Source organism: Triturus cristatus, chromosome 8 (genome assembly GCF_964204655.1).
Source record: "Triturus cristatus chromosome 8, aTriCri1.1, whole genome shotgun sequence".
Taxonomy (NCBI): Eukaryota; Metazoa; Chordata; class Amphibia; order Caudata; family Salamandridae; genus Triturus; species Triturus cristatus.
The window spans coordinates 739369363-739513541 of NC_140591.1; the positions used below are offsets into that span (position 1 = coordinate 739369363).

Genomic DNA, 144179 nt, shown 5'->3' on the forward strand with positions numbered 1-144179 from the left:
ACACACAGGTATGTCATGCATTTCTTCAGATTTGTTTCAACCATTTACCATTTATTGGAGAATCCCTACTTTTCAAGTGACTGCAAATGAAGTCATCTCTGGCACTTTTTGTGCAAAGTAAGAGACACACATGACACCTTTTTATAAAAGTCATCGGTTTCTTTGTTACTGTGTACTTTCAAAGCATGGGGCTTTCACACGTCAGGTAAACCTGATTACCACTACACAACAAAAGCAGATGCAGCTTTCTTATCTATGTCGTGATAGAACAGTTGTGAATTGAGTAGAAGAAGGGCCCTGATGTGATACTTATTACATGCAGCCTGTAAGATAGTCAAACATGCAGGCTAGGAAGGAAGATGCAAATATCAATGTATTAGAAAAACACCTAAAGGCGAGTGATATGCTTTCATTCATGCATGGCTAGGAAAAATCGCCATACTGTTGCAAACATTCTTACACCACCAACTGGAAATAAATGATTCTGACATTAAACGTAAAGGTGACAATGCATTTGTATCATCACCTTGAGAAGGATCATCTTGGAATTGAGCCGAGGGCCTCTGCACTCAAAGCCAGAAACACTCCACTAAAATAAGATTCCTGTTGGTGCCAACAATTCTCCATGTTAATGCTTGTTCTAGGAGAGCAGTGAATCGATTGCAGGGCTCTTTTGAAAGCAAGGTCTGAGAACCAACAGATACATCCACACGCCGATTACTTTAGTGTTTTGAGAGAATTCCCTTTCTTGGAACGAGATTGCATGAAATAATCTTCAGGGCTTGGACAATTCCATGGCAAAACGGCACCTATCAACATTGTAGCCAACACAATATAACGACTGTTTCTGCCCGGTTTCAAACCGGGGACCTTTCGCGTGTGAGGCAAACGTGATAACCACTACACTACAGAAACAGATACCTACAGTTGATTTTTCTGTAATGAAACTGCTCCGAACTGGCTATTCCATGGGCCTCTGGCTTTAGATTTCTTTCATGCAACCTGCCCGACATCCCTAGCTGAACGCTCGTACATGCCATGCAAGACCAGATGTTTGGTATTAGCTCAGACTGGGCAGGGCTGAAGCATGAGACTCTAGCAAAGAATTATCCACTACTGCAAAGAAAAAATTGATGTTGGTTTTGAAACGCAAACTTCAAAACAACTTGAAAAGAGTACCAAGAAAAGGGCTCGTCCGGGATTTGAACCCGGGACCTCTCGCACCCAAAGCGAGAATCATACCCCTAGACCAACGAGCCCTCAAAATCCTCTTACCTCTCAAAAGCTAATACCGGCTCTAAGCCCGCAATGAAGATCATGCTGGTATCTTTATGATGCTTGGTCTGTGAATACGCATGAAAGTCAGTCTCAACTTACCCTTTCTCAAACGATAGCACTATCATTTACAAGTGTCTCCTTTTATTCCGTCCCAGCTTTGGACACGTCTTACAGGAAGTCAGCCCTTATTTATATATTTCTGCAGTGGCTGAAGCTTAATGAGAAAGAGTAACAAGTTGTTCATAACAACATAAGAAACACATTGTGCATTTTCTCTCAAATACTCCTTCACTTTGTGCCAAAAGAAATACCAAGGTGAATACCTAGGTCACAGATTCAAGCTAAAGATCTTCCTGCTGAATGCAAGGCGCAATAAAAACTGCATATCGCTGGACGAAAGCATTCCTTGCATAGCCTCTAACATCATAACATAACTGAGCTGCTAGCAGCAAGCTAACCAATACCTTTCTGAAATGAGAATGACATGTGCTTATCTGCTCAATCAGTGCTCAATCAGGCTCGATCAGGCGAGATTTAGAAAAGGTGGAAAGGGTCCAAGTGGATGCCCCTTCCTTTTTAGGGTGGGTCCTGCTGACTATCATAGGATTGCTTGTAAAAGTGGCCAGGGTCAGAGGAAAAGCTGCCAACACTTCTTAGCGTTCTCTATAGATGCAGCCATTTTCTGTGACTGTAATTTCGGCCTTTTCCCAGAAGTCTCTATTCTGCCTATGCAAATTAACAAAAGCAGTGCTTATTCCTCACTTGCTCAAATGTCCTTCCTGTCCAGAAAGCTCTGATTAAGCATGCTTATTTTCTTTTTCTGGGATATTTTAAATTGTTTCGCTGTCAAGTCTGTGGCAGTAGAAAGCTGCTTATGATGCCAGGTTTTGATGAATCCCCAAGGTACAAGTACAGAGGAATATATCAGTCTCTAGGATATGGAACTTTTAGCTAACACATCACAATATGTGATGCTTGCCAAGAAAACACTACATTCTGGAGCGCTGATGATCAGAACATTCTGCTCCTGAAGGATAGAAAAGACAGCTTGATTGAAATAAAGTCTGTTTATATTGACGCTCTCTCTCTCCCTATATATACATACATGCGTACACACACACACACAGGTATGTCATGCATTTCTTCAGATTTGTTTCAACCATTTACCATTTATTGGAGAATCCCTACTTTTCAAGTGACTGCAAATGAAGTCATCTCTGGCACTTTTTGTGCAAAGTAAGAGACACACATGACACCTTTTTATAAAAGTCATCGGTTTCTTTGTTACTGTGTACTTTCAAAGCATGGGGCTTTCACACGTCAGGTAAACCTGATTACCACTACACAACAAAAGCAGATGCAGCTTTCTTATCTATGTCGTGATAGAACAGTTGTGAATTGAGTAGAAGAAGGGCCCTGATGTGATACTTATTACATGCAGCCTGTAAGATAGTCAAACATGCAGGCTAGGAAGGAAGATGCAAATATCAATGTATTAGAAAAACACCTAAAGGCGAGTGATATGCTTTCATTCATGCATGGCTAGGAAAAATCGCCATACTGTTGCAAACATTCTTACACCACCAACTGGAAATAAATGATTCTGACATTAAACGTAAAGGTGACAATGCATTTGTATCATCACCTTGAGAAGGATCATCTTGGAATTGAGCCGAGGGCCTCTGCACTCAAAGCCAGAAACACTCCACTAAAATAAGATTCCTGTTGGTGCCAACAATTCTCCATGTTAATGCTTGTTCTAGGTGAGCAGTGAACCGATTGCAGGGCTCTTTTGAAAGCAAGGTCTGAGAACCAACAGATACATCCACACGCCGATTACTTTAGTGTTTTGAGAGAATTCCCTTTCTTGGAACGAGATTGCATGAAATAATCTTCAGGGCTTGGACAATTCCATGGCAAAACGGCACCTATCAACATTGTAGCCAACACAATATAACAACTGTTTCTGCCCGGTTTCGAACCGGGGACCTTTCGCGTGTGAGGCAAACGTGATAACCACTACACTACAGAAACAGATACCTACAGTTGATTTTTCTGTAATGAAACTGCTCCGAACTGGCTATTCCATGGGCCTCTGGCTTTAGATTTCTTTCATGCAACCTGCCCGACATCCCTAGCTGAACGCTCGTACATGCCATGCAAGACCAGATGTTTGGTATTAGCTCAGACTGGGCAGGGCTGAAGCATGAGACTCTAGCAAAGAATTATCCACTACTGCGAAGAAAAAATTGATGTTGGTTTTGAAACGCAAACTTCAAAACAACTTGAAAAGAGTACCAAGAAAAGGGCTCGTCCGGGATTTGAACCCGGGACCTCTCGCACCCAAAGCGAGAATCATACCCCTAGACCAACGAGCCCTCAAAATCCTCTTACCTCTCAAAAGCTAATACCGGCTCTAAGCCCGCAATGAAGATCATGCTGGTATCTTTATGATGCTTGGTCTGTGAATACGCATGAAAGTCAGTCTCAACTTACCCTTTCTCAAACGATAGCACTATCATTTACAAGTGTCTCCTTTTATTCCGTCCCAGCTTTGGACACGTCTTACAGGAAGTCAGCCCTTATTTATATATTTCTGCAGTGGCTGAAGCTTAATGAGAAAGAATAACAAGTTGTTCATAACAACCTAAGAAACACATTGTGCATTTTCTCTCAAATACTCCTTCACTTTGTGCCAAAAGAAATACCAAGGTGAATACCTAGGCCACAGATTCAAGCTAAAGATCTTCCTGGTGAATGCAAGGCGCAATAAAAACTGCATATCGCTGGACTAAAGCATTCCTTGCATAGCCTCTAACATCATAACATAACTGAGCTGCTAGCAGCAAGCTAACCAATACCTTTCTGAAATGAGAATGACATGTGCTTATCTGCTCAATCAGTGCTCAATGAGGCTCGATCAGGCGAGATTTAGAAAAGGTGGAAAGGGTCCAAGTGGATGCCCCTTCCTTTTTAGGGTGGGTCCTGCTGACTATCATAGGATTGCTTGTAAAAGTGGCCAGGGTCAGAGGAAAAGCTGCCAACACTTCTTAGCGTTCTCTATAGATGCAGCCATTTTCTGTGACTGTAATTTCGGCCTTTTCCCAGAAGTCTCTATTCTGCCTATGCAAATTAACAAAAGCAGTGCTTATTCCTCACTTGCTCAAATGTCCTTCCTGTCCAGAAAGCTCTGATTAAGCATGCTTATTTTCTTTTTCTGGGATATTTTAAATTGTTTCGCTGTCCAGTCTGTGGCAGTAGAAAGCTGCTTATGATGCCAGGTTTTGATGAATCCCCAAGGTACAAGTACAGAGGAATATGTCAGTCTCTAGGATATGGAACTTTTAGCTAACACATCACAATATGTGATGCTTGCCAAGAAAACACTACATTCTGGAGCGCTGATGATCAGAACATTCTGCTCCTGAAGGATAGAAAAGACAGCTTGATTGAAATAAAGTCTGTTTATATTGACGCTCTCTCTCTCCCTATATATACATACATGCGTACACACACACACACAGGTATGTCATGCATTTCTTCAGATTTGTTTCAACCATTTACCATTTATTGGAGAATCCCTACTTTTCAAGTGACTGCAAATGAAGTCATCTCTGGCACTTTTTGTGCAAAGTAAGAGACACACATGACACCTTTTTATAAAAGTCATCGGTTTCTTTGTTACTGTGTACTTTCAAAGCATGGGGCTTTCACACGTCAGGTAAACCTGATTACCACTACACAACAAAAGCAGATGCAGCTTTCTTATCTATGTCGTGATAGAACAGTTGTGAATTGAGTAGAAGAAGGGCCCTGATGTGATACTTATTACATGCAGCCTGTAAGATAGTCAAACATGCAGGCTAGGAAGGAAGATGCAAATATCAATGTATTAGAAAAACACCTAAAGGCGAGTGATATGCTTTCATTCATGCATGGCTAGGAAAAATCGCCATACTGTTGCAAACATTCTTACACCACCAACTGGAAATAAATGATTCTGACATTAAACGTAAAGGTGACAATGCATTTGTATCATCACCTTGAGAAGGATCATCTTGGAATTGAGCCGAGGGCCTCTGCACTCAAAGCCAGAAACACTCCACTAAAATAAGATTCCTGTTGGTGCCAACAATTCTCCATGTTAATGCTTGTTCTAGGTGAGCAGTGAACCGATTGCAGGGCTCTTTTGAAGGCAAGGTCTGAGAACCAACAGATACATCCACACGCTGATTACTTTAGTGTTTTGAGAGAATTCCCTTTCTTGGAACGAGATTGCATGAAATAATCTTCAGGGCTTGGACAATTCCATGGCAAAACAGCACCTATCAACATTGTAGCCAACACAATATAACAACTGTTTCTGCCCGGTTTCGAACCGGGGACCTTTCGCGTGTGAGGCGAACGTGATAACCACTACACTACAGAAACAGATACCTACAGTTGATTTTTCTGTAATGAAACTGCTCCGAACTGGCTATTCCATGGGCCTCTGGCTTTAGATTTCTTTCATGCAACCTGCCCGACATCCCTAGCTGAACGCTCGTACATGCCATGCAAGACCAGATGTTTGGTATTAGCTCAGACTGGGCAGGGCTGAAGCATGAGACTCTAGCAAAGAATTATCCACTACTGCAAAGAAAAAATTGATGTTGGTTTTGAAACGCAAACTTCAAAACAACTTGAAAAGAATACCAAGAAAAGGGCTCGTCCGGGATTTGAACCCGGGACCTCTCGCACCCAAAGCGAGAATCATACCCCTAGACCAACGAGCCCTCAAAATCCTCTTACCTCTCAAAAGCTAATACCGGCTCTAAGCCCGCAATGAAGATCATGCTGGTATCTTTATGATGCTTGGTCTGTGAATACGCATGAAAGTCAGTCTCAACTTACCCTTTCTCAAACGATAGCACTATCATTTACAAGTGTCTCCTTTTATTCCGTCCCAGCTTTGGACACGTCTTACAGGAAGTCAGCCCTTATTTATATATTTCTGCAGTGGCTGAAGCTTAATGAGAAAGAGTAACAAGTTGTTCATAACAACATAAGAAACACATTGTGCATTTTCTCTCAAATACTCCTTCACTTTGTGCCAAAAAAAATACCAAGGTGAATACCTAGGCCACAAATTCAAGCTAAAGATCTTCCTGCTGAATGCAAGGCGCAATAAAAACTGCATATCGCTGGACTAAAGCATTCCTTGCATAGCCTCTAACATCATAACATAACTGAGCTGCTAGCAGCAAGCTAACCAATACCTTTCTGAAATGAGAATGACATGTGCTTATCTGCTCAATCAGTGCTCGATCAGGAGAGATTTAGAAAAGGTGGAAAGGGTCCAAGTGGATGCCCCTTCCTTTTTAGGGTGGGTCCTGCTGACTATCATAGGATTGCTTGTAAAAGTGGCCAGGGTCAGAGGAAAAGCTGCCAACACTTCTTAGCGTTCTCTATAGATGCAGCCATTTTCTGTGACTGTAATTTCGGCCTTTTCCCAGAAGTCTCTATTCTGCCTATGCAAATTAACAAAAGCAGTGCTTATTCCTCACTTGCTCAAATGTCCTTCCTGTCCAGAAAGCTCTGATTAAGCATGCTTATTTTCTTTTTCTGGGATATTTTAAATTGTTTCGCTGTCCAGTCTGTGGCAGTAGAAAGCTGCTTATGATGCCAGGTTTTGATGAATCCCCAAGGTACAAGTACAGAGGAATATATCAGTCTCTAGGATATGGAACTTTTAGCTAACACATCACAATATGTGATGCTTGCCAAGAAAACACTACATTCTGGAGCGCTGATGATCAGAACATTCTGCTCCTGAAGGATAGAAAAGACAGCTTGATTGAAATAAAGTCTGTTTATATTGACGCTCTCTCTCTCCCTATATATACATACATGCGTACACACACACACACAGGTATGTCATGCATTTCTTCAGATTTGTTTCAACCATTTACCATTTATTGGAGAATCCCTACTTTTCAAGTGACTGCAAATGAAGTCATCTCTGGCACTTTTTGTGCAAAGTAAGAGACACACATGACACCTTTTTATAAAAGTCATCGGTTTCTTTGTTACTGTGTACTTTCAAAGCATGGGGCTTTCACACGTCAGGTAAACCTGATTACCACTACACAACAAAAGCAGATGCAGCTTTCTTATCTATGTCGTGATAGAACAGTTGTGAATTGAGTAGAAGAAGGGCCCTGATGTGATACTTATTACATGCAGCCTGTAAGATAGTCAAACATGCAGGCTAGGAAGGAAGATGCAAATATCAATGTATTAGAAAAACACCTAAAGGCGAGTGATATGCTTTCATTCATGCATGGCTAGGAAAAATCGCCATACTGTTGCAAACATTCTTACACCACCAACTGGAAATAAATGATTCTGACATTAAACGTAAAGGTGACAATGCATTTGTATCATCACCTTGAGAAGGATCATCTTGGAATTGAGCCGAGGGCCTCTGCACTCAAAGCCAGAAACACTCCACTAAAATAAGATTCCTGTTGGTGCCAACAATTCTCCATGTTAATGCTTGTTCTAGGAGAGCAGTGAACCGATTGCAGGGCTCTTTTGAAAGCAAGGTCTGAGAACCAACAGATACATCCACACGCCGATTACTTTAGTGTTTTGAGAGAATTCCCTTTCTTGGAACGAGATTGCATGAAATAATCTTCAGGGCTTGGACAATTCCATGGCAAAACGGCACCTATCAACATTGTAGCCAACACAATATAACGACTGTTTCTGCCCGGTTTCAAACCGGGGACCTTTCGCGTGTGAGGCAAACGTGATAACCACTACACTACAGAAACAGATACCTACAGTTGATTTTTCTGTAATGAAACTGCTCCGAACTGGCTATTCCATGGGCCTCTGGCTTTAGATTTCTTTCATGCAACCTGCCCGACATCCCTAGCTGAACGCTCGTACATGCCATGCAAGACCAGATGTTTGGTATTAGCTCAGACTGGGCAGGGCTAAAGCATGAGACTCTAGCAAAGAATTATCCACTACTGCAAAGAAAAAATTGATGTTGGTTTTGAAACGCAAACTTCAAAACAACTTGAAAAGAGTACCAAGAAAAGGGCTCGTCCGGGATTTGAACCCGGGACCTCTCGCACCCAAAGCGAGAATCATACCCCTAGACCAACGAGCCCTCAAAATCCTCTTACCTCTCAAAAGCTAATACCGGCTCTAAGCCCGCAATGAAGATCATGCTGGTATCTTTATGATGCTTGGTCTGTGAATACGCATGAAAGTCAGTCTCAACTTACCCTTTCTCAAACGATAGCACTATCATTTACAAGTGTCTCCTTTTATTCCGTCCCAGCTTTGGACACGTCTTACAGGAAGTCAGCCCTTATTTATATATTTCTGCAGTGGCTGAAGCTTAATGAGAAAGAGTAACAAGTTGTTCATAACAACATAAGAAACACATTGTGCATTTTCTCTCAAATACTCCTTCACTTTGTGCCAAAAGAAATACCAAGGTGAATACCTAGGTCACAGATTCAAGCTAAAGATCTTCCTGCTGAATGCAAGGCGCAATAAAAACTGCATATCGCTGGACGAAAGCATTCCTTGCATAGCCTCTAACATCATAACATAACTGAGCTGCTAGCAGCAAGCTAACCAATACCTTTCTGAAATGAGAATGACATGTGCTTATCTGCTCAATCAGTGCTCAATCAGGCTCGATCAGGCGAGATTTAGAAAAGGTGGAAAGGGTCCAAGTGGATGCCCCTTCCTTTTTAGGGTGGGTCCTGCTGACTATCATAGGATTGCTTGTAAAAGTGGCCAGGGTCAGAGGAAAAGCTGCCAACACTTCTTAGCGTTCTCTATAGATGCAGCCATTTTCTGTGACTGTAATTTCGGCCTTTTCCCAGAAGTCTCTATTCTGCCTATGCAAATTAACAAAAGCAGTGCTTATTCCTCACTTGCTCAAATGTCCTTCCTGTCCAGAAAGCTCTGATTAAGCATGCTTATTTTCTTTTTCTGGGATATTTTAAATTGTTTCGCTGTCCAGTCTGTGGCAGTAGAAAGCTGCTTATGATGCCAGGTTTTGATGAATCCCCAAGGTACAAGTACAGAGGAATATATCAGTCTCTAGGATATGGAACTTTTAGCTAACACATCACAATATGTGATGCTTGCCAAGAAAACACTACATTCTGGAGCGCTGATGATCAGAACATTCTGCTCCTGAAGGATAGAAAAGACAGCTTGATTGAAATAAAGTCTGTTTATATTGACGCTCTCTCTCTCCCTATATATACATACATGCGTACACACACACACACAGGTATGTCATGCATTTCTTCAGATTTGTTTCAACCATTTACCATTTATTGGAGAATCCCTACTTTTCAAGTGACTGCAAATGAAGTCATCTCTGGCACTTTTTGTGCAAAGTAAGAGACACACATGACACCTTTTTATAAAAGTCATCGGTTTCTTTGTTACTGTGTACTTTCAAAGCATGGGGCTTTCACACGTCAGGTAAACCTGATTACCACTACACAACAAAAGCAGATGCAGCTTTCTTATCTATGTCGTGATAGAACAGTTGTGAATTGAGTAGAAGAAGGGCCCTGATGTGATACTTATTACATGCAGCCTGTAAGATAGTCAAACATGCAGGCTAGGAAGGAAGATGCAAATATCAATGTATTAGAAAAACACCTAAAGGCGAGTGATATGCTTTCATTCATGCATGGCTAGGAAAAATCGCCATACTGTTGCAAACATTCTTACACCACCAACTGGAAATAAATGATTCTGACATTAAACGTAAAGGTGACAATGCATTTGTATCATCACCTTGAGAAGGATCATCTTGGAATTGAGCCGAGGGCCTCTGCACTCAAAGCCAGAAACACTCCACTAAAATAAGATTCCTGTTGGTGCCAACAATTCTCCATGTTAATGCTTGTTCTAGGTGAGCAGTGAACCGATTGCAGGGCTCTTTTGAAAGCAAGGTCTGAGAACCAACAGATACATCCACACGCCGATTACTTTAGTGTTTTGAGAGAATTCCCTTTCTTGGAACGAGATTGCATGAAATAATCTTCAGGGCTTGGACAATTCCATGGCAAAACGGCACCTATCAACATTGTAGCCAACACAATATAACAACTGTTTCTGCCCGGTTTCAAACCAGGGACCTTTTGCGTGTGAGGCAAACGTGATAACCACTACACTACCGAAACAGATACCTACAGTTGATTTTTCTGTAATGAAACTGCTCCGAACTGGCTATTCCATGGGCCTCTGGCTTTAGATTTCTTTCATGCAACCTGCCCGACATCCCTAGCTGAACGCTCGTACATGCCATGCAAGACCAGATGTTTGGTATTAGCTCAGACTGGGCAGGGCTGAAGCATGAGACTCTAGCAAAGAATTATCCACTACTGCAAAGAAAAAATTGATGTTGGTTTTGAAACGCAAACTTCAAAACAACTTGAAAAGAGTACCAAGAAAAGGGCTCGTCCGGGATTTGAACCCGGGACCTCTCGCACCCAAAGCGAGAATCATACCCCTAGACCAACGAGCCCTCAAAATCCTCTTACCTCTCAAAAGCTAATACCGGCTCTAAGCCCGCAATGAAGATCATGCTGGTATCTTTATGATGCTTGGTCTGTGAATACGCATGAAAGTCAGTCTCAACTTACCCTTTCTCAAACGATAGCACTATCATTTACAAGTGTCTCCTTTTATTCCGTCCCAGCTTTGGACACGTCTTACAGGAAGTCAGCCCTTATTTATATATTTCTTCAGTGGCTGAAGCTTAATGAGAAAGAGTAACAAGTTGTTCATAACAACATAAGAAACACATTGTGCATTTTCTCTCAAATACTCCTTCACTTTGTGCCAAAAGAAATACCAAGGTGAATACCTAGGCCACAGATTCAAGCTAAAGATCTTCCTGCTGAATGCAAGGCGCAATAAAAACTGCATATCGCTGGACTAAAGCATTCCTTGCATAGCCTCTAACATCATAACATAACTGAGCTGCTAGCAGCAAGCTAACCAATACCTTTCTGAAATGAGAATGACATGTGCTTATCTGCTCGATCAGGCTCGATCAGGCGAGATTTAGAAAAGGTGGAAAGGGTCCAAGTGGATGCCCCTTCCTTTTTAGGGTGGGTCCTGCTGACTATCATAGGATTGCTTGTAAAAGTGGCCAGGGTCAGAGGAAAAGCTGCCAACACTTCTTAGCGTTCTCTATAGATGCAGCCATTTTCTGTGACTGTAATTTCGGCCTTTTCCCAGAAGTCTCTATTCTGCCTATGCAAATTAACAAAAGCAGTGCTTATTCCTCACTTGCTCAAATGTCCTTCCTGTCCAGAAAGCTCTGATTAAGCATGCTTATTTTCTTTTTCTGGGATATTTTAAATTGTTTCGCTGTCCAGTCTGTGGCAGTAGAAAGCTGCTTATGATGCCAGGTTTTGATGAATCCCCAAGGTACAAGTACAGAGGAATATATCAGTCTCTAGGATATGGAACTTTTAGCTAAAACATCACAATATGTGATGCTTGCCAAGAAAACACTACATTCTGGAGCGCTGATGATCAGAACATTCTGCTCCTGAAGGATAGAAAAGACAGCTTGATTGAAATAAAGTCTGTTTATATTGACGCTCTCTCTCTCCCTATATATACATACATGCGTACACACACACACACAGGTATGTCATGCATTTCTTCAGATTTGTTTCAACCATTTACCATTTATTGGAGAATCCCTACTTTTCAAGTGACTGCAAATGAAGTCATCTCTGGCACTTTTTGTGCAAAGTAAGAGACACACATGACACCTTTTTATAAAAGTCATCGGTTTCTTTGTTACTGTGTACTTTCAAAGCATGGGGCTTTCACACGTCAGGTAAACCTGATTACCACTACACAACAAAAGCAGATGCAGCTTTCTTATCTATGTCGTGATAGAACAGTTGTGAATTGAGTAGAAGAAGGGCCCTGATGTGATACTTATTACATGCAGCCTGTAAGATAGTCAAACATGCAGGCTAGGAAGGAAGATGCAAATATCAATGTATTAGAAAAACACCTAAAGGCGAGTGATATGCTTTCATTCATGCATGGCTAGGAAAAATCGCCATACTGTTGCAAACATTCTTACACCACCAACTGGAAATAAATGATTCTGACATTAAACGTAAAGGTGACAATGCATTTGTATCATCACCTTGAGAAGGATCATCTTGGAATTGAGCCGAGGGCCTCTGCACTCAAAGCCAGAAACACTCCACTAAAATAAGATTCCTGTTGGTGCCAACAATTCTCCATGTTAATGCTTGTTCTAGGTGAGCAGTGAACCGATTGCAGGGCTCTTTTGAAAGCAAGGTCTGAGAACCAACAGATACATCCACACGCCGATTACTTTAGTGTTTTGAGAGAATTCCCTTTCTTGGAACGAGATTGCATGAAATAATCTTCAGGGCTTGGACAATTCCATGGCAAAACGGCACCTATCAACATTGTAGCCAACACAATATAACAACTGTTTCTGCCCGGTTTCGAACCGGGGACCTTTCGCGTGTGAGGCAAACATGATAACCACTACACTACAGAAACAGATACCTACAGTTGATTTTTCTGTAATGAAACTGCTCCGAACTGGCTATTCCATGGGCCTCTGGCTTTAGATTTCTTTCATGCAACCTGCCCGACATCCCTAGCTGAACGCTCGTACATGCCATGCAAGACCAGATGTTTGGTATTAGCTCAGACTGGGCAGGGCTGAAGCATGAGACTCTAGCAAAGAATTATCCACTACTGCAAAGAAAAAATTGATGTTGGTTTTGAAACGCAAACTTCAAAACAACTTGAAAAGAGTACCAAGAAAAGGGCTCGTCCGGGATTTGAACCCGGGACCTCTCGCACCCAAAGCGAGAATCATACCCCTAGACCAACGAGCCCTCAAAATCCTCTTACCTCTCAAAAGCTAATACCGGCTCTAAGCCCGCAATGAAGATCATGCTGGTATCTTTATGATGCTTGGTCTGTGAATACGCATGAAAGTCAGTCTCAACTTACCCTTTCTCAAACGATAGCACTATCATTTACAAGTGTCTCCTTTTATTCCGTCCCAGCTTTGGACACGTCTTACAGGAAGTCAGCCCTTATTTATATATTTCTTCAGTGGCTGAAGCTTAATGAGAAAGAGTAACAAGTTGTTCATAACAACATAAGAAACACATTGTGCATTTTCTCTCAAATACTCCTTCACTTTGTGCCAAAAGAAATACCAAGGTGAATACCTAGGCCACAGATTCAAGCTAAAGATCTTCCTGCTGAATGCAAGGCGCAATAAAAACTGCATATCGCTGGACTAAAGCATTCCTTGCATAGCCTCTAACATCATAACATAACTGAGCTGCTAGCAGCAAGCTAACCAATACCTTTCTGAAATGAGAATGACATGTGCTTATCTGCTCAATCAGTGCTCAATCAGGCTCGATCAGGCGAGATTTAGAAAAGGTGGAAAGGGTCCAAGTGGATGCCCCTTCCTTTTTAGGGTGGGTCCTGCTGACTATCATAGGATTGCTTGTAAAAGTGGCCAGGGTCAGAGGAAAAGCTGCCAACACTTCTTAGCGTTCTCTATAGATGCAGCCATTTTCTGTGACTGTAATTTCGGCCTTTTCCCAGAAGTCTCTATTCTGCCTATGCAAATTAACAAAAGCAGTGCTTATTCCTCACTTGCTCAAATGTCCTTCCTGTCCAGAAAGCTCTGATTAAGCATGCTTATTTTCTTTTTCTGGGATATTTTAAATTGTTTCGCTGTCCAGTCTGTGGCAGTAGAAAGCTGCTTATGATGCCAGGTTTTGATGAATCCCCAAGGTACAAGTACAGAGGAATATATCAGTCTCTAGGATATGGAACTTTTAGCTAACACATCACAATATGTGATGCTTGCCAAGAAAACACTACATTCTGGAGCGCTGATGATCAGAACATTCTGCTCCTGAAGGATAGAAAAGACAGCTTGATTGAAATAAAGTCTGTTTATATTGACGCTCTCTCTCTCCCTATATATACATACATGCGTACACACACACACACAGGTATGTCATGCATTTCTTCAGATTTGTTTCAACCATTTACCATTTATTGGAGAATCCCTACTTTTCAAGTGACTGCAAATGAAGTCATCTCTGGCACTTTTTGTGCAAAGTAAGAGACACACATGACACCTTTTTATAAAAGTCATCGGTTTCTTTGTTACTGTGTACTTTCAAAGCATGGGGCTTTCACACGTCAGGTAAACCTGATTACCACTACACAACAAAAGCAGATGCAGCTTTCTTATCTATGTCGTGATAGAACAGTTGTGAATTGAGTAGAAGAAGGGCCCTGATGTGATACTTATTACATGCAGCCTGTAAGATAGTCAAACATGCAGGCTAGGAAGGAAGATGCAAATATCAATGTATTAGAAAAACACCTAAAGGCGAGTGATATGCTTTCATTCATGCATGGCTAGGAAAAATCGCCATACTGTTGCAAACATTCTTACACCACCAACTGGAAATAAATGATTCTGACATTAAACGTAAAGGTGACAATGCATTTGTATCATCACCTTGAGAAGGATCATCTTGGAATTGAGCCGAGGGCCTCTGCACTCAAAGCCAGAAACACTCCACTAAAATAAGATTCCTGTTGGTGCCAACAATTCTCCATGTTAATGCTTGTTCTAGGTGAGCAGTGAACCGATTGCAGGGCTCTTTTGAAAGCAAGGTCTGAGAACCAACAGATACATCCACACGCCGATTACTTTAGTGTTTTGAGAGAATTCCCTTTCTTGGAACGAGATTGCATGAAATAATCTTCAGGGCTTGGACAATTCCATGGCAAAACGGCACCTATCAACATTGTAGCCAACACAATATAACAACTGTTTCTGCCCGGTTTCAAACCAGGGACCTTTTGCGTGTGAGGCAAACGTGATAACCACTACACTACCGAAACAGATACCTACAGTTGATTTTTCTGTAATGAAACTGCTCCGAACTGGCTATTCCATGGGCCTCTGGCTTTAGATTTCTTTCATGCAACCTGCCCGACATCCCTAGCTGAACGCTCGTACATGCCATGCAAGACCAGATGTTTGGTATTAGCTCAGACTGGGCAGGGCTGAAGCATGAGACTCTAGCAAAGAATTATCCACTACTGCAAAGAAAAAATTGATGTTGGTTTTGAAACGCAAACTTCAAAACAACTTGAAAAGAGTACCAAGAAAAGGGCTCGTCCGGGATTTGAACCCGGGACCTCTCGCACCCAAAGCGAGAATCATACCCCTAGACCAACGAGCCCTCAAAATCCTCTTACCTCTCAAAAGCTAATACCGGCTCTAAGCCCGCAATGAAGATCATGCTGGTATCTTTATGATGCTTGGTCTGTGAATACGCATGAAAGTCAGTCTCAACTTACCCTTTCTCAAACGATAGCACTATCATTTACAAGTGTCTCCTTTTATTCCGTCCCAGCTTTGGACACGTCTTACAGGAAGTCAGCCCTTATTTATATATTTCTTCAGTGGCTGAAGCTTAATGAGAAAGAGTAACAAGTTGTTCATAACAACATAAGAAACACATTGTGCATTTTCTCTCAAATACTCCTTCACTTTGTGCCAAAAGAAATACCAAGGTGAATACCTAGGCCACAGATTCAAGCTAAAGATCTTCCTGCTGAATGCAAGGCGCAATAAAAACTGCATATCGCTGGACTAAAGCATTCCTTGCATAGCCTCTAACATCATAACATAACTGAGCTGCTAGCAGCAAGCTAACCAATACCTTTCTGAAATGAGAATGACATGTGCTTATCTGCTCGATCAGGCTCGATCAGGCGAGATTTAGAAAAGGTGGAAAGGGTCCAAGTGGATGCCCCTTCCTTTTTAGGGTGGGTCCTGCTGACTATCATAGGATTGCTTGTAAAAGTGGCCAGGGTCAGAGGAAAAGCTGCCAACACTTCTTAGCGTTCTCTATAGATGCAGCCATTTTCTGTGACTGTAATTTCGGCCTTTTCCCAGAAGTCTCTATTCTGCCTATGCAAATTAACAAAAGCAGTGCTTATTCCTCACTTGCTCAAATGTCCTTCCTGTCCAGAAAGCTCTGATTAAGCATGCTTATTTTCTTTTTCTGGGATATTTTAAATTGTTTCGCTGTCCAGTCTGTGGCAGTAGAAAGCTGCTTATGATGCCAGGTTTTGATGAATCCCCAAGGTACAAGTACAGAGGAATATATCAGTCTCTAGGATATGGAACTTTTAGCTAAAACATCACAATATGTGATGCTTGCCAAGAAAACACTACATTCTGGAGCGCTGATGATCAGAACATTCTGCTCCTGAAGGATAGAAAAGACAGCTTGATTGAAATAAAGTCTGTTTATATTGACGCTCTCTCTCTCCCTATATATACATACATGCGTACACACACACACACAGGTATGTCATGCATTTCTTCAGATTTGTTTCAACCATTTACCATTTATTGGAGAATCCCTACTTTTCAAGTGACTGCAAATGAAGTCATCTCTGGCACTTTTTGTGCAAAGTAAGAGACACACATGACACCTTTTTATAAAAGTCATCGGTTTCTTTGTTACTGTGTACTTTCAAAGCATGGGGCTTTCACACGTCAGGTAAACCTGATTACCACTACACAACAAAAGCAGATGCAGCTTTCTTATCTATGTCGTGATAGAACAGTTGTGAATTGAGTAGAAGAAGGGCCCTGATGTGATACTTATTACATGCAGCCTGTAAGATAGTCAAACATGCAGGCTAGGAAGGAAGATGCAAATATCAATGTATTAGAAAAACACCTAAAGGCGATTGATATGCTTTCATTCATGCATGGCTAGGAAAAATCGCCATACTGTTGCAAACATTCTTACACCACCAACTGGAAATAAATGATTCTGACATTAAACGTAAAGGTGACAATGCATTTGTATCATCACCTTGAGAAGGATCATCTTGGAATTGAGCCGAGGGCCTCTGCACTCAAAGCCAGAAACACTCCACTAAAATAAGATTCCTGTTGGTGCCAACAATTCTCCATGTTAATGCTTGTTCTAGGTGAGCAGTGAACCGATTGCAGGGCTCTTTTGAAAGCAAGGTCTGAGAACCAACAGATACATCCACACGCCGATTACTTTAGTGTTTTGAGAGAATTCCCTTTCTTGGAACGAGATTGCATGAAATAATCTTCAGGGCTTGGACAATTCCATGGCAAAACGGCACCTATCAACATTGTAGCCAACACAATATAACAACTGTTTCTGCCCGGTTTCGAACCGGGGACCTTTCGCGTGTGAGGCAAACGTGATAACCACTACACTACAGAAACAGATACCTACAGTTGATTTTTCTGTAATGAAACTGCTCCGAACTGGCTATTCCATGGGCCTCTGGCTTTAGATTTCTTTCATGCAACCTGCCCGACATCCCTAGCTGAACGCTCGTACATGCCATGCAAGACCAGATGTTTGGTATTAGCTCAGACTGGGCAGGGCTGAAGCATGAGACTCTAGCAAAGAATTATCCACTACTGCAAAGAAAAAATTGATGTTGGTTTTGAAACGCAAACTTCAAAACAACTTGAAAAGAGTACCAAGAAAAGGGCTCGTCCGGGATTTGAACCCGGGACCTCTCGCACCCAAAGCGAGAATCATACCCCTAGACCAACGAGCCCTCAAAATCCTCTTACCTCTCAAAAGCTAATACCGGCTCTAAGCCCGCAATGAAGATCATGCTGGTATCTTTATGATGCTTGGTCTGTGAATACGCATGAAAGTCAGTCTCAACTTACCCTTTCTCAAACGATAGCACTATCATTTACAAGTGTCTCCTTTTATTCCGTCCCAGCTTTGGACACGTCTTACAGGAAGTCAGCCCTTATTTATATATTTCTTCAGTGGCTGAAGCTTAATGAGAAAGAGTAACAAGTTGTTCATAACAACATAAGAAACACATTGTGCATTTTCTCTCAAATACTCCTTCACTTTGTGCCAAAAGAAATACCAAGGTGAATACCTAGGCCACAGATTCAAGCTAAAGATCTTCCTGCTGAATGCAAGGCGCAATAAAAACTGCATATCGCTGGACTAAAGCATTCCTTGCATAGCCTCTAACATCATAACATAACTGAGCTGCTAGCAGCAAGCTAACCAATACCTTTCTGAAATGAGAATGACATGTGCTTATCTGCTCAATCAGTGCTCAATCAGGCTCGATCAGGCGAGATTTAGAAAAGGTGGAAAGGGTCCAAGTGGATGCCCCTTCCTTTTTAGGGTGGGTCCTGCTGACTATCATAGGATTGCTTGTAAAAGTGGCCAGGGTCAGAGGAAAAGCTGCCAACACTTCTTAGCGTTCTCTATAGATGCAGCCATTTTCTGTGACTGTAATTTCGGCCTTTTCCCAGAAGTCTCTATTCTGCCTATGCAAATTAACAAAAGCAGTGCTTATTCCTCACTTGCTCAAATGTCCTTCCTGTCCAGAAAGCTCTGATTAAGCATGCTTATTTTCTTTTTCTGGGATATTTTAAATTGTTTCGCTGTCCAGTCTGTGGCAGTAGAAAGCTGCTTATGATGCCAGGTTTTGATGAATCCCCAAGGTACAAGTACAGAGGAATATATCAGTCTCTAGGATATGGAACTTTTAGCTAACACATCACAATATGTGATGCTTGCCAAGAAAACACTACATTCTGGAGCGCTGATGATCAGAACATTCTGCTCCTGAAGGATAGAAAAGACAGCTTGATTGAAATAAAGTCTGTTTATATTGACGCTCTCTCTCTCCCTATATATACATACATGCGTACACACACACACACAGGTATGTCATGCATTTCTTCAGATTTGTTTCAACCATTTACCATTTATTGGAGAATCCCTACTTTTCAAGTGACTGCAAATGAAGTCATCTCTGGCACTTTTTGTGCAAAGTAAGAGACACACATGACACCTTTTTATAAAAGTCATCGGTTTCTTTGTTACTGTGTACTTTCAAAGCATGGGGCTTTCACACGTCAGGTAAACCTGATTACCACTACACAACAAAAGCAGATGCAGCTTTCTTATCTATGTCGTGATAGAACAGTTGTGAATTGAGTAGAAGAAGGGCCCTGATGTGATACTTATTACATGCAGCCTGTAAGATAGTCAAACATGCAGGCTAGGAAGGAAGATGCAAATATCAATGTATTAGAAAAACACCTAAAGGCGAGTGATATGCTTTCATTCATGCATGGCTAGGAAAAATCGCCATACTGTTGCAAACATTCTTACACCACCAACTGGAAATAAATGATTCTGACATTAAACGTAAAGGTGACAATGCATTTGTATCATCACCTTGAGAAGGATCATCTTGGAATTGAGCCGAGGGCCTCTGCACTCAAAGCCAGAAACACTCCACTAAAATAAGATTCCTGTTGGTGCCAACAATTCTCCATGTTAATGCTTGTTCTAGGTGAGCAGTGAACCGATTGCAGGGCTCTTTTGAAAGCAAGGTCTGAGAACCAACAGATACATCCACACGCCGATTACTTTAGTGTTTTGAGAGAATTCCCTTTCTTGGAACGAGATTGCATGAAATAATCTTCAGGGCTTGGACAATTCCATGGCAAAACGGCACCTATCAACATTGTAGCCAACACAATATAACAACTGTTTCTGCCCGGTTTCAAACCAGGGACCTTTTGCGTGTGAGGCAAACGTGATAACCACTACACTACCGAAACAGATACCTACAGTTGATTTTTCTGTAATGAAACTGCTCCGAACTGGCTATTCCATGGGCCTCTGGCTTTAGATTTCTTTCATGCAACCTGCCCGACATCCCTAGCTGAACGCTCGTACATGCCATGCAAGACCAGATGTTTGGTATTAGCTCAGACTGGGCAGGGCTGAAGCATGAGACTCTAGCAAAGAATTATCCACTACTGCAAAGAAAAAATTGATGTTGGTTTTGAAACGCAAACTTCAAAACAACTTGAAAAGAGTACCAAGAAAAGGGCTCGTCCGGGATTTGAACCCGGGACCTCTCGCACCCAAAGCGAGAATCATACCCCTAGACCAACGAGCCCTCAAAATCCTCTTACCTCTCAAAAGCTAATACCGGCTCTAAGCCCGCAATGAAGATCATGCTGGTATCTTTATGATGCTTGGTCTGTGAATACGCATGAAAGTCAGTCTCAACTTACCCTTTCTCAAACGATAGCACTATCATTTACAAGTGTCTCCTTTTATTCCGTCCCAGCTTTGGACACGTCTTACAGGAAGTCAGCCCTTATTTATATATTTCTTCAGTGGCTGAAGCTTAATGAGAAAGAGTAACAAGTTGTTCATAACAACATAAGAAACACATTGTGCATTTTCTCTCAAATACTCCTTCACTTTGTGCCAAAAGAAATACCAAGGTGAATACCTAGGCCACAGATTCAAGCTAAAGATCTTCCTGCTGAATGCAAGGCGCAATAAAAACTGCATATCGCTGGACTAAAGCATTCCTTGCATAGCCTCTAACATCATAACATAACTGAGCTGCTAGCAGCAAGCTAACCAATACCTTTCTGAAATGAGAATGACATGTGCTTATCTGCTCGATCAGGCTCGATCAGGCGAGATTTAGAAAAGGTGGAAAGGGTCCAAGTGGATGCCCCTTCCTTTTTAGGGTGGGTCCTGCTGACTATCATAGGATTGCTTGTAAAAGTGGCCAGGGTCAGAGGAAAAGCTGCCAACACTTCTTAGCGTTCTCTATAGATGCAGCCATTTTCTGTGACTGTAATTTCGGCCTTTTCCCAGAAGTCTCTATTCTGCCTATGCAAATTAACAAAAGCAGTGCTTATTCCTCACTTGCTCAAATGTCCTTCCTGTCCAGAAAGCTCTGATTAAGCATGCTTATTTTCTTTTTCTGGGATATTTTAAATTGTTTCGCTGTCCAGTCTGTGGCAGTAGAAAGCTGCTTATGATGCCAGGTTTTGATGAATCCCCAAGGTACAAGTACAGAGGAATATATCAGTCTCTAGGATATGGAACTTTTAGCTAAAACATCACAATATGTGATGCTTGCCAAGAAAACACTACATTCTGGAGCGCTGATGATCAGAACATTCTGCTCCTGAAGGATAGAAAAGACAGCTTGATTGAAATAAAGTCTGTTTATATTGACGCTCTCTCTCTCCCTATATATACATACATGCGTACACACACACACACAGGTATGTCATGCATTTCTTCAGATTTGTTTCAACCATTTACCATTTATTGGAGAATCCCTACTTTTCAAGTGACTGCAAATGAAGTCATCTCTGGCACTTTTTGTGCAAAGTAAGAGACACACATGACACCTTTTTATAAAAGTCATCGGTTTCTTTGTTACTGTGTACTTTCAAAGCATGGGGCTTTCACACGTCAGGTAAACCTGATTACCACTACACAACAAAAGCAGATGCAGCTTTCTTATCTATGTCGTGATAGAACAGTTGTGAATTGAGTAGAAGAAGGGCCCTGATGTGATACTTATTACATGCAGCCTGTAAGATAGTCAAACATGCAGGCTAGGAAGGAAGATGCAAATATCAATGTATTAGAAAAACACCTAAAGGCGAGTGATATGCTTTCATTCATGCATGGCTAGGAAAAATCGCCATACTGTTGCAAACATTCTTACACCACCAACTGGAAATAAATGATTCTGACATTAAACGTAAAGGTGACAATGCATTTGTATCATCACCTTGAGAAGGATCATCTTGGAATTGAGCCGAGGGCCTCTGCACTCAAAGCCAGAAACACTCCACTAAAATAAGATTCCTGTTGGTGCCAACAATTCTCCATGTTAATGCTTGTTCTAGGTGAGCAGTGAACCGATTGCAGGGCTCTTTTGAAAGCAAGGTCTGAGAACCAACAGATACATCCACACGCCGATTACTTTAGTGTTTTGAGAGAATTCCCTTTCTTGGAACGAGATTGCATGAAATAATCTTCAGGGCTTGGACAATTCCATGGCAAAACGGCACCTATCAACATTGTAGCCAACTCAATATAACAACTGTTTCTGCCCGGTTTCGAACCGGGGACCTTTCGCGTGTGAGGCAAACGTGATAACCACTACACTACAGAAACAGATACCTACAGTTGATTTTTCTGTAATGAAACTGCTCCGAACTGGCTATTCCATGGGCCTCTGGCTTTAGATTTCTTTCATGCAACCTGCCCGACATCCCTAGCTGAACGCTCGTACATGCCATGCAAGACCAGATGTTTGGTATTAGCTCAGACTGGGCAGGGCTGAAGCATGAGACTCTAGCAAAGAATTATCCACTACTGCAAAGAAAAAATTGATGTTGGTTTTGAAACGCAAACTTCAAAACAACTTGAAAAGAGTACCAAGAAAAGGGCTCGTCCGGGATTTGAACCCGGGACCTCTCGCACCCAAAGCGAGAATCATACCCCTAGACCAACGAGCCCTCAAAATCCTCTTACCTCTCAAAAGCTAATACCGGCTCTAAGCCCGCAATGAAGATCATGCTGGTATCTTTATGATGCTTGGTCTGTGAATACGCATGAAAGTCAGTCTCAACTTACCCTTTCTCAAACGATAGCACTATCATTTACAAGTGTCTCCTTTTATTCCGTCCCAGCTTTGGACACGTCTTACAGGAAGTCAGCCCTTATTTATATATTTCTTCAGTGGCTGAAGCTTAATGAGAAAGAGTAACAAGTTGTTCATAACAACATAAGAAACACATTGTGCATTTTCTCTCAAATACTCCTTCACTTTGTGCCAAAAGAAATACCAAGGTGAATACCTAGGCCACAGATTCAAGCTAAAGATCTTCCTGCTGAATGCAAGGCGCAATAAAAACTGCATATCGCTGGACTAAAGCATTCCTTGCATAGCCTCTAACATCATAACATAACTGAGCTGCTAGCAGCAAGCTAACCAATACCTTTCTGAAATGAGAATGACATGTGCTTATCTGCTCAATCAGGCTCGATCAGGCGAGATTTAGAAAAGGTGGAAAGGGTCCAAGTGGATGCCCCTTCCTTTTTAGGGTGGGTCCTGCTGACTATCATAGGATTGCTTGTAAAAGTGGCCAGGGTCAGAGGAAAAGCTGCCAACACTTCTTAGCGTTCTCTATAGATGCAGCCATTTTCTGTGACTGTAATTTCGGCCTTTTCCCAGAAGTCTCTATTCTGCCTATGCAAATTAACAAAAGCAGTGCTTATTCCTCACTTGCTCAAATGTCCTTCCTGTCCAGAAAGCTCTGATTAAGCATGCTTATTTTCTTTTTCTGGGATATTTTAAATTGTTTCGCTGTCCAGTCTGTGGCAGTAGAAAGCTGCTTATGATGCCAGGTTTTGATGAATCCCCAAGGTACAAGTACAGAGGAATATATCAGTCTCTAGGATATGGAACTTTTAGCTAACACATCACAATATGTGATGCTTGCCAAGAAAACACTACATTCTGGAGCGCTGATGATCAGAACATTCTGCTCCTGAAGGATAGAAAAGACAGCTTGATTGAAATAAAGTCTGTTTATATTGACGCTCTCTCTCTCCCTATATATACATACATGCGTACACACACACACACAGGTATGTCATGCATTTCTTCAGATTTGTTTCAACCATTTACCATTTATTGGAGAATCCCTACTTTTCAAGTGACTGCAAATGAAGTCATCTCTGGCACTTTTTGTGCAAAGTAAGAGACACACATGACACCTTTTTATAAAAGTCATCGGTTTCTTTGTTACTGTGTACTTTCAAAGCATGGGGCTTTCACACGTCAGGTAAACCTGATTACCACTACACAACAAAAGCAGATGCAGCTTTCTTATCTATGTCGTGATAGAACAGTTGTGAATTGAGTAGAAGAAGGGCCCTGATGTGATACTTATTACATGCAGCCTGTAAGATAGTCAAACATGCAGGCTAGGAAGGAAGATGCAAATATCAATGTATTAGAAAAACACCTAAAGGCGAGTGATATGCTTTCATTCATGCATGGCTAGGAAAAATCGCCATACTGTTGCAAACATTCTTACACCACCAACTGGAAATAAATGATTCTGACATTAAACGTAAAGGTGACAATGCATTTGTATCATCACCTTGAGAAGGATCATCTTGGAATTGAGCCGAGGGCCTCTGCACTCAAAGCCAGAAACACTCCACTAAAATAAGATTCCTGTTGGTGCCAACAATTCTCCATGTTAATGCTTGTTCTAGGTGAGCAGTGAACCGATTGCAGGGCTCTTTTGAAAGCAAGGTCTGAGAACCAACAGATACATCCACACGCCGATTACTTTAGTGTTTTGAGAGAATTCCCTTTCTTGGAACGAGATTGCATGAAATAATCTTCAGGGCTTGGACAATTCCATGGCAAAACGGCACCTATCAACATTGTAGCCAACACAATATAACAACTGTTTCTGCCCGGTTTCAAACCAGGGACCTTTTGCGTGTGAGGCAAACGTGATAACCACTACACTACAGAAACAGATACCTACAGTTGATTTTTCTGTAATGAAACTGCTCCGAACTGGCTATTCCATGGGCCTCTGGCTTTAGATTTCTTTCATGCAACCTGCCCGACATCCCTAGCTGAACGCTCGTACATGCCATGCAAGACCAGATGTTTGGTATTAGCTCAGACTGGGCAGGGCTGAAGCATGAGACTCTAGCAAAGAATTATCCACTACTGCAAAGAAAAAATTGATGTTGGTTTTGAAACGCAAACTTCAAAACAACTTGAAAAGAGTACCAAGAAAAGGGCTCGTCCGGGATTTGAACCCGGGACCTCTCGCACCCAAAGCGAGAATCATACCCCTAGACCAACGAGCCCTCAAAATCCTCTTACCTCTCAAAAGCTAATACCGGCTCTAAGCCCGCAATGAAGATCATGCTGGTATCTTTATGATGCTTGGTCTGTGAATACGCATGAAAGTCAGTCTCAACTTACCCTTTCTCAAACGATAGCACTATCATTTACAAGTGTCTCCTTTTATTCCGTCCCAGCTTTGGACACGTCTTACAGGAAGTCAGCCCTTATTTATATATTTCTTCAGTGGCTGAAGCTTAATGAGAAAGAGTAACAAGTTGTTCATAACAACATAAGAAACACATTGTGCATTTTCTCTCAAATACTCCTTCACTTTGTGCCAAAAGAAATACCAAGGTGAATACCTAGGCCACAGATTCAAGCTAAAGATCTTCCTGCTGAATGCAAGGCGCAATAAAAACTGCATATCGCTGGACTAAAGCATTCCTTGCATAGCCTCTAACATCATAACATAACTGAGCTGCTAGCAGCAAGCTAACCAATACCTTTCTGAAATGAGAATGACATGTGCTTATCTGCTCGATCAGGCTCGATCAGGCGAGATTTAGAAAAGGTGGAAAGGGTCCAAGTGGATGCCCCTTCCTTTTTAGGGTGGGTCCTGCTGACTATCATAGGATTGCTTGTAAAAGTGGCCAGGGTCAGAGGAAAAGCTGCCAACACTTCTTAGCGTTCTCTATAGATGCAGCCATTTTCTGTGACTGTAATTTCGGCCTTTTCCCAGAAGTCTCTATTCTGCCTATGCAAATTAACAAAAGCAGTGCTTATTCCTCACTTGCTCAAATGTCCTTCCTGTCCAGAAAGCTCTGATTAAGCATGCTTATTTTCTTTTTCTGGGATATTTTAAATTGTTTCGCTGTCCAGTCTGTGGCAGTAGAAAGCTGCTTATGATGCCAGGTTTTGATGAATCCCCAAGGTACAAGTACAGAGGAATATATCAGTCTCTAGGATATGGAACTTTTAGCTAAAACATCACAATATGTGATGCTTGCCAAGAAAACACTACATTCTGGAGCGCTGATGATCAGAACATTCTGCTCCTGAAGGACAGAAAAGACAGCTTGATTGAAATAAAGTCTGTTTATATTGACGCTCTCTCTCTCCCTATATATACATACATGCGTACACACACAAAACACAGGTATGTCATGCATTTCTTCAGATTTGTTTCAACCATTTACCATTTATTGGAGAATCCCTACTTTTCAAGTGACTGCAAATGAAGTCATCTCTGGCACTTTTTGTGCAAAGTAAGAGACACACATGACACCTTTTTATAAAAGTCATCGGTTTCTTTGTTACTGTGTACTTTCAAAGCATGGGGCTTTCACACGTCAGGTAAACCTGATTACCACTACACAACAAAAGCAGATGCAGCTTTCTTATCTATGTCGTGATAGAACAGTTGTGAATTGAGTAGAAGAAGGGCCCTGATGTGATACTTATTACATGCAGCCTGTAAGATAGTCAAACATGCAGGCTAGGAAGGAAGATGCAAATATCAATGTATTAGAAAAACACCTAAAGGCGAGTGATATGCTTTCATTCATGCATGGCTAGGAAAAATCGCCATACTGTTGCAAACATTCTTACACCACCAACTGGAAATAAATGATTCTGACATTAAACGTAAAGGTGACAATGCATTTGTATCATCACCTTGAGAAGGATCATCTTGGAATTGAGCCGAGGGCCTCTGCACTCAAAGCCAGAAACACTCCACTAAAATAAGATTCCTGTTGGTGCCAACAATTCTCCATGTTAATGCTTGTTCTAGGTGAGCAGTGAACCGATTGCAGGGCTCTTTTGAAAGCAAGGTCTGAGAACCAACAGATACATCCACACGCCGATTACTTTAGTGTTTTGAGAGAATTCCCTTTCTTGGAACGAGATTGCATGAAATAATCTTCAGGGCTTGGACAATTCCATGGCAAAACGGCACCTATCAACATTGTAGCCAACACAATATAACAACTGTTTCTGCCCGGTTTCGAACCGGGGACCTTTCGCGTGTGAGGCAAACGTGATAACCACTACACTACAGAAACAGATACCTACAGTTGATTTTTCTGTAATGAAACTGCTCCGAACTGGCTATTCCATGGGCCTCTGGCTTTAGATTTCTTTCATGCAACCTGCCCGACATCCCTAGCTGAACGCTCGTACATGCCATGCAAGACCAGATGTTTGGTATTAGCTCAGACTGGGCAGGGCTGAAGCATGAGACTCTAGCAAAGAATTATCCACTACTGCAAAGAAAAAATTGATGTTGGTTTTGAAACGCAAACTTCAAAACAACTTGAAAAGAGTACCAAGAAAAGGGCTCGTCCGGGATTTGAACCCGGGACCTCTCGCACCCAAAGCGAGAATCATACCCCTAGACCAACGAGCCCTCAAAATCCTCTTACCTCTCAAAAGCTAATACCGGCTCTAAGCCCGCAATGAAGATCATGCTGGTATCTTTATGATGCTTGGTCTGTGAATACGCATGAAAGTCAGTCTCAACTTACCCTTTCTCAAACGATAGCACTATCATTTACAAGTGTCTCCTTTTATTCCGTCCCAGCTTTGGACACGTCTTACAGGAAGTCAGCCCTTATTTATATATTTCTGCAGTGGCTGAAGCTTAATGAGAAAGAGTAACAAGTTGTTCATAACAACATAAGAAACACATTGTGCATTTTCTCTCAAATACTCCTTCACTTTGTGCCAAAAGAAATACCAAGGTGAATACCTAGGTCACAGATTCAAGCTAAAGATCTTCCTGCTGAATGCAAGGCGCAATAAAAACTGCATATCGCTGGACTAAAGCATTCCTTGCATAGCCTCTAACATCATAACATAACTGAGCTGCTAGCAGCAAGCTAACCAATACCTTTCTGAAATGAGAATGACATGTGCTTATCTGCTCAATCAGTGCTCAATGAGGCTCGATCAGGCGAGATTTAGAAAAGGTGGAAAGGGTCCAAGTGGATGCCCCTTCCTTTTTAGGGTGGGTCCTGCTGACTATCATAGGATTGCTTGTAAAAGTGGCCAGGGTCAGAGGAAAAGCTGCCAACACTTCTTAGCGTTCTCTATAGATGCAGCCATTTTCTGTGACTGTAATTTCGGCCTTTTCCCAGAAGTCTCTATTCTGCCTATGCAAATTAACAAAAGCAGTGCTTATTCCTCACTTGCTCAAATGTCCTTCCTGTCCAGAAAGCTCTGATTAAGCATGCTTATTTTCTTTTTCTGGGATATTTTAAATTGTTTCGCTGTCCAGTCTGTGGCAGTAGAAAGCTGCTTATGATGCCAGGTTTTGATGAATCCCCAAGGTACAAGTACAGAGGAATATATCAGTCTCTAGGATATGGAACTTTTAGCTAACACATCACAATATGTGATGCTTGCCAAGAAAACACTACATTCTGGAGCGCTGATGATCAGAACATTCTGCTCCTGAAGGATAGAAAAGACAGCTTGATTGAAATAAAGTCTGTTTATATTGACGCTCTCTCTCTCCCTATATATACATACATGCGTACACACACACACACAGGTATGTCATGCATTTCTTCAGATTTGTTTCAACCATTTACCATTTATTGGAGAATCCCTACTTTTCAAGTGACTGCAAATGAAGTCATCTCTGGCACTTTTTGTGCAAAGTAAGAGACACACATGACACCTTTTTATAAAAGTCATCGGTTTCTTTGTTACTGTGTACTTTCAAAGCATGGGGCTTTCACACGTCAGGTAAACCTGATTACCACTACACAACAAAAGCAGATGCAGCTTTCTTATCTATGTCGTGATAGAACAGTTGTGAATTGAGTAGAAGAAGGGCCCTGATGTGATACTTATTACATGCAGCCTGTAAGATAGTCAAACATGCAGGCTAGGAAGGAAGATGCAAATATCAATGTATTAGAAAAACACCTAAAGGCGAGTGATATGCTTTCATTCATGCATGGCTAGGAAAAATCGCCATACTGTTGCAAACATTCTTACACCACCAACTGGAAATAAATGATTCTGACATTAAACGTAAAGGTGACAATGCATTTGTATCATCACCTTGAGAAGGATCATCTTGGAATTGAGCCGAGGGCCTCTGCACTCAAAGCCAGAAACACTCCACTAAAATAAGATTCCTGTTGGTGCCAACAATTCTCCATGTTAATGCTTGTTCTAGGTGAGCAGTGAACCGATTGCAGGGCTCTTTTGAAAGCAAGGTCTGAGAACCAACAGATACATCCACACGCCGATTACTTTAGTGTTTTGAGAGAATTCCCTTTCTTGGAACGAGATTGCATGAAATAATCTTCAGGGCTTGGACAATTCCATGGCAAAACGGCACCTATCAACATTGTAGCCAACACAATATAACAACTGTTTCTGCCCGGTTTCAAACCAGGGACCTTTTGCGTGTGAGGCAAACGTGATAACCACTACACTACAGAAACAGATACCTACAGTTGATTTTTCTGTAATGAAACTGCTCCGAACTGGCTATTCCATGGGCCTCTGGCTTTAGATTTCTTTCATGCAACCTGCCCGACATCCCTAGCTGAACGCTCGTACATGCCATGCAAGACCAGATGTTTGGTATTAGCTCAGACTGGGCAGGGCTGAAGCATGAGACTCTAGCAAAGAATTATCCACTACTGCAAAGAAAAAATTGATGTTGGTTTTGAAACGCAAACTTCAAAACAACTTGAAAAGAGTACCAAGAAAAGGGCTCGTCCGGGATTTGAACCCGGGACCTCTCGCACCCAAAGCGAGAATCATACCCCTAGACCAACGAGCCCTCAAAATCCTCTTACCTCTCAAAAGCTAATACCGGCTCTAAGCCCGCAATGAAGATCATGCTGGTATCTTTATGATGCTTGGTCTGTGAATACGCATGAAAGTCAGTCTCAACTTACCCTTTCTCAAACGATAGCACTATCATTTACAAGTGTCTCCTTTTATTCCGTCCCAGCTTTGGACACGTCTTACAGGAAGTCAGCCCTTATTTATATATTTCTTCAGTGGCTGAAGCTTAATGAGAAAGAGTAACAAGTTGTTCATAACAACATAAGAAACACATTGTGCATTTTCTCTCAAATACTCCTTCACTTTGTGCCAAAAGAAATACCAAGGTGAATACCTAGGCCACAGATTCAAGCTAAAGATCTTCCTGCTGAATGCAAGGCGCAATAAAAACTGCATATCGCTGGACTAAAGCATTCCTTGCATAGCCTCTAACATCATAACATAACTGAGCTGCTAGCAGCAAGCTAACCAATACCTTTCTGAAATGAGAATGACATGTGCTTATCTGCTCGATCAGGCTCGATCAGGCGAGATTTAGAAAAGGTGGAAAGGGTCCAAGTGGATGCCCCTTCCTTTTTAGGGTGGGTCCTGCTGACTATCATAGGATTGCTTGTAAAAGTGGCCAGGGTCAGAGGAAAAGCTGCCAACACTTCTTAGCGTTCTCTATAGATGCAGCCATTTTCTGTGACTGTAATTTCGGCCTTTTCCCAGAAGTCTCTATTCTGCCTATGCAAATTAACAAAAGCAGTGCTTATTCCTCACTTGCTCAAATGTCCTTCCTGTCCAGAAAGCTCTGATTAAGCATGCTTATTTTCTTTTTCTGGGATATTTTAAATTGTTTCGCTGTCCAGTCTGTGGCAGTAGAAAGCTGCTTATGATGCCAGGTTTTGATGAATCCCCAAGGTACAAGTACAGAGGAATATATCAGTCTCTAGGATATGGAACTTTTAGCTAAAACATCACAATATGTGATGCTTGCCAAGAAAACACTACATTCTGGAGCGCTGATGATCAGAACATTCTGCTCCTGAAGGACAGAAAAGACAGCTTGATTGAAATAAAGTCTGTTTATATTGACGCTCTCTCTCTCCCTATATATACATACATGCGTACACACACAAAACACAGGTATGTCATGCATTTCTTCAGATTTGTTTCAACCATTTACCATTTATTGGAGAATCCCTACTTTTCAAGTGACTGCAAATGAAGTCATCTCTGGCACTTTTTGTGCAAAGTAAGAGACACACATGACACCTTTTTATAAAAGTCATCGGTTTCTTTGTTACTGTGTACTTTCAAAGCATGGGGCTTTCACACGTCAGGTAAACCTGATTACCACTACACAACAAAAGCAGATGCAGCTTTCTTATCTATGTCGTGATAGAACAGTTGTGAATTGAGTAGAAGAAGGGCCCTGATGTGATACTTATTACATGCAGCCTGTAAGATAGTCAAACATGCAGGCTAGGAAGGAAGATGCAAATATCAATGTATTAGAAAAACACCTAAAGGCGAGTGATATGCTTTCATTCATGCATGGCTAGGAAAAATCGCCATACTGTTGCAAACATTCTTACACCACCAACTGGAAATAAATGATTCTGACATTAAACGTAAAGGTGACAATGCATTTGTATCATCACCTTGAGAAGGATCATCTTGGAATTGAGCCGAGGGCCTCTGCACTCAAAGCCAGAAACACTCCACTAAAATAAGATTCCTGTTGGTGCCAACAATTCTCCATGTTAATGCTTGTTCTAGGTGAGCAGTGAACCGATTGCAGGGCTCTTTTGAAAGCAAGGTCTGAGAACCAACAGATACATCCACACGCCGATTACTTTAGTGTTTTGAGAGAATTCCCTTTCTTGGAACGAGATTGCATGAAATAATCTTCAGGGCTTGGACAATTCCATGGCAAAACGGCACCTATCAACATTGTAGCCAACACAATATAACAACTGTTTCTGCCCGGTTTCGAACCGGGGACCTTTCGCGTGTGAGGCAAACGTGATAACCACTACACTACAGAAACAGATACCTACAGTTGATTTTTCTGTAATGAAACTGCTCCGAACTGGCTATTCCATGGGCCTCTGGCTTTAGATTTCTTTCATGCAACCTGCCCGACATCCCTAGCTGAACGCTCGTACATGCCATGCAAGACCAGATGTTTGGTATTAGCTCAGACTGGGCAGGGCTGAAGCATGAGACTCTAGCAAAGAATTATCCACTACTGCAAAGAAAAAATTGATGTTGGTTTTGAAACGCAAACTTCAAAACAACTTGAAAAGAGTACCAAGAAAAGGGCTCGTCCGGGATTTGAACCCGGGACCTCTCGCACCCAAAGCGAGAATCATACCCCTAGACCAACGAGCCCTCAAAATCCTCTTACCTCTCAAAAGCTAATACCGGCTCTAAGCCCGCAATGAAGATCATGCTGGTATCTTTATGATGCTTGGTCTGTGAATACGCATGAAAGTCAGTCTCAACTTACCCTTTCTCAAACGATAGCACTATCATTTACAAGTGTCTCCTTTTATTCCGTCCCAGCTTTGGACACGTCTTACAGGAAGTCAGCCCTTATTTATATATTTCTGCAGTGGCTGAAGCTTAATGAGAAAGAGTAACAAGTTGTTCATAACAACATAAGAAACACATTGTGCATTTTCTCTCAAATACTCCTTCACTTTGTGCCAAAAGAAATACCAAGGTGAATACCTAGGTCACAGATTCAAGCTAAAGATCTTCCTGCTGAATGCAAGGCGCAATAAAAACTGCATATCGCTGGACTAAAGCATTCCTTGCATAGCCTCTAACATCATAACATAACTGAGCTGCTAGCAGCAAGCTAACCAATACCTTTCTGAAATGAGAATGACATGTGCTTATCTGCTCAATCAGTGCTCAATGAGGCTCGATCAGGCGAGATTTAGAAAAGGTGGAAAGGGTCCAAGTGGATGCCCCTTCCTTTTTAGGGTGGGTCCTGCTGACTATCATAGGATTGCTTGTAAAAGTGGCCAGGGTCAGAGGAAAAGCTGCCAACACTTCTTAGCGTTCTCTATAGATGCAGCCATTTTCTGTGACTGTAATTTCGGCCTTTTCCCAGAAGTCTCTATTCTGCCTATGCAAATTAACAAAAGCAGTGCTTATTCCTCACTTGCTCAAATGTCCTTCCTGTCCAGAAAGCTCTGATTAAGCATGCTTATTTTCTTTTTCTGGGATATTTTAAATTGTTTCGCTGTCCAGTCTGTGGCAGTAGAAAGCTGCTTATGATGCCAGGTTTTGATGAATCCCCAAGGTACAAGTACAGAGGAATATATCAGTCTCTAGGATATGGAACTTTTAGCTAACACATCACAATATGTGATGCTTGCCAAGAAAACACTACATTCTGGAGCGCTGATGATCAGAACATTCTGCTCCTGAAGGATAGAAAAGACAGCTTGATTGAAATAAAGTCTGTTTATATTGACGCTCTCTCTCTCCCTATATATACATACATGCGTACACACACACACACAGGTATGTCATGCATTTCTTCAGATTTGTTTCAACCATTTACCATTTATTGGAGAATCCCTACTTTTCAAGTGACTGCAAATGAAGTCATCTCTGGCACTTTTTGTGCAAAGTAAGAGACACACATGACACCTTTTTATAAAAGTCATCGGTTTCTTTGTTACTGTGTACTTTCAAAGCATGGGGCTTTCACACGTCAGGTAAACCTGATTACCACTACACAACAAAAGCAGATGCAGCTTTCTTATCTATGTCGTGATAGAACAGTTGTGAATTGAGTAGAAGAAGGGCCCTGATGTGATACTTATTACATGCAGCCTGTAAGATAGTCAAACATGCAGGCTAGGAAGGAAGATGCAAATATCAATGTATTAGAAAAACACCTAAAGGCGAGTGATATGCTTTCATTCATGCATGGCTAGGAAAAATCGCCATACTGTTGCAAACATTCTTACACCACCAACTGGAAATAAATGATTCTGACATTAAACGTAAAGGTGACAATGCATTTGTATCATCACCTTGAGAAGGATCATCTTGGAATTGAGCCGAGGGCCTCTGCACTCAAAGCCAGAAACACTCCACTAAAATAAGATTCCTGTTGGTGCCAACAATTCTCCATGTTAATGCTTGTTCTAGGTGAGCAGTGAACCGATTGCAGGGCTCTTTTGAAAGCAAGGTCTGAGAACCAACAGATACATCCACACGCCGATTACTTTAGTGTTTTGAGAGAATTCCCTTTCTTGGAACGAGATTGCATGAAATAATCTTCAGGGCTTGGACAATTCCATGGCAAAACGGCACCTATCAACATTGTAGCCAACACAATATAACAACTGTTTCTGCCCGGTTTCGAACCGGGGACCTTTCGCGTGTGAGGCGAACGTGATAACCACTACACTACAGAAACAGATACCTACAGTTGATTTTTCTGTAATGAAACTGCTCCGAACTGGCTATTCCATGGGCCTCTGGCTTTAGATTTCTTTCATGCAACCTGCCCGACATCCCTAGCTGAACGCTCGTACATGCCATGCAAGACCAGATGTTTGGTATTAGCTCAGACTGGGCAGGGCTAAAGCATGAGACTCTAGCAAAGAATTATCCACTACTGCAAAGAAAAAATTGATGTTGGTTTTGAAACGCAAACTTCAAAACAACTTGAAAAGAGTACCAAGAAAAGGGCTCGTCCGGGATTTGAACCCGGGACCTCTCGCACCCAAAGCGAGAATCATACCCCTAGACCAACGAGCCCTCAAAATCCTCTTTCCTCTCAAAAGCTAATACCGGCTCTAAGCCCGCAATGAAGATCATGCTGGTATCTTTATGATGCTTGGTCTGTGAATACGCATGAAAGTCAGTCTCAACTTACCCTTTCTCAAACGATAGCACTATCATTTACAAGTGTCTCCTTTTATTCCGTCCCAGCTTTGGACACGTCTTACAGGAAGTCAGCCCTTATTTATATATTTCTGCAGTGGCTGAAGCTTAATGAGAAAGAGTAACAAGTTGTTCATAACAACATAAGAAACACATTGTGCATTTTCTCTCAAATACTCCTTCACTTTGTGCCAAAAGAAATACCAAGGTGAATACCTAGGTCACAGATTCAAGCTAAAGATCTTCCTGCTGAATGCAAGGCGCAATAAAAACTGCATATCGCTGGACGAAAGCATTCCTTGCATAGCCTCTAACATCATAACATAACTGAGCTGCTAGCAGCAAGCTAACCAATACCTTTCTGAAATGAGAATGACATGTGCTTATCTGCTCAATCAGTGCTCAATCAGGCTCGATCAGGCGAGATTTAGAAAAGGTGGAAAGGGTCCAAGTGGATGCCCCTTCCTTTTTAGGGTGGGTCCTGCTGACTATCATAGGATTGCTTGTAAAAGTGGCCAGGGTCAGAGGAAAAGCTGCCAACACTTCTTAGCGTTCTCTATAGATGCAGCCATTTTCTGTGACTGTAATTTCGGCCTTTTCCCAGAAGTCTCTATTCTGCCTATGCAAATTAACAAAAGCAGTGCTTATTCCTCACTTGCTCAAATGTCCTTCCTGTCCAGAAAGCTCTGATTAAGCATGCTTATTTTCTTTTTCTGGGATATTTTAAATTGTTTCGCTGTCCAGTCTGTGGCAGTAGAAAGCTGCTTATGATGCCAGGTTTTGATGAATCCCCAAGGTACAAGTACAGAGGAATATATCAGTCTCTAGGATATGGAACTTTTAGCTAACACATCACAATATGTGATGCTTGCCAAGAAAACACTACATTCTGGAGCGCTGATGATCAGAACATTCTGCTCCTGAAGGATAGAAAAGACAGCTTGATTGAAATAAAGTCTGTTTATATTGACGCTCTCTCTCTCCCTATATATACATACATGCGTACACACACACACACAGGTATGTCATGCATTTCTTCAGATTTGTTTCAACCATTTACCATTTATTGGAGAATCCCTACTTTTCAAGTGACTGCAAATGAAGTCATCTCTGGCACTTTTTGTGCAAAGTAAGAGACACACATGACACCTTTTTATAAAAGTCATCGGTTTCTTTGTTACTGTGTACTTTCAAAGCATGGGGCTTTCACACGTCAGGTAAACCTGATTACCACTACACAACAAAAGCAGATGCAGCTTTCTTATCTATGTCGTGATAGAACAGTTGTGAATTGAGTAGAAGAAGGGCCCTGATGTGATACTTATTACATGCAGCCTGTAAGATAGTCAAACATGCAGGCTAGGAAGGAAGATGCAAATATCAATGTATTAGAAAAACACCTAAAGGCGAGTGATATGCTTTCATTCATGCATGGCTAGGAAAAATCGCCATACTGTTGCAAACATTCTTACACCACCAACTGGAAATAAATGATTCTGACATTAAACGTAAAGGTGACAATGCATTTGTATCATCACCTTGAGAAGGATCATCTTGGAATTGAGCCGAGGGCCTCTGCACTCAAAGCCAGAAACACTCCACTAAAATAAGATTCCTGTTGGTGCCAACAATTCTCCATGTTAATGCTTGTTCTAGGTGAGCAGTGAACCGATTGCAGGGCTCTTTTGAAAGCAAGGTCTGAGAACCAACAGATACATCCACACGCCGATTACTTTAGTGTTTTGAGAGAATTCCCTTTCTTGGAACGAGATTGCATGAAATAATCTTCAGGGCTTGGACAATTCCATGGCAAAACGGCACCTATCAACATTGTAGCCAACACAATATAACAACTGTTTCTGCCCGGTTTCAAACCAGGGACCTTTCGCGTGTGAGGCAAACGTGATAACCACTACACTACAGAAACAGATTCCTACACTTGATTTTTCTGTAATGAAACTGCTCCGAACTGGCTATTCCATGGGCCTCTGGCTTTAGATTTCTTTCATGCAACCTGCCCGACATCCCTAGCTGAACGCTCGTACATGCCATGCAAGACCAGATGTTTGGTATTAGCTCAGACTGGGCAGGGCTGAAGCATGAGACTCTAGCAAAGAATTATCCACTACTGCAAAGAAAAAATTGATGTTGGTTTTGAAACGCAAACTTCAAAACAACTTGAAAAGAGTACCAAGAAAAGGGCTCGTCCGGGATTTGAACCCGGGACCTCTCGCACCCAAAGCGAGAATCATACCCCTAGACCAACGAGCCCTCAAAATCCTCTTACCTCTCAAAAGCTAATACCGGCTCTAAGCCCGCAATGAAGATCATGCTGGTATCTTTATGATGCTTGGTCTGTGAATACGCATGAAAGTCAGTCTCAACTTACCCTTTCTCAAACGATAGCACTATCATTTACAAGTGTCTCCTTTTATTCCGTCCCAGCTTTGGACACGTCTTACAGGAAGTCAGCCCTTATTTATATATTTCTTCAGTGGCTGAAGCTTAATGAGAAAGAGTAACAAGTTGTTCATAACAACATAAGAAACACATTGTGCATTTTCTCTCAAATACTCCTTCACTTTGTGCCAAAAGAAATACCAAGGTGAATACCTAGGCCACAGATTCAAGCTAAAGATCTTCCTGCTGAATGCAAGGCGCAATAAAAACTGCATATCGCTGGACTAAAGCATTCCTTGCATAGCCTCTAACATCATAACATAACTGAGCTGCTAGCAGCAAGCTAACCAATACCTTTCTGAAATGAGAATGACATGTGCTTATCTGCTCGATCAGGCGAGATTTAGAAAAGGTGGAAAGGGTCCAAGTGGATGCCCCTTCCTTTTTAGGGTGGGTCCTGCTGACTATCATAGGATTGCTTGTAAAAGTGGCCAGGGTCAGAGGAAAAGCTGTCAACACTTCTTAGCGTTCTCTATAGATGCAGCCATTTTCTGTGACTGTAATTTCGGCCTTTTCCCAGAAGTCTCTATTCTGCCTATGCAAATTAACAAAAGCAGTGCTTATTCCTCACTTGCTCAAATGTCCTTCCTGTCCAGAAAGCTCTGATTAAGCATGCTTATTTTCTTTTTCTGGGATATTTTAAATTGTTTCGCTGTCCAGTCTGTGGCAGTAGAAAGCTGCTTATGATGCCAGGTTTTGATGAATCCCCAAGGTACAAGTACAGAGGAATATATCAGTCTCTAGGATATGGAACTTTTAGCTAAAACATCACAATATGTGATGCTTGCCAAGAAAACACTACATTCTGGAGCGCTGATGATCAGAACATTCTGCTCCTGAAGGATAGAAAAGACAGCTTGATTGAAATAAAGTCTGTTTATATTGACGCTCTCTCTCTCCCTATATATACATACATGCGTACACACACACACACAGGTATGTCATGCATTTCTTCAGATTTGTTTCAACCATTTACCATTTATTGGAGAATCCCTACTTTTCAAGTGACTGCAAATGAAGTCATCTCTGGCACTTTTTGTGCAAAGTAAGAGACACACATGACACCTTTTTATAAAAGTCATCGGTTTCTTTGTTACTGTGTACTTTCAAAGCATGGGGCTTTCACACGTCAGGTAAACCTGATTACCACTACACAACAAAAGCAGATGCAGCTTTCTTATCTATGTCGTGATAGAACAGTTGTGAATTGAGTAGAAGAAGGGCCCTGATGTGATACTTATTACATGCAGCCTGTAAGATAGTCAAACATTCAGGCTAGGAAGGAAGATGCAAATATCAATGTATTAGAAAAACACCTAAAGGCGAGTGATATGCTTTCATTCATGCATGGCTAGGAAAAATCGCCATACTGTTGCAAACATTCTTACACCACCAACTGGAAATAAATGATTCTGACATTAAACGTAAAGGTGACAATGCATTTGTATCATCACCTTGAGAAGGATCATCTTGGAATTGAGCCGAGGGCCTCTGCACTCAAAGCCAGAAACACTCCACTAAAATAAGATTCCTGTTGGTGCCAACAATTCTCCATGTTAATGCTTGTTCTAGGTGAGCAGTGAACCGATTGCAGGGCTCTTTTGAAAGCAAGGTCTGAGAACCAACAGATACATCCACACGCCGATTACTTTAGTGTTTTGAGAGAATTCCCTTTCTTGGAACGAGATTGCATGAAATAATCTTCAGGGCTTGGACAATTCCATGGCAAAACGGCACCTATCAACATTGTAGCCAACACAATATAACAACTGTTTCTGCCCGGTTTCGAACCGGGGACCTTTCGCGTGTGAGGCAAACGTGATAACCACTACACTACAGAAACAGATACCTACAGTTGATTTTTCTGTAATGAAACTGCTCCGAACTGGCTATTCCATGGGCCTCTGGCTTTAGATTTCTTTCATGCAACCTGCCCGACATCCCTAGCTGAACGCTCGTACATGCCATGCAAGACCAGATGTTTGGTATTAGCTCAGACTGGGCAGGGCTGAAGCATGAGACTCTAGCAAAGAATTATCCACTACTGCAAAGAAAAAATTGATGTTGGTTTTGAAACGCAAACTTCAAAACAACTTGAAAAGAGTACCAAGAAAAGGGCTCGTCCGGGATTTGAACCCGGGACCTCTCGCACCCAAAGCAAGAATCATACCCCTAGACCAACGAGCCCTCAAAATCCTCTTACCTCTCAAAAGCTAATACCGGCTCTAAGCCCGCAATGAAGATCATGCTGGTATCTTTATGATGCTTGGTCTGTGAATACGCATGAAAGTCAGTCTCAACTTACCCTTTCTCAAACGATAGCACTATCATTTACAAGTGTCTCCTTTTATTCCGTCCCAGCTTTGGACACGTCTTACAGGAAGTCAGCCCTTATTTATATATTTCTTCAGTGGCTGAAGCTTAATGAGAAAGAGTAACAAGTTGTTCATAACAACATAAGAAACACATTGTGCATTTTCTCTCAAATACTCCTTCACTTTGTGCCAAAAGAAATACCAAGGTGAATACCTAGGCCACAGATTCAAGCTAAAGATCTTCCTGCTGAATGCAAGGCGCAATAAAAACTGCATATCGCTGGACTAAAGCATTCCTTGCATAGCCTCTAACATCATAACATAACTGAGCTGCTAGCAGCAAGCTAACCAATACCTTTCTGAAATGAGAATGACATGTGCTTATCTGCTCAATCAGTGCTCAATCAGGCTCGATCAGGCGAGATTTAGAAAAGGTGGAAAGGGTCCAAGTGGATGCCCCTTCCTTTTTAGGGTGGGTCCTGCTGACTATCATAGGATTGCTTGTAAAAGTGGCCAGGGTCAGAGGAAAAGCTGCCAACACTTCTTAGCGTTCTCTATAGATGCAGCCATTTTCTGTGACTGTAATTTCGGCCTTTTCCCAGAAGTCTCTATTCTGCCTATGCAAATTAACAAAAGCAGTGCTTATTCCTCACTTGCTCAAATGTCCTTCCTGTCCAGAAAGCTCTGATTAAGCATGCTTATTTTCTTTTTCTGGGATATTTTAAATTGTTTCGCTGTCCAGTCTGTGGCAGTAGAAAGCTGCTTATGATGCCAGGTTTTGATGAATCCCCAAGGTACAAGTACAGAGGAATATATCAGTCTCTAGGATATGGAACTTTTAGCTAACACATCACAATATGTGATGCTTGCCAAGAAAACACTACATTCTGGAGCGCTGATGATCAGAACATTCTGCTCCTGAAGGATAGAAAAGACAGCTTGATTGAAATAAAGTCTGTTTATATTGACGCTCTCTCTCTCCCTATATATACATACATGCGTACACACACACACACAGGTATGTCATGCATTTCTTCAGATTTGTTTCAACCATTTACCATTTATTGGAGAATCCCTACTTTTCAAGTGACTGCAAATGAAGTCATCTCTGGCACTTTTTGTGCAAAGTAAGAGACACACATGACACCTTTTTATAAAAGTCATCGGTTTCTTTGTTACTGTGTACTTTCAAAGCATGGGGCTTTCACACGTCAGGTAAACCTGATTACCACTACACAACAAAAGCAGATGCAGCTTTCTTATCTATGTCGTGATAGAACAGTTGTGAATTGAGTAGAAGAAGGGCCCTGATGTGATACTTATTACATGCAGCCTGTAAGATAGTCAAACATGCAGGCTAGGAAGGAAGATGCAAATATCAATGTATTAGAAAAACACCTAAAGGCGAGTGATATGCTTTCATTCATGCATGGCTAGGAAAAATCGCCATACTGTTGCAAACATTCTTACACCACCAACTGGAAATAAATGATTCTGACATTAAACGTAAAGGTGACAATGCATTTGTATCATCACCTTGAGAAGGATCATCTTGGAATTGAGCCGAGGGCCTCTGCACTCAAAGCCAGAAACACTCCACTAAAATAAGATTCCTGTTGGTGCCAACAATTCTCCATGTTAATGCTTGTTCTAGGTGAGCAGTGAACCGATTGCAGGGCTCTTTTGAAAGCAAGGTCTGAGAACCAACAGATACATCCACACGCCGATTACTTTAGTGTTTTGAGAGAATTCCCTTTCTTGGAACGAGATTGCATGAAATAATCTTCAGGGCTTGGACAATTCCATGGCAAAACGGCACCTATCAACATTGTAGCCAACACAATATAACAACTGTTTCTGCCCGGTTTCGAACCGGGGACCTTTCGCGTGTGAGGCGAACGTGATAACCACTACACTACAGAAACAGATACCTACAGTTGATTTTTCTGTAATGAAACTGCTCCGAACTGGCTATTCCATGGGCCTCTGGCTTTAGATTTCTTTCATGCAACCTGCCCGACATCCCTAGCTGAACGCTCGTACATGCCATGCAAGACCAGATGTTTGGTATTAGCTCAGACTGGGCAGGGCTGAAGCATGAGACTCTAGCAAAGAATTATCCACTACTGCAAAGAAAAAATTGATGTTGGTTTTGAAACGCAAACTTCAAAACAACTTGAAAAGAGTACCAAGAAAAGGGCTCGTCCGGGATTTGAACTCGGGACCTCTCGCACCCAAAGCGAGAATCATACCCCTAGACCAACGAGCCCTCAAAATCCTCTTACCTCTCAAAAGCTAATACCGGCTCTAAGCCCGCAATGAAGATCATGCTGGTATCTTTATGATGCTTGGTCTGTGAATACGCATGAAAGTCAGTCTCAACTTACCCTTTCTCAAACGATAGCACTATCATTTACAAGTGTCTCCTTTTATTCCGTCCCAGCTTTGGACACGTCTTACAGGAAGTCAGCCCTTATTTATATATTTCTGCAGTGGCTGAAGCTTAATGAGAAAGAGTAACAAGTTGTTCATAACAACATAAGAAACACATTGTGCATTTTCTCTCAAATACTCCTTCACTTTGTGCCAAAAAAAATACCAAGGTGAATACCTAGGCCACAGATTCAAGCTAAAGATCCTCCTGCTGAATGCAAGGCGCAATAAAAACTGCATATCGCTGGACTAAAGCATTCCTTGCATAGCCTCTAACATCATAACATAACTGAGCTGCTAGCAGCAAGCTAACCAATACCTTTCTGAAATGAGAATGACATGTGCTTATCTGCTCAATCAGTGCTCGATCAGGCGAGATTTAGAAAAGGTGGAAAGGGTCCAAGTGGATGCCCCTTCCTTTTTAGGGTGGGTCCTGCTGACTATCATAGGATTGCTTGTAAAAGTGGCCAGGGTCAGAGGAAAAGCTGCCAACACTTCTTAGCGTTCTCTATAGATGCAGCCATTTTCTGTGACTGTAATTTCGGCCTTTTCCCAGAAGTCTCTATTCTGCCTATGCAAATTAACAAAAGCAGTGCTTATTCCTCACTTGCTCAAATGTCCTTCCTGTCCAGAAAGCTCTGATTAAGCATGCTTATTTTCTTTTTCTGGGATATTTTAAATTGTTTCGCTGTCCAGTCTGTGGCAGTAGAAAGCTGCTTATGATGCCAGGTTTTGATGAATCCCCAAGGTACAAGTACAGAGGAATATATCAGTCTCTAGGATATGGAACTTTTAGCTAACACATCACAATATGTGATGCTTGCCAAGAAAACACTACATTCTGGAGCGCTGATGATCAGAACATTCTGCTCCTGAAGGATAGAAAAGACAGCTTGATTGAAATAAAGTCTGTTTATATTGACGCTCTCTCTCTCCCTATATATACATACATGCGTACACACACACACACAGGTATGTCATGCATTTCTTCAGATTTGTTTCAACCATTTACCATTTATTGGAGAATCCCTACTTTTCAAGTGACTGCAAATGAAGTCATCTCTGGCACTTTTTGTGCAAAGTAAGAGACACACATGACACCTTTTTATAAAAGTCATCGGTTTCTTTGTTACTGTGTACTTTCAAAGCATGGGGCTTTCACACGTCAGGTAAACCTGATTACCACTACACAACAAAAGCAGATGCAGCTTTCTTATCTATGTCGTGATAGAACAGTAGTGAATTGAGTAGAAGAAGGGCCCTGATGTGATACTTATTACATGCAGCCTGTAAGATAGTCAAACATGCAGGCTAGGAAGGAAGATGCAAATATCAATGTATTAGAAAAACACCTAAAGGCGAGTGATATGCTTTCATTCATGCATGGCTAGGAAAAATCGCCATACTGTTGCAAACATTCTTACACCACCAACTGGAAATAAATGATTCTGACATTAAACGTAAAGGTGACAATGCATTTGTATCATCACCTTGAGAAGGATCATCTTGGAATTGAGCCGAGGGCCTCTGCACTCAAAGCCAGAAACACTCCACTAAAATAAGATTCCTGTTGGTGCCAACAATTCTCCATGTTAATGCTTGTTCTAGGTGAGCAGTGAACCGATTGCAGGGCTCTTTTGAAAGCAAGGTCTGAGAACCAACAGATACATCCACACGCCGATTACTTTAGTGTTTTGAGAGAATTCCCTTTCTTGGAACGAGATTGCATGAAATAATCTTCAGGGCTTGGACAATTCCATGGCAAAACGGCACCTATCAACATTGTAGCCAACACAATATAACAACTGTTTCTGCCCGGTTTCAAACCGGGGACCTTTCGCGTGTGAGGCAAACGTGATAACCACTACACTACAGAAACAGATACCTACAGTTGATTTTTCTGTAATGAAACTGCTCCGAACTGGCTATTCCATGGGCCTCTGGCTTTAGATTTCTTTCATGCAACCTGCCCGACATCCCTAGCTGAACGCTCGTACATGCCATGCAAGACCAGATGTTTGGTATTAGCTCAGACTGGGCAGGGCTGAAGCATGAGACTCTAGCAAAGAATTATCCACTACTGCAAAGAAAAAATTTATGTTGGTTTTGAAACGCAAACTTCAAAACAACTTGAAAAGAGTACCAAGAAAAGGGCTCGTCCGGGATTTGAACCCGGGACCTCTCGCACCCAAAGCGAGAATCATACCCCTAGACCAACGAGCCCTCAAAATCCTCTTACCTCTCAAAAGCTAATACCGGCTCTAAGCCCGCAATGAAGATCATGCTGGTATCTTTATGATGCTTGGTCTGTGAATACGCATGAAAGTCAGTCTCAACTTACCCTTTCTCAAACGATAGCACTATCATTTACAAGTGTCTCCTTTTATTCCGTCCCAGCTTTGGACACGTCTTACAGGAAGTCAGCCCTTATTTATATATTTCTGCAGTGGCTGAAGCTTAATGAGAAAGAGTAACAAGTTGTTCATAACAACATAAGAAACACATTGTGCATTTTCTCTCAAATACTCCTTCACTTTGTGCCAAAAGAAATACCAAGGTGAATACCTAGGCCACAGATTCAAGCTAAAGATCTTCCTGCTGAATGCAAGGCGCAATAAAAACTGCATATCGCTGGACTAAAGCATTCCTTGCATAGCCTCTAACATCATAACATAACTGAGCTGCTAGCAGCAAGCTAACCAATACCTTTCTGAAATGAGAATGACATGTGCTTATCTGCTCAATCAGTGCTCGATCAGGCGAGATTTAGAAAAGGTGGAAAGGGTCCAAGTGGATGCCCCTTCCTTTTTAGGGTGGGTCCTGCTGACTATCATAGGATTGCTTGTAAAAGTGGCCAGGGTCAGAGGAAAAGCTGCCAACACTTCTTAGCGTTCTCTATAGATGCAGCCATTTTCTGTGACTGTAATTTCGGCCTTTTCCCAGAAGTCTCTATTCTGCCTATGCAAATTAACAAAAGCAGTGCTTATTCCTCACTTGCTCAAATGTCCTTCCTGTCCAGAAAGCTCTGATTAAGCATGCTTATTTTCTTTTTCTGGGATATTTTAAATTGTTTCGCTGTCCAGTCTGTGGCAGTAGAAAGCTGCTTATGATGCCAGGTTTTGATGAATCCCCAAGGTACAAGTACAGAGGAATATATCAGTCTCTAGGATATGGAACTTTTAGCTAACACATCACAATATGTGATGCTTGCCAAGAAAACACTACATTCTGGAGCGCTGATGATCAGAACATTCTGCTCCTGAAGGATAGAAAAGACAGCTTGATTGAAATAAAGTCTGTTTATATTGACGCTCTCTCTCTCCCTATATATACATACATGCGTACACACACACACACAGGTATGTCATGCATTTCTTCAGATTTGTTTCAACCATTTACCATTTATTGGAGAATCCCTACTTTTCAAGTGACTGCAAATTAAGTCATCTCTGGCACTTTTTGTGCAAAGTAAGAGACACACATGACACCTTTTTATAAAAGTCATCGGTTTCTTTGTTACTGTGTACTTTCAAAGCATGGGGCTTTCACACGTCAGGTAAACCTGATTACCACTACACAACAAAAGCAGATGCAGCTTTCTTATCTATGTCGTGATAGAACAGTTGTGAATTGAGTAGAAGAAGGGCCCTGATGTGATACTTATTACATGCAGCCTGTAAGATAGTCAAACATGCAGGCTAGGAAGGAAGATGCAAATATCAATGTATTAGAAAAACACCTAAAGGCGAGTGATATGCTTTCATTCATGCATGGCTAGGAAAAATCGCCATACTGTTGCAAACATTCTTACACCACCAACTGGAAATAAATGATTCTGACATTAAACGTAAAGGTGACAATGCATTTGTATCATCACCTTGAGAAGGATCATCTTGGAATTGAGCCGAGGGCCTCTGCACTCAAAGCCAGAAACACTCCACTAAAATAAGATTCCTGTTGGTGCCAACAATTCTCCATGTTAATGCTTGTTCTAGGTGAGCAGTGAACCGATTGCAGGGCTCTTTTGAAAGCAAGGTCTGAGAACCAACAGATACATCCACACGCCGATTACTTTAGTGTTTTGAGAGAATTCCCTTTCTTGGAACGAGATTGCATGAAATAATCTTCAGGGCTTGGACAATTCCATGGCAAAACGGCACCTATCAACATTGTAGCCAACACAATATAACAACTGTTTCTGCCCGGTTTCGAACCGGGGACCTTTCGCGTGTGAGGCGAACGTGATAACCACTACACTACAGAAACAGATACCTACAGTTGATTTTTCTGTAATGAAACTGCTCCGAACTGGCTATTCCATGGGCCTCTGGCTTTAGATTTCTTTCATGCAACCTGCCCGACATCCCTAGCTGAACGCTCGTACATGCCATGCAAGACCAGATGTTTGGTATTAGCTCAGACTGGGCAGGGCTAAAGCATGAGACTCTAGCAAAGAATTATCCACTACTGCAAAGAAAAAATTGATGTTGGTTTTGAAACGCAAACTTCAAAACAACTTGAAAAGAGTACCAAGAAAAGGGCTCGTCCGGGATTTGAACCCGGGACCTCTCGCACCCAAAGCGAGAATCATACCCCTAGACCAACGAGCCCTCAAAATCCTCTTACCTCTCAAAAGCTAATACCGGCTCTAAGCCCGCAATGAAGATCATGCTGGTATCTTTATGATGCTTGGTCTGTGAATACGCATGAAAGTCAGTCTCAACTTACCCTTTCTCAAACGATAGCACTATCATTTACAAGTGTCTCCTTTTATTCCGTCCCAGCTTTGGACACGTCTTACAGGAAGTCAGCCCTTATTTATATATTCCTGCAGTGGCTGAAGCTTAATGAGAAAGAGTAACAAGTTGTTCATAACAACATAAGAAACACATTGTGCATTTTCTCTCAAATACTCCTTCACTTTGTGCCAAAAGAAATACCAAGGTGAATACCTAGGTCACAGATTCAAGCTAAAGATCTTCCTGCTGAATGCAAGGCGCAATAAAAACTGCATATCGCTGGACTAAAGCATTCCTTGCATAGCCTCTAACATCATAACATAACTGAGCTGCTAGCAGCAAGCTAACCAATACCTTTCTGAAATGAGAATGACATGTGCTTATCTGCTCAATCAGTGCTCAATCAGGCTCGATCAGGCGAGATTTAGAAAAGGTGGAAAGGGTCCAAGTGGATGCCCCTTCCTTTTTAGGGTGGGTCCTGCTGACTATCATAGGATTGCTTGTAAAAGTGGCCAGGGTCAGAGGAAAAGCTGCCAACACTTCTTAGCGTTCTCTATAGATGCAGCCATTTTCTGTGACTGTAATTTCGGCCTTTTCCCAGAAGTCTCTATTCTGCCTATGCAAATTAACAAAAGCAGTGCTTATTCCTCACTTGCTCAAATGTCCTTCCTGTCCAGAAAGCTCTGATTAAGCATGCTTATTTTCTTTTTCTGGGATATTTTAAATTGTTTCGCTGTCCAGTCTGTGGCAGTAGAAAGCTGCTTATGATGCCAGGTTTTGATGAATCCCCAAGGTACAAGTACAGAGGAATATATCAGTCTCTAGGATATGGAACTTTTAGCTAACACATCACAATATGTGATGCTTGCCAAGAAAACACTACATTCTGGAGCGCTGATGATCAGAACATTCTGCTCCTGAAGGATAGAAAAGACAGCTTGATTGAAATAAAGTCTGTTTATATTGACGCTCTCTCTCTCCCTATATATACATACATGCGTACACACACACACACAGGTATGTCATGCATTTCTTCAGATTTGTTTCAACCATTTACCATTTATTGGAGAATCCCTACTTTTCAAGTGACTGCAAATGAAGTCATCTCTGGCACTTTTTGTGCAAAGTAAGAGACACACATGACACCTTTTTATAAAAGTCATCGGTTTCTTTGTTACTGTGTACTTTCAAAGCATGGGGCTTTCACACGTCAGGTAAACCTGATTACCACTACACAACAAAAGCAGATGCAGCTTTCTTATCTATGTCGTGATAGAACAGTTGTGAATTGAGTAGAAGAAGGGCCCTGATGTGATACTTATTACATGCAGCCTGTAAGATAGTCAAACATGCAGGCTAGGAAGGAAGATGCAAATATCAATGTATTAGAAAAACACCTAAAGGCGAGTGATATGCTTTCATTCATGCATGGCTAGGAAAAATCGCCATACTGTTGCAAACATTCTTACACCACCAACTGGAAATAAATGATTCTGACATTAAACGTAAAGGTGACAATGCATTTGTATCATCACCTTGAGAAGGATCATCTTGGAATTGAGCCGAGGGCCTCTGCACTCAAAGCCAGAAACACTCCACTAAAATAAGATTCCTGTTGGTGCCAACAATTCTCCATGTTAATGCTTGTTCTAGGTGAGCAGTGAACCGATTGCAGGGCTCTTTTGAAAGCAAGGTCTGAGAACCAACAGATACATCCACACGCCGATTACTTTAGTGTTTTGAGAGAATTCCCTTTCTTGGAACGAGATTGCATGAAATAATCTTCAGGGCTTGGACAATTCCATGGCAAAACGGCACCTATCAACATTGTAGCCAACACAATATAACAACTGTTTCTGCCCGGTTTCAAACCAGGGACCTTTCGCGTGTGAGGCAAACGTGATAACCACTACACTACAGAAACAGATACCTACAGTTGATTTTTCTGTAATGAAACTGCTCCGAACTGGCTATTCCATGGGCCTCTGGCTTTAGATTTCTTTCATGCAACCTGCCCGACATCCCTAGCTGAACGCTCGTACATGCCATGCAAGACCAGATGTTTGGTATTAGCTCAGACTGGGCAGGGCTGAAGCATGAGACTCTAGCAAAGAATTATCCACTACTGCAAAGAAAAAATTGATGTTGGTTTTGAAACGCAAACTTCAAAACAACTTGAAAAGAGTACCAAGAAAAGGGCTCGTCCGGGATTTGAACCCGGGACCTCTCGCACCCAAAGCGAGAATCATACCCCTAGACCAACGAGCCCTCAAAATCCTCTTACCTCTCAAAAGCTAATACCGGCTCTAAGCCCGCAATGAAGATCATGCTGGTATCTTTATGATGCTTGGTCTGTGAATACGCATGAAAGTCAGTCTCAACTTACCCTTTCTCAAACGATAGCACTATCATTTACAAGTGTCTCCTTTTATTCCGTCCCAGCTTTGGACACGTCTTACAGGAAGTCAGCCCTTATTTATATATTTCTTCAGTGGCTGAAGCTTAATGAGAAAGAGTAACAAGTTGTTCATAACAACATAAGAAACACATTGTGCATTTTCTCTCAAATACTCCTTCACTTTGTGCCAAAAGAAATACCAAGGTGAATACCTAGGCCACAGATTCAAGCTAAAGATCTTCCTGCTGAATGCAAGGCGCAATAAAAACTGCATATCGCTGGACTAAAGCATTCCTTGCATAGCCTCTAACATCATAACATAACTGAGCTGCTAGCAGCAAGCTAACCAATACCTTTCTGAAATGAGAATGACATGTGCTTATCTGCTCGATCAGGCGAGATTTAGAAAAGGTGGAAAGGGTCCAAGTGGATGCCCCTTCCTTTTTAGGGTGGGTCCTGCTGACTATCATAGGATTGCTTGTAAAAGTGGCCAGGGTCAGAGGAAAAGCTGTCAACACTTCTTAGCGTTCTCTATAGATGCAGCCATTTTCTGTGACTGTAATTTCGGCCTTTTCCCAGAAGTCTCTATTCTGCCTATGCAAATTAACAAAAGCAGTGCTTATTCCTCACTTGCTCAAATGTCCTTCCTGTCCAGAAAGCTCTGATTAAGCATGCTTATTTTCTTTTTCTGGGATATTTTAAATTGTTTCGCTGTCCAGTCTGTGGCAGTAGAAAGCTGCTTATGATGCCAGGTTTTGATGAATCCCCAAGGTACAAGTACAGAGGAATATATCAGTCTCTAGGATATGGAACTTTTAGCTAAAACATCACAATATGTGATGCTTGCCAAGAAAACACTACATTCTGGTGCGCTGATGATCAGAACATTCTGCTCCTGAAGGATAGAAAAGACAGCTTGATTGAAATAAAGTCTGTTTATATTGACGCTCTCTCTCTCCCTATATATACATACATGCGTACACACACACACACAGGTATGTCATGCATTTCTTCAGATTTGTTTCAACCATTTACCATTTATTGGAGAATCCCTACTTTTCAAGTGACTGCAAATGAAGTCATCTCTGGCACTTTTTGTGCAAAGTAAGAGACACACATGACACCTTTTTATAAAAGTCATCGGTTTCTTTGTTACTGTGTACTTTCAAAGCATGGGGCTTTCACACGTCAGGTAAACCTGATTACCACTACACAACAAAAGCAGATGCAGCTTTCTTATCTATGTCGTGATAGAACAGTTGTGAATTGAGTAGAAGAAGGGCCCTGATGTGATACTTATTACATGCAGCCTGTAAGATAGTCAAACATGCAGGCTAGGAAGGAAGATGCAAATATCAATGTATTAGAAAAACACCTAAAGGCGAGTGATATGCTTTCATTCATGCATGGCTAGGAAAAATCGCCATACTGTTGCAAACATTCTTACACCACCAACTGGAAATAAATGATTCTGACATTAAACGTAAAGGTGACAATGCATTTGTATCATCACCTTGAGAAGGATCATCTTGGAATTGAGCCGAGGGCCTCTGCACTCAAAGCCAGAAACACTCCACTAAAATAAGATTCCTGTTGGTGCCAACAATTCTCCATGTTAATGCTTGTTCTAGGTGAGCAGTGAACCGATTGCAGGGCTCTTTTGAAAGCAAGGTCTGAGAACCAACAGATACATCCACACGCCGATTACTTTAGTGTTTTGAGAGAATTCCCTTTCTTGGAACGAGATTGCATGAAATAATCTTCAGGGCTTGGACAATTCCATGGCAAAACGGCACCTATCAACATTGTAGCCAACACAATATAACAACTGTTTCTGCCCGGTTTCGAACCGGGGACCTTTCGCGTGTGAGGCAAACGTGATAACCACTACACTACAGAAACAGATACCTACAGTTGATTTTTCTGTAATGAAACTGCTCCGAACTGGCTATTCCATGGGCCTCTGGCTTTAGATTTCTTTCATGCAACCTGCCCGACATCCCTAGCTGAACGCTCGTACATGCCATGCAAGACCAGATGTTTGGTATTAGCTCAGACTGGGCAGGGCTGAAGCATGAGACTCTAGCAAAGAATTATCCACTACTGCAAAGAAAAAATTGATGTTGGTTTTGAAACGCAAACTTCAAAACAACTTGAAAAGAGTACCAAGAAAAGGGCTCGTCCGGGATTTGAACCCGGGACCTCTCGCACCCAAAGCGAGAATCATACCCCTAGACCAACGAGCCCTCAAAATCCTCTTACCTCTCAAAAGCTAATACCGGCTCTAAGCCCGCAATGAAGATCATGCTGGTATCTTTATGATGCTTGGTCTGTGAATACGCATGAAAGTCAGTCTCAACTTACCCTTTCTCAAACGATAGCACTATCATTTACAAGTGTCTCCTTTTATTCCGTCCCAGCTTTGGACACGTCTTACAGGAAGTCAGCCCTTATTTATATATTTCTTCAGTGGCTGAAGCTTAATGAGAAAGAGTAACAAGTTGTTCATAACAACATAAGAAACACATTGTGCATTTTCTCTCAAATACTCCTTCACTTTGTGCCAAAAGAAATACCAAGGTGAATACCTAGGCCACAGATTCAAGCTAAAGATCTTCCTGCTGAATGCAAGGCGCAATAAAAACTGCATATCGCTGGACTAAAGCATTCCTTGCATAGCCTCTAACATCATAACATAACTGAGCTGCTAGCAGCAAGCTAACCAATACCTTTCTGAAATGAGAATGACATGTGCTTATCTGCTCAATCAGTGCTCAATCAGGCTCGATCAGGCGAGATTTAGAAAAGGTGGAAAGGGTCCAAGTGGATGCCCCTTCCTTTTTAGGGTGGGTCCTGCTGACTATCATAGGATTGCTTGTAAAAGTGGCCAGGGTCAGAGGAAAAGCTGCCAACACTTCTTAGCGTTCTCTATAGATGCAGCCATTTTCTGTGACTGTAATTTCGGCCTTTTCCCAGAAGTCTCTATTCTGCCTATGCAAATTAACAAAAGCAGTGCTTATTCCTCACTTGCTCAAATGTCCTTCCTGTCCAGAAAGCTCTGATTAAGCATGCTTATTTTCTTTTTCTGGGATATTTTAAATTGTTTCGCTGTCCAGTCTGTGGCAGTAGAAAGCTGCTTATGATGCCAGGTTTTGATGAATCCCCAAGGTACAAGTACAGAGGAATATATCAGTCTCTAGGATATGGAACTTTTAGCTAACACATCACAATATGTGATGCTTGCCAAGAAAACACTACATTCTGGAGCGCTGATGATCAGAACATTCTGCTCCTGAAGGATAGAAAAGACAGCTTGATTGAAATAAAGTCTGTTTATATTGACGCTCTCTCTCTCCCTATATATACATACATGCGTACACACACACACACAGGTATGTCATGCATTTCTTCAGATTTGTTTTAACCATTTACCATTTATTGGAGAATCCCTACTTTTCAAGTGACTGCAAATGAAGTCATCTCTGGCACTTTTTGTGCAAAGTAAGAGACACACATGACACCTTTTTATAAAAGTCATCGGTTTCTTTGTTACTGTGTACTTTCAAAGCATGGGGCTTTCACACGTCAGGTAAACCTGATTACCACTACACAACAAAAGCAGATGCAGCTTTCTTATCTATGTCGTGATAGAACAGTTGTGAATTGAGTAGAAGAAGGGCCCTGATGTGATACTTATTACATGCAGCCTGTAAGATAGTCAAACATGCAGGCTAGGAAGGAAGATGCAAATATCAATGTATTAGAAAAACACCTAAAGGCGAGTGATATGCTTTCATTCATGCATGGCTAGGAAAAATCGCCATACTGTTGCAAACATTCTTACACCACCAACTGGAAATAAATGATTCTGACATTAAACGTAAAGGTGACAATGCATTTGTATCATCACCTTGAGAAGGATCATCTTGGAATTGAGCCGAGGGCCTCTGCACTCAAAGCCAGAAACACTCCACTAAAATAAGATTCCTGTTGGTGCCAACAATTCTCCATGTTAATGCTTGTTCTAGGTGAGCAGTGAACCGATTGCAGGGCTCTTTTGAAAGCAAGGTCTGAGAACCAACAGATACATCCACACGCCGATTACTTTAGTGTTTTGAGAAAATTCCCTTTCTTGGAACGAGATTGCATGAAATAATCTTCAGGGCTTGGACAATTCCATGGCAAAATGGCACCTATCAACATTGTAGCCAACACAATATAACAACTGTTTCTGCCCGGTTTCGAACCAGGGACCTTTCGCGTGTGAGGCGAACGTGATAACCACTACACTACAGAAACAGATACCTACAGTTGATTTTTCTGTAATGAAACTGCTCCGAACTGGCTATTCCATGGGCCTCTGGCTTTAGATTTCTTTCATGCAACCTGCCCGACATCCCTAGCTGAACGCTCGTACATGCCATGCAAGACCAGATGTTTGGTATTAGCTCAGACTGGGCAGGGCTGAAGCATGAGACTCTAGCAAAGAATTATCCACTACTGCAAAGAAAAAATTGATGTTGGTTTTGAAACGCAAACTTCAAAACAACTTGAAAAGAGTACCAAGAAAAGGGCTCGTCCGGGATTTGAACTCGGGACCTCTCGCACCCAAAGCGAGAATCATACCCCTAGACCAACGAGCCCTCAAAATCCTCTTACCTCTCAAAAGCTAATACCGGCTCTAAGCCCGCAATGAAGATCATGCTGGTATCTTTATGATGCTTGGTCTGTGAATACGCATGAAAGTCAGTCTCAACTTACCCTTTCTCAAACGATAGCACTATCATTTACAAGTGTCTCCTTTTATTCCGTCCCAGCTTTGGACACGTCTTACAGGAAGTCAGCCCTTATTTATATATTTCTGCAGTGGCTGAAGCTTAATGAGAAAGAGTAACAAGTTGTTCATAACAACATAAGAAACACATTGTGCATTTTCTCTCAAATACTCCTTCACTTTGTGCCAAAAAAAATACCAAGGTGAATACCTAGGCCACAGATTCAAGCTAAAGATCCTCCTGCTGAATGCAAGGCGCAATAAAAACTGCATATCGCTGGACTAAAGCATTCCTTGCATAGCCTCTAACATCATAACATAACTGAGCTGCTAGCAGCAAGCTAACCAATACCTTTCTGAAATGAGAATGACATGTGCTTATCTGCTCAATCAGTGCTCGATCAGGCGAGATTTAGAAAAGGTGGAAAGGGTCCAAGTGGATGCCCCTTCCTTTTTAGGGTGGGTCCTGCTGACTATCATAGGATTGCTTGTAAAAGTGGCCAGGGTCAGAGGAAAAGCTGCCAACACTTCTTAGCGTTCTCTATAGATGCAGCCATTTTCTGTGACTGTAATTTCGGCCTTTTCCCAGAAGTCTCTATTCTGCCTATGCAAATTAACAAAAGCAGTGCTTATTCCTCACTTGCTCAAATGTCCTTCCTGTCCAGAAAGCTCTGATTAAGCATGCTTATTTTCTTTTTCTGGGATATTTTAAATTGTTTCGCTGTCCAGTCTGTGGCAGTAGAAAGCTGCTTATGATGCCAGGTTTTGATGAATCCCCAAGGTACAAGTACAGAGGAATATATCAGTCTCTAGGATATGGAACTTTTAGCTAACACATCACAATATGTGATGCTTGCCAAGAAAACACTACATTCTGGAGCGCTGATGATCAGAACATTCTGCTCCTGAAGGATAGAAAAGACAGCTTGATTGAAATAAAGTCTGTTTATATTGACGCTCTCTCTCTCCCTATATATACATACATGCGTACACACACACACACAGGTATGTCATGCATTTCTTCAGATTTGTTTCAACCATTTACCATTTATTGGAGAATCCCTACTTTTCAAGTGACTGCAAATGAAGTCATCTCTGGCACTTTTTGTGCAAAGTAAGAGACACACATGACACCTTTTTATAAAAGTCATCGGTTTCTTTGTTACTGTGTACTTTCAAAGCATGGGGCTTTCACACGTCAGGTAAACCTGATTACCACTACACAACAAAAGCAGATGCAGCTTTCTTATCTATGTCGTGATAGAACAGTTGTGAATTGAGTAGAAGAAGGGCCCTGATGTGATACTTATTACATGCAGCCTGTAAGATAGTCAAACATGCAGGCTAGGAAGGAAGATGCAAATATCAATGTATTAGAAAAACACCTAAAGGCGAGTGATATGCTTTCATTCATGCATGGCTAGGAAAAATCGCCATACTGTTGCAAACATTCTTACACCACCAACTGGAAATAAATGATTCTGACATTAAACGTAAAGGTGACAATGCATTTGTATCATCACCTTGAGAAGGATCATCTTGGAATTGAGCCGAGGGCCTCTGCACTCAAAGCCAGAAACACTCCACTAAAATAAGATTCCTGTTGGTGCCAACAATTCTCCATGTTAATGCTTGTTCTAGGTGAGCAGTGAACCGATTGCAGGGCTCTTTTGAAAGCAAGGTCTGAGAACCAACAGATACATCCACACGCCGATTACTTTAGTGTTTTGAGAGAATTCCCTTTCTTGGAACGAGATTGCATGAAATAATCTTCAGGGCTTGGACAATTCCATGGCAAAACGGCACCTATCAACATTGTAGCCAACACAATATAACAACTGTTTCTGCCCGGTTTCAAACCGGGGACCTTTCGCGTGTGAGGCAAACGTGATAACCACTACACTACAGAAACAGATACCTACAGTTGATTTTTCTGTAATGAAACTGCTCCGAACTGGCTATTCCATGGGCCTCTGGCTTTAGATTTCTTTCATGCAACCTGCCCGACATCCCTAGCTGAACGCTCGTACATGCCATGCAAGACCAGATGTTTGGTATTAGCTCAGACTGGGCAGGGCTGAAGCATGAGACTCTAGCAAAGAATTATCCACTACTGCAAAGAAAAAATTTATGTTGGTTTTGAAACGCAAACTTCAAAACAACTTGAAAAGAGTACCAAGAAAAGGGCTCGTCCGGGATTTGAACCCGGGACCTCTCGCACCCAAAGCGAGAATCATACCCCTAGACCAACGAGCCCTCAAAATCCTCTTACCTCTCAAAAGCTAATACCGGCTCTAAGCCCGCAATGAAGATCATGCTGGTATCTTTATGATGCTTGGTCTGTGAATACGCATGAAAGTCAGTCTCAACTTACCCTTTCTCAAACGATAGCACTATCATTTACAAGTGTCTCCTTTTATTCCGTCCCAGCTTTGGACACGTCTTACAGGAAGTCAGCCCTTATTTATATATTTCTGCAGTGGCTGAAGCTTAATGAGAAAGAGTAACAAGTTGTTCATAACAACATAAGAAACACATTGTGCATTTTCTCTCAAATACTCCTTCACTTTGTGCCAAAAGAAATACCAAGGTGAATACCTAGGCCACAGATTCAAGCTAAAGATCTTCCTGCTGAATGCAAGGCGCAATAAAAACTGCATATCGCTGGACTAAAGCATTCCTTGCATAGCCTCTAACATCATAACATAACTGAGCTGCTAGCAGCAAGCTAACCAATACCTTTCTGAAATGAGAATGACATGTGCTTATCTGCTCAATCAGTGCTCAATCAGGCTCGATCAGGCGAGATTTAGAAAAGGTGGAAAGGGTCCAAGTGGATGCCCCTTCCTTTTTAGGGTGGGTCCTGCTGACTATCATAGGATTGCTTGTAAAAGTGGCCAGGGTCAGAGGAAAAGCTGCCAACACTTCTTAGCGTTCTCTATAGATGCAGCCATTTTCTGTGACTGTAATTTCGGCCTTTTCCCAGAAGTCTCTATTCTGCCTATGCAAATTAACAAAAGCAGTGCTTATTCCTCACTTGCTCAAATGTCCTTCCTGTCCAGAAAGCTCTGATTAAGCATGCTTATTTTCTTTTTCTGGGATATTTTAAATTGTTTCGCTGTCCAGTCTGTGGCAGTAGAAAGCTGCTTATGATGCCAGGTTTTGATGAATCCCCAAGGTACAAGTACAGAGGAATATATCAGTCTCTAGGATATGGAACTTTTAGCTAACACATCACAATATGTGATGCTTGCCAAGAAAACACTACATTCTGGAGCGCTGATGATCAGAACATTCTGCTCCTGAAGGATAGAAAAGACAGCTTGATTGAAATAAAGTCTGTTTATATTGACGCTCTCTCTCTCCCTATATATACATACATGCGTACACACACACACACAGGTATGTCATGCATTTCTTCAGATTTGTTTCAACCATTTACCATTTATTGGAGAATCCCTACTTTTCAAGTGACTGCAAATGAAGTCATCTCTGGCACTTTTTGTGCAAAGAAAGAGACACACATGACACCTTTTTATAAAAGTCATCGGTTTCTTTGTTACTGTGTACTTTCAAAGCATGGGGCTTTCACACGTCAGGTAAACCTGATTACCACTACACAACAAAAGCAGATGCAGCTTTCTTATCTATGTCGTGATAGAACAGTTGTGAATTGAGTAGAAGAAGGGCCCTGATGTGATACTTATTACATGCAGCCTGTAAGATAGTCAAACATGCAGGCTAGGAAGGAAGATGCAAATATCAATGTATTAGAAAAACACCTAAAGGCGAGTGATATGCTTTCATTCATGCATGGCTAGGAAAAATCGCCATACTGTTGCAAACATTCTTACACCACCAACTGGAAATAAATGATTCTGACATTAAACGTAAAGGTGACAATGCATTTGTATCATCACCTTGAGAAGGATCATCTTGGAATTGAGCCGAGGGCCTCTGCACTCAAAGCCAGAAACACTCCACTAAAATAAGATTCCTGTTGGTGCCAACAATTCTCCATGTTAATGCTTGTTCTAGGTGAGCAGTGAACCGATTGCAGGGCTCTTTTGAAAGCAAGGTCTGAGAACCAACAGATACATCCACACGCCGATTACTTTAGTGTTTTGAGAGAATTCCCTTTCTTGGAACGAGATTGCATGAAATAATCTTCAGGGCTTGGACAATTCCATGGCAAAACGGCACCTATCAACATTGTAGCCAACACAATATAACAACTGTTTCTGCCCGGTTTCGAACCGGGGACCTTTCGCGTGTGAGGCGAACGTGATAACCACTACACTACAGAAACAGATACCTACAGTTGATTTTTCTGTAATGAAACTGCTCCGAACTGGCTATTCCATGGGCCTCTGGCTTTAGATTTCTTTCATGCAACCTGCCCGACATCCCTAGCTGAACGCTCGTACATGCCATGCAAGACCAGATGTTTGGTATTAGCTCAGACTGGGCAGGGCTGAAGCATGAGACTCTAGCAAAGAATTATCCACTACTGCAAAGAAAAAATTGATGTTGGTTTTGAAACGCAAACTTCAAAACAACTTGAAAAGAGTACCAAGAAAAGGGCTCGTCCGGGATTTGAACTCGGGACCTCTCGCACCCAAAGCGAGAATCATACCCCTAGACCAACGAGCCCTCAAAATCCTCTTACCTCTCAAAAGCTAATACCGGCTCTAAGCCCGCAATGAAGATCATGCTGGTATCTTTATGATGCTTGGTCTGTGAATACGCATGAAAGTCAGTCTCAACTTACCCTTTCTCAAACGATAGCACTATCATTTACAAGTGTCTCCTTTTATTCCGTCCCAGCTTTGGACACGTCTTACAGGAAGTCAGCCCTTATTTATATATTTCTGCAGTGGCTGAAGCTTAATGAGAAAGAGTAACAAGTTGTTCATAACAACATAAGAAACACATTGTGCATTTTCTCTCAAATACTCCTTCACTTTGTGCCAAAAAAAATACCAAGGTGAATACCTAGGCCACAGATTCAAGCTAAAGATCCTCCTGCTGAATGCAAGGCGCAATAAAAACTGCATATCGCTGGACTAAAGCATTCCTTGCATAGCCTCTAACATCATAACATAACTGAGCTGCTAGCAGCAAGCTAACCAATACCTTTCTGAAATGAGAATGACATGTGCTTATCTGCTCAATCAGTGCTCGATCAGGCGAGATTTAGAAAAGGTGGAAAGGGTCCAAGTGGATGCCCCTTCCTTTTTAGGGTGGGTCCTGCTGACTATCATAGGATTGCTTGTAAAAGTGGCCAGGGTCAGAGGAAAAGCTGCCAACACTTCTTAGCGTTCTCTATAGATGCAGCCATTTTCTGTGACTGTAATTTCGGCCTTTTCCCAGAAGTCTCTATTCTGCCTATGCAAATTAACAAAAGCAGTGCTTATTCCTCACTTGCTCAAATGTCCTTCCTGTCCAGAAAGATCTGATTAAGCATGCTTATTTTCTTTTTCTGGGATATTTTAAATTGTTTCGCTGTCCAGTCTGTGGCAGTAGAAAGCTGCTTATGATGCCAGGTTTTGATGAATCCCCAAGGTACAAGTACAGAGGAATATATCAGTCTCTAGGATATGGAACTTTTAGCTAACACATCACAATATGTGATGCTTGCCAAGAAAACACTACATTCTGGAGCGCTGATGATCAGAACATTCTGCTCCTGAAGGATAGAAAAGACAGCTTGATTGAAATAAAGTCTGTTTATATTGACGCTCTCTCTCTCCCTATATATACATACATGCGTACACACACACACACAGGTATGTCATGCATTTCTTCAGATTTGATTCAACCATTTACCATTTATTGGAGAATCCCTACTTTTCAAGTGACTGCAAATGAAGTCATCTCTGGCACTTTTTGTGCAAAGTAAGAGACACACATGACACCTTTTTATAAAAGTCATCGGTTTCTTTGTTACTGTGTACTTTCAAAGCATGGGGCTTTCACACGTCAGGTAAACCTGATTACCACTACACAACAAAAGCAGATGCAGCTTTCTTATCTATGTCGTGATAGAACAGTTGTGAATTGAGTAGAAGAAGGGCCCTGATGTGATACTTATTACATGCAGCCTGTAAGATAGTCAAACATGCAGGCTAGGAAGGAAGATGCAAATATCAATGTATTAGAAAAACACCTAAAGGCGAGTGATATGCTTTCATTCATGCATGGCTAGGAAAAATCGCCATACTGTTGCAAACATTCTTACACCACCAACTGGAAATAAATGATTCTGACATTAAACGTAAAGGTGACAATGCATTTGTATCATCACCTTGAGAAGGATCATCTTGGAATTGAGCCGAGGGCCTCTGCACTCAAAGCCAGAAACACTCCACTAAAATAAGATTCCTGTTGGTGCCAACAATTCTCCATGTTAATGCTTGTTCTAGGAGAGCAGTGAACCGATTGCAGGGCTCTTTTGAAAGCAAGGTCTGAGAACCAACAGATACATCCACACGCCGATTACTTTAGTGTTTTGAGAGAATTCCCTTTCTTGGAACGAGATTGCATGAAATAATCTTCAGGGCTTGGACAATTCCATGGCAAAACGGCACCTATCAACATTGTAGCCAACACAATATAACAACTGTTTCTGCCCGGTTTCGAACCGGGGACCTTTCGCGTGTGAGGCGAACGTGATAACCACTACACTACAGAAACAGATACCTACAGTTGATTTTTCTGTAATGAAACTGCTCCGAACTGGCTATTCCATGGGCCTCTGGCTTTAGATTTCTTTCATGCAACCTGCCCGACATCCCTAGCTGAACGCTCGTACATGCCATGCAAGACCAGATGTTTGGTATTAGCTCAGACTGGGCAGGGCTGAAGCATGAGACTCTAGCAAAGAATTATCCACTACTGCAAAGAAAAAATTGATGTTGGTTTTGAAACGCAAACTTCAAAACAACTTGAAAAGAGTACCAAGAAAAGGGCTCGTCCGGGATTTGAACTCGGGACCTCTCGCACCCAAAGCGAGAATCATACCCCTAGACCAACGAGCCCTCAAAATCCTCTTACCTCTCAAAAGCTAATACCGGCTCTAAGCCCGCAATGAAGATCATGCTGGTATCTTTATGATGCTTGGTCTGTGAATACGCATGAAAGTCAGTCTCAACTTACCCTTTCTCAAACGATAGCACTATCATTTACAAGTGTCTCCTTTTATTCCGTCCCAGCTTTGGACACGTCTTACAGGAAGTCAGCCCTTATTTATATATTTCTGCAGTGGCTGAAGCTTAATGAGAAAGAGTAACAAGTTGTTCATAACAACATAAGAAACACATTGTGCATTTTCTCTCAAATACTCCTTCACTTTGTGCCAAAAAAAATACCAAGGTGAATACCTAGGCCACAGATTCAAGCTAAAGATCCTCCTGCTGAATGCAAGGCGCAATAAAAACTGCATATCGCTGGACTAAAGCATTCCTTGCATAGCCTCTAACATCATAACATAACTGAGCTGCTAGCAGCAAGCTAACCAATACCTTTCTGAAATGAGAATGACATGTGCTTATCTGCTCAATCAGTGCTCGATCAGGCGAGATTTAGAAAAGGTGGAAAGGGTCCAAGTGGATGCCCCTTCCTTTTTAGGGTGGGTCCTGCTGACTATCATAGGATTGCTTGTAAAAGTGGCCAGGGTCAGAGGAAAAGCTGCCAACACTTCTTAGCGTTCTCTATAGATGCAGCCATTTTCTGTGACTGTAATTTCGGCCTTTTCCCAGAAGTCTCTATTCTGCCTATGCAAATTAACAAAAGCAGTGCTTATTCCTCACTTGCTCAAATGTCCTTCCTGTCCAGAAAGCTCTGATTAAGCATGCTTATTTTCTTTTTCTGGGATATTTTAAATTGTTTCGCTGTCCAGTCTGTGGCAGTAGAAAGCTGCTTATGATGCCAGGTTTTGATGAATCCCCAAGGTACAAGTACAGAGGAATATATCAGTCTCTAGGATATGGAACTTTTAGCTAACACATCACAATATGTGATGCTTGCCAAGAAAACACTACATTCTGGAGCGCTGATGATCAGAACATTCTGCTCCTGAAGGATAGAAAAGACAGCTTGATTGAAATAAAGTCTGTTTATATTGACGCTCTCTCTCTCCCTATATATACATACATGCGTACACACACACACACACACAGGTATGTCATGCATTTCTTCAGATTTGTTTCAACCATTTACCATTTATTGGAGAATCCCTACTTTTCAAGTGACTGCAAATGAAGTCATCTCTGGCACTTTTTGTGCAAAGTAAGAGACGCACATGACACCTTTTTATAAAAGTCATCGGTTTCTTTGTTACTGTGTACTTTCAAAGCATGGGGCTTTCACACGTCAGGTAAACCTGATTACCACTACACAACAAAAGCAGATGCAGCTTTCTTATCTATGTCGTGATAGAACAGTTGTGAATTGAGTAGAAGAAGGGCCCTGATGTGATACTTATTACATGCAGCCTGTAAGATAGTCAAACATGCAGGCTAGGAAGGAAGATGCAAATATCAATGTATTAGAAAAACACCTAAAGGCGAGTGATATGCTTTCATTCATGCATGGCTAGGAAAAATCGCCATACTGTTGCAAACATTCTTACACCACCAACTGGAAATAAATGATTCTGACATTGAACGTAAAGGTGACAATGCATTTGTATCATCACCTTGAGAAGGATCATCTTGGAATTGAGCCGAGGGCCTCTGCACTCAAAGCCAGAAACACTCCACTAAAATAAGATTCCTGTTGGTGCCAACAATTCTCCATGTTAATGCTTGTTCTAGGTGAGCAGTGAACCGATTGCAGGGCTCTTTTGAAAGCAAGGTCTGAGAACCAACAGATACATCCACACGCCGATTACTTTAGTGTTTTGAGAGAATTCCCTTTCTTGGAACGAGATTGCATGAAATAATCTTCAGGGCTTGGACAATTCCATGGCAAAACGGCACCTATCAACATTGTAGCCAACACAATATAACAACTGTTTCTGCCCGGTTTCGAACCGGGGACCTTTCGCGTGTGAGGCAAACGTGATAACCACTACACTACAGAAACAGATACCTACAGTTGATTTTTCTGTAATGAAACTGCTCCGAACTGGCTATTCCATGGGCCTCTGGCTTTAGATTTCTTTCATGCAACCTGCCCGACATCCCTAGCTGAACGCTCGTACATGCCATGCAAGACCAGATGTTTGGTATTAGCTCAGACTGGGCAGGGCTGAAGCATGAGACTCTAGCAAAGAATTATCCACTACTGCGAAGAAAAAATTGATGTTGGTTTTGAAACGCAAACTTCAAAACAACTTGAAAAGAGTACCAAGAAAAGGGCTCGTCCGGGATTTGAACCCGGGACCTCTCGCACCCAAAGCGAGAATCATACCCCTAGACCAACGAGCCCTCAAAATCCTCTTACCTCTCAAAAGCTAATACCGGCTCTAAGCCCGCAATGAAGATCATGCTGGTATCTTTATGATGCTTGGTCTGTGAATACGCATGAAAGTCAGTCTCAACTTACCCTTTCTCAAACGATAGCACTATCATTTACAAGTGTCTCCTTTTATTCCGTCCCAGCTTTGGACACGTCTTACAGGAAGTCAGCCCTTATTTATATATTTCTGCAGTGGCTGAAGCTTAATGAGAAAGAATAACAAGTTGTTCATAACAACCTAAGAAACACATTGTGCATTTTCTCTCAAATACTCCTTCACTTTGTGCCAAAAGAAATACCAAGGTGAATACCTAGGCCACAGATTCAAGCTAAAGATCTTCCTGGTGAATGCAAGGCGCAATAAAAACTGCATATCGCTGGACTAAAGCATTCCTTGCATAGCCTCTAACATCATAACATAACTGAGCTGCTAGCAGCAAGCTAACCAATACCTTTCTGAAATGAGAATGACATGTGCTTATCTGCTCAATCAGTGCTCAATCAGGCTTGATCAGGCGAGATTTAGAAAAGGTGGAAAGGGTCCAAGTGGATGCCCCTTCCTTTTTAGGGTGGGTCCTGCTGACTATCATAGGATTGCTTGTAAAAGTGGCCAGGGTCAGAGGAAAAGCTGCCAACACTTCTTAGCGTTCTCTATAGATGCAGCCATTTTCTGTGACTGTAATTTCGGCCTTTTCCCAGAAGTCTCTATTCTGCCTATGCAAATTAACAAAAGCAGTGCTTATTCCTCACTTGCTCAAATGTCCTTCCTGTCCAGAAAGCTCTGATTAAGCATGCTTATTTTCTTTTTCTGGGATATTTTAAATTGTTTCGCTGTCCAGTCTGTGGCAGTAGAAAGCTGCTTATGATGCCAGGTTTTGATGAATCCCCAAGGTACAAGTACAGAGGAATATATCAGTCTCTAGGATATGGAACTTTTAGCTAACACATCACAATATGTGATGCTTGCCAAGAAAACACTACATTCTGGAGCGCTGATGATCAGAACATTCTGCTCCTGAAGGATAGAAAAGACAGCTTGATTGAAATAAAGTCTGTTTATATTGACGCTCTCTCTCTCCCTATATATACATACATGCGTACACACACACACACAGGTATGTCATGCATTTCTTCAGATTTGTTTCAACCATTTACCATTTATTGGAGAATCCCTACTTTTCAAGTGACTGCAAATGAAGTCATCTCTGGCACTTTTTGTGCAAAGTAAGAGACACACATGACACCTTTTTATAAAAGTCATCGGTTTCTTTGTTACTGTGTACTTTCAAAGCATGGGGCTTTCACACGTCAGGTAAACCTGATTACCACTACACAACAAAAGCAGATGCAGCTTTCTTATCTATGTCGTGATAGAACAGTTGTGAATTGAGTAGAAGAAGGGCCCTGATGTGATACTTATTACATGCAGCCTGTAAGATAGTCAAACATGCAGGCTAGGAAGCAAGATGCAAATATCAATGTATTAGAAAAACACCTAAAGGCGAGTGATATGCTTTCATTCATGCATGGCTAGGAAAAATCGCCATACTGTTGCAAACATTCTTACACCACCAACTGGAAATAAATGATTCTGACATTAAACGTAAAGGTGACAATGCATTTGTATCATCACCTTGAGAAGGATCATCTTGGAATTGAGCCGAGGGCCTCTGCACTCAAAGCCAGAAACACTCCACTAAAATAAGATTCCTGTTGGTGCCAACAATTCTCCATGTTAATGCTTGTTCTAGGTGAGCAGTGAACCGATTGCAGGGCTCTTTTGAAAGCAAGGTCTGAGAACCAACAGATACATCCACACGCCGATTACTTTAGTGTTTTGAGAGAATTCCCTTTCTTGGAACGAGATTGCATGAAATAATCTTCAGGGCTTGAACAATTCCATGGCAAAATGGCACCTATCAACATTGTAGCCAACACAATATAACAACTGTTTCTGCCCGGTTTCGAACCGGGGACCTTTCGCGTGTGAGGCGAACGTGATAACCACTACACTACAGAAACAGATACCTACAGTTGATTTTTCTGTAATGAAACTGCTCCGAACTGGCTATTCCATGGGCCTCTGGCTTTAGATTTCTTTCATGCAACCTGCCCGACATCCCTAGCTGAACGCTCGTACATGCCATGCAAGACCAGATGTTTGGTATTAGCTCAGACTGGGCAGGGCTGAAGCATGAGACTCTAGCAAAGAATTATCCACTACTGCAAAGAAAAAATTGATGTTGGTTTTGAAACGCAAACTTCAAAACAACTTGAAAAGAGTACCAAGAAAAGGGCTCGTCCGGGATTTGAACTCGGGACCTCTCGCACCCAAAGCGAGAATCATACCCCTAGACCAACGAGCCCTCAAAATCCTCTTACCTCTCAAAAGCTAATACCGGCTCTAAGCCCGCAATGAAGATCATGCTGGTATCTTTATGATGCTTGGTCTGTGAATACGCATGAAAGTCAGTCTCAACTTACCCTTTCTCAAACGATAGCACTATCATTTACAAGTGTCTCCTTTTATTCCGTCCCAGCTTTGGACACGTCTTACAGGAAGTCAGCCCTTATTTATATATTTCTGCAGTGGCTGAAGCTTAATGAGAAAGAGTAACAAGTTGTTCATAACAACATAAGAAACACATTGTGCATTTTCTCTCAAATACTCCTTCACTTTGTGCCAAAAAAAATACCAAGGTGAATACCTAGGCCACAGATTCAAGCTAAAGATCCTCCTGCTGAATGCAAGGCGCAATAAAAACTGCATATCGCTGGACTAAAGCATTCCTTGCATAGCCTCTAACATCATAACATAACTGAGCTGCTAGCAGCAAGCTAACCAATACCTTTCTGAAATGAGAATGACATGTGCTTATCTGCTCAATCAGTGCTCGATCAGGCGAGATTTAGAAAAGGTGGAAAGGGTCCAAGTGGATGCCCCTTCCTTTTTAGGGTGGGTCCTGCTGACTATCATAGGATTGCTTGTAAAAGTGGCCAGGGTCAGAGGAAAAGCTGCCAACACTTCTTAGCGTTCTCTATAGATGCAGCCATTTTCTGTGACTGTAATTTCGGCCTTTTCCCAGAAGTCTCTATTCTGCCTATGCAAATTAACAAAAGCAGTGCTTATTCCTCACTTGCTCAAATGTCCTTCCTGTCCAGAAAGCTCTGATTAAGCATGCTTATTTTCTTTTTCTGGGATATTTTAAATTGTTTCGCTGTCCAGTCTGTGGCAGTAGAAAGCTGCTTATGATGCCAGGTTTTGATGAATCCCCAAGGTACAAGTACAGAGGAATATATCAGTCTCTAGGATATGGAACTTTTAGCTAACACATCACAATATGTGATGCTTGCCAAGAAAACACTACATTCTGGAGCGCTGATGATCAGAACATTCTGCTCCTGAAGGATAGAAAAGACAGCTTGATTGAAATAAAGTCTGTTTATATTGACGCTCTCTCTCTCCCTATATATACATACATGCGTACACACACACACACAGGTATGTCATGCATTTCTTCAGATTTGTTTCAACCATTTACCATTTATTGGAGAATCCCTACTTTTCAAGTGACTGCAAATGAAGTCATCTCTGGCACTTTTTGTGCAAAGTAAGAGACACACATGACACCTTTTTATAAAAGTCATCGGTTTCTTTGTTACTGTGTACTTTCAAAGCATGGGGCTTTCACACGTCAGGTAAACCTGATTACCACTACACAACAAAAGCAGATGCAGCTTTCTTATCTATGTCGTGATAGAACAGTTGTGAATTGAGTAGAAGAAGGGCCCTGATGTGATACTTATTACATGCAGCCTGTAAGATAGTCAAACATGCAGGCTAGGAAGGAAGATGCAAATATCAATGTATTAGAAAAACACCTAAAGGCGAGTGATATGCTTTCATTCATGCATGGCTAGGAAAAATCGCCATACTGTTGCAAACATTCTTACACCACCAACTGGAAATAAATGATTCTGACATTAAACGTAAAGGTGACAATGCATTTGTATCATCACCTTGAGAAGGATCATCTTGGAATTGAGCCGAGGGCCTCTGCACTCAAAGCCAGAAACACTCCACTAAAATAAGATTCCTGTTGGTGCCAACAATTCTCCATGTTAATGCTTGTTCTAGGTGAGCAGTGAACCGATTGCAGGGCTCTTTTGAAAGCAAGGTCTGAGAACCAACAGATACATCCACACGCCGATTACTTTAGTGTTTTGAGAGAATTCCCTTTCTTGGAACGAGATTGCATGAAATAATCTTCAGGGCTTGGACAATTCCATGGCAAAACGGCACCTATCAACATTGTAGCCAACACAATATAACAACTGTTTCTGCCCGGTTTCAAACCGGGGACCTTTCGCGTGTGAGGCAAACGTGATAACCACTACACTACAGAAACAGATACCTACAGTTGATTTTTCTGTAATGAAACTGCTCCGAACTGGCTATTCCATGGGCCTCTGGCTTTAGATTTCTTTCATGCAACCTGCCCGACATCCCTAGCTGAACGCTCGTACATGCCATGCAAGACCAGATGTTTGGTATTAGCTCAGACTGGGCAGGGCTGAAGCATGAGACTCTAGCAAAGAATTATCCACTACTGCAAAGAAAAAATTTATGTTGGTTTTGAAACGCAAACTTCAAAACAACTTGAAAAGAGTACCAAGAAAAGGGCTCGTCCGGGATTTGAACCCGGGACCTCTCGCACCCAAAGCGAGAATCATACCCCTAGACCAACGAGCCCTCAAAATCCTCTTACCTCTCAAAAGCTAATACCGGCTCTAAGCCCGCAATGAAGATCATGCTGGTATCTTTATGATGCTTGGTCTGTGAATACGCATGAAAGTCAGTCTCAACTTACCCTTTCTCAAACGATAGCACTATCATTTACAAGTGTCTCCTTTTATTCCGTCCCAGCTTTGGACACGTCTTACAGGAAGTCAGCCCTTATTTATATATTTCTGCAGTGGCTGAAGCTTAATGAGAAAGAGTAACAAGTTGTTCATAACAACATAAGAAACACATTGTGCATTTTCTCTCAAATACTCCTTCACTTTGTGCCAAAAGAAATACCAAGGTGAATACCTAGGCCACAGATTCAAGCTAAAGATCTTCCTGCTGAATGCAAGGCGCAATAAAAACTGCATATCGCTGGACTAAAGCATTCCTTGCATAGCCTCTAACATCATAACATAACTGAGCTGCTAGCAGCAAGCTAACCAATACCTTTCTGAAATGAGAATGACATGTGCTTATCTGCTCAATCAGTGCTCAATCAGGCTCGATCAGGCGAGATTTAGAAAAGGTGGAAAGGGTCCAAGTGGATGCCCCTTCCTTTTTAGGGTGGGTCCTGCTGACTATCATAGGATTGCTTGTAAAAGTGGCCAGGGTCAGAGGAAAAGCTGCCAACACTTCTTAGCGTTCTCTATAGATGCAGCCATTTTCTGTGACTGTAATTTCGGCCTTTTCCCAGAAGTCTCTATTCTGCCTATGCAAATTAACAAAAGCAGTGCTTATTCCTCACTTGCTCAAATGTCCTTCCTGTCCAGAAAGCTCTGATTAAGCATGCTTATTTTCTTTTTCTGGGATATTTTAAATTGTTTCGCTGTCCAGTCTGTGGCAGTAGAAAGCTGCTTATGATGCCAGGTTTTGATGAATCCCCAAGGTACAAGTACAGAGGAATATATCAGTCTCTAGGATATGGAACTTTTAGCTAACACATCACAATATGTGATGCTTGCCAAGAAAACACTACATTCTGGAGCGCTGATGATCAGAACATTCTGCTCCTGAAGGATAGAAAAGACAGCTTGATTGAAATAAAGTCTGTTTATATTGACGCTCTCTCTCTCCCTATATATACATACATGCGTACACACACACACACAGGTATGTCATGCATTTCTTCAGATTTGTTTCAACCATTTACCATTTATTGGAGAATCCCTACTTTTCAAGTGACTGCAAATGAAGTCATCTCTGGCACTTTTTGTGCAAAGAAAGAGACACACATGACACCTTTTTATAAAAGTCATCGGTTTCTTTGTTACTGTGTACTTTCAAAGCATGGGGCTTTCACACGTCAGGTAAACCTGATTACCACTACACAACAAAAGCAGATGCAGCTTTCTTATCTATGTCGTGATAGAACAGTTGTGAATTGAGTAGAAGAAGGGCCCTGATGTGATACTTATTACATGCAGCCTGTAAGATAGTCAAACATGCAGGCTAGGAAGGAAGATGCAAATATCAATGTATTAGAAAAACACCTAAAGGCGAGTGATATGCTTTCATTCATGCATGGCTAGGAAAAATCGCCATACTGTTGCAAACATTCTTACACCACCAACTGGAAATAAATGATTCTGACATTAAACGTAAAGGTGACAATGCATTTGTATCATCACCTTGAGAAGGATCATCTTGGAATTGAGCCGAGGGCCTCTGCACTCAAAGCCAGAAACACTCCACTAAAATAAGATTCCTGTTGGTGCCAACAATTCTCCATGTTAATGCTTGTTCTAGGTGAGCAGTGAACCGATTGCAGGGCTCTTTTGAAAGCAAGGTCTGAGAACCAACAGATACATCCACACGCCGATTACTTTAGTGTTTTGAGAGAATTCCCTTTCTTGGAACGAGATTGCATGAAATAATCTTCAGGGCTTGGACAATTCCATGGCAAAACGGCACCTATCAACATTGTAGCCAACACAATATAACAACTGTTTCTGCCCGGTTTCGAACCGGGGACCTTTCGCGTGTGAGGCGAACGTGATAACCACTACACTACAGAAACAGATACCTACAGTTGATTTTTCTGTAATGAAACTGCTCCGAACTGGCTATTCCATGGGCCTCTGGCTTTAGATTTCTTTCATGCAACCTGCCCGACATCCCTAGCTGAACGCTCGTACATGCCATGCAAGACCAGATGTTTGGTATTAGCTCAGACTGGGCAGGGCTGAAGCATGAGACTCTAGCAAAGAATTATCCACTACTGCAAAGAAAAAATTGATGTTGGTTTTGAAACGCAAACTTCAAAACAACTTGAAAAGAGTACCAAGAAAAGGGCTCGTCCGGGATTTGAACTCGGGACCTCTCGCACCCAAAGCGAGAATCATACCCCTAGACCAACGAGCCCTCAAAATCCTCTTACCTCTCAAAAGCTAATACCGGCTCTAAGCCCGCAATGAAGATCATGCTGGTATCTTTATGATGCTTGGTCTGTGAATACGCATGAAAGTCAGTCTCAACTTACCCTTTCTCAAACGATAGCACTATCATTTACAAGTGTCTCCTTTTATTCCGTCCCAGCTTTGGACACGTCTTACAGGAAGTCAGCCCTTATTTATATATTTCTGCAGTGGCTGAAGCTTAATGAGAAAGAGTAACAAGTTGTTCATAACAACATAAGAAACACATTGTGCATTTTCTCTCAAATACTCCTTCACTTTGTGCCAAAAAAAATACCAAGGTGAATACCTAGGCCACAGATTCAAGCTAAAGATCCTCCTGCTGAATGCAAGGCGCAATAAAAACTGCATATCGCTGGACTAAAGCATTCCTTGCATAGCCTCTAACATCATAACATAACTGAGCTGCTAGCAGCAAGCTAACCAATACCTTTCTGAAATGAGAATGACATGTGCTTATCTGCTCAATCAGTGCTCGATCAGGCGAGATTTAGAAAAGGTGGAAAGGGTCCAAGTGGATGCCCCTTCCTTTTTAGGGTGGGTCCTGCTGACTATCATAGGATTGCTTGTAAAAGTGGCCAGGGTCAGAGGAAAAGCTGCCAACACTTCTTAGCGTTCTCTATAGATGCAGCCATTTTCTGTGACTGTAATTTCGGCCTTTTCCCAGAAGTCTCTATTCTGCCTATGCAAATTAACAAAAGCAGTGCTTATTCCTCACTTGCTCAAATGTCCTTCCTGTCCAGAAAGCTCTGATTAAGCATGCTTATTTTCTTTTTCTGGGATATTTTAAATTGTTTCGCTGTCCAGTCTGTGGCAGTAGAAAGCTGCTTATGATGCCAGGTTTTGATGAATCCCCAAGGTACAAGTACAGAGGAATATATCAGTCTCTAGGATATGGAACTTTTAGCTAACACATCACAATATGTGATGCTTGCCAAGAAAACACTACATTCTGGAGCGCTGATGATCAGAACATTCTGCTCCTGAAGGATAGAAAAGACAGCTTGATTGAAATAAAGTCTGTTTATATTGACGCTCTCTCTCTCCCTATATATACATACATGCGTACACACACACACACAAACAGGTATGTCATGCATTTCTTCAGATTTGTTTCAACCATTTACCATTTATTGGAGAATCCCTACTTTTCAAGTGACTGCAAATGAAGTCATCTCTGGCACTTTTTGTGCAAAGTAAGAGACGCACATGACACCTTTTTATAAAAGTCATCGGTTTCTTTGTTACTGTGTACTTTCAAAGCATGGGGCTTTCACACGTCAGGTAAACCTGATTACCACTACACAACAAAAGCAGATGCAGCTTTCTTATCTATGTCGTGATAGAACAGTTGTGAATTGAGTAGAAGAAGGGCCCTGATGTGATACTTATTACATGCAGCCTGTAAGATAGTCAAACATGCAGGCTAGGAAGGAAGATGCAAATATCAATGTATTAGAAAAACACCTAAAGGCGAGTGATATGCTTTCATTCATGCATGGCTAGGAAAAATCGCCATACTGTTGCAAACATTCTTACACCACCAACTGGAAATAAATGATTCTGACATTGAACGTAAAGGTGACAATGCATTTGTATCATCACCTTGAGAAGGATCATCTTGGAATTGAGCCGAGGGCCTCTGCACTCAAAGCCAGAAACACTCCACTAAAATAAGATTCCTGTTGGTGCCAACAATTCTCCATGTTAATGCTTGTTCTAGGTGAGCAGTGAACCGATTGCAGGGCTCTTTTGAAAGCAAGGTCTGAGAACCAACAGATACATCCACACGCCGATTACTTTAGTGTTTTGAGAGAATTCCCTTTCTTGGAACGAGATTGCATGAAATAATCTTCAGGGCTTGGACAATTCCATGGCAAAACGGCACCTATCAACATTGTAGCCAACACAATATAACAACTGTTTCTGCCCGGTTTCGAACCGGGGACCTTTCGCGTGTGAGGCAAACGTGATAACCACTACACTACAGAAACAGATACCTACAGTTGATTTTTCTGTAATGAAACTGCTCCGAACTGGCTATTCCATGGGCCTCTGGCTTTAGATTTCTTTCATGCAACCTGCCCGACATCCCTAGCTGAACGCTCGTACATGCCATGCAAGACCAGATGTTTGGTATTAGCTCAGACTGGGCAGGGCTGAAGCATGAGACTCTAGCAAAGAATTATCCACTACTGCGAAGAAAAAATTGATGTTGGTTTTGAAACGCAAACTTCAAAACAACTTGAAAAGAGTACCAAGAAAAGGGCTCGTCCGGGATTTGAACCCGGGACCTCTCGCACCCAAAGCGAGAATCATACCCCTAGACCAACGAGCCCTCAAAATCCTCTTACCTCTCAAAAGCTAATACCGGCTCTAAGCCCGCAATGAAGATCATGCTGGTATCTTTATGATGCTTGGTCTGTGAATACGCATGAAAGTCAGTCTCAACTTACCCTTTCTCAAACGATAGCACTATCATTTACAAGTGTCTCCTTTTATTCCGTCCCAGCTTTGGACACGTCTTACAGGAAGTCAGCCCTTATTTATATATTTCTGCAGTGGCTGAAGCTTAATGAGAAAGAATAACAAGTTGTTCATAACAACCTAAGAAACACATTGTGCATTTTCTCTCAAATACTCCTTCACTTTGTGCCAAAAGAAATACCAAGGTGAATACCTAGGCCACAGATTCAAGCTAAAGATCTTCCTGGTGAATGCAAGGCGCAATAAAAACTGCATATCGCTGGACTAAAGCATTCCTTGCATAGCCTCTAACATCATAACATAACTGAGCTGCTAGCAGCAAGCTAACCAATACCTTTCTGAAATGAGAATGACATGTGCTTATCTGCTCAATCAGTGCTCAATGAGGCTCGATCAGGCGAGATTTAGAAAAGGTGGAAAGGGTCCAAGTGGATGCCCCTTCCTTTTTAGGGTGGGTCCTGCTGACTATCATAGGATTGCTTGTAAAAGTGGCCAGGGTCAGAGGAAAAGCTGCCAACACTTCTTAGCGTTCTCTATAGATGCAGCCATTTTCTGTGACTGTAATTTCGGCCTTTTCCCAGAAGTCTCTATTCTGCCTATGCAAATTAACAAAAGCAGTGCTTATTCCTCACTTGCTCAAATGTCCTTCCTGTCCAGAAAGCTCTGATTAAGCATGCTTATTTTCTTTTTCTGGGATATTTTAAATTGTTTCGCTGTCCAGTCTGTGGCAGTAGAAAGCTGCTTATGATGCCAGGTTTTGATGAATCCCCAAGGTACAAGTACAGAGGAATATGTCAGTCTCTAGGATATGGAACTTTTAGCTAACACATCACAATATGTGATGCTTGCCAAGAAAACACTACATTCTGGAGCGCTGATGATCAGAACATTCTGCTCCTGAAGGATAGAAAAGACAGCTTGATTGAAATAAAGTCTGTTTATATTGACGCTCTCTCTCTCCCTATATATACATACATGCGTACACACACACACACAGGTATGTCATGCATTTCTTCAGATTTGTTTCAACCATTTACCATTTATTGGAGAATCCCTACTTTTCAAGTGACTGCAAATGAAGTCATCTCTGGCACTTTTTGTGCAAAGTAAGAGACACACATGACACCTTTTTATAAAAGTCATCGGTTTCTTTGTTACTGTGTACTTTCAAAGCATGGGGCTTTCACACGTCAGGTAAACCTGATTACCACTACACAACAAAAGCAGATGCAGCTTTCTTATCTATGTCGTGATAGAACAGTTGTGAATTGAGTAGAAGAAGGGCCCTGATGTGATACTTATTACATGCAGCCTGTAAGATAGTCAAACATGCAGGCTAGGAAGGAAGATGCAAATATCAATGTATTAGAAAAACACCTAAAGGCGAGTGATATGCTTTCATTCATGCATGGCTAGGAAAAATCGCCATACTGTTGCAAACATTCTTACACCACCAACTGGAAATAAATGATTCTGACATTAAACGTAAAGGTGACAATGCATTTGTATCATCACCTTGAGAAGGATCATCTTGGAATTGAGCCGAGGGCCTCTGCACTCAAAGCCAGAAACACTCCACTAAAATAAGATTCCTGTTGGTGCCAACAATTCTCCATGTTAATGCTTGTTCTAGGTGAGCAGTGAACCGATTGCAGGGCTCTTTTGAAGGCAAGGTCTGAGAACCAACAGATACATCCACACGCTGATTACTTTAGTGTTTTGAGAGAATTCCCTTTCTTGGAACGAGATTGCATGAAATAATCTTCAGGGCTTGGACAATTCCATGGCAAAACAGCACCTATCAACATTGTAGCCAACACAATATAACAACTGTTTCTGCCCGGTTTCGAACCGGGGACCTTTCGCGTGTGAGGCGAACGTGATAACCACTACACTACAGAAACAGATACCTACAGTTGATTTTTCTGTAATGAAACTGCTCCGAACTGGCTATTCCATGGGCCTCTGGCTTTAGATTTCTTTCATGCAACCTGCCCGACATCCCTAGCTGAACGCTCGTACATGCCATGCAAGACCAGATGTTTGGTATTAGCTCAGACTGGGCAGGGCTGAAGCATGAGACTCTAGCAAAGAATTATCCACTACTGCAAAGAAAAAATTGATGTTGGTTTTGAAACGCAAACTTCAAAACAACTTGAAAAGAATACCAAGAAAAGGGCTCGTCCGGGATTTGAACCCGGGACCTCTCGCACCCAAAGCGAGAATCATACCCCTAGACCAACGAGCCCTCAAAATCCTCTTACCTCTCAAAAGCTAATACCGGCTCTAAGCCCGCAATGAAGATCATGCTGGTATCTTTATGATGCTTGGTCTGTGAATACGCATGAAAGTCAGTCTCAACTTACCCTTTCTCAAACGATAGCACTATCATTTACAAGTGTCTCCTTTTATTCCGTCCCAGCTTTGGACACGTCTTACAGGAAGTCAGCCCTTATTTATATATTTCTGCAGTGGCTGAAGCTTAATGAGAAAGAGTAACAAGTTGTTCATAACAACATAAGAAACACATTGTGCATTTTCTCTCAAATACTCCTTCACTTTGTGCCAAAAAAAATACCAAGGTGAATACCTAGGCCACAGATTCAAGCTAAAGATCTTCCTGCTGAATGCAAGGCGCAATAAAAACTGCATATCGCTGGACTAAAGCATTCCTTGCATAGCCTCTAACATCATAACATAACTGAGCTGCTAGCAGCAAGCTAACCAATACCTTTCTGAAATGAGAATGACATGTGCTTATCTGCTCGATCAGGCTCGATCAGGCGAGATTTAGAAAAGGTGGAAAGGGTCCAAGTGGATGCCCCTTCCTTTTTAGGGTGGGTCCTGCTGACTATCATAGGATTGCTTGTAAAAGTGGCCAGGGTCAGAGGAAAAGCTGCCAACACTTCTTAGCGTTCTCTATAGATGCAGCCATTTTCTGTGACTGTAATTTCGGCCTTTTCCCAGAAGTCTCTATTCTGCCTATGCAAATTAACAAAAGCAGTGCTTATTCCTCACTTGCTCAAATGTCCTTCCTGTCCAGAAAGCTCTGATTAAGCATGCTTATTTTCTTTTTCTGGGATATTTTAAATTGTTTCGCTGTCCAGTCTGTGGCAGTAGAAAGCTGCTTATGATGCCAGGTTTTGATGAATCCCCAAGGTACAAGTACAGAGGAATATATCAGTCTCTAGGATATGGAACTTTTAGCTAACACATCACAATATGTGATGCTTGCCAAGAAAACACTACATTCTGGAGCGCTGATGATCAGAACATTCTGCTCCTGAAGGATAGAAAAGACAGCTTGATTGAAATAAAGTCTGTTTATATTGACGCTCTCTCTCTCCCTATATATACATACATGCGTACACACACACACACACACAGGTATGTCATGCATTTCTTCAGATTTGTTTCAACCATTTACCATTTATTGGAGAATCCCTACTTTTCAAGTGACTGCAAATGAAGTCATCTCTGGCACTTTTTGTGCAAAGTAAGAGACGCACATGACACCTTTTTATAAAAGTCATCGGTTTCTTTGTTACTGTGTACTTTCAAAGCATGGGGCTTTCACACGTCAGGTAAACCTGATTACCACTACACAACAAAAGCAGATGCAGCTTTCTTATCTATGTCGTGATAGAACAGTTGTGAATTGAGTAGAAGAAGGGCCCTGATGTGATACTTATTACATGCAGCCTGTAAGATAGTCAAACATGCAGGCTAGGAAGGAAGATGCAAATATCAATGTATTAGAAAAACACCTAAAGGCGAGTGATATGCTTTCATTCATGCATGGCTAGGAAAAATCGCCATACTGTTGCAAACATTCTTACACCACCAACTGGAAATAAATGATTCTGACATTGAACGTAAAGGTGACAATGCATTTGTATCATCACCTTGAGAAGGATCATCTTGGAATTGAGCCGAGGGCCTCTGCACTCAAAGCCAGAAACACTCCACTAAAATAAGATTCCTGTTGGTGCCAACAATTCTCCATGTTAATGCTTGTTCTAGGTGAGCAGTGAACCGATTGCAGGGCTCTTTTGAAAGCAAGGTCTGAGAACCAACAGATACATCCACACGCCGATTACTTTAGTGTTTTGAGAGAATTCCCTTTCTTGGAACGAGATTGCATGAAATAATCTTCAGGGCTTGGACAATTCCATGGCAAAACGGCACCTATCAACATTGTAGCCAACACAATATAACAACTGTTTCTGCCCGGTTTCGAACCGGGGACCTTTCGCGTGTGAGGCAAACGTGATAACCACTACACTACAGAAACAGATACCTACAGTTGATTTTTCTGTAATGAAACTGCTCCGAACTGGCTATTCCATGGGCCTCTGGCTTTAGATTTCTTTCATGCAACCTGCCCGACATCCCTAGCTGAACGCTCGTACATGCCATGCAAGACCAGATGTTTGGTATTAGCTCAGACTGGGCAGGGCTGAAGCATGAGACTCTAGCAAAGAATTATCCACTACTGCGAAGAAAAAATTGATGTTGGTTTTGAAACGCAAACTTCAAAACAACTTGAAAAGAGTACCAAGAAAAGGGCTCGTCCGGGATTTGAACCCGGGACCTCTCGCACCCAAAGCGAGAATCATACCCCTAGACCAACGAGCCCTCAAAATCCTCTTACCTCTCAAAAGCTAATACCGGCTCTAAGCCCGCAATGAAGATCATGCTGGTATCTTTATGATGCTTGGTCTGTGAATACGCATGAAAGTCAGTCTCAACTTACCCTTTCTCAAACGATAGCACTATCATTTACAAGTGTCTCCTTTTATTCCGTCCCAGCTTTGGACACGTCTTACAGGAAGTCAGCCCTTATTTATATATTTCTGCAGTGGCTGAAGCTTAATGAGAAAGAATAACAAGTTGTTCATAACAACCTAAGAAACACATTGTGCATTTTCTCTCAAATACTCCTTCACTTTGTGCCAAAAGAAATACCAAGGTGAATACCTAGGCCACAGATTCAAGCTAAAGATCTTCCTGGTGAATGCAAGGCGCAATAAAAACTGCATATCGCTGGACTAAAGCATTCCTTGCATAGCCTCTAACATCATAACATAACTGAGCTGCTAGCAGCAAGCTAACCAATACCTTTCTGAAATGAGAATGACATGTGCTTATCTGCTCAATCAGTGCTCAATCAGGCTTGATCAGGCGAGATTTAGAAAAGGTGGAAAGGGTCCAAGTGGATGCCCCTTCCTTTTTAGGGTGGGTCCTGCTGACTATCATAGGATTGCTTGTAAAAGTGGCCAGGGTCAGAGGAAAAGCTGCCAACACTTCTTAGCGTTCTCTATAGATGCAGCCATTTTCTGTGACTGTAATTTCGGCCTTTTCCCAGAAGTCTCTATTCTGCCTATGCAAATTAACAAAAGCAGTGCTTATTCCTCACTTGCTCAAATGTCCTTCCTGTCCAGAAAGCTCTGATTAAGCATGCTTATTTTCTTTTTCTGGGATATTTTAAATTGTTTCGCTGTCCAGTCTGTGGCAGTAGAAAGCTGCTTATGATGCCAGGTTTTGATGAATCCCCAAGGTACAAGTACAGAGGAATATATCAGTCTCTAGGATATGGAACTTTTAGCTAACACATCACAATATGTGATGCTTGCCAAGAAAACACTACATTCTGGAGCGCTGATGATCAGAACATTCTGCTCCTGAAGGATAGAAAAGACAGCTTGATTGAAATAAAGTCTGTTTATATTGACGCTCTCTCTCTCCCTATATATACATACATGCGTACACACACACACACAGGTATGTCATGCATTTCTTCAGATTTGTTTCAACCATTTACCATTTATTGGAGAATCCCTACTTTTCAAGTGACTGCAAATGAAGTCATCTCTGGCACTTTTTGTGCAAAGTAAGAGACACACATGACACCTTTTTATAAAAGTCATCGGTTTCTTTGTTACTGTGTACTTTCAAAGCATGGGGCTTTCACACGTCAGGTAAACCTGATTACCACTACACAACAAAAGCAGATGCAGCTTTCTTATCTATGTCGTGATAGAACAGTTGTGAATTGAGTAGAAGAAGGGCCCTGATGTGATACTTATTACATGCAGCCTGTAAGATAGTCAAACATGCAGGCTAGGAAGCAAGATGCAAATATCAATGTATTAGAAAAACACCTAAAGGCGAGTGATATGCTTTCATTCATGCATGGCTAGGAAAAATCGCCATACTGTTGCAAACATTCTTACACCACCAACTGGAAATAAATGATTCTGACATTAAACGTAAAGGTGACAATGCATTTGTATCATCACCTTGAGAAGGATCATCTTGGAATTGAGCCGAGGGCCTCTGCACTCAAAGCCAGAAACACTCCACTAAAATAAGATTCCTGTTGGTGCCAACAATTCTCCATGTTAATGCTTGTTCTAGGTGAGCAGTGAACCGATTGCAGGGCTCTTTTGAAAGCAAGGTCTGAGAACCAACAGATACATCCACACGCCGATTACTTTAGTGTTTTGAGAGAATTCCCTTTCTTGGAACGAGATTGCATGAAATAATCTTCAGGGCTTGAACAATTCCATGGCAAAATGGCACCTATCAACATTGTAGCCAACACAATATAACAACTGTTTCTGCCCGGTTTCGAACCGGGGACCTTTCGCGTGTGAGGCGAACGTGATAACCACTACACTACAGAAACAGATACCTACAGTTGATTTTTCTGTAATGAAACTGCTCCGAACTGGCTATTCCATGGGCCTCTGGCTTTAGATTTCTTTCATGCAACCTGCCCGACATCCCTAGCTGAACGCTCGTACATGCCATGCAAGACCAGATGTTTGGTATTAGCTCAGACTGGGCAGGGCTGAAGCATGAGACTCTAGCAAAGAATTATCCACTACTGCAAAGAAAAAATTGATGTTGGTTTTGAAACGCAAACTTCAAAACAACTTGAAAAGAGTACCAAGAAAAGGGCTCGTCCGGGATTTGAACTCGGGACCTCTCGCACCCAAAGCGAGAATCATACCCCTAGACCAACGAGCCCTCAAAATCCTCTTACCTCTCAAAAGCTAATACCGGCTCTAAGCCCGCAATGAAGATCATGCTGGTATCTTTATGATGCTTGGTCTGTGAATACGCATGAAAGTCAGTCTCAACTTACCCTTTCTCAAACGATAGCACTATCATTTACAAGTGTCTCCTTTTATTCCGTCCCAGCTTTGGACACGTCTTACAGGAAGTCAGCCCTTATTTATATATTTCTGCAGTGGCTGAAGCTTAATGAGAAAGAGTAACAAGTTGTTCATAACAACATAAGAAACACATTGTGCATTTTCTCTCAAATACTCCTTCACTTTGTGCCAAAAAAAATACCAAGGTGAATACCTAGGCCACAGATTCAAGCTAAAGATCCTCCTGCTGAATGCAAGGCGCAATAAAAACTGCATATCGCTGGACTAAAGCATTCCTTGCATAGCCTCTAACATCATAACATAACTGAGCTGCTAGCAGCAAGCTAACCAATACCTTTCTGAAATGAGAATGACATGTGCTTATCTGCTCAATCAGTGCTCGATCAGGCGAGATTTAGAAAAGGTGGAAAGGGTCCAAGTGGATGCCCCTTCCTTTTTAGGGTGGGTCCTGCTGACTATCATAGGATTGCTTGTAAAAGTGGCCAGGGTCAGAGGAAAAGCTGCCAACACTTCTTAGCGTTCTCTATAGATGCAGCCATTTTCTGTGACTGTAATTTCGGCCTTTTCCCAGAAGTCTCTATTCTGCCTATGCAAATTAACAAAAGCAGTGCTTATTCCTCACTTGCTCAAATGTCCTTCCTGTCCAGAAAGCTCTGATTAAGCATGCTTATTTTCTTTTTCTGGGATATTTTAAATTGTTTCGCTGTCCAGTCTGTGGCAGTAGAAAGCTGCTTATGATGCCAGGTTTTGATGAATCCCCAAGGTACAAGTACAGAGGAATATATCAGTCTCTAGGATATGGAACTTTTAGCTAACACATCACAATATGTGATGCTTGCCAAGAAAACACTACATTCTGGAGCGCTGATGATCAGAACATTCTGCTCCTGAAGGATAGAAAAGACAGCTTGATTGAAATAAAGTCTGTTTATATTGACGCTCTCTCTCTCCCTATATATACATACTTGCGTACACACACACACACAGGTATGTCATGCATTTCTTCAGATTTGTTTCAACCATTTACCATTTATTGGAGAATCCCTACTTTTCAAGTGACTGCAAATGAAGTCATCTCTGGCACTTTTTGTGCAAAGTAAGAGACACACATGACACCTTTTTATAAAAGTCATCGGTTTCTTTGTTACTGTGTACTTTCAAAGCATGGGGCTTTCACACGTCAGGTAAACCTGATTACCACTACACAACAAAAGCAGATGCAGCTTTCTTATCTATGTCGTGATAGAACAGTTGTGAATTGAGTAGAAGAAGGGCCCTGATGTGATACTTATTACATGCAGCCTGTAAGATAGTCAAACATGCAGGCTAGGAAGGAAGATGCAAATATCAATGTATTAGAAAAACACCTAAAGGCGAGTGATATGCTTTCATTCATGCATGGCTAGGAAAAATCGCCATACTGTTGCAAACATTCTTACACCACCAACTGGAAATAAATGATTCTGACATTAAACGTAAAGGTGACAATGCATTTGTATCATCACCTTGAGAAGGATCATCTTGGAATTGAGCCGAGGGCCTCTGCACTCAAAGCCAGAAACACTCCACTAAAATAAGATTCCTGTTGGTGCCAACAATTCTCCATGTTAATGCTTGTTCTAGGTGAGCAGTGAACCGATTGCAGGGCTCTTTTGAAAGCAAGGTCTGAGAACCAACAGATACATCCACACGCCGATTACTTTAGTGTTTTGAGAGAATTCCCTTTCTTGGAACGAGATTGCATGAAATAATCTTCAGGGCTTGGACAATTCCATGGCAAAACGGCACCTATCAACATTGTAGCCAACACAATATAACAACTGTTTCTGCCCGGTTTCAAACCGGGGACCTTTCGCGTGTGAGGCAAACGTGATAACCACTACACTACAGAAACAGATACCTACAGTTGATTTTTCTGTAATGAAACTGCTCCGAACTGGCTATTCCATGGGCCTCTGGCTTTAGATTTCTTTCATGCAACCTGCCCGACATCCCTAGCTGAACGCTCGTACATGCCATGCAAGACCAGATGTTTGGTATTAGCTCAGACTGGGCAGGGCTGAAGCATGAGACTCTAGCAAAGAATTATCCACTACTGCAAAGAAAAAATTTATGTTGGTTTTGAAACGCAAACTTCAAAACAACTTGAAAAGAGTACCAAGAAAAGGGCTCGTCCGGGATTTGAACCCGGGACCTCTCGCACCCAAAGCGAGAATCATACCCCTAGACCAACGAGCCCTCAAAATCCTCTTACCTCTCAAAAGCTAATACCGGCTCTAAGCCCGCAATGAAGATCATGCTGGTATCTTTATGATGCTTGGTCTGTGAATACGCATGAAAGTCAGTCTCAACTTACCCTTTCTCAAACGATAGCACTATCATTTACAAGTGTCTCCTTTTATTCCGTCCCAGCTTTGGACACGTCTTACAGGAAGTCAGCCCTTATTTATATATTTCTGCAGTGGCTGAAGCTTAATGAGAAAGAGTAACAAGTTGTTCATAACAACATAAGAAACACATTGTGCATTTTCTCTCAAATACTCCTTCACTTTGTGCCAAAAGAAATACCAAGGTGAATACCTAGGCCACAGATTCAAGCTAAAGATCTTCCTGCTGAATGCAAGGCGCAATAAAAACTGCATATCGCTGGACTAAAGCATTCCTTGCATAGCCTCTAACATCATAACATAACTGAGCTGCTAGCAGCAAGCTAACCAATACCTTTCTGAAATGAGAATGACATGTGCTTATCTGCTCAATCAGTGCTCAATCAGGCTCGATCAGGCGAGATTTAGAAAAGGTGGAAAGGGTCCAAGTGGATGCCCCTTCCTTTTTAGGGTGGGTCCTGCTGACTATCATAGGATTGCTTGTAAAAGTGGCCAGGGTCAGAGGAAAAGCTGCCAACACTTCTTAGCGTTCTCTATAGATGCAGCCATTTTCTGTGACTGTAATTTCGGCCTTTTCCCAGAAGTCTCTATTCTGCCTATGCAAATTAACAAAAGCAGTGCTTATTCCTCACTTGCTCAAATGTCCTTCCTGTCCAGAAAGCTCTGATTAAGCATGCTTATTTTCTTTTTCTGGGATATTTTAAATTGTTTCGCTGTCCAGTCTGTGGCAGTAGAAAGCTGCTTATGATGCCAGGTTTTGATGAATCCCCAAGGTACAAGTACAGAGGAATATATCAGTCTCTAGGATATGGAACTTTTAGCTAACACATCACAATATGTGATGCTTGCCAAGAAAACACTACATTCTGGAGCGCTGATGATCAGAACATTCTGCTCCTGAAGGATAGAAAAGACAGCTTGATTGAAATAAAGTCTGTTTATATTGACGCTCTCTCTCTCCCTATATATACATACATGCGTACACACACACACACAGGTATGTCATGCATTTCTTCAGATTTGTTTCAACCATTTACCATTTATTGGAGAATCCCTACTTTTCAAGTGACTGCAAATGAAGTCATCTCTGGCACTTTTTGTGCAAAGAAAGAGACACACATGACACCTTTTTATAAAAGTCATCGGTTTCTTTGTTACTGTGTACTTTCAAAGCATGGGGCTTTCACACGTCAGGTAAACCTGATTACCACTACACAACAAAAGCAGATGCAGCTTTCTTATCTATGTCGTGATAGAACAGTTGTGAATTGAGTAGAAGAAGGGCCCTGATGTGATACTTATTACATGCAGCCTGTAAGATAGTCAAACATGCAGGCTAGGAAGGAAGATGCAAATATCAATGTATTAGAAAAACACCTAAAGGCGAGTGATATGCTTTCATTCATGCATGGCTAGGAAAAATCGCCATACTGTTGCAAACATTCTTACACCACCAACTGGAAATAAATGATTCTGACATTAAACGTAAAGGTGACAATGCATTTGTATCATCACCTTGAGAAGGATCATCTTGGAATTGAGCCGAGGGCCTCTGCACTCAAAGCCAGAAACACTCCACTAAAATAAGATTCCTGTTGGTGCCAACAATTCTCCATGTTAATGCTTGTTCTAGGTGAGCAGTGAACCGATTGCAGGGCTCTTTTGAAAGCAAGGTCTGAGAACCAACAGATACATCCACACGCCGATTACTTTAGTGTTTTGAGAGAATTCCCTTTCTTGGAACGAGATTGCATGAAATAATCTTCAGGGCTTGGACAATTCCATGGCAAAACGGCACCTATCAACATTGTAGCCAACACAATATAACAACTGTTTCTGCCCGGTTTCGAACCGGGGACCTTTCGCGTGTGAGGCGAACGTGATAACCACTACACTACAGAAACAGATACCTACAGTTGATTTTTCTGTAATGAAACTGCTCCGAACTGGCTATTCCATGGGCCTCTGGCTTTAGATTTCTTTCATGCAACCTGCCCGACATCCCTAGCTGAACGCTCGTACATGCCATGCAAGACCAGATGTTTGGTATTAGCTCAGACTGGGCAGGGCTGAAGCATGAGACTCTAGCAAAGAATTATCCACTACTGCAAAGAAAAAATTGATGTTGGTTTTGAAACGCAAACTTCAAAACAACTTGAAAAGAGTACCAAGAAAAGGGCTCGTCCGGGATTTGAACTCGGGACCTCTCGCACCCAAAGCGAGAATCATACCCCTAGACCAACGAGCCCTCAAAATCCTCTTACCTCTCAAAAGCTAATACCGGCTCTAAGCCCGCAATGAAGATCATGCTGGTATCTTTATGATGCTTGGTCTGTGAATACGCATGAAAGTCAGTCTCAACTTACCCTTTCTCAAACGATAGCACTATCATTTACAAGTGTCTCCTTTTATTCCGTCCCAGCTTTGGACACGTCTTACAGGAAGTCAGCCCTTATTTATATATTTCTGCAGTGGCTGAAGCTTAATGAGAAAGAGTAACAAGTTGTTCATAACAACATAAGAAACACATTGTGCATTTTCTCTCAAATACTCCTTCACTTTGTGCCAAAAAAAATACCAAGGTGAATACCTAGGCCACAGATTCAAGCTAAAGATCCTCCTGCTGAATGCAAGGCGCAATAAAAACTGCATATCGCTGGACTAAAGCATTCCTTGCATAGCCTCTAACATCATAACATAACTGAGCTGCTAGCAGCAAGCTAACCAATACCTTTCTGAAATGAGAATGACATGTGCTTATCTGCTCAATCAGTGCTCGATCAGGCGAGATTTAGAAAAGGTGGAAAGGGTCCAAGTGGATGCCCCTTCCTTTTTAGGGTGGGTCCTGCTGACTATCATAGGATTGCTTGTAAAAGTGGCCAGGGTCAGAGGAAAAGCTGCCAACACTTCTTAGCGTTCTCTATAGATGCAGCCATTTTCTGTGACTGTAATTTCGGCCTTTTCCCAGAAGTCTCTATTCTGCCTATGCAAATTAACAAAAGCAGTGCTTATTCCTCACTTGCTCAAATGTCCTTCCTGTCCAGAAAGCTCTGATTAAGCATGCTTATTTTCTTTTTCTGGGATATTTTAAATTGTTTCGCTGTCCAGTCTGTGGCAGTAGAAAGCTGCTTATGATGCCAGGTTTTGATGAATCCCCAAGGTACAAGTACAGAGGAATATATCAGTCTCTAGGATATGGAACTTTTAGCTAACACATCACAATATGTGATGCTTGCCAAGAAAACACTACATTCTGGAGCGCTGATGATCAGAACATTCTGCTCCTGAAGGATAGAAAAGACAGCTTGATTGAAATAAAGTCTGTTTATATTGACGCTCTCTCTCTCCCTATATATACATACATGCGTACACACACACACACAGGTATGTCATGCATTTCTTCAGATTTGTTTCAACCATTTACCATTTATTGGAGAATCCCTACTTTTCAAGTGACTGCAAATGAAGTCATCTCTGGCACTTTTTGTGCAAAGTAAGAGACACACATGACACCTTTTTATAAAAGTCATCGGTTTCTTTGTTACTGTGTACTTTCAAAGCATGGGGCTTTCACACGTCAGGTAAACCTGATTACCACTACACAACAAAAGCAGATGCAGCTTTCTTATCTATGTCGTGATAGAACAGTTGTGAATTGAGTAGAAGAAGGGCCCTGATGTGATACTTATTACATGCAGCCTGTAAGATAGTCAAACATGCAGGCTAGGAAGGAAGATGCAAATATCAATGTATTAGAAAAACACCTAAAGGCGAGTGATATGCTTTCATTCATGCATGGCTAGGAAAAATCGCCATACTGTTGCAAACATTCTTACACCACCAACTGGAAATAAATGATTCTGACATTAAACGTAAAGGTGACAATGCATTTGTATCATCACCTTGAGAAGGATCATCTTGGAATTGAGCCGAGGGCCTCTGCACTCAAAGCCAGAAACACTCCACTAAAATAAGATTCCTGTTGGTGCCAACAATTCTCCATGTTAATGCTTGTTCTAGGAGAGCAGTGAACCGATTGCAGGGCTCTTTTGAAAGCAAGGTCTGAGAACCAACAGATACATCCACACGCCGATTACTTTAGTGTTTTGAGAGAATTCCCTTTCTTGGAACGAGATTGCATGAAATAATCTTCAGGGCTTGGACAATTCCATGGCAAAACGGCACCTATCAACATTGTAGCCAACACAATATAACAACTGTTTCTGCCCGGTTTCGAACCGGGGACCTTTCGCGTGTGAGGCGAACGTGATAACCACTACACTACAGAAACAGATACCTACAGTTGATTTTTCTGTAATGAAACTGCTCCGAACTGGCTATTCCATGGGCCTCTGGCTTTAGATTTCTTTCATGCAACCTGCCCGACATCCCTAGCTGAACGCTCGTACATGCCATGCAAGACCAGATGTTTGGTATTAGCTCAGACTGGGCAGGGCTGAAGCATGAGACTCTAGCAAAGAATTATCCACTACTGCAAAGAAAAAATTGATGTTGGTTTTGAAACGCAAACTTCAAAACAACTTGAAAAGAGTACCAAGAAAAGGGCTCGTCCGGGATTTGAACTCGGGACCTCTCGCACCCAAAGCGAGAATCATACCCCTAGACCAACGAGCCCTCAAAATCCTCTTACCTCTCAAAAGCTAATACCGGCTCTAAGCCCGCAATGAAGATCATGCTGGTATCTTTATGATGCTTGGTCTGTGAATACGCATGAAAGTCAGTCTCAACTTACCCTTTCTCAAACGATAGCACTATCATTTACAAGTGTCTCCTTTTATTCCGTCCCAGCTTTGGACACGTCTTACAGGAAGTCAGCCCTTATTTATATATTTCTGCAGTGGCTGAAGCTTAATGAGAAAGAGTAACAAGTTGTTCATAACAACATAAGAAACACATTGTGCATTTTCTCTCAAATACTCCTTCACTTTGTGCCAAAAAAAATACCAAGGTGAATACCTAGGCCACAGATTCAAGCTAAAGATCCTCCTGCTGAATGCAAGGCGCAATAAAAACTGCATATCGCTGGACTAAAGCATTCCTTGCATAGCCTCTAACATCATAACATAACTGAGCTGCTAGCAGCAAGCTAACCAATACCTTTCTGAAATGAGAATGACATGTGCTTATCTGCTCAATCAGTGCTCGATCAGGCGAGATTTAGAAAAGGTGGAAAGGGTCCAAGTGGATGCCCCTTCCTTTTTAGGGTGGGTCCTGCTGACTATCATAGGATTGCTTGTAAAAGTGGCCAGGGTCAGAGGAAAAGCTGCCAACACTTCTTAGCGTTCTCTATAGATGCAGCCATTTTCTGTGACTGTAATTTCGGCCTTTTCCCAGAAGTCTCTATTCTGCCTATGCAAATTAACAAAAGCAGTGCTTATTCCTCACTTGCTCAAATGTCCTTCCTGTCCAGAAAGCTCTGATTAAGCATGCTTATTTTCTTTTTCTGGGATATTTTAAATTGTTTCGCTGTCCAGTCTGTGGCAGTAGAAAGCTGCTTATGATGCCAGGTTTTGATGAATCCCCAAGGTACAAGTACAGAGGAATATATCAGTCTCTAGGATATGGAACTTTTAGCTAACACATCACAATATGTGATGCTTGCCAAGAAAACACTACATTCTGGAGCGCTGATGATCAGAACATTCTGCTCCTGAAGGATAGAAAAGACAGCTTGATTGAAATAAAGTCTGTTTATATTGACGCTCTCTCTCTCCCTATATATACATACATGCGTACACACACACACACACACAGGTATGTCATGCATTTCTTCAGATTTGTTTCAACCATTTACCATTTATTGGAGAATCCCTACTTTTCAAGTGACTGCAAATGAAGTCATCTCTGGCACTTTTTGTGCAAAGTAAGAGACGCACATGACACCTTTTTATAAAAGTCATCGGTTTCTTTGTTACTGTGTACTTTCAAAGCATGGGGCTTTCACACGTCAGGTAAACCTGATTACCACTACACAACAAAAGCAGATGCAGCTTTCTTATCTATGTCGTGATAGAACAGTTGTGAATTGAGTAGAAGAAGGGCCCTGATGTGATACTTATTACATGCAGCCTGTAAGATAGTCAAACATGCAGGCTAGGAAGGAAGATGCAAATATCAATGTATTAGAAAAACACCTAAAGGCGAGTGATATGCTTTCATTCATGCATGGCTAGGAAAAATCGCCATACTGTTGCAAACATTCTTACACCACCAACTGGAAATAAATGATTCTGACATTGAACGTAAAGGTGACAATGCATTTGTATCATCACCTTGAGAAGGATCATCTTGGAATTGAGCCGAGGGCCTCTGCACTCAAAGCCAGAAACACTCCACTAAAATAAGATTCCTGTTGGTGCCAACAATTCTCCATGTTAATGCTTGTTCTAGGTGAGCAGTGAACCGATTGCAGGGCTCTTTTGAAAGCAAGGTCTGAGAACCAACAGATACATCCACACGCCGATTACTTTAGTGTTTTGAGAGAATTCCCTTTCTTGGAACGAGATTGCATGAAATAATCTTCAGGGCTTGGACAATTCCATGGCAAAACGGCACCTATCAACATTGTAGCCAACACAATATAACAACTGTTTCTGCCCGGTTTCGAACCGGGGACCTTTCGCGTGTGAGGCAAACGTGATAACCACTACACTACAGAAACAGATACCTACAGTTGATTTTTCTGTAATGAAACTGCTCCGAACTGGCTATTCCATGGGCCTCTGGCTTTAGATTTCTTTCATGCAACCTGCCCGACATCCCTAGCTGAACGCTCGTACATGCCATGCAAGACCAGATGTTTGGTATTAGCTCAGACTGGGCAGGGCTGAAGCATGAGACTCTAGCAAAGAATTATCCACTACTGCGAAGAAAAAATTGATGTTGGTTTTGAAACGCAAACTTCAAAACAACTTGAAAAGAGTACCAAGAAAAGGGCTCGTCCGGGATTTGAACCCGGGACCTCTCGCACCCAAAGCGAGAATCATACCCCTAGACCAACGAGCCCTCAAAATCCTCTTACCTCTCAAAAGCTAATACCGGCTCTAAGCCCGCAATGAAGATCATGCTGGTATCTTTATGATGCTTGGTCTGTGAATACGCATGAAAGTCAGTCTCAACTTACCCTTTCTCAAACGATAGCACTATCATTTACAAGTGTCTCCTTTTATTCCGTCCCAGCTTTGGACACGTCTTACAGGAAGTCAGCCCTTATTTATATATTTCTGCAGTGGCTGAAGCTTAATGAGAAAGAATAACAAGTTGTTCATAACAACCTAAGAAACACATTGTGCATTTTCTCTCAAATACTCCTTCACTTTGTGCCAAAAGAAATACCAAGGTGAATACCTAGGCCACAGATTCAAGCTAAAGATCTTCCTGGTGAATGCAAGGCGCAATAAAAACTGCATATCGCTGGACTAAAGCATTCCTTGCATAGCCTCTAACATCATAACATAACTGAGCTGCTAGCAGCAAGCTAACCAATACCTTTCTGAAATGAGAATGACATGTGCTTATCTGCTCAATCAGTGCTCAATGAGGCTCGATCAGGCGAGATTTAGAAAAGGTGGAAAGGGTCCAAGTGGATGCCCCTTCCTTTTTAGGGTGGGTCCTGCTGACTATCATAGGATTGCTTGTAAAAGTGGCCAGGGTCAGAGGAAAAGCTGCCAACACTTCTTAGCGTTCTCTATAGATGCAGCCATTTTCTGTGACTGTAATTTCGGCCTTTTCCCAGAAGTCTCTATTCTGCCTATGCAAATTAACAAAAGCAGTGCTTATTCCTCACTTGCTCAAATGTCCTTCCTGTCCAGAAAGCTCTGATTAAGCATGCTTATTTTCTTTTTCTGGGATATTTTAAATTGTTTCGCTGTCCAGTCTGTGGCAGTAGAAAGCTGCTTATGATGCCAGGTTTTGATGAATCCCCAAGGTACAAGTACAGAGGAATATGTCAGTCTCTAGGATATGGAACTTTTAGCTAACACATCACAATATGTGATGCTTGCCAAGAAAACACTACATTCTGGAGCGCTGATGATCAGAACATTCTGCTCCTGAAGGATAGAAAAGACAGCTTGATTGAAATAAAGTCTGTTTATATTGACGCTCTCTCTCTCCCTATATATACATACATGCGTACACACACACACACAGGTATGTCATGCATTTCTTCAGATTTGTTTCAACCATTTACCATTTATTGGAGAATCCCTACTTTTCAAGTGACTGCAAATGAAGTCATCTCTGGCACTTTTTGTGCAAAGTAAGAGACACACATGACACCTTTTTATAAAAGTCATCGGTTTCTTTGTTACTGTGTACTTTCAAAGCATGGGGCTTTCACACGTCAGGTAAACCTGATTACCACTACACAACAAAAGCAGATGCAGCTTTCTTATCTATGTCGTGATAGAACAGTTGTGAATTGAGTAGAAGAAGGGCCCTGATGTGATACTTATTACATGCAGCCTGTAAGATAGTCAAACATGCAGGCTAGGAAGGAAGATGCAAATATCAATGTATTAGAAAAACACCTAAAGGCGAGTGATATGCTTTCATTCATGCATGGCTAGGAAAAATCGCCATACTGTTGCAAACATTCTTACACCACCAACTGGAAATAAATGATTCTGACATTAAACGTAAAGGTGACAATGCATTTGTATCATCACCTTGAGAAGGATCATCTTGGAATTGAGCCGAGGGCCTCTGCACTCAAAGCCAGAAACACTCCACTAAAATAAGATTCCTGTTGGTGCCAACAATTCTCCATGTTAATGCTTGTTCTAGGTGAGCAGTGAACCGATTGCAGGGCTCTTTTGAAGGCAAGGTCTGAGAACCAACAGATACATCCACACGCTGATTACTTTAGTGTTTTGAGAGAATTCCCTTTCTTGGAACGAGATTGCATGAAATAATCTTCAGGGCTTGGACAATTCCATGGCAAAACAGCACCTATCAACATTGTAGCCAACACAATATAACAACTGTTTCTGCCCGGTTTCGAACCGGGGACCTTTCGCGTGTGAGGCGAACGTGATAACCACTACACTACAGAAACAGATACCTACAGTTGATTTTTCTGTAATGAAACTGCTCCGAACTGGCTATTCCATGGGCCTCTGGCTTTAGATTTCTTTCATGCAACCTGCCCGACATCCCTAGCTGAACGCTCGTACATGCCATGCAAGACCAGATGTTTGGTATTAGCTCAGACTGGGCAGGGCTGAAGCATGAGACTCTAGCAAAGAATTATCCACTACTGCAAAGAAAAAATTGATGTTGGTTTTGAAACGCAAACTTCAAAACAACTTGAAAAGAATACCAAGAAAAGGGCTCGTCCGGGATTTGAACCCGGGACCTCTCGCACCCAAAGCGAGAATCATACCCCTAGACCAACGAGCCCTCAAAATCCTCTTACCTCTCAAAAGCTAATACCGGCTCTAAGCCCGCAATGAAGATCATGCTGGTATCTTTATGATGCTTGGTCTGTGAATACGCATGAAAGTCAGTCTCAACTTACCCTTTCTCAAACGATAGCACTATCATTTACAAGTGTCTCCTTTTATTCCGTCCCAGCTTTGGACACGTCTTACAGGAAGTCAGCCCTTATTTATATATTTCTGCAGTGGCTGAAGCTTAATGAGAAAGAGTAACAAGTTGTTCATAACAACATAAGAAACACATTGTGCATTTTCTCTCAAATACTCCTTCACTTTGTGCCAAAAAAAATACCAAGGTGAATACCTAGGCCACAGATTCAAGCTAAAGATCTTCCTGCTGAATGCAAGGCGCAATAAAAACTGCATATCGCTGGACTAAAGCATTCCTTGCATAGCCTCTAACATCATAACATAACTGAGCTGCTAGCAGCAAGCTAACCAATACCTTTCTGAAATGAGAATGACATGTGCTTATCTGCTCGATCAGGCTCGATCAGGCGAGATTTAGAAAAGGTGGAAAGGGTCCAAGTGGATGCCCCTTCCTTTTTAGGGTGGGTCCTGCTGACTATCATAGGATTGCTTGTAAAAGTGGCCAGGGTCAGAGGAAAAGCTGCCAACACTTCTTAGCGTTCTCTATAGATGCAGCCATTTTCTGTGACTGTAATTTCGGCCTTTTCCCAGAAGTCTCTATTCTGCCTATGCAAATTAACAAAAGCAGTGCTTATTCCTCACTTGCTCAAATGTCCTTCCTGTCCAGAAAGCTCTGATTAAGCATGCTTATTTTCTTTTTCTGGGATATTTTAAATTGTTTCGCTGTCCAGTCTGTGGCAGTAGAAAGCTGCTTATGATGCCAGGTTTTGATGAATCCCCAAGGTACAAGTACAGAGGAATATATCAGTCTCTAGGATATGGAACTTTTAGCTAAAACATCACAATATGTGATGCTTGCCAAGAAAACACTACATTCTGGAGCGCTGATGATCAGAACATTCTGCTCCTGAAGGATAGAAAAGACAGCTTGATTGAAATAAAGTCTGTTTATATTGACGCTCTCTCTCTCCCTATATATACATACATGCGTACACACACACACACAGGTATGTCATGCATTTCTTCAGATTTGTTTCAACCATTTACCATTTATTGGAGAATCCCTACTTTTCAAGTGACTGCAAATGAAGTCATCTCTGGCACTTTTTGTGCAAAGTAAGAGACACACATGACACCTTTTTATAAAAGTCATCGGTTTCTTTGTTACTGTGTACTTTCAAAGCATGGGGCTTTCACACGTCAGGTAAACCTGATTACCACTACACAACAAAAGCAGATGCAGCTTTCTTATCTATGTCGTGATAGAACAGTTGTGAATTGAGTAGAAGAAGGGCCCTGATGTGATACTTATTACATGCAGCCTGTAAGATAGTCAAACATGCAGGCTAGGAAGGAAGATGCAAATATCAATGTATTAGAAAAACACCTAAAGGCGAGTGATATGCTTTCATTCATGCATGGCTAGGAAAAATCGCCATACTGTTGCAAACATTCTTACACCACCAACTGGAAATAAATGATTCTGACATTAAACGTAAAGGTGACAATGCATTTGTATCATCACCTTGAGAAGGATCATCTTGGAATTGAGCCGAGGGCCTCTGCACTCAAAGCCAGAAACACTCCACTAAAATAAGATTCCTGTTGGTGCCAACAATTCTCCATGTTAATGCTTGTTCTAGGTGAGCAGTGAACCGATTGCAGGGCTCTTTTGAAAGCAAGGTCTGAGAACCAACAGATACATCCACACGCCGATTACTTTAGTGTTTTGAGAGAATTCCCTTTCTTGGAACGAGATTGCATGAAATAATCTTCAGGGCTTGGACAATTCCATGGCAAAACGGCACCTATCAACATTGTAGCCAACACAATATAACAACTGTTTCTGCCCGGTTTCAAACCGGGGACCTTTCGCGTGTGAGGCAAACGTGATAACCACTACACTACAGAAACAGATACCTACAGTTGATTTTTCTGTAATGAAACTGCTCCGAACTGGCTATTCCATGGGCCTCTGGCTTTAGATTTCTTTCATGCAACCTGCCCGACATCCCTAGCTGAACGCTCGTACATGCCATGCAAGACCAGATGTTTGGTATTAGCTCAGACTGGGCAGGGCTGAAGCATGAGACTCTAGCAAAGAATTATCCACTACTGCAAAGAAAAAATTGATGTTGGTTTTGAAACGCAAACTTCAAAACAACTTGAAAAGAGTACCAAGAAAAGGGCTCGTCCGGGATTTGAACCCGGGACCTCTCGCACCCAAAGTGAGAATCATACCCCTAGACCAACGAGCCCTCAAAATCCTCTTACCTCTCAAAAGCTAATACCGGCTCTAAGCCCGCAATGAAGATCATGCTGGTATCTTTATGATGCTTGGTCTGTGAATACGCATGAAAGTCAGTCTCAACTTACCCTTTCTCAAACGATAGCACTATCATTTACAAGTGTCTCCTTTTATTCCGTCCCAGCTTTGGACACGTCTTACAGGAAGTCAGCCCTTATTTATATATTTCTTCAGTGGCTGAAGCTTAATGAGAAAGAGTAACAAGTTGTTCATAACAACATAAGAAACACATTGTGCATTTTCTCTCAAATACTCCTTCACTTTGTGCCAAAAGAAATACCAAGGTGAATACCTAGGCCACAGATTCAAGCTAAAGATCTTCCTGGTGAATGCAAGGCGCAATAAAAACTGCATATCGCTGGACTAAAGCATTCCTTGCATAGCCTCTAACATCATAACATAACTGAGCGGCTAGCAGCAAGCTAACCAATACCTTTCTGAAATGAGAATGACATGTGCTTATCTGCTCAATCAGTGCTCAATCAGGCTCGATCAGGCGAGATTTAGAAAAGGTGGAAAGGGTCCAAGTGGATGCCCCTTCCTTTTTAGGGTGGGTCCTGCTGACTATCATAGGATTGCTTGTAAAAGTGGCCAGGGTCAGAGGAAAAGCTGCCAACACTTCTTAGCGTTCTCTATAGATGCAGCCATTTTCTGTGACTGTAATTTCGGCCTTTTCCCAGAAGTCTCTATTCTGCCTATGCAAATTAACAAAAGCAGTGCTTATTCCTCACTTGCTCAAATGTCCTTCCTGTCCAGAAAGCTCTGATTAAGCATGCTTATTTTCTTTTTCTGGGATATTTTAAATTGTTTCGCTGTCCAGTCTGTGGCAGTAGAAAGCTGCTTATGATGCCAGGTTTTGATGAATCCCCAAGGTACAAGTACAGAGGAATATATCAGTCTCTAGGATATGGAACTTTTAGCTAACACATCACAATATGTGATGCTTGCCAAGAAAACACTACATTCTGGAGCGCTGATGATCAGAACATTCTGCTCCTGAAGGATAGAAAAGACAGCTTGATTGAAATAAAGTCTGTTTATATTGACGCTCTCTCTCTCCCTATATATACATACATGCGTACACACACACACACAGGTATGTCATGCATTTCTTCAGATTTGTTTCAACCATTTACCATTTATTGGAGAATCCCTACTTTTCAAGTGACTGCAAATGAAGTCATCTCTGGCACTTTTTGTGCAAAGTAAGAGACACATATGACACCTTTTTATAAAAGTCATCGGTTTCTTTGTTACTGTGTACTTTCAAAGCATGGGGCTTTCACACGTCAGGTAAACCTGATTACCACTACACAACAAAAGCAGATGCAGCTTTCTTATCTATGTCGTGATAGAACAGTTGTGAATTGAGTAGAAGAAGGGCCCTGATGTGATACTTATTACATGCAGCCTGTAAGATAGTCAAACATGCAGGCTAGGAAGGAAGATGCAAATATCAATGTATTAGAAAAACACCTAAAGGCGAGTGATATGCTTTCATTCATGCATGGCTAGGAAAAATCGCCATACTGTTGCAAACATTCTTACACCACCAACTGGAAATAAATGATTCTGACATTAAACGTAAAGGTGACAATGCATTTGTATCATCACCTTGAGAAGGATCATCTTGGAATTGAGCCGAGGGCCTCTGCACTCAAAGCCAGAAACACTCCACTAAAATAAGATTCCTGTTGGTGCCAACAATTCTCCATGTTAATGCTTGTTCTAGGTGAGCAGTGAACCGATTGCAGGGCTCTTTTGAAAGCAAGGTCTGAGAACCAACAGATACATCCACACGCCGATTACTTTAGTGTTTTGAGAGAATTCCCTTTCTTGGAACGAGATTGCATGAAATAATCTTCAGGGCTTGGACAATTCCATGGCAAAACGGCACCTATCAACATTGTAGCCAACACAATATAACAACTGTTTCTGCCCGGTTTCGAACCGGGGACCTTTCGCGTGTGAGGCGAACGTGATAACCACTACACTACAGAAACAGATACCTACAGTTGATTTTTCTGTAATGAAACTGCTCCGAACTGGCTATTCCATGGGCCTCTGGCTTTAGATTTCTTTCATGCAACCTGCCCGACATCCCTAGCTGAACGCTCGTACATGCCATGCAAGACCAGATGTTTGGTATTAGCTCAGACTGGGCAGGGCTGAAGCATGAGACTCTAGCAAAGAATTATCCACTACTGCAAAGAAAAAATTGATGTTGGTTTTGAAACGCAAACTTCAAAACAACTTGAAAAGAGTACCAAGAAAAGGGCTCGTCTGGGATTTGAACTCGGGACCTCTCGCACCCAAAGCGAGAATCATACCCCTAGACCAACGAGCCCTCAAAATCCTCTTACCTCTCAAAAGCTAATACCGGCTCTAAGCCCGCAATGAAGATCATGCTGGTATCTTTATGATGCTTGGTCTGTGAATACGCATGAAAGTCAGTCTCAACTTACCCTTTCTCAAACGATAGCACTATCATTTACAAGTGTCTCCTTTTATTCCGTCCCAGCTTTGGACACGTCTTACAGGAAGTCAGCCCTTATTTATATATTTCTGCAGTGGCTGAAGCTTAATGAGAAAGAGTAACAAGTTGTTCATAACAACATAAGAAACACATTGTGCATTTTCTCTCAAATACTCCTTCACTTTGTGCCAAAAAAAATACCAAGGTGAATACCTAGGCCACAGATTCAAGCTAAAGATCCTCCTGCTGAATGCAAGGCGCAATAAAAACTGCATATCGCTGGACTAAAGCATTCCTTGCATAGCCTCTAACATCATAACATAACTGAGCTGCTAGCAGCAAGCTAACCAATACCTTTCTGAAATGAGAATGACATGTGCTTATCTGCTCAATCAGTGCTCGATCAGGCGAGATTTAGAAAAGGTGGAAAGGGTCCAAGTGGATGCCCCTTCCTTTTTAGGGTGGGTCCTGCTGACTATCATAGGATTGCTTGTAAAAGTGGCCAGGGTCAGAGGAAAAGCTGCCAACACTTCTTAGCGTTCTCTATAGATGCAGCCATTTTCTGTGACTGTAATTTCGGCCTTTTCCCAGAAGTCTCTATTCTGCCTATGCAAATTAACAAAAGCAGTGCTTATTCCTCACTTGCTCAAATGTCCTTCCTGTCCAGAAAGCTCTGATTAAGCATGCTTATTTTCTTTTTCTGGGATATTTTAAATTGTTTCGCTGTCCAGTCTGTGGCAGTAGAAAGCTGCTTATGATGCCAGGTTTTGATGAATCCCCAAGGTACAAGTACAGAGGAATATATCAGTCTCTAGGATATGGAACTTTTAGCTAACACATCACAATATGTGATGCTTGCCAAGAAAACACTACATTCTGGAGCGCTGATGATCAGAACATTCTGCTCCTGAAGGATAGAAAAGACAGCTTGATTGAAATAAAGTCTGTTTATATTGACGCTCTCTCTCTCCCTATATATACATACATGCGTACACACACACACACAGGTATGTCATGCATTTCTTCAGATTTGTTTCAACCATTTACCATTTATTGGAGAATCCCTACTTTTCAAGTGACTGCAAATGAAGTCATCTCTGGCACTTTTTGTGCAAAGTAAGAGACACACATGACACCTTTTTATAAAAGTCATCGGTTTCTTTGTTACTGTGTACTTTCAAAGCATGGGGCTTTCACACGTCAGGTAAACCTGATTACCACTACACAACAAAAGCAGATGCAGCTTTCTTATCTATGTCGTGATAGAACAGTTGTGAATTGAGTAGAAGAAGGGCCCTGATGTGATACTTATTACATGCAGCCTGTAAGATAGTCAAACATGCAGGCTAGGAAGGAAGATGCAAATATCAATGTATTAGAAAAACACCTAAAGGCGAGTGATATGCTTTCATTCATGCATGGCTAGGAAAAATCGCCATACTGTTGCAAACATTCTTACACCACCAACTGGAAATAAATGATTCTGACATTAAACGTAAAGGTGACAATGCATTTGTATCATCACCTTGAGAAGGATCATCTTGGAATTGAGCCGAGGGCCTCTGCACTCAAAGCCAGAAACACTCCACTAAAATAAGATTCCTGTTGGTGCCAACAATTCTCCATGTTAATGCTTGTTCTAGGAGAGCAGTGAACCGATTGCAGGGCTCTTTTGAAAGCAAGGTCTGAGAACCAACAGATACATCCACACGCCGATTACTTTAGTGTTTTGAGAGAATTCCCTTTCTTGGAACGAGATTGCATGAAATAATCTTCAGGGCTTGGACAATTCCATGGCAAAACGGCACCTATCAACATTGTAGCCAACACAATATAACAACTGTTTCTGCCCGGTTTCAAACCGGGGACCTTTCGCGTGTGAGGCAAACGTGATAACCACTACACTACAGAAACAGATACCTACAGTTGATTTTTCTGTAATGAAACTGCTCCGAACTGGCTATTCCATGGGCCTCTGGCTTTAGATTTCTTTCATGCAACCTGCCCGACATCCCTAGCTGAACGCTCGTACATGCCATGCAAGACCAGATGTTTGGTATTAGCTCAGACTGGGCAGGGCTGAAGCATGAGACTCTAGCAAAGAATTATCCACTACTGCAAAGAAAAAATTGATGTTGGTTTTGAAACGCAAACTTCAAAACAACTTGAAAAGAGTACCAAGAGAAGGGCTCGTCCGGGATTTGAACCCGGGACCTCTCGCACCCAAAGCGAGAATCATACCCCTAGACCAACGAGCCCTCAAAATCCTCTTACCTCTCAAAAGCTAATACCGGCTCTAAGCCCGCAATGAAGATCATGCTGGTATCTTTATGATGCTTGGTCTGTGAATACGCATGAAAGTCAGTCTCAACTTACCCTTTCTCAAACGATAGCACTATCATTTACAAGTGTCTCCTTTTATTCCGTCCCAGCTTTGGACACGTCTTACAGGAAGTCAGCCCTTATTTATATATTTCTGCAGTGGCTGAAGCTTAATGAGAAAGAGTAACAAGTTGTTCATAACAACATAAGAAACACATTGTGCATTTTCTCTCAAATACTCCTTCACTTTGTGCCAAAAAAAATACCAAGGTGAATACCTAGGCCACAGATTCAAGCTAAAGATCCTCCTGCTGAATGCAAGGCGCAATAAAAACTGCATATCGCTGGACTAAAGCATTCCTTGCATAGCCTCTAACATCATAACATAACTGAGCTGCTAGCAGCAAGCTAACCAATACCTTTCTGAAATGAGAATGACATGTGCTTATCTGCTCAATCAGTGCTCGATCAGGCGAGATTTAGAAAAGGTGGAAAGGGTCCAAGTGGATGCCCCTTCCTTTTTAGGGTGGGTCCTGCTGACTATCATAGGATTGCTTGTAAAAGTGGCCAGGGTCAGAGGAAAAGCTGCCAACACTTCTTAGCGTTCTCTATAGATGCAGCCATTTTCTGTGACTGTAATTTCGGCCTTTTCCCAGAAGTCTCTATTCTGCCTATGCAAATTAACAAAAGCAGTGCTTATTCCTCACTTGCTCAAATGTCCTTCCTGTCCAGAAAGCTCTGATTAAGCATGCTTATTTTCTTTTTCTGGGATATTTTAAATTGTTTCGCTGTCCAGTCTGTGGCAGTAGAAAGCTGCTTATGATGCCAGGTTTTGATGAATCCCCAAGGTACAAGTACAGAGGAATATATCAGTCTCTAGGATATGGAACTTTTAGCTAACACATCACAATATGTGATGCTTGCCAAGAAAACACTACATTCTGGAGCGCTGATGATCAGAACATTCTGCTCCTGAAGGATAGAAAAGACAGCTTGATTGAAATAAAGTCTGTTTATATTGACGCTCTCTCTCTCCCTATATATACATACATGCGTACACACACACACACAGGTATGTCATGCATTTCTTCAGATTTGTTTCAACCATTTACCATTTATTGGAGAATCCCTACTTTTCAAGTGACTGCAAATGAAGTCATCTCTGGCACTTTTTGTGCAAAGTAAGAGACACACATGACACCTTTTTATAAAAGTCATCGGTTTCTTTGTTACTGTGTACTTTCAAAGCATGGGGCTTTCACACGTCAGGTAAACCTGATTACCACTACACAACAAAAGCAGATGCAGCTTTCTTATCTATGTCGTGATAGAACAGTTGTGAATTGAGTAGAAGAAGGGCCCTGATGTGATACTTATTACATGCAGCCTGTAAGATAGTCAAACATGCAGGCTAGGAAGGAAGATGCAAATATCAATGTATTAGAAAAACACCTAAAGGCGAGTGATATGCTTTCATTCATGCATGGCTAGGAAAAATCGCCATACTGTTGCAAACATTCTTACACCACCAACTGGAAATAAATGATTCTGACATTAAACGTAAAGGTGACAATGCATTTGTATCATCACCTTGAGAAGGATCATCTTGGAATTGAGCCGAGGGCCTCTGCACTCAAAGCCAGAAACACTCCACTAAAATAAGATTCCTGTTGGTGCCAACAATTCTCCATGTTAATGCTTGTTCTAGGAGAGCAGTGAACCGATTGCAGGGCTCTTTTGAAAGCAAGGTCTGAGAACCAACAGATACATCCACACGCCGATTACTTTAGTGTTTTGAGAGAATTCCCTTTCTTGGAACGAGATTGCATGAAATAATCTTCAGGGCTTGGACAATTCCATGGCAAAACGGCACCTATCAACATTGTAGCCAACACAATATAACAACTGTTTCTGCCCGGTTTCAAACCGGGGACCTTTCGCGTGTGAGGCAAACGTGATAACCACTACACTACAGAAACAGATACCTACAGTTGATTTTTCTGTAATGAAACTGCTCCGAACTGGCTATTCCATGGGCCTCTGGCTTTAGATTTCTTTCATGCAACCTGCCCGACATCCCTAGCTGAACGCTCGTACATGCCATGCAAGACCAGATGTTTGGTATTAGCTCAGACTGGGCAGGGCTGAAGCATGAGACTCTAGCAAAGAATTATCCACTACTGCAAAGAAAAAATTGATGTTGGTTTTGAAACGCAAACTTCAAAACAACTTGAAAAGAGTACCAAGAGAAGGGCTCGTCCGGGATTTGAACCCGGGACCTCTCGCACCCAAAGCGAGAATCATACCCCTAGACCAACGAGCCCTCAAAATCCTCTTACCTCTCAAAAGCTAATACCGGCTCTAAGCCCGCAATGAAGATCATGCTGGTATCTTTATGATGCTTGGTCTGTGAATACGCATGAAAGTCAGTCTCAACTTACCCTTTCTCAAACGATAGCACTATCATTTACAAGTGTCTCCTTTTATTCCGTCCCAGCTTTGGACACGTCTTACAGGAAGTCAGCCCTTATTTATATATTTCTGCAGTGGCTGAAGCTTAATGAGAAAGAGTAACAAGTTGTTCATAACAACATAAGAAACACATTGTGCATTTTCTCTCAAATACTCCTTCACTTTGTGCCAAAAGAAATACCAAGGTGAATACCTAGGCCACAGATTCAAGCTAAAGATCTTCCTGCTGAATGCAAGGCGCAATAAAAACTGCATATCGCTGGACTAAAGCATTCCTTGCATAGCCTCTAACATCATAACATAACTGAGCTGCTAGCAGCAAGCTAACCAATACCTTTCTGAAATGAGAATGACATGTGCTTATCTGCTCAATCAGTGCTCAATCAGGCTCGATCAGGCGAGATTTAGAAAAGGTGGAAAGGGTCCAAGTGGATGCCCCTTCCTTTTTAGGGTGGGTCCTGCTGACTATCATAGGATTGCTTGTAAAAGTGGCCAGGGTCAGAGGAAAAGCTGCCAACACTTCTTAGCGTTCTCTATAGATGCAGCCATTTTCTGTGACTGTAATTTCGGCCTTTTCCCAGAAGTCTCTATTCTGCCTATGCAAATTAACAAAAGCAGTGCTTATTCCTCACTTGCTCAAATGTCCTTCCTGTCCAGAAAGCTCTGATTAAGCATGCTTATTTTCTTTTTCTGGGATATTTTAAATTGTTTCGCTGTCCAGTCTGTGGCAGTAGAAAGCTGCTTATGATGCCAGGTTTTGATGAATCCCCAAGGTACAAGTACAGAGGAATATATCAGTCTCTAGGATATGGAACTTTTAGCTAACACATCACAATATGTGATGCTTGCCAAGAAAACACTACATTCTGGAGCGCTGATGATCAGAACATTCTGCTCCTGAAGGATAGAAAAGACAGCTTGATTGAAATAAAGTCTGTTTATATTGACGCTCTCTCTCTCCCTATATATACATACATGCGTACACACACACACACAGGTATGTCATGCATTTCTTCAGATTTGTTTCAACCATTTACCATTTATTGGAGAATCCCTACTTTTCAAGTGACTGCAAATGAAGTCATCTCTGGCACTTTTTGTGCAAAGTAAGAGACACACATGACACCTTTTTATAAAAGTCATCGGTTTCTTTGTTACTGTGTACTTTCAAAGCATGGGGCTTTCACACGTCAGGTAAACCTGATTACCACTACACAACAAAAGCAGATGCAGCTTTCTTATCTATGTCGTGATAGAACAGTTGTGAATTGAGTAGAAGAAGGGCCCTGATGTGATACTTATTACATGCAGCCTGTAAGATAGTCAAACATGCAGGCTAGGAAGGAAGATGCAAATATCAATGTATTAGAAAAACACCTAAAGGCGAGTGATATGCTTTCATTCATGCATGGCTAGGAAAAATCGCCATACTGTTGCAAACATTCTTACACCACCAACTGGAAATAAATGATTCTGACATTAAACGTAAAGGTGACAATGCATTTGTATCATCACCTTGAGAAGGATCATCTTGGAATTGAGCCGAGGGCCTCTGCACTCAAAGCCAGAAACACTCCACTAAAATAAGATTCCTGTTGGTGCCAACAATTCTCCATGTTAATGCTTGTTCTAGGTGAGCAGTGAACCGATTGCAGGGCTCTTTTGAAAGCAAGGTCTGAGAACCAACAGATACATCCACACGCCGATTACTTTAGTGTTTTGAGAGAATTCCCTTTCTTGGAACGAGATTGCATGAAATAATCTTCAGGGCTTGGACAATTCCATGGCAAAACGGCACCTATCAACATTGTAGCCAACACAATATAACAACTGTTTCTGCCCGGTTTCAAACCAGGGATCTTTCGCGTGTGAGGCAAACGTGATAACCACTACACTACAGAAACAGATACCTACAGTTGATTTTTCTGTAATGAAACTGCTCCGAACTGGCTATTCCATGGGCCTCTGGCTTTAGATTTCTTTCATGCAACCTGCCCGACATCCCTAGCTGAACGCTCGTACATGCCATGCAAGACCAGATGTTTGGTATTAGCTCAGACTGGGCAGGGCTGAAGCATGAGACTCTAGCAAAGAATTATCCACTACTGCAAAGAAAAAATTGATGTTGGTTTTGAAACGCAAACTTCAAAACAACTTGAAAAGAGTACCAAGAAAAGGGCTCGTCCGGGATTTGAACCCGGGACCTCTCGCACCCAAAGCGAGAATCATACCCCTAGACCAACGAGCCCTCAAAATCCTCTTACCTCTCAAAAGCTAATACCGGCTCTAAGCCCGCAATGAAGATCATGCTGGTATCTTTATGATGCTTGGTCTGTGAATACGCATGAAAGTCAGTCTCAACTTACCCTTTCTCAAACGATAGCACTATCATTTACAAGTGTCTCCTTTTATTCCGTCCCAGCTTTGGACACGTCTTACAGGAAGTCAGCCCTTATTTATATATTTCTGCAGTGGCTGAAGCTTAATGAGAAAGAGTAACAAGTTGTTCATAACAACATAAGAAACACATTGTGCATTTTCTCTCAAATACTCCTTCACTTTGTGCCAAAAGAAATACCAAGGTGAATACCTAGGCCACAGATTCAAGCTAAAGACCTTCCTGCTGAATGCAAGGCGCAATAAAAACTGCATATCGCTGGACTAAAGCATTCCTTGCATAGCCTCTAACATCATAACATAACTGAGCTGCTAGCAGCAAGCTAACCAATACCTTTCTGAAATGAGAATGACATGTGCTTATCTGCTCAATCAGTGCTCAATCAGGCGAGATTTAGAAAAGGTGGAAAGGGTCCAAGTGGATGCCCCTTCCTTTTTAGGGTGGGTCCTGCTGACTATCATAGGATTGCTTGTAAAAGTGGTCAGGGTCAGAGGAAAAGCTGCCAACACTTCTTAGCGTTCTCTATAGATGCAGCCATTTTCTGTGACTGTAATTTCGGCCTTTTCCCAGAACTCTCTATTCTGCCTATGCAAATTAACAAAAGCAGTGCTTATTCCTCACTTGCTCAAAGGTCCTTCCTGTCCAGAAAGCTCTGATTAAGCATGCTTATTTTCTTTTTCTGGGATATTTTAAATTGTTTCGCTGTCCAGTCTGTGGCAGTAGAAAGCTGCTTATGATGCCAGGTTTTGATGAATCCCCAAGGTACAAGTACAGAGGAATATATCAGTCTCTAGGATATGGAACTTTTAGCTAACACATCACAATATGTGATGCTTGCCAAGAAAACACTACATTCTGGAGCGCTGATGATCAGAACATTCTGCTCCTGAAGGATAGAAAAGACAGCTTGATTGAAATAAAGTCTGTTTATATTGACGCTCTCTCTCTCCCTATATATACATACATGCGTACACACACACACACAGGTATGTCATGCATTTCTTCAGATTTGTTTCAACCATTTACCATTTATTGGAGAATCCCTACTTTTCAAGTGACTGCAAATGAAGTCATCTCTGGCACTTTTTGTGCAAAGTAAGAGACGCACATGACACCTTTTTATAAAAGTCATCGGTTTCTTTGTTACTGTGTACTTTCAAAGCATGGGGCTTTCACACGTCAGGTAAACCTGATTACCACTACACAACAAAAGCAGATGCAGCTTTCTTATCTATGTCGTGATAGAACAGTTGTGAATTGAGTAGAAGAAGGGCCCTGATGTGATACTTATTACATGCAGCCTGTAAGATAGTCAAACATGCAGGCTAGGAAGGAAGATGCAAATATCAATGTATTAGAAAAACACCTAAAGGCGAGTGATATGCTTTCATTCATGCATGGCTAGGAAAAATCGCCATACTGTTGCAAACATTCTTACACCACCAACTGGAAATAAATGATTCTGACATTGAACGTAAAGGTGACAATGCATTTGTATCATCACCTTGAGAAGGATCATCTTGGAATTGAGCCGAGGGCCTCTGCACTCAAAGCCAGAAACACTCCACTAAAATAAGATTCCTGTTGGTGCCAACAATTCTCCATGTTAATGCTTGTTCTAGGTGAGCAGTGAACCGATTGCAGGGCTCTTTTGAAAGCAAGGTCTGAGAACCAACAGATACATCCACACGCCGATTACTTTAGTGTTTTGAGAGAATTCCCTTTCTTGGAACGAGATTGCATGAAATAATCTTCAGGGCTTGGACAATTCCATGGCAAAACGGCACCTATCAACATTGTAGCCAACACAATATAACAACTGTTTCTGCCCGGTTTCGAACCGGGGACCTTTCGCGTGTGAGGCAAACGTGATAACCACTACACTACAGAAACAGATACCTACAGTTGATTTTTCTGTAATGAAACTGCTCCGAACTGGCTATTCCATGGGCCTCTGGCTTTAGATTTCTTTCATGCAACCTGCCCGACATCCCTAGCTGAACGCTCGTACATGCCATGCAAGACCAGATGTTTGGTATTAGCTCAGACTGGGCAGGGCTGAAGCATGAGACTCTAGCAAAGAATTATCCACTACTGCGAAGAAAAAATTGATGTTGGTTTTGAAACGCAAACTTCAAAACAACTTGAAAAGAGTACCAAGAAAAGGGCTCGTCCGGGATTTGAACCCGGGACCTCTCGCACCAAAAGCGAGAATCATACCCCTAGACCAACGAGCCCTCAAAATCCTCTTACCTCTCAAAAGCTAATACCGGCTCTAAGCCCGCAATGAAGATCATGCTGGTATCTTTATGATGCTTGGTCTGTGAATACGCATGAAAGTCAGTCTCAACTTACCCTTTCTCAAACGATAGCACTATCATTTACAAGTGTCTCCTTTTATTCCGTCCCAGCTTTGGACACGTCTTACAGGAAGTCAGCCCTTATTTATATATTTCTGCAGTGGCTGAAGCTTAATGAGAAAGAATAACAAGTTGTTCATAACAACCTAAGAAACACATTGTGCATTTTCTCTCAAATACTCCTTCACTTTGTGCCAAAAGAAATACCAAGGTGAATACCTAGGCCACAGATTCAAGCTAAAGATCTTCCTGGTGAATGCAAGGCGCAATAAAAACTGCATATCGCTGGACTAAAGCATTCCTTGCATAGCCTCTAACATCATAACATAACTGAGCTGCTAGCAGCAAGCTAACCAATACCTTTCTGAAATGAGAATGACATGTGCTTATCTGCTCAATCAGTGCTCAATGAGGCTCGATCAGGCGAGCTTTAGAAAAGGTGGAAAGGGTCCAAGTGGATGCCCCTTCCTTTTTAGGGTGGGTCCTGCTGACTAACATAGGATTGCTTGTAAAAGTGGCCAGGGTCAGAGGAAAAGCTGCCAACACTTCTTAGCGTTCTCTATAGATGCAGCCATTTTCTGTGACTGTAATTTCGGCCTTTTCCCAGAAGTCTCTATTCTGCCTATGCAAATTAACAAAAGCAGTGCTTATTCCTCACTTGCTCAAATGTCCTTCCTGTCCAGAAAGCTCTGATTAAGCATGCTTATTTTCTTTTTCTGGGATATTTTAAATTGTTTCGCTGTCCAGTCTGTGGCAGTAGAAAGCTGCTTATGATGCCAGGTTTTGATGAATCCCCAAGGTACAAGTACAGAGGAATATGTCAGTCTCTAGGATATGGAACTTTTAGCTAACACATCACAATATGTGATGCTTGCCAAGAAAACACTACATTCTGGAGCGCTGATGATCAGAACATTCTGCTCCTGAAGGATAGAAAAGACAGCTTGATTGAAATAAAGTCTGTTTATATTGACGCTCTCTCTCTCCCTATATATACATACATGCGTACACACACACACACAGGTATGTCATGCATTTCTTCAGATTTGTTTCAACCATTTACCATTTATTGGAGAATCCCTACTTTTCAAGTGACTGCAAATGAAGTCATCTCTGGCACTTTTTGTGCAAAGTAAGAGACACACATGACACCTTTTTATAAAAGTCATCGGTTTCTTTGTTACTGTGTACTTTCAAAGCATGGGGCTTTCACACGTCAGGTAAACCTGATTACCACTACACAACAAAAGCAGATGCAGCTTTCTTATCTATGTCGTGATAGAACAGTTGTGAATTGAGTAGAAGAAGGGCCCTGATGTGATACTTATTACATGCAGCCTGTAAGATAGTCAAACATGCAGGCTAGGAAGGAAGATGCAAATATCAATGTATTAGAAAAACACCTAAAGGCGAGTGATATGCTTTCATTCATGCATGGCTAGGAAAAATCGCCATACTGTTGCAAACATTCTTACACCACCAACTGGAAATAAATGATTCTGACATTAAACGTAAAGGTGACAATGCATTTGTATCATCACCTTGAGAAGGATCATCTTGGAATTGAGCCGAGGGCCTCTGCACTCAAAGCCAGAAACACTCCACTAAAATAAGATTCCTGTTGGTGCCAACAATTCTCCATGTTAATGCTTGTTCTAGGTGAGCAGTGAACCGATTGCAGGGCTCTTTTGAAGGCAAGGTCTGAGAACCAACAGATACATCCACACGCTGATTACTTTAGTGTTTTGAGAGAATTCCCTTTCTTGGAACGAGATTGCATGAAATAATCTTCAGGGCTTGGACAATTCCATGGCAAAACAGCACCTATCAACATTGTAGCCAACACAATATAACAACTGTTTCTGCCCGGTTTCGAACCGGGGACCTTTCGCGTGTGAGGCGAACGTGATAACCACTACACTACAGAAACAGATACCTACAGTTGATTTTTCTGTAATGAAACTGCTCCGAACTGGCTATTCCATGGGCCTCTGGCTTTAGATTTCTTTCATGCAACCTGCCCGACATCCCTAGCTGAACGCTCGTACATGCCATGCAAGACCAGATGTTTGGTATTAGCTCAGACTGGGCAGGGCTGAAGCATGAGACTCTAGCAAAGAATTATCCACTACTGCAAAGAAAAAATTGATGTTGGTTTTGAAACGCAAACTTCAAAACAACTTGAAAAGAATACCAAGAAAAGGGCTCGTCCGGGATTTGAACCCGGGACCTCTAGCACCCAAAGCGAGAATCATACCCCTAGACCAACGAGCCCTCAAAATCCTCTTACCTCTCAAAAGCTAATACCGGCTCTAAGCCCGCAATGAAGATCATGCTGGTATCTTTATGATGCTTGGTCTGTGAATACGCATGAAAGTCAGTCTCAACTTACCCTTTCTCAAACGATAGCACTATCATTTACAAGTGTCTCCTTTTATTCCGTCCCAGCTTTGGACACGTCTTACAGGAAGTCAGCCCTTATTTATATATTTCTGCAGTGGCTGAAGCTTAATGAGAAAGAGTAACAAGTTGTTCATAACAACATAAGAAACACATTGTGCATTTTCTCTCAAATACTCCTTCACTTTGTGCCAAAAGAAATACCAAGGTGAATACCTAGGTCACAGATTCAAGCTAAAGATCTTCCTGCTGAATGCAAGGCGCAATAAAAACTGCATATCGCTGGACGAAAGCATTCCTTGCATAGCCTCTAACATCATAACATAACTGAGCTGCTAGCAGCAAGCTAACCAATACCTTTCTGAAATGAGAATGACATGTGCTTATCTGCTCAATCAGTGCTCAATCAGGCTCGATCAGGCGAGATTTAGAAAAGGTGGAAAGGGTCCAAGTGGATGCCCCTTCCTTTTTAGGGTGGGTCCTGCTGACTATCATAGGATTGCTTGTAAAAGTGGCCAGGGTCAGAGGAAAAGCTGCCAACACTTCTTAGCGTTCTCTATAGATGCAGCCATTTTCTGTGACTGTAATTTCGGCCTTTTCCCAGAAGTCTCTATTCTGCCTATGCAAATTAACAAAAGCAGTGCTTATTCCTCACTTGCTCAAATGTCCTTCCTGTCCAGAAAGCTCTGATTAAGCATGCTTATTTTCTTTTTCTGGGATATTTTAAATTGTTTCGCTGTCAAGTCTGTGGCAGTAGAAAGCTGCTTATGATGCCAGGTTTTGATGAATCCCCAAGGTACAAGTACAGAGGAATATATCAGTCTCTAGGATATGGAACTTTTAGCTAACACATCACAATATGTGATGCTTGCCAAGAAAACACTACATTCTGGAGCGCTGATGATCAGAACATTCTGCTCCTGAAGGATAGAAAAGACAGCTTGATTGAAATAAAGTCTGTTTATATTGACGCTCTCTCTCTCCCTATATATACATACATGCGTACACACACACACACAGGTATGTCATGCATTTCTTCAGATTTGTTTCAACCATTTACCATTTATTGGAGAATCCCTACTTTTCAAGTGACTGCAAATGAAGTCATCTCTGGCACTTTTTGTGCAAAGTAAGAGACACACATGACACCTTTTTATAAAAGTCATCGGTTTCTTTGTTACTGTGTACTTTCAAAGCATGGGGCTTTCACACGTCAGGTAAACCTGATTACCACTACACAACAAAAGCAGATGCAGCTTTCTTATCTATGTCGTGATAGAACAGTTGTGAATTGAGTAGAAGAAGGGCCCTGATGTGATACTTATTACATGCAGCCTGTAAGATAGTCAAACATGCAGGCTAGGAAGGAAGATGCAAATATCAATGTATTAGAAAAACACCTAAAGGCGAGTGATATGCTTTCATTCATGCATGGCTAGGAAAAATCGCCATACTGTTGCAAACATTCTTACACCACCAACTGGAAATAAATGATTCTGACATTAAACGTAAAGGTGACAATGCATTTGTATCATCACCTTGAGAAGGATCATCTTGGAATTGAGCCGAGGGCCTCTGCACTCAAAGCCAGAAACACTCCACTAAAATAAGATTCCTGTTGGTGCCAACAATTCTCCATGTTAATGCTTGTTCTAGGTGAGCAGTGAACCGATTGCAGGGCTCTTTTGAAAGCAAGGTCTGAGAACCAACAGATACATCCACACGCCGATTACTTTAGTGTTTTGAGAGAATTCCCTTTCTTGGAACGAGATTGCATGAAATAATCTTCAGGGCTTGGACAATTCCATGGCAAAACGGCACCTATCAACATTGTAGCCAACACAATATAACAACTGTTTCTGCCCGGTTTCAAACCGGGGACCTTTCGCGTGTGAGGCAAACGTGATAACCACTACACTACAGAAACAGATACCTACAGTTGATTTTTCTGTAATGAAACTGCTCCGAACTGGCTATTCCATGGGCCTCTGGCTTTAGATTTCTTTCATGCAACCTGCCCGACATCCCTAGCTGAACGCTCGTACATGCCATGCAAGACCAGATGTTTGGTATTAGCTCAGACTGGGCAGGGCTAAAGCATGAGACTCTAGCAAAGAATTATCCACTACTGCAAAGAAAAAATTGATGTTGGTTTTGAAACGCAAACTTCAAAACAACTTGAAAAGAGTACCAAGAAAAGGGCTCGTCCGGGATTTGAACCCGGGACCTCTCGCACCCCAAGCGAGAATCATACCCCTAGACCAACAAGCCCTCAAAATCCTCTTACCTCTCAAAAGCTAATACCGGCTCTAAGCCCGCAATGAAGATCATGCTGGTATCTTTATGATGCTTGGTCTGTGAATACGCATGAAAGTCAGTCTCAACTTACCCTTTCTCAAACGATAGCACTATCATTTACAAGTGTCTCCTTTTATTCCGTCCCAGCTTTGGACACGTCTTACAGGAAGTCAGCCCTTATTTATATATTTCTGCAGTGGCTGAAGCTTAATGAGAAAGAGTAACAAGTTGTTCATAACAACATAAGAAACACATTGTGCATTTTCTCTCAAATACTCCTTCACTTTGTGCCAAAAGAAATACCAAGGTGAATACCTAGGTCACAGATTCAAGCTAAAGATCTTCCTGCTGAATGCAAGGCGCAATAAAAACTGCATATCGCTGGACGAAAGCATTCCTTGCATGGCCTCTAACATCATAACATAACTGAGCTGCTAGCAGCAAGCTAACCAATACCTTTCTGAAATGAGAATGACATGTGCTTATCTGCTCAATCAGTGCTCAATCAGGCTCGATCAGGCGAGATTTAGAAAAGGTGGAAAGGGTCCAAGTGGATGCCCCTTCCTTTTTAGGGTGGGTCCTGCTGACTATCATAGGATTGCTTGTAAAAGTGGCCAGGGTCAGAGGAAAAGCTGCCAACACTTCTTAGCGTTCTCTATAGATGCAGCCATTTTCTGTGACTGTAATTTCGGCCTTTTCCCAGAAGTCTCTATTCTGCCTATGCAAATTAACAAAAGCAGTGCTTATTCCTCACTTGCTCAAATGTCCTTCCTGTCCAGAAAGCTCTGATTAAGCATGCTTATTTTCTTTTTCTGGGATATTTTAAATTGTTTCGCTGTCCAGTCTGTGGCAGTAGAAAGCTGCTTATGATGCCAGGTTTTGATGAATCCCCAAGGTACAAGTACAGAGGAATATATCAGTCTCTAGGATATGGAACTTTTAGCTAACACATCACAATATGTGATGCTTGCCAAGAAAACACTACATTCTGGAGCGCTGATGATCAGAACATTCTGCTCCTGAAGGATAGAAAAGACAGCTTGATTGAAATAAAGTCTGTTTATATTGACGCTCTCTCTCTCCCTATATATACATACATGCGTACACACACACACACAGGTATGTCATGCATTTCTTCAGATTTGTTTCAACCATTTACCATTTATTGGAGAATCCCTACTTTTCAAGTGACTGCAAATGAAGTCATCTCTGGCACTTTTTGTGCAAAGTAAGAGACACACATGACACCTTTTTATAAAAGTCATCGGTTTCTTTGTTACTGTGTACTTTCAAAGCATGGGGCTTTCACACGTCAGGTAAACCTGATTACCACTACACAACAAAAGCAGATGCAGCTTTCTTATCTATGTCGTGATAGAACAGTTGTGAATTGAGTAGAAGAAGGGCCCTGATGTGATACTTATTACATGCAGCCTGTAAGATAGTCAAACATGCAGGCTAGGAAGGAAGATGCAAATATCAATGTATTAGAAAAACACCTAAAGGCGAGTGATATGCTTTCATTCATGCATGGCTAGGAAAAATCGCCATACTGTTGCAAACATTCTTACACCACCAACTGGAAATAAATGATTCTGACATTAAACGTAAAGGTGACAATGCATTTGTATCATCACCTTGAGAAGGATCATCTTGGAATTGAGCCGAGGGCCTCTGCACTCAAAGCCAGAAACACTCCACTAAAATAAGATTCCTGTTGGTGCCAACAATTCTCCATGTTAATGCTTGTTCTAGGTGAGCAGTGAACCGATTGCAGGGCTCTTTTGAAAGCAAGGTCTGAGAACCAACAGATACATCCACACGCCGATTACTTTAGTGTTTTGAGAGAATTCCCTTTCTTGGAACGAGATTGCATGAAATAATCTTCAGGGCTTGGACAATTCCATGGCAAAACGGCACCTATCAACATTGTAGCCAACACAATATAACAACTGTTTCTGCCCGGTTTCAAACCAGGGATCTTTCGCGTGTGAGGCAAACGTGATAACCACTACACTACAGAAACAGATACCTACAGTTGATTTTTCTGTAATGAAACTGCTCCGAACTGGCTATTCCATGGGCCTCTGGCTTTAGATTTCTTTCATGCAACCTGCCCGACATCCCTAGCTGAACGCTCGTACATGCCATGCAAGACCAGATGTTTGGTATTAGCTCAGACTGGGCAGGGCTGAAGCATGAGACTCTAGCAAAGAATTATCCACTACTGCAAAGAAAAAATTGATGTTGGTTTTGAAACGCAAACTTCAAAACAACTTGAAAAGAGTACCAAGAAAAGGGCTCGTCCGGGATTTGAACCCGGGACCTCTCGCACCCAAAGCGAGAATCATACCCCTAGACCAACGAGCCCTCAAAATCCTCTTACCTCTCAAAAGCTAATACCGGCTCTAAGCCCGCAATGAAGATCATGCTGGTATCTTTATGATGCTTGGTCTGTGAATACGCATGAAAGTCAGTCTCAACTTACCCTTTCTCAAACGATAGCACTATCATTTACAAGTGTCTCCTTTTATTCCGTCCCAGCTTTGGACACGTCTTACAGGAAGTCAGCCCTTATTTATATATTTCTGCAGTGGCTGAAGCTTAATGAGAAAGAGTAACAAGTTGTTCATAACAACATAAGAAACACATTGTGCATTTTCTCTCAAATACTCCTTCACTTTGTGCCAAAAGAAATACCAAGGTGAATACCTAGGCCACAGATTCAAGCTAAAGATCTTCCTGCTGAATGCAAGGCGCAATAAAAACTGCATATCGCTGGACTAAAGCATTCCTTGCATAGCCTCTAACATCATAACATAACTGAGCTGCTAGCAGCAAGCTAACCAATACCTTTCTGAAATGAGAATGACATGTGCTTATCTGCTCAATCAGTGCTCAATCAGGCGAGATTTAGAAAAGGTGGAAAGGGTCCAAGTGGATGCCCCTTCCTTTTTAGGGTGGGTCCTACTGACTATCATAGGATTGCTTGTAAAAGTGGTCAGGGTCAGAGGAAAAGCTGCCAACACTTCTTAGCGTTCTCTATAGATGCAGCCATTTTCTGTGACTGTAATTTCGGCCTTTTCCCAGAACTCTCTATTCTGCCTATGCAAATTAACAAAAGCAGTGCTTATTCCTCACTTGCTCAAAGGTCCTTCCTGTCCAGAAAGCTCTGATTAAGCATGCTCATTTTCTTTTTCTGGGATATTTTAAATTGTTTCGCTGTCCAGTCTGTGGCAGTAGAAAGCTGCTTATGATGCCAGGTTTTGATGAATCCCCAAGGTACAAGTACAGAGGAATATATCAGTCTCTAGGATATAGAACTTTTAGCAAACACATCACAATATGTGATGCTTGCCAAGAAAACACTACATTCTGGAGCGCTGATGATCAGAACATTCTGCTCCTGAAGGATAGAAAAGACAGCTTGATTGAAATAAAGTCTGTTTATATTGACGCTCTCTCTCTCCCTATATATACATACATGCGTACACACACACACACAGGTATGTCATGCATTTCTTCAGATTTGTTTCAACCATTTACCATTTATTGGAGAATCCCTACTTTTCAAGTGACTGCAAATGAAGTCATCTCTGGCACTTTTTGTGCAAAGTAAGAGACGCACATGACACCTTTTTATAAAAGTCATCGGTTTCTTTGTTACTGTGTACTTTCAAAGCATGGGGCTTTCACACGTCAGGTAAACCTGATTACCACTACACAACAAAAGCAGATGCAGCTTTCTTATCTATGTCGTGATAGAACAGTTGTGAATTGAGTAGAAGAAGGGCCCTGATGTGATACTTATTACATGCAGCCTGTAAGATAGTCAAACATGCAGGCTAGGAAGGAAGATGCAAATATCAATGTATTAGAAAAACACCTAAAGGCGAGTGATATGCTTTCATTCATGCATGGCTAGGAAAAATCGCCATACTGTTGCAAACATTCTTACACCACCAACTGGAAATAAATGATTCTGACATTGAACGTAAAGGTGACAATGCATTTGTATCATCACCTTGAGAAGGATCATCTTGGAATTGAGCCGAGGGCCTCTGCACTCAAAGCCAGAAACACTCCACTAAAATAAGATTCCTGTTGGTGCCAACAATTCTCCATGTTAATGCTTGTTCTAGGTGAGCAGTGAACCGATTGCAGGGCTCTTTTGAAAGCAAGGTCTGAGAACCAACAGATACATCCACACGCCGATTACTTTAGTGTTTTGAGAGAATTCCCTTTCTTGGAACGAGATTGCATGAAATAATCTTCAGGGCTTGGACAATTCCATGGCAAAACGGCACCTATCAACATTGTAGCCAACACAATATAACAACTGTTTCTGCCCGGTTTCGAACCGGGGACCTTTCGCGTGTGAGGCAAACGTGATAACCACTACACTACAGAAACAGATACCTACAGTTGATTTTTCTGTAATGAAACTGCTCCGAACTGGCTATTCCATGGGCCTCTGGCTTTAGATTTCTTTCATGCAACCTGCCCGACATCCCTAGCTGAACGCTCGTACATGCCATGCAAGACCAGATGTTTGGTATTAGCTCAGACTGGGCAGGGCTGAAGCATGAGACTCTAGCAAAGAATTATCCACTACTGCGAAGAAAAAATTGATGTTGGTTTTGAAACGCAAACTTCAAAACAACTTGAAAAGAGTACCAAGAAAAGGGCTCGTCCGGGATTTGAACCCGGGACCTCTCGCACCAAAAGCGAGAATCATACCCCTAGACCAACGAGCCCTCAAAATCCTCTTACCTCTCAAAAGCTAATACCGGCTCTAAGCCCGCAATGAAGATCATGCTGGTATCTTTATGATGCTTGGTCTGTGAATACGCATGAAAGTCAGTCTCAACTTACCCTTTCTCAAACGATAGCACTATCATTTACAAGTGTCTCCTTTTATTCCGTCCCAGCTTTGGACACGTCTTACAGGAAGTCAGCCCTTATTTATATATTTCTGCAGTGGCTGAAGCTTAATGAGAAAGAATAACAAGTTGTTCATAACAACCTAAGAAACACATTGTGCATTTTCTCTCAAATACTCCTTCACTTTGTGCCAAAAGAAATACCAAGGTGAATACCTAGGCCACAGATTCAAGCTAAAGATCTTCCTGGTGAATGCAAGGCGCAATAAAAACTGCATATCGCTGGACTAAAGCATTCCTTGCATAGCCTCTAACATCATAACATAACTGAGCTGCTAGCAGCAAGCTAACCAATACCTTTCTGAAATGAGAATGACATGTGCTTATCTGCTCAATCAGTGCTCAATGAGGCTCGATCAGGCGAGATTTAGAAAAGGTGGAAAGGGTCCAAGTGGATGCCCCTTCCTTTTTAGGGTGGGTCCTGCTGACTATCATAGGATTGCTTGTAAAAGTGGCCAGGGTCAGAGGAAAAGCTGCCAACACTTCTTAGCGTTCTCTATAGATGCAGCCATTTTCTGTGACTGTAATTTCGGCCTTTTCCCAGAAGTCTCTATTCTGCCTATGCAAATTAACAAAAGCAGTGCTTATTCCTCACTTGCTCAAATGTCCTTCCTGTCCAGAAAGCTCTGATTAAGCATGCTTATTTTCTTTTTCTGGGATATTTTAAATTGTTTCGCTGTCCAGTCTGTGGCAGTAGAAAGCTGCTTATGATGCCAGGTTTTGATGAATCCCCAAGGTACAAGTACAGAGGAATATGTCAGTCTCTAGGATATGGAACTTTTAGCTAACACATCACAATATGTGATGCTTGCCAAGAAAACACTACATTCTGGAGCGCTGATGATCAGAACATTCTGCTCCTGAAGGATAGAAAAGACAGCTTGATTGAAATAAAGTCTGTTTATATTGACGCTCTCTCTCTCCCTATATATACATACATGCGTACACACACACACACAGGTATGTCATGCATTTCTTCAGATTTGTTTCAACCATTTACCATTTATTGGAGAATCCCTACTTTTCAAGTGACTGCAAATGAAGTCATCTCTGGCACTTTTTGTGCAAAGTAAGAGACACACATGACACCTTTTTATAAAAGTCATCGGTTTCTTTGTTACTGTGTACTTTCAAAGCATGGGGCTTTCACACGTCAGGTAAACCTGATTACCACTACACAACAAAAGCAGATGCAGCTTTCTTATCTATGTCGTGATAGAACAGTTGTGAATTGAGTAGAAGAAGGGCCCTGATGTGATACTTATTACATGCAGCCTGTAAGATAGTCAAACATGCAGGCTAGGAAGGAAGATGCAAATATCAATGTATTAGAAAAACACCTAAAGGCGAGTGATATGCTTTCATTCATGCATGGCTAGGAAAAATCGCCATACTGTTGCAAACATTCTTACACCACCAACTGGAAATAAATGATTCTGACATTAAACGTAAAGGTTACAATGCATTTGTATCATCACCTTGAGAAGGATCATCTTGGAATTGAGCCGAGGGCCTCTGCACTCAAAGCCAGAAACACTCCACTAAAATAAGATTCCTGTTGGTGCCAACAATTCTCCATGTTAATGCTTGTTCTAGGTGAGCAGTGAACCGATTGCAGGGCTCTTTTGAAGGCAAGGTCTGAGAACCAACAGATACATCCACACGCTGATTACTTTAGTGTTTTGAGAGAATTCCCTTTCTTGGAACGAGATTGCATGAAATAATCTTCAGGGCTTGGACAATTCCATGGCAAATCGGCACCTATCAACATTGTAGCCAACACAATATAACAACTGTTTCTGCCCGGTTTCGAACCGGGGACCTTTCGCGTGTGAGGCGAACGTGATAACCACTACACTACAGAAACAGATACCTACAGTTGATTTTTCTGTAATGAAACTGCTCCGAACTGGCTATTCCATGGGCCTCTGGCTTTAGATTTCTTTCATGCAACCTGCCCGACATCCCTAGCTGAACGCTCGTACATGCCATGCAAGACCAGATGTTTGGTATTAGCTCAGACTGGGCAGGGCTGAAGCATGAGACTCTAGCAAAGAATTATCCACTACTGCAAAGAAAAAATTGATGTTGGTTTTGAAACGCAAACTTCAAAACAACTTGAAAAGAATACCAAGAAAAGGGCTCGTCCGGGATTTGAACCCGGGACCTCTCGCACCCAAAGCGAGAATCATACCCCTAGACCAACGAGCCCTCAAAATCCTCTTACCTCTCAAAAGCTAATACCGGCTCTAAGCCCGCAATGAAGATCATGCTGGTATCTTTATGATGCTTGGTCTGTGAATACGCATGAAAGTCAGTCTCAACTTACCCTTTCTCAAACGATAGCACTATCATTTACAAGTGTCTCCTTTTATTCCGTCCCAGCTTTGGACACGTCTTACAGGAAGTCAGCCCTTATTTATATATTTCTGCAGTGGCTGAAGCTTAATGAGAAAGAGTAACAAGTTGTTCATAACAACATAAGAAACACATTGTGCATTTTCTCTCAAATACTCCTTCACTTTGTGCCAAAAAAAATACCAAGGTGAATACCTAGGCCACAGATTCAAGCTAAAGATCTTCCTGCTGAATGCAAGGCGCAATAAAAACTGCATATCGCTGGACTAAAGCATTCCTTGCATAGCCTCTAACATCATAACATAACTGAGCTGCTAGCAGCAAGCTAACCAATACCTTTCTGAAATGAGAATGACATGTGCTTATCTGCTCGATCAGGCTCGATCAGGCGAGATTTAGAAAAGGTGGAAAGGGTCCAAGTGGATGCCCCTTCCTTTTTAGGGTGGGTCCTGCTGACTATCATAGGATTGCTTGTAAAAGTGGCCAGGGTCAGAGGAAAAGCTGCCAACACTTCTTAGCGTTCTCTATAGATGCAGCCATTTTCTGTGACTGTAATTTCGGCCTTTTCCCAGAAGTCTCTATTCTGCCTATGCAAATTAACAAAAGCAGTGCTTATTCCTCACTTGCTCAAATGTCCTTCCTGTCCAGAAAGCTCTGATTAAGCATGCTTATTTTCTTTTTCTGGGATATTTTAAATTGTTTCGCTGTCCAGTCTGTGGCAGTAGAAAGCTGCTTATGATGCCAGGTTTTGATGAATCCCCAAGGTACAAGTACAGAGGAATATATCAGTCTCTAGGATATGGAACTTTTAGCTAAAACATCACAATATGTGATGCTTGCCAAGAAAACACTACATTCTGGAGCGCTGATGATCAGAACATTCTGCTCCTGAAGGATAGAAAAGACAGCTTGATTGAAATAAAGTCTGTTTATATTGACGCTCTCTCTCTCCCTATATATACATACATGCGTACACACACACACACAGGTATGTCATGCATTTCTTCAGATTTGTTTCAACCATTTACCATTTATTGGAGAATCCCTACTTTTCAAGTGACTGAAAATGAAGTCATCTCTGGCACTTTTTGTGCAAAGTAAGAGACACACATGACACCTTTTTATAAAAGTCATCGGTTTCTTTGTTACTGTGTACTTTCAAAGCATGGGGCTTTCACACGTCAGGTAAACCTGATTACCACTACACAACAAAAGCAGATGCAGCTTTCTTATCTATGTCGTGATAGAACAGTTGTGAATTGAGTAGAAGAAGGGCCCTGATGTGATACTTATTACATGCAGCCTGTAAGATAGTCAAACATGCAGGCTAGGAAGGAAGATGCAAATATCAATGTATTAGAAAAACACCTAAAGGCGAGTGATATGCTTTCATTCATGCATGGCTAGGAAAAATCGCCATACTGTTGCAAACATTCTTACACCACCAACTGGAAATAAATGATTCTGACATTAAACGTAAAGGTGACAATGCATTTGTATCATCACCTTGAGAAGGATCATCTTGGAATTGAGCCGAGGGCCTCTGCACTCAAAGCCAGAAACACTCCACTAAAATAAGATTCCTGTTGGTGCCAACAATTCTCCATGTTAATGCTTGTTCTAGGTGAGCAGTGAACCGATTGCAGGGCTCTTTTGAAAGCAAGGTCTGAGAACCAACAGATACATCCACACGCCGATTACTTTAGTGTTTTGAGAGAATTCCCTTTCTTGGAACGAGATTGCATGAAATAATCTTCAGGGCTTGGACAATTCCATGGCAAAACGGCACCTATCAACATTGTAGCCAACACAATATAACAACTGTTTCTGCCCGGTTTCAAACCGGGGACCTTTCGCGTGTGAGGCAAACGTGATAACCACTACACTACAGAAACAGATACCTACAGTTGATTTTTCTGTAATGAAACTGCTCCGAACTGGCTATTCCATGGGCCTCTGGCTTTAGATTTCTTTCATGCAACCTGCCCGACATCCCTAGCTGAACGCTCGTACATGCCATGCAAGACCAGATGTTTGGTATTAGCTCAGACTGGGCAGGGCTGAAGCATGAGACTCTAGCAAAGAATTATCCACTACTGCAAAGAAAAAATTGATGTTGGTTTTGAAACGCAAACTTCAAAACAACTTGAAAAGAGTACCAAGAAAAGGGCTCGTCCGGGATTTGAACCCGGGACCTCTCGCACCCAAAGCGAGAATCATACCCCTAGACCAACGAGCCCTCAAAATCCTCTTACCTCTCAAAAGCTAATACCGGCTCTAAGCCCGCAATGAAGATCATGCTGGTATCTTTATGATGCTTGGTCTGTGAATACGCATGAAAGTCAGTCTCAACTTACCCTTTCTCAAACGATAGCACTATCATTTACAAGTGTCTCCTTTTATTCCGTCCCAGCTTTGGACACGTCTTACAGGAAGTCAGCCCTTATTTATATATTTCTTCAGTGGCTGAAGCTTAATGAGAAAGAGTAACAAGTTGTTCATAACAACATAAGAAACACATTGTGCATTTTCTCTCAAATACTCCTTCACTTTGTGCCAAAAGAAATACCAAGGTGAATACCTAGGCCACAGATTCAAGCTAAAGATCTTCCTGCTGAATGCAAGGCGCAATAAAAACTGCATATCGCTGGACTAAAGCATTCCTTGCATAGCCTCTAACATCATAACATAACTGAGCTGCTAGCAGCAAGCTAACCAATACCTTTCTGAAATGAGAATGACATGTGCTTATCTGCTCAATCAGTGCTCAATCAGGCTCGATCAGGCGAGATTTAGAAAAGGTGGAAAGGGTCCAAGTGGATGCCCCTTCCTTTTTAGGGTGGGTCCTGCTGACTATCATAGGATTGCTTGTAAAAGTGGCCAGGGTCAGAGGAAAAGCTGCCAACACTTCTTAGCGTTCTCTATAGATGCAGCCATTTTCTGTGACTGTAATTTCGGCCTTTTCCCAGAAGTCTCTATTCTGCCTATGCAAATTAACAAAAGCAGTGCTTATTCCTCACTTGCTCAAATGTCCTTCCTGTCCAGAAAGCTCTGATTAAGCATGCTTATTTTCTTTTTCTGGGATATTTTAAATTGTTTCGCTGTCCAGTCTGTGGCAGTAGAAAGCTGCTTATGATGCCAGGTTTTGATGAATCCCCAAGGTACAAGTACAGAGGAATATATCAGTCTCTAGGATATGGAACTTTTAGCTAACACATCACAATATGTGATGCTTGCCAAGAAAACACTACATTCTGGAGCGCTGATGATCAGAACATTCTGCTCCTGAAGGATAGAAAAGACAGCTTGATTGAAATAAAGTCTGTTTATATTGACGCTCTCTCTCTCCCTATATATACATACATGCGTACACACACACACACAGGTATGTCATGCATTTCTTCAGATTTGTTTCAACCATTTACCATTTATTGGAGAATCCCTACTTTTCAAGTGACTGCAAATGAAGTCATCTCTGGCACTTTTTGTGCAAAGTAAGAGACACACATGACACCTTTTTATAAAAGTCATCGGTTTCTTTGTTACTGTGTACTTTCAAAGCATGGGGCTTTCACACGTCAGGTAAACCTGATTACCACTACACAACAAAAGCAGATGCAGCTTTCTTATCTATGTCGTGATAGAACAGTTGTGAATTGAGTAGAAGAAGGGCCCTGATGTGATACTTATTACATGCAGCCTGTAAGATAGTCAAACATGCAGGCTAGGAAGGAAGATGCAAATATCAATGTATTAGAAAAACACCTAAAGGCGAGTGATATGCTTTCATTCATGCATGGCTAGGAAAAATCGCCATACTGTTGCAAACATTCTTACACCACCAACTGGAAATAAATGATTCTGACATTAAACGTAAAGGTGACAATGCATTTGTATCATCACCTTGAGAAGGATCATCTTGGAATTGAGCCGAGGGCCTCTGCACTCAAAGCCAGAAACACTCCACTAAAATAAGATTCCTGTTGGTGCCAACAATTCTCCATGTTAATGCTTGTTCTAGGTGAGCAGTGAACCGATTGCAGGGCTCTTTTGAAAGCAAGGTCTGAGAACCAACAGATACATCCACACGCCGATTACTTTAGTGTTTTGAGAGAATTCCCTTTCTTGGAACGAGATTGCATGAAATAATCTTCAGGGCTTGGACAATTCCATGGCAAAACGGCACCTATCAACATTGTAGCCAACACAATATAACAACTGTTTCTGCCCGGTTTCAAACCGGGGACCTTTCGCGTGTGAGGCAAACGTGATAACCACTACACTACAGAAACAGATACCTACAGTTGATTTTTCTGTAATGAAACTGCTCCGAACTGGCTATTCCATGGGCCTCTGGCTTTAGATTTCTTTCATGCAACCTGCCCGACATCCCTAGCTGAACGCTCGTACATGCCATGCAAGACCAGATGTTTGGTATTAGCTCAGACTGGGCAGGGCTAAAGCATGAGACTCTAGCAAAGAATTATCCACTACTGCAAAGAAAAAATTGATGTTGGTTTTGAAACGCAAACTTCAAAACAACTTGAAAAGAGTACCAAGAAAAGGGCTCGTCCGGGATTTGAACCCGGGACCTCTCGCACCCAAAGCGAGAATCATACCCCTAGACCAACGAGCCCTCAAAATCCTCTTACCTCTCAAAAGCTAATACCGGCTCTAAGCCCGCAATGAAGATCATGCTGGTATCTTTATGATGCTTGGTCTGTGAATACGCATGAAAGTCAGTCTCAACTTACCCTTTCTCAAACGATAGCACTATCATTTACAAGTGTCTCCTTTTATTCCGTCCCAGCTTTGGACACGTCTTACAGGAAGTCAGCCCTTATTTATATATTTCTGCAGTGGCTGAAGCTTAATGAGAAAGAGTAACAAGTTGTTCATAACAACATAAGAAACACATTGTGCATTTTCTCTCAAATACTCCTTCACTTTGTGCCAAAAGAAATACCAAGGTGAATACCTAGGTCACAGATTCAAGCTAAAGATCTTCCTGCTGAATGCAAGGCGCAATAAAAACTGCATATCGCTGGACGAAAGCATTCCTTGCATAGCCTCTAACATCATAACATAACTGAGCTGCTAGCAGCAAGCTAACCAATACCTTTCTGAAATGAGAATGACATGTGCTTATCTGCTCAATCAGTGCTCAATAGGCTCGATCAGGCGAGATTTAGAAAAGGTGGAAAGGGTCCAAGTGGATGCCCCTTCCTTTTTAGGGTGGGTCCTGCTGACTATCATAGGATTGCTTGTAAAAGTGGCCAGGGTCAGAGGAAAAGCTGCCAACACTTCTTAGCGTTCTCTATAGATGCAGCCATTTTCTGTGACTGTAATTTCGGCCTTTTCCCAGAAGTCTCTATTCTGCCTATGCAAATTAACAAAAGCAGTGCTTATTCCTCACTTGCTCAAATGTCCTTCCTGTCCAGAAAGCTCTGATTAAGCATGCTTATTTTCTTTTTCTGGGATATTTTAAATTGTTTCGCTGTCCAGTCTGTGGCAGTAGAAAGCTGCTTATGATGCCAGGTTTTGATGAATCCCCAAGGTACAAGTACAGAGGAATATATCAGTCTCTAGGATATGGAACTTTTAGCTAACACATCACAATATGTGATGCTTGCCAAGAAAACACTACATTCTGGAGCGCTGATGATCAGAACATTCTGCTCCTGAAGGATAGAAAAGACAGCTTGATTGAAATAAAGTCTGTTTATATTGACGCTCTCTCTCTCCCTATATATACATACATGCGTACACACACACACACAGGTATGTCATGCATTTCTTCAGATTTGTTTAAACCATTTACCATTTATTGGAGAATCCCTACTTTTCAAGTGACTGCAAATGAAGTCATCTCTGGCACTTTTTGTGCAAAGTAAGAGACACACATGACACCTTTTTATAAAAGTCATCGGTTTCTTTGTTACTGTGTACTTTCAAAGCATGGGGCTTTCACACGTCAGGTAAACCTGATTACCACTACACAACAAAAGCAGATGCAGCTTTCTTATCTATGTCGTGATAGAACAGTTGTGAATTGAGTAGAAGAAGGGCCCTGATGTGATACTTATTACATGCAGCCTGTAAGATAGTCAAACATGCAGGCTAGGAAGGAAGATGCAAATATCAATGTATTAGAAAAACACCTAAAGGCGAGTGATATGCTTTCATTCATGCATGGCTAGGAAAAATCGCCATACTGTTGCAAACATTCTTACACCACCAACTGGAAATAAATGATTCTGACATTAAACGTAAAGGTGACAATGCATTTGTATCATCACCTTGAGAAGGATCATCTTGGAATTGAGCCGAGGGCCTCTGCACTCAAAGCCAGAAACACTCCACTAAAATAAGATTCCTGTTGGTGCCAACAATTCTCCATGTTAATGCTTGTTCTAGGTGAGCAGTGAACCGATTGCAGGGCTCTTTTGAAAGCAAGGTCTGAGAACCAACAGATACATCCACACGCCGATTACTTTAGTGTTTTGAGAGAATTCCCTTTCTTGGAACGAGATTGCATGAAATAATCTTCAGGGCTTGGACAATTCCATGGCAAAACGGCACCTATCAACATTGTAGCCAACACAATATAACAACTGTTTCTGCCCGGTTTCAAACCAGGGACCTTTCGCGTGTGAGGCAAACGTGATAACCACTACACTACAGAAACAGATACCTACAGTTGATTTTTCTGTAATGAAACTGCTCCGAACTGGCTATTCCATGGGCCTCTGGCTTTAGATTTCTTTCATGCAACCTGCCCGACATCCCTAGCTGAACGCTCGTACATGCCATGCAAGACCAGATGTTTGGTATTAGCTCAGACTGGGCAGGGCTGAAGCATGAGACTCTAGCAAAGAATTATCCACTACTGCAAAGAAAAAATTGATGTTGGTTTTGAAACGCAAACTTCAAAACAACTTGAAAAGAGTACCAAGAAAAGGGCTCGTCCGGGATTTGAACCCGGGACCTCTCGCACCCAAAGCGAGAATCATACCCCTAGACCAACGAGCCCTCAAAATCCTCTTACCTCTCAAAAGCTAATACCGGCTCTAAGCCCGCAATGAAGATCATGCTGGTATCTTTATGATGCTTGGTCTGTGAATACGCATGAAAGTCAGTCTCAACTTACCCTTTCTCAAACGATAGCACTATCATTTACAAGTGTCTCCTTTTATTCCGTCCCAGCTTTGGACACGTCTTACAGGAAGTCAGCCCTTATTTATATATTTCTGCAGTGGCTGAAGCTTAATGAGAAAGAGTAACAAGTTGTTCATAACAACATAAGAAACACATTGTGCATTTTCTCTCAAATACTCCTTCACTTTGTGCCAAAAGAAATACCAAGGTGAATACCTAGGCCACAGATTCAAGCTAAAGATCTTCCTGCTGAATGCAAGGCGCAATAAAAACTGCATATCGCTGGACTAAAGCATTCCTTGCATAGCCTCTAACATCATAACATAACTGAGCTGCTAGCAGCAAGCTAACCAATACCTTTCTGAAATGAGAATGACATGTGCTTATCTGCTCAATCAGTGCTCAATCAGGCGAGATTTAGAAAAGGTGGAAAGGGTCCAAGTGGATGCCCCTTCCTTTTTAGGGTGGGTCCTGCTGACTATCATAGGATTGCTTGTAAAAGTGGTCAGGGTCAGAGGAAAAGCTGCCAACACTTCTTAGCGTTCTCTATAGATGCAGCCATTTTCTGTGACTGTAATTTCGGCCTTTTCCCAGAACTCTCTATTCTGCCTATGCAAATTAACAAAAGCAGTGCTTATTCCTCACTTGCTCAAAGGTCCTTCCTGTCCAGAAAGCTCTGATTAAGCATGCTTATTTTCTTTTTCTGGGATATTTTAAATTGTTTCGCTGTCCAGTCTGTGGCAGTAGAAAGCTGCTTATGATGCCAGGTTTTGATGAATCCCCAAGGTACAAGTACAGAGGAATATATCAGTCTCTAGGATATGGAACTTTTAGCTAACACATCACAATATGTGATGCTTGCCAAGAAAACACTACATTCTGGAGCGCTGATGATCAGAACATTCTGCTCCTGAAGGATAGAAAAGACAGCTTGATTGAAATAAAGTCTGTTTATATTGACGCTCTCTCTCTCCCTATATATACATACATGCGTACACACACACACACACAGGTATGTCATGCATTTCTTCAGATTTGTTTCAACCATTTACCATTTATTGGAGAATCCCTACTTTTCAAGTGACTGCAAATGAAGTCATCTCTGGCACTTTTTGTGCAAAGTAAGAGACGCACATGACACCTTTTTATAAAAGTCATCGGTTTCTTTGTTACTGTGTACTTTCAAAGCATGGGGCTTTCACACGTCAGGTAAACCTGATTACCACTACACAACAAAAGCAGATGCAGCTTTCTTATCTATGTCGTGATAGAACAGTTGTGAATTGAGTAGAAGAAGGGCCCTGATGTGATACTTATTACATGCAGCCTGTAAGATAGTCAAACATGCAGGCTAGGAAGGAAGATGCAAATATCAATGTATTAGAAAAACACCTAAAGGCGAGTGATATGCTTTCATTCATGCATGGCTAGGAAAAATCGCCATACTGTTGCAAACATTCTTACACCACCAACTGGAAATAAATGATTCTGACATTGATCGTAAAGGTGACAATGCATTTGTATCATCACCTTGAGAAGGATCATCTTGGAATTGAGCCGAGGGCCTCTGCACTCAAAGCCAGAAACACTCCACTAAAATAAGATTCCTGTTGGTGCCAACAATTCTCCATGTTAATGCTTGTTCTAGGTGAGCAGTGAACCGATTGCAGGGCTCTTTTGAAAGCAAGGTCTGAGAACCAACAGATACATCCACACGCCGATTACTTTAGTGTTTTGAGAGAATTCCCTTTCTTGGAACGAGATTGCATGAAATAATCTTCAGGGCTTGGACAATTCCATGGCAAAACGGCACCTATCAACATTGTAGCCAACACAATATAACAACTGTTTCTGCCCGGTTTCGAACCGGGGACCTTTCGCGTGTGAGGCAAACGTGATAACCACTACACTACAGAAACAGATACCTACAGTTGATTTTTCTGTAATGAAACTGCTCCGAACTGGCTATTCCATGGGCCTCTGGCTTTAGATTTCTTTCATGCAACCTGCCCGACATCCCTAGCTGAACGCTCGTACATGCCATGCAAGACCAGATGTTTGGTATTAGCTCAGACTGGGCAGGGCTGAAGCATGAGACTCTAGCAAAGAATTATCCACTACTGCGAAGAAAAAATTGATGTTGGTTTTGAAACGCAAACTTCAAAACAACTTGAAAAGAGTACCAAGAAAAGGGCTCGTCCGGGATTTGAACCCGGGACCTCTCGCACCCAAAGCGAGAATCATACCCCTAGACCAACGAGCCCTCAAAATCCTCTTACCTCTCAAAAGCTAATACCGGCTCTAAGCCCGCAATGAAGATCATGCTGGTATCTTTATGATGCTTGGTCTGTGAATACGCATGAAAGTCAGTCTCAACTTACCCTTTCTCAAACGATAGCACTATCATTTACAAGTGTCTCCTTTTATTCCGTCCCAGCTTTGGACACGTCTTACAGGAAGTCAGCCCTTATTTATATATTTCTGCAGTGGCTGAAGCTTAATGAGAAAGAATAACAAGTTGTTCATAACAACCTAAGAAACACATTGTGCATTTTCTCTCAAATACTCCTTCACTTTGTGCCAAAAGAAATACCAAGGTGAATACCTAGGCCACAGATTCAAGCTAAAGATCTTCCTGGTGAATGCAAGGCGCAATAAAAACTGCATATCGCTGGACTAAAGCATTCCTTGCATAGCCTCTAACATCATAACATAACTGAGCTGCTAGCAGCAAGCTAACCAATACCTTTCTGAAATGAGAATGACATGTGCTTATCTGCTCAATCAGTGCTCAATGAGGCTCGATCAGGCGAGATTTAGAAAAGGTGGAAAGGGTCCAAGTGGATGCCCCTTCCTTTTTAGGGTGGGTCCTGCTGACTATCATAGGATTGCTTGTAAAAGTGGCCAGGGTCAGAGGAAAAGCTGCCAACACTTCTTAGCGTTCTCTATAGATGCAGCCATTTTCTGTGACTGTAATTTCGGCCTTTTCCCAGAAGTCTCTATTCTGCCTATGCAAATTAACAAAAGCAGTGCTTATTCCTCACTTGCTCAAATGTCCTTCCTGTCCAGAAAGCTCTGATTAAGCATGCTTATTTTCTTTTTCTGGGATATTTTAAATTGTTTCGCTGTCCAGTCTGTGGCAGTAGAAAGCTGCTTATGATGCCAGGTTTTGATGAATTCCCAAGGTACAAGTACAGAGGAATATGTCAGTCTCTAGGATATGGAACTTTTAGCTAACACATCACAATATGTGATGCTTGCCAAGAAAACACTACATTCTGGAGCGCTGATGATCAGAACATTCTGCTCCTGAAGGATAGAAAAGACAGCTTGATTGAAATAAAGTCTGTTTATATTGACGCTCTCTCTCTCCCTATATATACATACATGCGTACACACACACACACAGGTATGTCATGCATTTCTTCAGATTTGTTTCAACCATTTACCATTTATTGGAGAATCCCTACTTTTCAAGTGACTGCAAATGAAGTCATCTCTGGCACTTTTTGTGCAAAGTAAGAGACACACATGACACCTTTTTATAAAAGTCATCGGTTTCTTTGTTACTGTGTACTTTCAAAGCATGGGGCTTTCACACGTCAGGTAAACCTGATTACCACTACACAACAAAAGCAGATGCAGCTTTCTTATCTATGTCGTGATAGAACAGTTGTGAATTGAGTAGAAGAAGGGCCCTGATGTGATACTTATTACATGCAGCCTGTAAGATAGTCAAACATGCAGGCTAGGAAGGAAGATGCAAATATCAATGTATTAGAAAAACACCTAAAGGCGAGTGATATGCTTTCATTCATGCATGGCTAGGAAAAATCGCCATACTGTTGCAAACATTCTTACACCACCAACTGGAAATAAATGATTCTGACATTAAACGTAAAGGTGACAATGCATTTGTATCATCACCTTGAGAAGGATCATCTTGGAATTGAGCCGAGGGCCTCTGCACTCAAAGCCAGAAACACTCCACTAAAATAAGATTCCTGTTGGTGCCAACAATTCTCCATGTTAATGCTTGTTCTAGGTGAGCAGTGAACCGATTGCAGGGCTCTTTTGAAGGCAAGGTCTGAGAACCAACAGATACATCCACACGCTGATTACTTTAGTGTTTTGAGAGAATTCCCTTTCTTGGAACGAGATTGCATGAAATAATCTTCAGGGCTTGGACAATTCCATGGCAAAACAGCACCTATCAACATTGTAGCCAACACAATATAACAACTGTTTCTGCCCGGTTTCGAACCGGGGACCTTTCGCGTGTGAGGCGAACGTGATAACCACTACACTACAGAAACAGATACCTACAGTTGATTTTTCTGTAATGAAACTGCTCCGAACTGGCTATTCCATGGGCCTCTGGCTTTAGATTTCTTTCATGCAACCTGCCCGACATCCCTAGCTGAACGCTCGTACATGCCATGCAAGACCAGATGTTTGGTATTAGCTCAGACTGGGCAGGGCTGAAGCATGAGACTCTAGCAAAGAATTATCCACTACTGCAAAGAAAAAATTGATGTTGGTTTTGAAACGCAAACTTCAAAACAACTTGAAAAGAATACCAAGAAAAGGGCTCGTCCGGGATTTGAACCCGGGACCTCTCGCACCCAAAGCGAGAATCATACCCCTAGACCAACGAGCCCTCAAAATCCTCTTACCTCTCAAAAGCTAATACCGGCTCTAAGCCCGCAATGAAGATCATGCTGGTATCTTTATGATGCTTGGTCTGTGAATACGCATGAAAGTCAGTCTCAACTTACCCTTTCTCAAACGATAGCACTATCATTTACAAGTGTCTCCTTTTATTCCGTCCCAGCTTTGGACACGTCTTACAGGAAGTCAGCCCTTATTTATATATTTCTGCAGTGGCTGAAGCTTAATGAGAAAGAGTAACAAGTTGTTCATAACAACATAAGAAACACATTGTGCATTTTCTCTCAAATACTCCTTCACTTTGTGCCAAAAAAAATACCAAGGTGAATACCTAGGCCACAGATTCAAGCTAAAGATCTTCCTGCTGAATGCAAGGCGCAATAAAAACTGCATATCGCTGGACTAAAGCATTCCTTGCATAGCCTCTAACATCATAACATAACTGAGCTGCTAGCAGCAAGCTAACCAATACTTTTCTGAAATGAGAATGACATGTGCTTATCTGCTCAATCAGTGCTCGATCAGGAGAGATTTAGAAAAGGTGGAAAGGGTCCAAGTGGATGCCCCTTCCTTTTTAGGGTGGGTCCTGCTGACTATCATAGGATTGCTTGTAAAAGTGGCCAGGGTCAGAGGAAAAGCTGCCAACTCTTCTTAGCGTTCTCTATAGATGCAGCCATTTTCTGTGACTGTAATTTCGGCCTTTTCCCAGAAGTCTCTATTCTGCCTATGCAAATTAACAAAAGCAGTGCTTATTCCTCACTTGCTCAAATGTCCTTCCTGTCCAGAAAGCTCTGATTAAGCATGCTTATTTTCTTTTTCTGGGATATTTTAAATTGTTTCGCTGTCCAGTCTGTGGCAGTAGAAAGCTGCTTATGATGCCAGGTTTTGATGAATCCCCAAGGTACAAGTACAGAGGAATATATCAGTCTCTAGGATATGGAACTTTTAGCTAACACATCACAATATGTGATGCTTGCCAAGAAAACACTACATTCTGGAGCGCTGATGATCAGAACATTCTGCTCCTGAAGGATAGAAAAGACAGCTTGATTGAAATAAAGTCTGTTTATATTGACGCTCTCTCTCTCCCTATATATACATACATGCGTACACACACACACACAGGTATGTCATGCATTTCCTCAGATTTGTTTCAACCATTTACCATTTATTGGAGAATCCCTACTTTTCAAGTGACTGCAAATGAAGTCATCTCTGGCACTTTTTGTGCAAAGTAAGAGACACACATGACACCTTTTTATAAAAGTCATCGGTTTCTTTGTTACTGTGTACTTTCAAAGCATGGGGCTTTCACACGTCAGGTAAACCTGATTACCACTACACAACAAAAGCAGATGCAGCTTTCTTATCTATGTCGTGATAGAACAGTTGTGAATTGAGTAGAAGAAGGGCCCTGATGTGATACTTATTACATGCAGCCTGTAAGATAGTCAAACATGCAGGCTAGGAAGGAAGATGCAAATATCAATGTATTAGAAAAACACCTAAAGGCGAGTGATATGCTTTCATTCATGCATGGCTAGGAAAAATCGCCATACTGTTGCAAACATTCTTACACCACCAACTGGAAATAAATGATTCTGACATTAAACGTAAAGGTGACAATGCATTTGTATCATCACCTTGAGAAGGATCATCTTGGAATTGAGCCGAGGGCCTCTGCACTCAAAGCCAGAAACACTCCACTAAAATAAGATTCCTGTTGGTGCCAACAATTCTCCATGTTAATGCTTGTTCTAGGTGAGCAGTGAACCGATTGCAGGGCTCTTTTGAAAGCAAGGTCTGAGAACCAACAGATACATCCACACGCCGATTACTTTAGTGTTTTGAGAGAATTCCCTTTCTTGGAACGAGATTGCATGAAATAATCTTCAGGGCTTGGACAATTCCATGGCAAAACGGCACCTATCAACATTGTAGCCAACACAATATAACAACTGTTTCTGCCCGGTTTCAAACCGGGGACCTTTCGCGTGTGAGGCAAACGTGATAACCACTACACTACAGAAACAGATACCTACAGTTGATTTTTCTGTAATGAAACTGCTCCGAACTGGCTATTCCATGGGCCTCTGGCTTTAGATTTCTTTCATGCAACCTGCCCGACATCCCTAGCTGAACGCTCGTACATGCCATGCAAGACCAGATGTTTGGTATTAGCTCAGACTGGGCAGGGCTAAAGCATGAGACTCTAGCAAAGAATTATCCACTACTGCAAAGAAAAAATTGATGTTGGTTTTGAAACGCAAACTTCAAAACAACTTGAAAAGAGTACCAAGAAAAGGGCTCGTCCGGGATTTGAACCCGGGACCTCTCGCACCCAAAGCGAGAATCATACCCCTAGACCAACGAGCCCTCAAAATCCTCTTACCTCTCAAAAGCTAATACCGGCTCTAAGCCCGCAATGAAGATCATGCTGGTATCTTTATGATGCTTGGTCTGTGAATACGCATGAAAGTCAGTCTCAACTTACCCTTTCTCAAACGATAGCACTATCATTTACAAGTGTCTCCTTTTATTCCGTCCCAGCTTTGGACACGTCTTACAGGAAGTCAGCCCTTATTTATATATTTCTGCAGTGGCTGAAGCTTAATGAGAAAGAGTAACAAGTTGTTCATAACAACATAAGAAACACATTGTGCATTTTCTCTCAAATACTCCTTCACTTTGTGCCAAAAGAAATACCAAGGTGAATACCTAGGTCACAGATTCAAGCTAAAGATCTTCCTGCTGAATGCAAGGCGCAATAAAAACTGCATATCGCTGGACGAAAGCATTCCTTGCATAGCCTCTAACATCATAACATAACTGAGCTGCTAGCAGCAAGCTAACCAATACCTTTCTGAAATGAGAATGACATGTGCTTATCTGCTCAATCAGTGCTCAATAGGCTCGATCAGGCGAGATTTAGAAAAGGTGGAAAGGGTCCAAGTGGATGCCCCTTCCTTTTTAGGGTGGGTCCTGCTGACTATCATAGGATTGCTTGTAAAAGTGGCCAGGGTCAGAGGAAAAGCTGCCAACACTTCTTAGCGTTCTCTATAGATGCAGCCATTTTCTGTGACTGTAATTTCGGCCTTTTCCCAGAAGTCTCTATTCTGCCTATGCAAATTAACAAAAGCAGTGCTTATTCCTCACTTGCTCAAATGTCCTTCCTGTCCAGAAAGCTCTGATTAAGCATGCTTATTTTCTTTTTCTGGGATATTTTAAATTGTTTCGCTGTCCAGTCTGTGGCAGTAGAAAGCTGCTTATGATGCCAGGTTTTGATGAATCCCCAAGGTACAAGTACAGAGGAATATATCAGTCTCTAGGATATGGAACTTTTAGCTAACACATCACAATATGTGATGCTTGCCAAGAAAACACTACATTCTGGAGCGCTGATGATCAGAACATTCTGCTCCTGAAGGATAGAAAAGACAGCTTGATTGAAATAAAGTCTGTTTATATTGACGCTCTCTCTCTCCCTATATATACATACATGCGTACACACACACACACAGGTATGTCATGCATTTCTTCAGATTTGTTTCAACCATTTACCATTTATTGGAGAATCCCTACTTTTCAAGTGACTGCAAATGAAGTCATCTCTGGCACTTTTTGTGCAAAGTAAGAGACACACATGACACCTTTTTATAAAAGTCATCGGTTTCTTTGTTACTGTGTACTTTCAAAGCATGGGGCTTTCACACGTCAGGTAAACCTGATTACCACTACACAACAAAAGCAGATGCAGCTTTCTTATCTATGTCGTGATAGAACAGTTGTGAATTGAGTAGAAGAAGGGCCCTGATGTGATACTTATTACATGCAGCCTGTAAGATAGTCAAACATGCAGGCTAGGAAGGAAGATGCAAATATCAATGTATTAGAAAAACACCTAAAGGCGAGTGATATGCTTTCATTCATGCATGGCTAGGAAAAATCGCCATACTGTTGCAAACATTCTTACACCACCAACTGGAAATAAATGATTCTGACATTAAACGTAAAGGTGACAATGCATTTGTATCATCACCTTGAGAAGGATCATCTTGGAATTGAGCCGAGGGCCTCTGCACTCAAAGCCAGAAACACTCCACTAAAATAAGATTCCTGTTGGTGCCAACAATTCTCCATGTTAATGCTTGTTCTAGGTGAGCAGTGAACCGATTGCAGGGCTCTTTTGAAAGCAAGGTCTGAGAACCAACAGATACATCCACACGCCGATTACTTTAGTGTTTTGAGAGAATTCCCTTTCTTGGAACGAGATTGCATGAAATAATCTTCAGGGCTTGGACAATTCCATGGCAAAACGGCACCTATCAACATTGTAGCCAACACAATATAACAACTGTTTCTGCCCGGTTTCAAACCAGGGACCTTTCGCGTGTGAGGCAAACGTGATAACCACTACACTACAGAAACAGATACCTACAGTTGATTTTTCTGTAATGAAACTGCTCCGAACTGGCTATTCCATGGGCCTCTGGCTTTAGATTTCTTTCATGCAACCTGCCCGACATCCCTAGCTGAACGCTCGTACATGCCATGCAAGACCAGATGTTTGGTATTAGCTCAGACTGGGCAGGGCTGAAGCATGAGACTCTAGCAAAGAATTATCCACTACTGCAAAGAAAAAATTGATGTTGGTTTTGAAACGCAAACTTCAAAACAACTTGAAAAGAGTACCAAGAAAAGGGCTCGTCCGGGATTTGAACCCGGGACCTCTCGCACCCAAAGCGAGAATCATACCCCTAGACCAACGAGCCCTCAAAATCCTCTTACCTCTCAAAAGCTAATACCGGCTCTAAGCCCGCAATGAAGATCATGCTGGTATCTTTATGATGCTTGGTCTGTGAATACGCATGAAAGTCAGTCTCAACTTACCCTTTCTCAAACGATAGCACTATCATTTACAAGTGTCTCCTTTTATTCCGTCCCAGCTTTGGACACGTCTTACAGGAAGTCAGCCCTTATTTATATATTTCTGCAGTGGCTGAAGCTTAATGAGAAAGAGTAACAAGTTGTTCATAACAACATAAGAAACACATTGTGCATTTTCTCTCAAATACTCCTTCACTTTGTGCCAAAAGAAATACCAAGGTGAATACCTAGGCCACAGATTCAAGCTAAAGATCTTCCTGCTGAATGCAAGGCGCAATAAAAACTGCATATCGCTGGACTAAAGCATTCCTTGCATAGCCTCTAACATCATAACATAACTGAGCTGCTAGCAGCAAGCTAACCAATACCTTTCTGAAATGAGAATGACATGTGCTTATCTGCTCAATCAGTGCTCAATCAGGCGAGATTTAGAAAAGGTGGAAAGGGTCCAAGTGGATGCCCCTTCCTTTTTAGGGTGGGTCCTGCTGACTATCATAGGATTGCTTGTAAAAGTGGTCAGGGTCAGAGGAAAAGCTGCCAACACTTCTTAGCGTTCTCTATAGATGCAGCCATTTTCTGTGACTGTAATTTCGGCCTTTTCCCAGAACTCTCTATTCTGCCTATGCAAATTAACAAAAGCAGTGCTTATTCCTCACTTGCTCAAAGGTCCTTCCTGTCCAGAAAGCTCTGATTAAGCATGCTTATTTTCTTTTTCTGGGATATTTTAAATTGTTTCGCTGTCCAGTCTGTGGCAGTAGAAAGCTGCTTATGATGCCAGGTTTTGATGAATCCCCAAGGTACAAGTACAGAGGAATATATCAGTCTCTAGGATATGGAACTTTTAGCTAACACATCACAATATGTGATGCTTGCCAAGAAAACACTACATTCTGGAGCGCTGATGATCAGAACATTCTGCTCCTGAAGGATAGAAAAGACAGCTTGATTGAAATAAAGTCTGTTTATATTGACGCTCTCTCTCTCCCTATATATACATACATGCGTACACACACACACACACAGGTATGTCATGCATTTCTTCAGATTTGTTTCAACCATTTACCATTTATTGGAGAATCCCTACTTTTCAAGTGACTGCAAATGAAGTCATCTCTGGCACTTTTTGTGCAAAGTAAGAGACGCACATGACACCTTTTTATAAAAGTCATCGGTTTCTTTGTTACTGTGTACTTTCAAAGCATGGGGCTTTCACACGTCAGGTAAACCTGATTACCACTACACAACAAAAGCAGATGCAGCTTTCTTATCTATGTCGTGATAGAACAGTTGTGAATTGAGTAGAAGAAGGGCCCTGATGTGATACTTATTACATGCAGCCTGTAAGATAGTCAAACATGCAGGCTAGGAAGGAAGATGCAAATATCAATGTATTAGAAAAACACCTAAAGGCGAGTGATATGCTTTCATTCATGCATGGCTAGGAAAAATCGCCATACTGTTGCAAACATTCTTACACCACCAACTGGAAATAAATGATTCTGACATTGAACGTAAAGGTGACAATGCATTTGTATCATCACCTTGAGAAGGATCATCTTGGAATTGAGCCGAGGGCCTCTGCACTCAAAGCCAGAAACACTCCACTAAAATAAGATTCCTGTTGGTGCCAACAATTCTCCATGTTAATGCTTGTTCTAGGTGAGCAGTGAACCGATTGCAGGGCTCTTTTGAAAGCAAGGTCTGAGAACCAACAGATACATCCACACGCCGATTACTTTAGTGTTTTGAGAGAATTCCCTTTCTTGGAACGAGATTGCATGAAATAATCTTCAGGGCTTGGACAATTCCATGGCAAAACGGCACCTATCAACATTGTAGCCAACACAATATAACAACTGTTTCTGCCCGGTTTCGAACCGGGGACCTTTCGCGCGTGAGGCAAACGTGATAACCACTACACTACAGAAACAGATACCTACAGTTGATTTTTCTGTAATGAAACTGCTCCGAACTGGCTATTCCATGGGCCTCTGGCTTTAGATTTCTTTCATGCAACCTGCCCGACATCCCTAGCTGAACGCTCGTACATGCCATGCAAGACCAGATGTTTGGTATTAGCTCAGACTGGGCAGGGCTGAAGCATGAGACTCTAGCAAAGAATTATCCACTACTGCGAAGAAAAAATTGATGTTGGTTTTGAAACGCAAACTTCAAAACAACTTGAAAAGAGTACCAAGAAAAGGGCTCGTCCGCGATTTGAACCCGGGACCTCTCGCACCCAAAGCGAGAATCATACCCCTAGACCAACGAGCCCTCAAAATCCTCTTACCTCTCAAAAGCTAATACCGGCTCTAAGCCCGCAATGAAGATCATGCTGGTATCTTTATGATGCTTGGTCTGTGAATACGCATGAAAGTCAGTCTCAACTTACCCTTTCTCAAACGATAGCACTATCATTTACAAGTGTCTCCTTTTATTCCGTCCCAGCTTTGGACACGTCTTACAGGAAGTCAGCCCTTATTTATATATTTCTGCAGTGGCTGAAGCTTAATGAGAAAGAATAACAAGTTGTTCATAACAACCTAAGAAACACATTGTGCATTTTCTCTCAAATACTCCTTCACTTTGTGCCAAAAGAAATACCAAGGTGAATACCTAGGCCACAGATTCAAGCTAAAGATCTTCCTGGTGAATGCAAGGCGCAATAAAAACTGCATATCGCTGGACTAAAGCATTCCTTGCATAGCCTCTAACATCATAACATAACTGAGCTGCTAGCAGCAAGCTAACCAATACCTTTCTGAAATGAGAATGACATGTGCTTATCTGCTCAATCAGTGCTCAATGAGGCTCGATCAGGCGAGATTTAGAAAAGGTGGAAAGGGTCCAAGTGGATGCCCCTTCCTTTTTAGGGTGGGTCCTGCTGACTATCATAGGATTGCTTGTAAAAGTGGCCAGGGTCAGAGGAAAAGCTGCCAACACTTCTTAGCGTTCTCTATAGATGCAGCCATTTTCTGTGACTGTAATTTCGGCCTTTTCCCAGAAGTCTCTATTCTGCCTATGCAAATTAACAAAAGCAGTGCTTATTCCTCACTTGCTCAAATGTCCTTCCTGTCCAGAAAGCTCTGATTAAGCATGCTTATTTTCTTTTTCTGGGATATTTTAAATTGTTTCGCTGTCCAGTCTGTGGCAGTAGAAAGCTGCTTATGATGCCAGGTTTTGATGAATTCCCAAGGTACAAGTACAGAGGAATATGTCAGTCTCTAGGATATGGAACTTTTAGCTAACACATCACAATATGTGATGCTTGCCAAGAAAACACTACATTCTGGAGCGCTGATGATCAGAACATTCTGCTCCTGAAGGATAGAAAAGACAGCTTGATTGAAATAAAGTCTGTTTATATTGACGCTCTCTCTCTCCCTATATATACATACATGCGTACACACACACACACAGGTATGTCATGCATTTCTTCAGATTTGTTTCAACCATTTACCATTTATTGGAGAATCCCTACTTTTCAAGTGACTGCAAATGAAGTCATCTCTGGCACTTTTTGTGCAAAGTAAGAGACACACATGACACCTTTTTATAAAAGTCATCGGTTTCTTTGTTACTGTGTACTTTCAAAGCATGGGGCTTTCACACGTCAGGTAAACCTGATTACCACTACACAACAAAAGCAGATGCAGCTTTCTTATCTATGTCGTGATAGAACAGTTGTGAATTGAGTAGAAGAAGGGCCCTGATGTGATACTTATTACATGCAGCCTGTAAGATAGTCAAACATGCAGGCTAGGAAGGAAGATGCAAATATCAATGTATTAGAAAAACACCTAAAGGCGAGTGATATGCTTTCATTCATGCATGGCTAGGAAAAATCGCCATACTGTTGCAAACATTCTTACACCACCAACTGGAAATAAATGATTCTGACATTAAACGTAAAGGTGACAATGCATTTGTATCATCACCTTGAGAAGGATCATCTTGGAATTGAGCCGAGGGCCTCTGCACTCAAAGCCAGAAACACTCCACTAAAATAAGATTCCTGTTGGTGCCAACAATTCTCCATGTTAATGCTTGTTCTAGGTGAGCAGTGAACCGATTGCAGGGCTCTTTTGAAGGCAAGGTCTGAGAACCAACAGATACATCCACACGCTGATTACTTTAGTGTTTTGAGAGAATTCCCTTTCTTGGAACGAGATTGCATGAAATAATCTTCAGGGCTTGGACAATTCCATGGCAAAACAGCACCTATCAACATTGTAGCCAACACAATATAACAACTGTTTCTGCCCGGTTTCGAACCGGGGACCTTTCGCGTGTGAGGCGAACGTGATAACCACTACACTACAGAAACAGATACCTACAGTTGCTTTTTCTGTAATGAAACTGCTCCGAACTGGCTATTCCATGGGCCTCTGGCTTTAGATTTCTTTCATGCAACCTGCCCGACATCCCTAGCTGAACGCTCGTACATGCCATGCAAGACCAGATGTTTGGTATTAGCTCAGACTGGGCAGGGCTGAAGCATGAGACTCTAGCAAAGAATTATCCACTACTGCAAAGAAAAAATTGATGTTGGTTTTGAAACGCAAACTTCAAAACAACTTGAAAAGAATACCAAGAAAAGGGCTCGTCCGGGATTTGAACCCGGGACCTCTCGCACCCAAAGCGAGAATCATACCCCTAGACCAACGAGCCCTCAAAATCCTCTTACCTCTCAAAAGCTAATACCGGCTCTAAGCCCGCAATGAAGATCATGCTGGTATCTTTATGATGCTTGGTCTGTGAATACGCATGAAAGTCAGTCTCAACTTACCCTTTCTCAAACGATAGCACTATCATTTACAAGTGTCTCCTTTTATTCCGTCCCAGCTTTGGACACGTCTTACAGGAAGTCAGCCCTTATTTATATATTTCTGCAGTGGCTGAAGCTTAATGAGAAAGAGTAACAAGTTGTTCATAACAACATAAGAAACACATTGTGCATTTTCTCTCAAATACTCCTTCACTTTGAGCCAAAAAAAATACCAAGGTGAATACCTAGGCCACAGATTCAAGCTAAAGATCTTCCTGCTGAATGCAAGGCGCAATAAAAACTGCATATCGCTGGACTAAAGCATTCCTTGCATAGCCTCTAACATCATAACATAACTGAGCTGCTAGCAGCAAGCTAACCAATACCTTTCTGAAATGAGAATGACATGTGCTTATCTGCTCAATCAGTGCTCGATCAGGAGAGATTTAGAAAAGGTGGAAAGGGTCCAAGTGGATGCCCCTTCCTTTTTAGGGTGGGTCCTGCTGACTATCATAGGATTGCTTGTAAAAGTGGCCAGGGTCAGAGGAAAAGCTGCCAACTCTTCTTAGCGTTCTCTATAGATGCAGCCATTTTCTGTGACTGTAATTTCGGCCTTTTCCCAGAAGTCTCTATTCTGCCTATGCAAATTAACAAAAGCAGTGCTTATTCCTCACTTGCTCAAATGTCCTTCCTGTCCAGAAAGCTCTGATTAAGCATGCTTATTTTCTTTTTCTGGGATATTTTAAATTGTTTCGCTGTCCAGTCTGTGGCAGTAGAAAGCTGCTTATGATGCCAGGTTTTGATGAATCCCCAAGGTACAAGTACAGAGGAATATATCAGTCTCTAGGATATGGAACTTTTAGCTAACACATCACAATATGTGATGCTTGCCAAGAAAACACTACATTCTGGAGCGCTGATGATCAGAACATTCTGCTCCTGAAGGATAGAAAAGACAGCTTGATTGAAATAAAGTCTGTTTATATTGACGCTCTCTCTCTCCCTATATATACATACATGCGTACACACACACACACAGGTATGTCATGCATTTCCTCAGATTTGTTTCAACCATTTACCATTTATTGGAGAATCCCTACTTTTCAAGTGACTGCAAATGAAGTCATCTCTGGCACTTTTTGTGCAAAGTAAGAGACACACATGACACCTTTTTATAAAAGTCATCGGTTTCTTTGTTACTGTGTACTTTCAAAGCATGGGGCTTTCACACGTCAGGTAAACCTGATTACCACTACACAACAAAAGCAGATGCAGCTTTCTTATCTATGTCGTGATAGAACAGTTGTGAATTGAGTAGAAGAAGGGCCCTGATGTGATACTTATTACATGCAGCCTGTAAGATAGTCAAACATGCAGGCTAGGAAGGAAGATGCAAATATCAATGTATTAGAAAAACACCTAAAGGCGAGTGATATGCTTTCATTCATGCATGGCTAGGAAAAATCGCCATACTGTTGCAAACATTCTTACACCACCAACTGGAAATAAATGATTCTGACATTAAACGTAAAGGTGACAATGCATTTGTATCATCACCTTGAGAAGGATCATCTTGGAATTGAGCCGAGGGCCTCTGCACTCAAAGCCAGAAACACTCCACTAAAATAAGATTCCTGTTGGTGCCAACAATTCTCCATGTTAATGCTTGTTCTAGGTGAGCAGTGAACCGATTGCAGGGCTCTTTTGAAAGCAAGGTCTGAGAACCAACAGATACATCCACACGCCGATTACTTTAGTGTTTTGAGAGAATTCCCTTTCTTGGAACGAGATTGCATGAAATAATCTTCAGGGCTTGGACAATTCCATGGCAAAACGGCACCTATCAACATTGTAGCCAACACAATATAACAACTGTTTCTGCCCGGTTTCAAACCGGGGACCTTTCGCGTGTGAGGCAAACGTGATAACCACTACACTACAGAAACAGATACCTACAGTTGATTTTTCTGTAATGAAACTGCTCCGAACTGGCTATTCCATGGGCCTCTGGCTTTAGATTTCTTTCATGCAACCTGCCCGACATCCCTAGCTGAACGCTCGTACATGCCATGCAAGACCAGATGTTTGGTATTAGCTCAGACTGGGCAGGGCTGAAGCATGAGACTCTAGCAAAGAATTATCCACTACTGCAAAGAAAAAATTGATGTTGGTTTTGAAACGCAAACTTCAAAACAACTTGAAAAGAGTACCAAGAAAAGGGCTCGTCCGGGATTTGAACCCGGGACCTCTCGCACCCAAAGCGAGAATCATACCCCTAGACCAACGAGCCCTCAAAATCCTCTTACCTCTCAAAAGCTAATACCGGCTCTAAGCCCGCAATGAAGATCATGCTGGTATCTTTATGATGCTTGGTCTGTGAATACGCATGAAAGTCAGTCTCAACTTACCCTTTCTCAAACGATAGCACTATCATTTACAAGTGTCTCCTTTTATTCCGTCCCAGCTTTGGACACGTCTTACAGGAAGTCAGCCCTTATTTATATATTTCTGCAGTGGCTGAAGCTTAATGAGAAAGAATAACAAGTTGTTCATAACAACCTAAGAAACACATTGTGCATTTTCTCTCAAATACTCCTTCACTTTGTGCCAAAAGAAATACCAAGGTGAATACCTAGGCCACAGATTCAAGCTAAAGATCTTCCTGGTGAATGCAAGGCGCAATAAAAACTGCATATCGCTGGACGAAAGCATTCCTTGCATAGCCTCTAACATCATAACATAACTGAGCTGCTAGCAGCAAGCTAACCAATACCTTTCTGAAATGAGAATGACATGTGCTTATCTGCTCAATCAGTGCTCAATGAGGCTCGATCAGGCGAGATTTAGAAAAGGTGGAAAGGGTCCAAGTGGATGCCCCTTCCTTTTTAGGGTGGGTCCTGCTGACTATCATAGGATTGCTTGTAAAAGTGGCCAGGGTCAGAGGAAAAGCTGCCAACACTTCTTAGCGTTCTCTATAGATGCAGCCATTTTCTGTGACTGTAATTTCGGCCTTTTCCCAGAAGTCTCTATTCTGCCTATGCAAATTAACAAAAGCAGTGCTTATTCCTCACTTGCTCAAATGTCCTTCCTGTCCAGAAAGCTCTGATTAAGCATGCTTATTTTCTTTTTCTGGGATATTTTAAATTGTTTCGCTGTCCAGTCTGTGGCAGTAGAAAGCTGCTTATGATGCCAGGTTTTGATGAATTCCCAAGGTACAAGTACAGAGGAATATGTCAGTCTCTAGGATATGGAACTTTTAGCTAACACATCACAATATGTGATGCTTGCCAAGAAAACACTACATTCTGGAGCGCTGATGATCAGAACATTCTGCTCCTGAAGGATAGAAAAGACAGCTTGATTGAAATAAAGTCTGTTTATATTGACGCTCTCTCTCTCCCTATATATACATACATGCGTACACACACACACACAGGTATGTCATGCATTTCTTCAGATTTGTTTCAACCATTTACCATTTATTGGAGAATCCCTACTTTTCAAGTGACTGCAAATGAAGTCATCTCTGGCACTTTTTGTGCAAAGTAAGAGACACACATGACACCTTTTTATAAAAGTCATCGGTTTCTTTGTTACTGTGTACTTTCAAAGCATGGGGCTTTCACACGTCAGGTAAACCTGATTACCACTACACAACAAAAGCAGATGCAGCTTTCTTATCTATGTCGTGATAGAACAGTTGTGAATTGAGTAGAAGAAGGGCCCTGATGTGATACTTATTACATGCAGCCTGTAAGATAGTCAAACATGCAGGCTAGGAAGGAAGATGCAAATATCAATGTATTAGAAAAACACCTAAAGGCGAGTGATATGCTTTCATTCATGCATGGCTAGGAAAAATCGCCATACTGTTGCAAACATTCTTACACCACCAACTGGAAATAAATGATTCTGACATTAAACGTAAAGGTGACAATGCATTTGTATCATCACCTTGAGAAGGATCATCTTGGAATTGAGCCGAGGGCCTCTGCACTCAAAGCCAGAAACACTCCACTAAAATAAGATTCCTGTTGGTGCCAACAATTCTCCATGTTAATGCTTGTTCTAGGTGAGCAGTGAACCGATTGCAGGGCT

General features: G+C 41.7%; 22 non-coding genes across 22 annotated transcripts; all 22 read right to left on the reverse strand.

Moving 5' to 3' along the window:
- Nucleotides 1-5636: 5636 nt before the first annotated feature.
- On the reverse strand, nt 5637-5709 carry TRNAV-CAC (transfer RNA valine (anticodon CAC)). Its single transcript has one exon. It is a non-coding gene; the product is annotated as a tRNA-Val (tRNA).
- A 28617-nt stretch (nt 5710-34326) lies between these two features.
- TRNAV-CAC (transfer RNA valine (anticodon CAC)) lies at nt 34327-34399 on the reverse strand. Its single transcript has one exon. It is a non-coding gene; the product is annotated as a tRNA-Val (tRNA).
- Nucleotides 34400-41496: 7097 nt separating this feature from the next.
- Nucleotides 41497-41569, reverse strand: TRNAV-CAC (transfer RNA valine (anticodon CAC)). The gene has a single exon. It is a non-coding gene; the product is annotated as a tRNA-Val (tRNA).
- Nucleotides 41570-46270: 4701 nt separating this feature from the next.
- TRNAV-CAC (transfer RNA valine (anticodon CAC)) lies at nt 46271-46343 on the reverse strand. The gene has a single exon. It is a non-coding gene; the product is annotated as a tRNA-Val (tRNA).
- A 7097-nt stretch (nt 46344-53440) lies between these two features.
- TRNAV-CAC (transfer RNA valine (anticodon CAC)) lies at nt 53441-53513 on the reverse strand. The gene has a single exon. It is a non-coding gene; the product is annotated as a tRNA-Val (tRNA).
- Nucleotides 53514-58224: 4711 nt separating this feature from the next.
- Nucleotides 58225-58297, reverse strand: TRNAV-CAC (transfer RNA valine (anticodon CAC)). Its single transcript has one exon. It is a non-coding gene; the product is annotated as a tRNA-Val (tRNA).
- Nucleotides 58298-60611: 2314 nt separating this feature from the next.
- Nucleotides 60612-60684, reverse strand: TRNAV-CAC (transfer RNA valine (anticodon CAC)). Its single transcript has one exon. It is a non-coding gene; the product is annotated as a tRNA-Val (tRNA).
- Nucleotides 60685-65399: 4715 nt separating this feature from the next.
- TRNAV-CAC (transfer RNA valine (anticodon CAC)) lies at nt 65400-65472 on the reverse strand. Its single transcript has one exon. It is a non-coding gene; the product is annotated as a tRNA-Val (tRNA).
- Nucleotides 65473-70183: 4711 nt separating this feature from the next.
- On the reverse strand, nt 70184-70256 carry TRNAV-CAC (transfer RNA valine (anticodon CAC)). The gene has a single exon. It is a non-coding gene; the product is annotated as a tRNA-Val (tRNA).
- Nucleotides 70257-74971: 4715 nt separating this feature from the next.
- TRNAV-CAC (transfer RNA valine (anticodon CAC)) lies at nt 74972-75044 on the reverse strand. Its single transcript has one exon. It is a non-coding gene; the product is annotated as a tRNA-Val (tRNA).
- A 4714-nt stretch (nt 75045-79758) lies between these two features.
- TRNAV-CAC (transfer RNA valine (anticodon CAC)) lies at nt 79759-79831 on the reverse strand. Its single transcript has one exon. It is a non-coding gene; the product is annotated as a tRNA-Val (tRNA).
- Nucleotides 79832-84542: 4711 nt separating this feature from the next.
- On the reverse strand, nt 84543-84615 carry TRNAV-CAC (transfer RNA valine (anticodon CAC)). Its single transcript has one exon. It is a non-coding gene; the product is annotated as a tRNA-Val (tRNA).
- Nucleotides 84616-86929: 2314 nt separating this feature from the next.
- TRNAV-CAC (transfer RNA valine (anticodon CAC)) lies at nt 86930-87002 on the reverse strand. The gene has a single exon. It is a non-coding gene; the product is annotated as a tRNA-Val (tRNA).
- A 4715-nt stretch (nt 87003-91717) lies between these two features.
- TRNAV-CAC (transfer RNA valine (anticodon CAC)) lies at nt 91718-91790 on the reverse strand. Its single transcript has one exon. It is a non-coding gene; the product is annotated as a tRNA-Val (tRNA).
- Nucleotides 91791-96500: 4710 nt separating this feature from the next.
- Nucleotides 96501-96573, reverse strand: TRNAV-CAC (transfer RNA valine (anticodon CAC)). The gene has a single exon. It is a non-coding gene; the product is annotated as a tRNA-Val (tRNA).
- Nucleotides 96574-106403: 9830 nt separating this feature from the next.
- On the reverse strand, nt 106404-106475 carry TRNAQ-UUG (transfer RNA glutamine (anticodon UUG)). Its single transcript has one exon. It is a non-coding gene; the product is annotated as a tRNA-Gln (tRNA).
- Nucleotides 106476-108455: 1980 nt separating this feature from the next.
- TRNAV-CAC (transfer RNA valine (anticodon CAC)) lies at nt 108456-108528 on the reverse strand. The gene has a single exon. It is a non-coding gene; the product is annotated as a tRNA-Val (tRNA).
- A 2669-nt stretch (nt 108529-111197) lies between these two features.
- Nucleotides 111198-111269, reverse strand: TRNAP-GGG (transfer RNA proline (anticodon GGG)). Its single transcript has one exon. It is a non-coding gene; the product is annotated as a tRNA-Pro (tRNA).
- A 4712-nt stretch (nt 111270-115981) lies between these two features.
- TRNAQ-UUG (transfer RNA glutamine (anticodon UUG)) lies at nt 115982-116053 on the reverse strand. Its single transcript has one exon. It is a non-coding gene; the product is annotated as a tRNA-Gln (tRNA).
- A 1980-nt stretch (nt 116054-118033) lies between these two features.
- On the reverse strand, nt 118034-118106 carry TRNAV-CAC (transfer RNA valine (anticodon CAC)). The gene has a single exon. It is a non-coding gene; the product is annotated as a tRNA-Val (tRNA).
- An 11892-nt stretch (nt 118107-129998) lies between these two features.
- TRNAV-CAC (transfer RNA valine (anticodon CAC)) lies at nt 129999-130071 on the reverse strand. Its single transcript has one exon. It is a non-coding gene; the product is annotated as a tRNA-Val (tRNA).
- A 9496-nt stretch (nt 130072-139567) lies between these two features.
- On the reverse strand, nt 139568-139640 carry TRNAV-CAC (transfer RNA valine (anticodon CAC)). Its single transcript has one exon. It is a non-coding gene; the product is annotated as a tRNA-Val (tRNA).
- Nucleotides 139641-144179: the final 4539 nt, after the last annotated feature.